Source organism: Nipponia nippon, unplaced genomic scaffold (assembly GCF_047370975.1).
Source record: "Nipponia nippon isolate SJK-2023a ecotype South Korea unplaced genomic scaffold, ASM4737097v1 scaffold_14, whole genome shotgun sequence".
In the NCBI taxonomy this organism is placed as follows: Eukaryota; Metazoa; Chordata; class Aves; order Pelecaniformes; family Threskiornithidae; genus Nipponia; species Nipponia nippon.
This window is the reverse complement of record NW_028262330.1, coordinates 2,496,827-2,610,644: the sequence shown is the minus strand read 5'-3', so window position 1 is coordinate 2,610,644 and position 113,818 is coordinate 2,496,827. Positions and strand designations below refer to the sequence as shown.

The following is a 113,818-nucleotide window of genomic DNA, read 5'->3' as shown; positions in this document are numbered from 1 at the left end:
CTGTGCTTGTCAGCAGCAGGGTGTGTGTGTGCTTCTGCATGCGTGCGCTGAGGGCTGCATGCGCGCTGGGGTGCATGTGTGCTTGCGCGTGCTGGGGTACGCGTGGGCACGTGTGCACTGCAGTGTGTGCCTGTGTCCACTGGGTGTCCACATGTAGATGCACACTGGTGTGCACACGTGCAGATATATGTGCACGCTGGGATGTGCACATACTCGTTCACATGTACCGGGGTGTGCTGCTGTGCCTCAGGATGTGCGTGTACACCTGCATGTGCGTATTGTGGCCATTTACGTACATGCGTGTGCGTGCACAGGGGCACATATGTGAGCATGTTCATGGGTGTGCACTGGGGTGTAGAGCTGTGCATGAACGGGTGAGTGCGTGTTGGTGTATGGGCACATGCCTGTGAGCACAGGAGTGTGTGCACAGGCACATATATGTGTGCGCAGGGGCACATCCATGCCTGTGAAGGTGCTGGGTGCCTCCCATGGAGGAGCCTGCTCTGTGCCAGCCATGGGTGCTGGGTTCCCCAGTTCCCTTGCAGCTGGTTATGGGGCTGGGCACGGGTCCCAGTGCCCTCGCTGGGTGCTCGTGGCTCTGCTCCACCCTGCAGGCAGTATGCAAAGGCCTTGCTGAGCCTCGGGGAGTCCCCCAGCCCCGCGATGCTGCTCAGGGGGCTCTCAGCAGTGAGAGGTGTCACCGGGCCCCCCGCACTGTCAGAGGAGGCTTTCTGGGTGCCCAGGGGTGAGTGCCAAGTTTGCTGATGCCGCAGAGCCACCGGGTTGCCAGAGCAAGAGCAGCCCCGACGGCAGGAAACACCTGCAAGAAGGCATGGGCATGGCAGGGGCTTCTGCGCAAAACCATCCTTCCCCTGAGCTTGCTTTAAGGAAAAAAAATCCCCACCCCGTTCCTGTTTCTGCTGCAATAAAACCTGAAAAGATTCAAAACCTCTTTCAGGACATCCACCCACCCAGCGAGAAGAGCTCCGGGCGAGCTCCCGAGGTGGCTGCAGGCAGCAGAAGTGCCCTGGGATGGAGCCCAGGCCAGTGGAAGACCCTCGCCATGGGAACCACAGCTTCGCCGGCCGACCCCTGCCTTCCCCTCTGTAAAAGCTGCTGTGGGAGAAGTATTTCAGCAGGGGAAATAGGAAGCAGTGTCTGGGTGGCGAGAGCAGCCCCGGGAAGCCCCGTGATCTCGTGTGACCTTCCCGGGCAGATTCTGCAGATAGAGCAGTGGGAACGCTGCAGCGTCAACTGCCCAGAGGGTTTTAAGGGGGAGAGGTTTAGATAAGAGGGGTTCCCCGGGCTGCAGGAGGGCTCTGTGCAGCCTGCAGAGCTCCGGGGGGGCTTCCCCTTCTGCAGGAGCAATTTGGTCCACGCCTGTGAAGGCTGAGAGCTGCAGGACTGCCTCAGCATCTCCACACCGGCAGAAAAAGGCTCACACATGCAAGGGTGCGACCTCCCTGCAGATAACAAACGGCCAGCCTGCTTCGGAGGCAGCCTCGCATGCCCCATCCATCCCTGGGCAGGAGGCAGTGCCGGGGCCAGGAGTGAGCACGGCCGTGGCTCTTCCCCAGCGCTGCTCCCTCACGGGTGCTTTGACCAACGCATAAGCGAGGCTTAAGCCAGAAAACACATGGCTTGTCAATAAAAAGGGAAAAAAACTCATCTTCCCTCCTCTGCTGGCAGAAGTTTGTTCTTCCCTGTGTTATTTCCCTGTTCAAGCTCGCCGTCTTGCAAGGCACAAGAGACAAATCACAGTTTAATGGTGTTTGGAGGCTGTTGATCGAAAACAAGTCGGAGTCACTCCCACAGCCTGTCGCTTTGCAGCTTGCCAGGTAGCAAGAGCAGTTTGGGAAGCAGTTGCCCAACCCCAGGGGTGCAAGCGCTGTGCTCCCCCCCCAGCTTCTTAGCCAGGGTACCTGCCCCAGCACGCGTCCCTGGGGAAGGGGGAGCCAGGAGCCTCAGGCACGTGGGCTCTCTGATGGCGAGGAGGGAAGAGCTCCAAGGAAAGATGGAGGGGCTCCCCAAATCCCGCACTCCTCCCCGGACAGGCAGGAGCAGAAAGCTGGGTGCACCCCTAGTTCATGGTGGAGGGGGGTAAAGCATGTGACTCCAGCCAGCAGCCCCCAGATAATTCCCCTCCCCTGCGTTAGACCTGCCACTTGCATCACACTCAAGTTTCTACCAGATCATGACCAAACCTGTTTATTACAGGGGTTATTTAAACTCAATTATTGCACAGCTTCCCTAAAAAAAACCCGGGCAGCAACAAGCACGCCTCAGCACCAGCACAGGCTCTTCCACCTGCACAGGACTCTGCTCTTTTTGCCCCGGCTTCAACCAGCCCAGAGCCAAACAAAGCCCAAAGAGCAGAAGAAAGACAGCTACGTCCTGCCCAGGGAGCCAAGGCTTCCCCACTGCCCCCCACTCCAAGATCCATCCATCCATCCATCCGTCCATCCCTCCCTCCATCCCCTGCCCCAGCAGCAGAGCACACCGGGCTGGCAGCAGCACCCCAGCTCCTTAGTGAGAGCTCTGTGCTTGGCTGCTTTCCTGGTCTCCCCTTCCTTAAAATCTTGCTGTGGCAGGAGTAGAAGAAAAGCTCCTTCTCTGCCTGGATCATCCCATCTGCTCGTCTCTCCTTATGTGCTAACTGGGGGCTGGAGGCTAGAGGAATTCATTAACGAGCCAGGCAGCGGGGGCTCTCCAAGCTCTGTCCTGCTGGGGTTTCTCTCTCTCCCCAGCTTCACACAAGTTCCCCATTTGCCCAGGAAGCATTTTTCTCTCCAGCAAGGCTCAGTTGCTGCTTCTGACTCTCTTCCTTCCCACCCTGGCCAAGGGAAGGCTTTTCTCTGCTGCTGAGCACCCCTGAGCATTAGCAAATTTTGTTATAGAGTATATATGCGTTCCAGAAGTCATCCCCTTTACACCTGAAGGAGTTACAGGGGTTCAGTACATGAAATATAGGTGCGATGGAGGGAAGGTGGAGAAGGGAGCAGGGCTATGTGGGACAAGGTGGACATCAGGGAGCATCCCTGCCTGGCTGTGCCCGACTCCCTCACCCATGAGGACAGCACTAGAAACCGAGCCTGGCTCTGAAAATGAACTTGCAAAATGCTCCTGCATCCATCCCCCTCCCGCTGTCCCTCCTCACTCGGGCTCTGCCTTGCAGGTCCCCAAAATAAGCAGCTCAAGGCTGGCATCTGCCTGGAGGAGATGGTGGTGGAGAAGCAGCTCTTGGTGCTTCCAGAAAAATCCCCGTTCCCTTTCAGGAAGGGGCGAGTTACAGGAAAGCTTGTGCACTAGGACAGCTTGGAAATCGTGATTTTGGGGCAGAGCTGGTTGCACAGTATAAATCAGCATCCCTGCCCCTGAAACCAGCCTGGCTACGCAGAGCTACAGCATCCCAAAAACTCGTCTCTCCACGCAAAACCACTTGCATGGGAACGTCTGCGTGGAAGAGCTCAGGTTTTCTGCTCCCAGCCCTGTGTCCGTCGGGAGTCAGCCCCTCCAACGCCGAAAGCGCGGAGGTTTCACCTGCCAGGCGTTATTTCTGTCTTCCAGGCAGCTGCCCTGAAACGCCACTAACACTGGAGAAAAGGCAAACTTGTTACACTCTTAAAATCATCCGAGAAAGCTTGAAAGTCTTCAGCTGTCAAAACTTTGGTGCTCAAAAAGGCTCTTGCAGAAGGTGCTGCCAAACTCCCCACCTTTGCACACCCCGAGGGTCCCGCGCCCTCCGACCCCCCGCGCGCCCCCATCACGCAGCCGGTGGCTATTTCTGCCTTAGCGCTGCAGCGAGGGCTTTAATTTAAGAAAGCCCCATTTAGTTCTTTTTTTAAAGCATGAAAACTACCTCCAGATATGGCATAATGGGATCCAGTTACCTAAAAAAAAAATCCAACTGATTCCTCCTCCTGACTCCTTCAGAGAGGGGTGTTATTATCTCCAGTAATAAATGTTGGAGCAGAAGGAGCAATATGCGATTTTCTTTTTTTTCCCGTTCCACATGAGACTTGTGGCAGAAGAAGTTTGGCTGCGTGGGTGCAGAGGGGTTTGCTTTCCCTTTTTTCCCAGCGATGGCTGGAATCTGGCTGGATGCTCGTTTTCATTACAAATTGCAATGACGCTTGCCTGTGCCATCGCTGTTTTGTTCCCTGTGTGCGTTCAGCTCCTGACTGAACACAGGAGGAATTTTGCTTATATAGAAATATAACCTTATATAGGAATAACCTATAGGAATAACAACTGTCGTACCACAGATATTTACTTCCAGCTGCCTTGGGTTTTGACAGAGCAGGGATGCTCCACATAGCTTCTCAAACAAAATAATTACAAAAATACTGAAACAAAGCTTTGCGGTGATTAACAAAGTTAATGAATTCTCTCCAAGTCAAGCCCTGAAATACACTCGACTCAGCCTCACAAATAGAAGCCCACCCCCGTGACCTGTTTTTTGGGGGAGTGGGTTGTCACGATGGATGAATCGCCCGGTGCTGGGCAGGAGCAGAGGGAATATGCGCAGAGGGCACCGGCAGGCAGTGGGCTAGAGCGTGCCCAAAGCACGGCCCTGTGGGACGTCCCTGCGGGGAGCGGTGCCGCAGCGGGGCTGCAGGTTTGTGCTGGAGCAGCGGAGTCCTTGCCCTCAAAGATCTGGGTTCCCACGCTGCCGGAGTCTGCCTGCGCACCAGCGAGGGGCCGGACCCGCTTTCGGGGCAACACTCTGCAATAAACCCCTTAGCGAGGCGGAAAAGTGCCATACAAATACAGCCAAATACGGCGTTAGATCCTATCGGATTCTCCGTTGCTGTCACTGATAAAGGAGCAATACTTTACACAGAAGAACGTATTTAGCGGGTGCCAGCAAATAAATTATCAGCAAAGCAGAGAAGAGCAGGGTCGCAGTTACAGCCCATCTGTGTATTCCCAGCTGGGGGGAGAGAGCAGAAGCAAACCTCCCTGGGGGCTGTGGGACCAGGGGGGTCGGGGAGCCAGCTCCCAGCAGCTGCGCAGGAGGGACGGGAGCAGCTTTGCCGCCTCCTTTGCACCGAGACCCCAATGCACCGCACCCTCCACCCAGGTCCCCCCGCATTTGGATAGAACAAATGCATTCGGATATAACAAATGCATTTGGATATAACATTTCTCGCTGTCCTGCTTCTCAGGAGCTGCCAGCTCTGCCTGACATCGGCATGAAAAAAAGTTAGTCTGAGGTGAGCAGGGAGTTTGGGAGCTTCAGCCTGCTTGAATAACGCAGCCAAAGGGGCAAGCGGGTGCTGGGTGCAGGGAGCCAGGCAGCCCACCTGCAACCCCCAGCCCACCCTTGCCTCCCACCGCCGGGCACTTCCACACCCTGCCTGGCTGCTCTCTGGCCTGTGCTACCCCAATGCAAGGGGTAATTTTTATTCCTAGCACCATTGCTGTACAGATGAGGTCTCCAAACGCAGAGGGATGATTTCATCCTCATCCCGCTCCGTGCCTCCTGCTCAACCTCATCCTCTTCGGGGCTGCTGCAAGAAAACATCCGAGCCTACGAGAGCAGCAGCTCCGCTGTCAAGCCAGCTCCTGCCTGAGCAGAAAGGCAGCCCGTGTGCTGCTGGCGCTGCCGGCAGCAGGAGCAGCCCGCGGGGCCAGGGCTGGCTCACGCCCTCCGCACTGTGCTGCAGGGCTCTTCTCTGGGCCGTGGGGCTGACGGCATGTTGACGTAGATCTCCTGCTGCTCCGGCACGGAATTCCTCACACTGGCATATGTAGCCTCTTTTTCCTCTTCCAAACACTGGGAAAGGAGGGGGATAAACAAAAAACATCCTTCGTGGGGTTGCTTCAGGGCAACACCATCTGCTGGAACCTCTCTTGGCTGCTTTAAGCACCCAGAAGCAGCTGTGGGCACTGGAGCAGGCACCCACATTATCCAGGGTCATTTGCACCCCGTCTTGGCATGTGCCCCCCCACCCACCCAACCCATCCCGCTGCCTGCACTGTCGCCCACCTGCCCTGGCCTTCCACCCAGCGCCTTGAGCTCGGCACTGCTTTGCGTTCTCCTACCTTATTGCTCCGCTTAACCTCCATGTATTCCGTCGTAGTGTTTGCCAAGCAGCGGAAAGCCTCGGCATTGCTGTACAACTGGCTCTCGGCCGTGCCCGTGTGGTGGTTAATGTTGGCGTAGTTCAAGGCATCCTCTCCCTGACAGGCGAAGGAGAGGGATGAGCTCTTAACGTACTGCTGCTCCCCTGCCTGCAGCCCGCAGGGGTGGGAACATCTCCTGTCCTGCTGCCTTTCCTGATGATGGCTGCAGGAGCCCACGGGGAAAATTTAACCTGCAGCAAGGGCTGGCTCAATGTTCCCCAGGGGGAATTTGGTTAGTGACACCGGCCCCTCCTCGAAAGCTGGCAGCAAACATGAGAAAATACTTCCCAAGCAGTGACCAAAAATCAGCTGCCCCGCAGCCTCCTCGGGCGTGCTTTGCTGCAGGTTCCCAAGGCTGCTTCACCCAGAGAAGCAGCTCCCACGCTTGGAGGGGCTTGAGGAGAAACCTCTCACTCAATCCTAAATTCCCTTCCTAGGAATACTCTGCAATAGTCACACAAAAATTCCTGGTCGGGTCTTTCTATTGGCGAACGGAGACTGAAGGATCCCTCCCAGCCTAACGGGCCATGGACGGATCTGGCTGCTCGCTTGCTCAGCTCGGGGTGTAACGTTTCCCCTGCCCAGGCGAGCTCGGAGCACGCCATCCCAAGACTTCTTGCGGTTTGCCTTACTGTATGCAACACGCCGTGAGTGCTGTCCATCTCTACAGCTGCTCTGGAGAGGGCTGCATGAAGCACAGATACAGTTAGACATGAGCAAAACCAGAGGGAAAAAACATGTATTAACAACTGCGCTGCCGCTGTGAATCTCACTGTAAAGCAGGAAGGGAACCTGTTGCCCCATCAAGGCGGAAAAGGACCTGGGGGTGCTGGTCGACAGCCCCCTGAACATGAGCCAGCAGTGTGCCCAGGTGGCCAAGAGGGCCAGTGGCATCCTGGCCTGTATCAGGAACAGTGTGGCCAGCAGGACCAGGGCAGGGATCGTCCCCCTGCACTGGACACTGGTGAGGCCGCCCCTCGAATGCTGTGCTCAGCGCTGGGCCCCTCACCCCAAGGCGGCCATGGAGGGGCTGGAGCGTGGCCAGAGCAGGGCAGCGAGGCTGGGGCAGGGGCTGGAGCCCAAGGCTGGGGAGGAGCGGCTGGGGGAGCTGGGGGGGCTCAGCCTGGAGAAGAGGAGGCTGAGGGGAGCCCTCATCGCTCTCTGCAACTGCCTGAAAGGAGGCTGGAACCGGGGGGGTCGGTCTCTTCTCCCAAGTCACAAGGGATAGGACAAGGGGAAATGGCCTCAAGCTGCGCTAGAGCAGGTTTGGGTTGGGTATTAGGAAAAATTTCTTCACGAAAGGGCTGTCAGGCCCTGGCACAGGCTGCCCAGGGCAGGGGCTGGGTCCCCATCCCCGGGGGTATTTAACAGCCGGGGAGATGTGGTGCTCAAGGACATGGGTTAGTGGTGGCCTTGGCAGTGCTGGGTTAACGGTTGGACTCGATGATCTTAAGGGTCTTTTCCAACCTTAATGATTCTATGATTCTACGATCAACCATCTAAACCAGAGCAGTTCTTCAAATAAAACCAGACCCCACCCGCCAGCTGGTGACATCCCCTCCCGTCCCTCCCCAGCCTTCACACTGGCCTTAAACTTTGCAGCAAGCCTAGTGCAAGCCTGGCCTATGCAACTGAGCGCATCTGGAGAAGCTGACGGTGCCCAGACTCAAGCGGGCGCCGTGCCGGGCAGCACCCATCCCGAGAGCTGCCATTCCCTGCTCCCGCGAGGATCAGACCCGTGGGACGGTCCCATCTCTCCCTCGGGGAAAGGAGACCTCCTTGGTGGAGGTCTCAGCGATGGACCCAGGAACTGGATGGATCAGGGAGGGAACAGGGGAGAAAAAAGAAATATAGAGGAAAAAAAACAAATATAGCAGAAGACAGGCTCTGGTGCAGAGACAGCGTGCATGTGGCAGTGACAGCTCCGCTTACCCTTCTTCCTGGTCAGCATTACCAAAACACCAGCCGCAACCACAAGCAAAAGAAGAACCACTACGATGCCTGGAGTGAGGATGTGCTCAACCACGTCCAAGCTGCAAGAAAAAGAGTTTCTGTTCTCACACTTCTCAGAAGCAGAGTTGGGAGAAACCAGGACGGAGCAGGTGCACGGGGAGCGGCTGGGGGTGCCAGGGCTTGCCTTGGGAGGAGGGGAGCAGGCGTGGAGTGGTCGGGCTGCAAGCTGAGCACGGAGCAAAGCAAACTGAAAACTGCAGAAGCAAATGGACACTCGGGTCTGAGAGCTGCTGCATCTTCACTACTTTAAGGATCAGTTTCTGCACCTCATTTTGCTCTGGTTTAGCTCCACTATTTGTTGACCTTGTTGTAATGGGCAACCAGGCGGAGTCGATGAGCCAGCTGCCCCTTCAGCATGCTGACGGGAAGCTTCAGCTTTGCCCACTTCCTTCATCACCTCCAAGAGGCAAGAGAGGAGGAAGGAAGCTTTGCCACTCCGGTCTCATGCTTTGTCAACTACGTCTGCGGGGCTGCGTATGACTATAAAGCAGAACAGGACCCAGCTCAGCACTTGGTTTTCCACAAGCAAACGGTCCCTCTGAGTTTTGGGGAAGGAAACGGGGTCAGTGCTGCAGCCAGAAACCACTTCTCATATAGTGATAACTTGCGCCTTGCTTAAGCTGCAAGATGGACAGAGGACAAGCAGGGCTTTGCCGGGGCCAAGCGACCAGAGGTGCTGGGATTATTTTCCACGTGGAGTGGCTGGCTGAGAGCATGAAACACTGGTCTCTAAAGGCAAAAGCAGGAGGTCTGAATCCTTAAGGGAGGTGTGAAGAGCCCGGAGGGTTGCAGGGCTCCAGCTGCACTAAAGAGACCTCCTAGAGGGAGGTGGCCGCTGCGAGCAGGAGCTGGTACTCACTGTGGAGGGCTGGGGCTTTCGTTGTGGGAGAGATAGGATCCCGGTTGCACAGTTTCCCCCTGGGGAGCTGTCTGTGTGGGGACCGATGCAGAGCTAGCGAGACCGGGGTGCTCGGTGGTCAGGACACAGGGTGGTGCCGGGGAGGAGGAAGAAGCTGTAACACAAAGAGGAGAGGCTTGGTCAGTCTCCCTGCCTCCGCGGGGGAAGATGCTGTGGGTTTTGCAGTGAGTCAGAAGCGATCCACTTACTGTCACACCAGGAGAAGTCGGGTCCCCTCTGCCACATCCAGAGCACATTCCTTGAGGTGGGAGGGCTGTAATCCCCTGCCCCTGCCCAGGAGGCCTTTCACCATCCCGGTGTCCGTGTCCCCCCCCCCCCAAAACGTGGACACGCACGCGTGCACGCAGCAGAGTTCACCCTGCAGGAAGGGGGCCTGGGCACCCCGTGCCCAGCCTGGCACCAACACAACAGCCCCACATAAGTGTCCCAGCACAGGGGCTGGTCCCTGCCGAGGGGACGGAAAGGGACATTCCCTAGGCCCAGGGCCTGGTGCCCACAGGCACCGGCTGCCCCACAGCGGGACATGGGGCAGTGTAGCGGAGCGAAGAACTCCCTGGTGTTACAAAATAAAGCAAGGAGAGCAAAGACGGGGCTAGAAGGATCTGATGAGAGGGGAAAATGGGGCATGGAGAGCAGGGTGGTGCACCCTGGGGCACCAAGAAGGGGTCGTGGTGAAACCTGGGCATGGGGAATGGGCGAAGGGGACACCTGCTACGGCAGCAGACTGCCGAGCCCTGCTGACACATCCCGGGGCTGTCCCACGGCGCCTGGGCACCCTCCTCCTCCCTGCAGCCCCTGCTCCCAGCACCAGCGCTGGACCTGGGGGACCCACAAGTACTGACCTGGGGACACGATCACCTTCACCTCGGCACTCTCATCAGGCCAGGCCTTGCTCCATCGCACCCCGCAGCGGTAGGTGCCCGCGTCCCGCTTGGTCAGGCGCTCCACGGTCACCGTGAACACCCGCCGTGTGCGATCATCCTGGATGGAGAATCGGCCCCGCCGCACCACGGGCCGGCGCTCCGAGGTGATGACGATGTCATCTTCACAGGTGAAAACAGCCGTTGCTGGTGTGCACCAGAATTTCGGCTTCGTCTCCTGGCCAGCCCGGTACGAGCAGCTCACCGAGAGGGACCCCCCCAGGAATCCCCGCACGGTGCCGGGCCCGGTCACCGCCCAGCAGCCTGCGGAGAGAGAGGGAGCCGCGGGAGTGCTGCTGCCGCCGTGCCCGCCGCGCCCGTCGGGGCCGCCCCGGGGCCGCTCCGGGGCTCGGGGGGCTCCATCCTGGCCTTACCTGGCAGCAGCGCCCAGGCGAGCAGCGGCAGGAGCTGCATGGCCGCTCCGGGACGGCGGGGCTCGGCCTCCTGCCGCGCCCGGTTCCTCTCCGCGTGGCCGCCCCGCGGCACCGCCCACCCCGTCGGGGCGGAGCGCCGGGACCCCCGGGGCCGCCCGGGCGCGGAAGCCGCCGGAAAGAAGAGACGGGGGCGCGGAGCGGGGGTGGAAAAGCTTTATTGCAACCGGCGGCGGGAAGGGCCCGGCGAGGCCCCGGTGCTGCCGCCCGCGCCGTCGGGGCGTCCCGGGGGTCGCCGGCGGGGGCTCAGCCGCCCCGCAGGCTGGCCCAGAGCACGGCTCCGCTCATGGCCAGCAGCGCCAGCACCTGCAGCCCGGCCACTACCGGGAAGTAGCGGAAGGGCCCGGGGCTTCCCCGCGGAGCGTCTGTCCCCGCCGCGGTCGGCCGGGGGATGGTCGGAGCGAGGGTGGTGGTTGGAGCGAGGGGGGTCGTGCCCAGCGACGGGGCTGCAAATGCGAAGAGGGGACAGATGCGGCGGTGCCTGCCGGGCACTGACCCGCTCCCGTCCCTCGCCAGCCGCCCGCGTACCATCTCCTCCCGCAGCCCGGCCCTGCGACGTGGTGGTCACTGGGGCTGTGCGGGGGGGACGTGCAGGGACTGACCTGGGGACACGATCACCTTCACCTCGGCACTCTCATCAGGCCAGGGCTTGCTCCATCGCACCCCGCAGCGGTAGGTGCCCGCGTCCCGCTTGGTCAGGCGCTCCACGGTCACCGTGAACACCCGCCGTGTGCGATCATCCTGGATGGAGAATCGGCCCCGCCGCACCACGGGCCGGCGCTCCGAGGTGATGACGATGTCATCTTCACAGATAAAAACAGCTGTTGCCGGTGTGCACCAGAATTTCGGCTTCGTCTCCTGGCCAGCCCGGTACGAGCAGCTCACCGAGAGGGACCCCCCCAGGAATCCCTGCACGGTGCCAGGCCCGGTCACCGCCCAGCAGCCTGCGGAGAGAGAGGGAGCCGCGGGAGTGCTGCTGCCGCCGTGCCCGCCGCGCCCGCCCCGGGGCTCGGGGGGCTCCATCCTGGCCTTACCTGGCAGCAGCGCCCAGGCAAGCAGCAGCAGGAGCTGCATGGGCAGGCTGGCCTGGGCCACCCTGGCGGGACGCTCCTGCCCCTCACGCTCCTTCTTCGTTGTGTCTCTGGGGCTTTACTTCCTCATCTGCCCCGGTTACCAAATCCCTTGCTGCTGGAGGTTTAGCAAGAGCGTGGGCTTTCTTGTTTCCTCTGGTCTCCGCTGGCTTCCTGCCTCCTTGCGGCGGGTTGACCCTGGCAGAACACCAGCTGCCCACCAAAGCTGCTCTATCTCCCCTCCTCGGCTGGGCAGGGGAGGGAAAATATAACGAAAGGCCCATGGGTCGAGGTAAGGACAGGGAGAGATCATTCACTCATTACCGTCATGGGCAAAACAGGCTCGACTTGGGGAAATCAGCTGAATTTATTACCAATGCAATCAGAGTAAGGTAATGAGAAATAAAAACTAAATCTTAAAACCCCTTCCCCCCACCCCTCCCTGCTTCCCAGGCTCTACTTCACTCCCAATTTCTCTACCTCCTCCCTGCAGCGGCGCAGGGGGATGGGGATGGGGGTTGTGGTCAGTTCATCCCACGCTGTCTCTGCCACTCCTTCCTCCCCAGGGGAGGCCTCCTCTCACTCTGCCCCTGCTCCAGCGTAGGTCTCTCCCACGGCAGACAGCCCTCCACCAGCTTCTCCAACGTGGGTCCTTCCCACGGGCTGCAGTTCTTCACCAACTGCTCCAGCGTGGGTCCCTTCCACGCGGTGCAGCCCTTCAGGAGCAGACTGCTCCAGTGTGGGTCCCCTGCGGGGTCACCAGTCCTGCCAGCAAACCTGTTCCAGCCTGGGCTCCTCTCTCCACGGGGCCACAGGTCCTGCTAGGAGCCTGCTCCAGCGTGGGCTTCCCACGGGGTCACAGCCTCCTTCGGGCGTCCCCCTGCTCTGGTGTGGGGCCCTCCATGGGCTGCAGGTGGATCTCTGCTCCACCGTAGACCTCCATGGGCTGCAGGTGGAGATCTGCTCTACTGTGGACCTCCATGGGCTGCAGGGGACAGCCTGCCTCACCATGGTCTTCCCCAGAGGCTGCAGGGGAATCTCTGCTCCGGTGCCTGGAGCACCTCCTGCCCCTCCTTCTGCACTGACCTCGGTGTCTGCAGGGCTGCTCCTCTGACATATTCTCACTTCTCTCTCTGGCTGCTGTTGTTGCACAGATTTTTCCCCCCACCTTCTTAAATCTGTTATCCCAGAGGCTCTGCCACCATCGCTGATGGGCTCGGCCTTGGCCAGCAGCGGGTCCATCTTGGAGCCGGCTGGCGTGGGCTGTCAGACACAGGGGAAGCTTCTGGCAGCTTCTGACAGAAGCCACCCCTGTAGCCCCCCCGCTGCCAAAACCTTGCCACGCAAACCCAATACACTGTTGCTGAGAGCACTGCCGTGCGCTGTCCCTTGAGCCCTGCTGTCCTGCTCCTGTCCCCGCTCCTGCCCCCGCTCCTGCCCCTGCCCAGGGGCTCCCCTTTCCGCCCCCGGCACAGCCGCCATGGCGGGGTGCAGTCCTGACTCTCCCTGCCTCACTGCCACACCGCCTGGCCTCTCTGGCCAGGCAGGGTGCCCAGCGGGGGATCTGCCTCTCAAGGGGTGGCTCAGCCCCGCACGGGGACCCCCCGAGCCCCAAAAGTGCCCGCAGGCTGGGCGGCGAGGGTGGCACAGTGCTCCTGCAGGGGCACCCTGTCCTCCCCGCCGTGGGAAATGCAGAGGGGGAGCCCCAGCCTCCCGGCCCTGTGCAGCTGGACGACAGCACCCGTCCCCACTGCCCTGGCCAGCGCAGCCCCCCGGGCTGTCCCCAGCACAGCCCCTCTGTGGCTCAGTAGCCCCATGCCCAGTGCCCTGATCGGGTCTCTCCAGGCTTCCCCACCCTGTCCCCATCCCTTGTCTCCTGGAAGCACCGGTTCCCCCGCAGCGTCCTCCCTCCCACCCACCAGCAACTTGCTGAGCCTGCACTGGGTTGGGCAAACCCTTCGGAAGAAGCTCCCAAGGGCGAGGAAGGGTTTGGGGACAGGTGGGGACAGGCAGGACAAACGCAGCCCATCCACGGGGACCAGACCCATGCTGGGTGTCACAGGGTCTTTCTCCTGCAGCTGTGGGCTGGTCCCAGCTCAGACCAAAGCCTCACATGTGGACCCGCTGCTGGTACCGTTGCAGCTCTGGCCTCAGTGAAGGCATGGAGACAGCTTTATTGCCAGCGGTTGGTTCTAGTTTAGCCGTGCTGAGGGTGTTCCTTGGTGGAGACACAACTGAGCTGCCCCTGACTTGTGCCTGGCCCTGAACCCTGGCCCCCGGCCCCTGACAGCGGGCGAAAGGGTCCCTGCCCTGAGCATCACCCATGCCAGGCTCTGGGCTGCTCTGCATCCCTGTGCAGTTGCTCCCGGGTCCATTCCCCTGCAGGGAACAACCTGGGAACCCTGCAGTTCCCTGTGGCTCTGCCTCGGAGCTGCTACCTCCATCCCTTCCACACATGGTATTTCTGGGGCAGCGGGTGGGCTCCCAGCTCCAGCAGCGGCAGGGAGAGCGAGGTGCGGGGCCCGTGGCCGGGCTCCCTCCTGGGCAGCCAAGCTGCTGTGTGCAGCGGAGGTTTTGCCATGTGGGGCTGGAGCAGGCTGGCTGTTCCTGGTGCGTGCCCTGGCACCTCTGGCATTTCTATTCCTTAAACAACGCTGAAGAGAAAAAACTCTCCTCCAAAGCTTTCTGGGGGGACACCGGGGAAGCTGGTTGTGCCATGAAATGTGGGATGTGGTGTAGCCCCGGGGAGGATGGAGGTGGCCATGCTGCTCTCCCTGATATGGCTGCTGGTGCCACACACCAAAAGCAGGGTTTCTGCAGGGTTTCAGCAGTGTGCAGGTGCCTGCTTTTTGGAGATGCAGAACCTGGAAACTAATAGGACTCATCAGAAAAGGAACTCGTGGTGCAGCTGGGCGCGATGTGAGCTTTGCTCTCAAGCTGAGGATGGAAAGTTGCTGTAGTGGGGGAGACAGTTGTGGAAGGACACTGCTCCCCGGCTCTCGCTCAGCTGCAGGTGAGCTTGGAAATGTTTGGCTGGAAACGGGCATTTGGTTGCATGGGGCAGGGCTGGGGGCTCCTCTGCTCGTGCCGGGGCTCGGCCGGGCCGTGGTGGAGCAGGCACCCGCGTGGCACCCTGTGAGCCCATGTCCCCCCCGGCCACGCCGCAGCATGTCCCCGCACGGCCCCACACCTCAGCGTCAGCAGCCACCAGAGCCCCAGGTGGTGCCGGCAGCCAAAAGAGGGAGACAGACAGACAGACACCTGCAGGATACCCAGGCTTTATTGCAAAGTTGTCCTCAGCTGGCAGCTCCAGCTCAGCAGACGCAGGCTCTGTGCACCCCAAATCCTCCCCTCTCCAGTGCAGGGGCTGCCAGGAGGGGCCGAGGCTTCACAGGGGGAGAAGCACCTGGTGCCGAGCAGCTCCCTGCACAGGGCGGCCGTGCTGGGGGGCACAGCGCTGGCAGGGTGGGGGGCAAGGGGAGAGGAGGGTGTCCCTGTGGCTCCGGGGCAGGGGGACAGCCTGGTGCCCTGGTGCTGCCAGCCACCTCGAAGACCTGCAGGTTTTCCCAGTCGCGGCTCCTACGCTGGCTCCTCATCCAGAAAGCCCCGCATGCCAGGGCCAGTGCCATGGGCACCTTCACACTGAGGAAAAGCAGCAGGTAGGTGACACCAAGCTGAGACCTGGGCAGGAGAAAGGAGATGATGATGCTAGAGCTTGAGTAGGGTCTGAGCGATGAAGATGGGGACTGGGGCACTTGCATGTCTGCCAGCCACCCGCTTGCCCCCAGGATGCTCCTTGGGGCTGCTGCAACTGGGGGGGACCCAGGGCTGGGGGATGCATGCAGGGGAAAAGGTGTCTTAGGCTGGGGGATGCTGCTGGGGGCTTGCCCGGACCCCAAGCCCTGACTCACCGCACTGGAGGCTCCCCACAGCCCGTGGGGCACAGGGTGGTGGTGGCCAACGGGCTCACGTTGCTGCCCTTGGTTGTGGCTGAGGCAGCTGCGAAGAAAACAGAGAGTCAGAGCAAAGTGGAGACCCCCGCAGCCTGTCCTGCCCCCTGCGTGGGGGTCTCTGCCCCAAGACTTCAGCTGTGGAGGTGCTGGAGGTGGAGATGGGGATCCCCAGGCAATGCACTGGGCACTGGGGAGGAGGAGGAGGGAAAGGGGGGCTTTAACTGGGAGGGACTGGAAACCCCAAAGGATGGGCTTGTGGAAGCAGAGACACTGAACGGGAGCAAGGGAGAGGCTCTGCTCTGCACGAGGCTCCGCACAGCCTCCTCCATCCCTCATCCAAATTTGCACTGGGGCAGCCTCCAGTGGGTCTCCCCGCTTCGACAACCCCTGTGTTCCCCTGGCTGGGGAGGCCCCGTCCCCAGGGCTGTGACCCAAGTGACAGGCTCCATCGCACACCCCTGCTTTGCTCCCAGCTCGGCTTTACCTGCGGAGACCATCACCTTGATGGTGTGCCCCATGCTGAACCACAGTTTCCTCCTCACCCCACAAGAGTACCAGCCTGCGTCCTCCGGCGTGACACCGCCCAGCGTAATCATGAATGAGCGTGCTGTGTGGTTGTCCCCGATGGACACCCTGCCCTGCGTCACTGTCACCTCTGAGCCGTTGGTTTGGGCAATGTAGATGAAGCAAAACCAGAGGAAGCTTGGGCGGCACCAGTACTTGGGGTAGAGCTCGTAGCCTGGCTCGTAGCCACAGGACATAGCCAGCGAGCCGCCCTGCTCGGCCGTCACCTGCGCGGGGCCCGTCACTGCCCAGCCACCTGCAGGGGACAGGGAGAGGTGCTGCAAGCACGTACTGGCATCGCTTTGGGGAACTGGGAGGGATCGGAGCCCAGGATGTTCGGGGGCACCCTGTCCCCAGGGAGGCTGTGTCCGTGCACCTGCTGCGCCGGGGAGCGGTGCTGAGACGAGATGTCCCCAGTCACGAAAAAAAGAGCCCACATCAACCGTGCGTGTTGTTAAACAAGCAAAAAACCTTATCACCAGGGTTCAGGAAAAGGAGGGTATCAGCTGGGCTCTTGCCGTGACCGCGGTGGGCTTCCTGGGCTGGCTCGGTCCCAGCCTCTCCACGGCTCTGGCAGAGCTGGTGGGGTGGGAACCACCCGACCTGTGCTCCCGGGTCTCACCTGGGAAAAGGGTCCAAACCAGGAAAATCCTCATTTTCCAGCTTCTCGCTTCCGATGTGGATTTTTCGCCGTGGTTATTCATGAAGCACCCTGCAAGACGGAGCCAGGTTCACACGCACCCAGGCATCCCAGGCGTTTCCCAAGCCTCCTTCTCCCGCCGATTCCTTGGGCAGTGTTTACCCGCAGACCCTGGATGTCTCTTTTAAGGGTGGTTGCTTCTTCCCTTTTGCCCAGGGACCATGACTCACCCTGGGAGTGTCTCATGAGAAACTCTCTGCTTTTGCTCTGAAACAGCCGCTGGTTCCCAGCAAAATGACAAAATGCAGTGGATTCCTCTGCCACAACGCCTGTCCCAGCAGGGAACACAGCCCCTTCCCCGTGCACAGAGCCTGAAGGGCTTCTGGGGGCTTTGCAGGGGCTCCAGGCCAGAGCTGGGGTCTGGGGACTGGGGTAGAGCAAATGCAGGTCAGCCCCTGCGGATGGACCAGTGGGGACCACCGGGATATTCTCCTGGGCATGACGGACTGGGATGGTGGACTGGGATGACGGACAGCCATCCCCACTGCACTGCTGCTCCCCGGCTCCCGAGCTGGCTGCCAGTGCAAGCTGGACCGCTTTTGTTTGTTTTCTCAAGCAGAAGTGTCTCATTTCCCCCCCAAAAACGCCTTTTTTGGCACAGCCGTGGGTTTTGAGTGACAACACTGTTTTTCTCCCAAAATTAAATGTTTCCACTGAAAGTTTCAGAAACCCAAACACAAAAAGCAAAGCCACTTCCCTGGCAGCTGCCTTGCCAACGGCTTTCTTCCTCAATACCCCTTGGAAAGAGCAGAAAGCACAAACCCCTGGCCCTGCCGGAGGCTGAGGCTGCTCCTTCCCCCCATCCCGTCCCCTCCCTGTCCCCCCACCATGGCAAGAGGAAGCTCTGCGTTTTCCTTCTGACCATCAAGTAACCCCGCTCACTGCCGGCAAACCGGCTGACCGGCTGCGAGCCCAGTCACTGCAAATAGCAGCAAGATGTAAAATTAAGAAGTGACTGGAGATTACAAACCTGCTTTCTGTGGATAAGCCTTCCTGGAAAGGCTGGGCAGCCAGGGCTCCAGCCGCCTTCCCAGGCGCTCTTGCTTTGAGTGTCGGTTCCCATTGCCCCCTCCTGACCCAGCCCCAGCAGTACTGGGGTGCCCCAGGGACCCCCGAATGGGACGACAGCAGCAGCGTGGCTGCGTGGGCACACCAGATTGTCCCCTCTCTCCTCCAGACTGAGCGCTTACAGAGGAATTTCTTTATTGGATTTATCTGAACCCAAAGCAATGTGTTTGCTGCTGAGCCGGGAAAACATCCCGCTCCTCAGCCTGTGCAGGAATCAGGGATGTGGCTCCTCGCCAGCCGAGAGGCGCAGGTCAATCTGCCAAAGCAAGGCAGGGGCAGGGGGCTCTCGGGGTCCTGTGGGCCGGGGGACGGTGCCACCATGGCCTTGGGCTCCGGCATCACGGGCAGAGGCTGTCACACCGCCGAGATGCTGCGGTGATGGGACAGCAGCAGCCACCTCCTGCAACATTCCTTCGCCTCCTCTGCCACAGCAAGGATGTCCCGGGGGGCGATCGCAAGGATGTCCCCTGGGGTGGCCCCGGAGGGACCCTCTGCCCATGAGGGCTGCTCCGCTAGGACAAGTAGGAAACCTCTTCTCCCGGGAAATGTTGGCCGGGCATCCCCATCACCTCCTCTTGACACAGGGTGTTTGTGTAGATACCGTCATTCTCCAGCTTGGGGTCCTGCTCCGTGTCACTGCAGCCACCCTGGTGAGGGGACAGCGTGTCCCCGCAGCCCTGGGGCACAGCTGGGCCATGCAGGGGCTGCCCAGGGTGAGCAACTGCACTGCATGGCCCCTGCCCACGCTGCCTGCACTGCCCGCGCTGCCTGCACCGGGGGCCCTCACCTCTGCCAGGTCCAGCTCGTTGTCGTAGATGAGGCTGTGGTCTGGCTCCGCGGCAGTGCCCGGCTTGCAGGGGGCGGTGGGGACTTTGGTGCGAGGGGGCAGCGCTCCAGAAAGAAGAGACACGGGGGCAAGTTTTCTGCCTCTCTGGGAGGGGGGAGATCCCTGCAGCCCCGTGCCCAGCGTGGGTTTGTCCCCCAGGTCCTGGGATGGGCGCCAGGGTGTGCCTGGGACGGGGCGCGCATGGGCACCGTTACCTTCCCTCCTCCTGCGCAGGGTGCAGAGGAGGCCGGCGGAACCGGTGGCAGCCAGGAGGGAGAGCAGGACTGCACTAGGCACCAGGGCACTCAGGGCTGGCCCCCCGGGGCTGGAGGCGAGGGGAGAGGAGCGGGGCTGGTTCCTTCCCTCACAAGGCTGGGGCTTCGTTTTTGCAGTGCCCTGTGTGCCGGTGCCCTCCCGCAGCCCCTCAGCCACGGGGTGGGAACTGCAGTGGGGACAACAGCCTGGGACCCCACTGCATCACCCCCAAATGCCCAGGCTGATGGGTGAAGACCCTGCGTGTCCCCGCGAGCCCCCTTGCACAGGGGCACCCACTGCTGCCCTCGGCGTGAGAACCACTGCCCTTCCCCGTGCCCACCCTGCGCCCCGGGCCCCAGGCTCACCCCGCGGCGGTGGCGGTGGTGGCAGTTGTGGCAGTGGTGGCGGTGGTGGGGATCCAGGGGGTGGGGGTGGCCAGGGGAGCTGCCGGTGGAGCTGATACCGCTGCATAAAAGAAGGTCCTGGTGGGAACTGGGGGCTGGAGGTGACTGTGGTTCCCCCGTGTCTCCTCCAGCAGCAGGTGAATACTTGCCTGTGTCCCCTCCAGCACATGCCCCTGCCCTGCCGGCACCCCTGTGGGATGCGCCCTGCCTGCATCTGCCTGCACCTGCCTGCCCAGCTGCCCCCCACCTCTCTGAGCTGTGTCTCCCCATGGCAAGACATCTCTCCAGCGAATCAGAGATTTCCCCGAGGGCAGGGGTGTTGAATCCACCCCTTTGCCTGGTCTGGAAACTCAGCATTCTATCATTTGGCTGTCAGAGGCGGGTTTGGCAGGCACTCCCCAGCCTCAGCGCTGGGCCTCAGCATCAGCGCTTGCGGCCACACGTAACCAGCGGCTCCGCCATCCTGCCTGCGCCGTGATGGGTGCCGGGAGCCCCAAAACCAGCCTGGGGCTGGACCCTGCACTGGGCTCCAGCACACTCTGCCTGCCTCTGCGAGCATCCCCAGGAGACAGCAACCTGTCACCCCTCCCAGCCTCTGCCACTGGTTTATACTGGGTCCCAGGGGCTCTTTCTTGGAACGCTGCCTCCTCCCAGGCCACTACCGGCCCACGAGCCAGCGGCCTCTCCAGAAAGAGTCCTGGCCAGCAAAACCTCCAGCCAGCTGGACAGGGCTTACCTGGGACCACCCTCACTGTCACCGGCTCCATCAGGTCCCTGCCCATCCTCTCGACCCCGCACCAGTAACTCCCAGCATCTGCCTCGGAGAGGTGCTCCACGGTGAGCGTAACCACGCAGAAGATGTGACTGTCCTGGATGGAGACCCGGCCGTGCTGCCGGGGCGCTTCCCTGCCCGCTGTCTCCACCACCTTGCGGCAGGAGTCCCGGCTGGCCCCCCGGCACCAGTACTTGTAGTCCTCGTAGCCCGGTGGGTACCAGCAGCGGAGGGAGAGCTTCTCCCCCACCCGGCCGCTGACCTCCCTGGGGACCACCAGAGCCTGGCAAACTGCAAAGAAACCCACAGCGACACCGGAGAGAAACGGGGCTGCAAAGTCAGCCTTCCCCCCCAAGCCCCTCCTTCTCAGCTCCCTGTGGAAAGAAGCACTTTGGGGGAGACCCCTTCTACCAGCTTTTAGCCCCAGACATGAGGCCACGGTGATGGGAGGCTTTGGATCCGTCAGTGCCCAACATGGAGCCCGTGCCCCTGGGGAGCTCAGCAGCCCCAGCCCCTTGGTGCGGAGCTGGAGCTGGAGCATCACCGGCGCGGTCGGAGCCTGTCCTCACCTGGGAGAAGGAGCCAGCCCCAGCCCAGCCATATCCCCATCATCCCGCTTTGCTCCAGAGATCTGCGAACATCAGCCTCCTGCACAGAGCAGCCAGGCGAGGGACGCCGAGCTGATGTGCGCTCTCAGCTTCTTTCGTTGCTTTTTTGCTCGCGCAAGAGGCGGCTGCTCTGCTGCTGGGTTATTTTTATCTGACCGGGCTTCACCTCAGGGCTGAGGGTTTTCTGTTGTGAGTGACAAGCTGCTGAGATGCTTTGTGCAGACTGGCACATCTGAGGCACACCAGGGAGGGTGGGCAGCCGCAGAAAGGGGACGTAGGACCCCGTGCACCTCACTTGGCAGGAGGGTTTAGGAGCAGAGGGGTTTTCACCCCAGACGGCTGCTGCAGAGAGATGCTGGAGCACACGAGCTGAGCAGAGCTTCCAATGCCAAAATGGGGCAAAACCAGCATGGGAGTTTTAATCTTTGCTTGATCTTTGCGGAGCCCACCTTGCATTCCTGGGGTGCTGGAGGCTGTGTGTCCTGGTGCTCCCCTCGGCTGGGCCAAGGAGCGGTGCCGGGATGGGTGCAGCCTCCTGGGCACTCAGAGGGCGTCAGCTCAGCCCCTGGGCTGCGTTTCGGCTGAAAGGGACATGTCAGGCCCTGCCAGCTCTCAGGGGTGCGGGTGCCTGGCCCCGGCCCTGGGCTCTGCTGGGGTCTGCAGCACCAGGCTGGTCTGGGGGGAAGTGGGAGATGTGAGATATATGGAGAGGGAGGAGCGGGAGTGATCCGGACATCGCCCGGAGCTGCCGTATGGCACCGAGGGCTGTGGCCGGGTGGCTGGAGGTCGGCTCTGCTGATGGTGCTTGCTGGGATAGAGTGGTTGGAATGATGTGGGGCTTCCTCCTCCTCCTCTGGCTTTTTTATCCCAGGTATGACCATGCTGGGGCTCAGGGGAGAACTGGGAGCAGGGCTGCGTCACTGGAGCTGGTGCAGGCAGTGGGTCCTCCCTGTGCTCCTGCTCCCCATTTGGCACCGGAGCTTCTTGCAGACGATGGGGCTTGGCTTGCCCTGGGGAGCGAGTGGCACCCAGAGGAGCTCCCCTGGCCCGTGGCGGGGCAGGGATGGAGCCGAGCTTCCCCCCGCCCTGAGCTCCAGCTTGGCTGCCTGTGCAGCATCTCCCCACTTCTTTTTTTTTCCCATCCTTGTGGTTTTCCTTCCTCTTTCTAAAACTGCTGCTTAGGTTTCCATTTTGCAATGGGGTAGTTATATTTGGGTAGATGACGAGACCTACCCAAATAGGGGCTTTTCCTTCCGCAGCTCCCCCACCTGGGATACGCAGCTGAAATCCTGATGTCTGCATGGGAGGTTGGGCTGGGGGGAGCAGGATGGGACCCCCTGCAGCCAGACTCCCCCAGGGCCCTCCCTCCACCCCACCCTGCCCTTCAGCCCCTTCGCTCTGTGCAAAGAGCCGGAGGGAAGGGAATGAGGCGCCAGGTAAAAATAAAGAAGCGGAAGTCTGAGGGCTGTGTGGGAACCAGGGTGACCACACCGGCCGCAGCACCACCTCCTTCCCGGGGCACCTCGGAGTCACTGGGGCCGGGGAGGGGCCGGAGGTCACATCTCCGACCAGACACTGACCTCCCCGTGTGGTCCTTATTGCTGAGCACAAGAACTGCGGAGGATGAGAAGGGCCTGGGGTTGCCGAGGCATCGCGTCCCCTGGTTCCCCGCAGCCTGGACCAGGGATGCTGGGCTTTTAACCCCTGATTGGGGGGTATTTTAGCCACATCGTAAATCTCGCGATCTCATCTCATTTAATAACCTCATGGCAGGGTGGGGATAAACAGCGCTGCTGGCCCGGTGGCGTGCACATCCCACTGCGGGGCTCCATGGCACGCTGCGGTCCCCAGTCTCGCGCGGTACGGAGGGGATGGGGGTTGCTTCTGCGGGATAGAGGGAATCTCAATGGGGCAGGCAGAGAGAGCTCGGGAAGCAGTAGGGAAACACACCCTGGATGGTGGGAGAGCTGCAGGGGATGCCCCTTCCCAGACACAGGGCTTCCTGGCAGCGAGGGGCCAAGCACGGAGCCGCTCAGCGCGTGTTCATGTAGATCGACTGCAGTTCTGGAGCTCTGGAAATGGAAACTTTGTCTCCCTTTTCAAAGTCCTGAAATGAGGGAGAAATGTGAAGAATTAGGGCACTTTGCAGGTCTGCCTATGCTAGAGCCCTAAAAGCTTGTGTCTACGTAACGCCTGTTCCTACAGGGTTTGATAGCTGCTGCCTGGGCCAGGCTGTTAAAGGGAAGGGCAAGGCTGGCAGGGAAGTAGCGTGACCCCGAAGCGGGGCAGCTCCTCCTCGCTGCTCCCCGAAGCGGGGCAGCTCCTCCTCGCTGCAGGGCTGGGAGCAAGGAGCACCCATGGGGTAACTTGCTGCATGCTTGGGGAGCTGCCCCAGCCCCATTACCTGCCACTTGGCCGGGCTGTTCTCATAGTCATCCTCAGGTGAGCTGAGCTTCCACTGCCTGTTTGTGTAGATGTGATTGGAAGCATCTGCTCGCTCCCAGCTTGCAGTGACCTGGAGGGGATGAGGTGTGTTGAGGACAAGGGGGGCTCCAGGCAGTGGCTCCCTCATGGAGGAGCCATCACAAGACCCCCGTCCCACTGCCCCCCACCCGCGGTACCTGGAGGTCCTTGTCCCTCTTCCTCTCCACAGCCCAGGCTGCTGGGGGAAGAGCAAGAGAAATGGGTCAGACCAACCATGGAGCTCCCTTTGCTGAAGGGGAGCATTTGGGGGGGCCCCAAGCCCTTCCCCATGGGTGTCCCATCGGTTCCTGTGCAACCTCAGGTCTGGCCTGACTTTGCCAAGAGCCCCCTGGACTGTGGGGCTCAGTGGGTTGGGGTCCTGGGGAGGGCTCCAGCCCCTTTCACCCCAAGCCCTGCTCACCCCCAGGATGGGAGCGGGAGGGCAGCATGCGGTGAGCTGGGGTGGGGGGACGGGTGCTGGGGAGCAGCGTGGGGACCCCTGCAGCCACCCTGCAGAGCAGAGCCACAGCTTGGGCCCCCAGATCACTTGTACCTCCGCTCCTCTCCGGTGATGCTCTTCTCATCCTGCAGCAGATGATGATGCCCAAAACAAGCACCAGCATAACGGAGGGTGTCAGGACCACGACAAGCAGGTTTGGGGTGCTAGGAGGGGAGAAAAGGGTGTTACTGCCCTTCTGCGCTGCCCCCTCTGCAGCCCTGGGCCCCGGGGAGGGCTTTCGTGCCTGTATTTAGCACAACCCTGGGAGCATGAGACTCCGTGGGCTGGCAAGGCTGTTCCAAGGATTTCTCCCAGGTTTCCTGGCCAGGGATCCATGCATGTGTACACGCAAAGGCTGTCCAGCTTGGCATGAGCCAGCTGCAGATACATCCCCCACCTCCACGGACAAGTGCCCAGATGTGGCACACGCCTGCCTGGGGTGTCGGGGTCCCTGGCAGCCCTGTGGGAGCTGGGCGAAGACCCTGGGAGCCCCAGCCAGTGCAGCCCTACAGCATGCAGGGATACAGCAGCCCCCTTAGCATCACGTTTTCCTTTCTCCAGACGTGTCCCACTGGCCCCAAAGCCCGGTGGGCAGCCTGGAGCTGGATGCTGCATCCTCGAGCTGCCTGGTCCTTGCGCTGGGGATGGTCCCTCTCCTCCCCGGTGGCCCTGGCACTCACCCAGCCTGCAGGGTGACTTTCGGTATGGACACGGTGTTTTCCAGCTCCAGGGGAGTCCATGGGAAGGTGGGAGCAGTTGTGGCCTCTTCCCCCTGTGTTGTGTGGAGGTCACAGTGTGTTGTCTCGGGCACTGTGGTGTAGACAGATGGGAAGCAAAGCGCTGTGGTGCGTTACCTGCTCCTGGGCTGTGGCTGAGGTTGGTAACGGGGGGCTTTGGGGCCCCAGAGGCTGCTGGTGGGGAGGTGATGGGGGGTGGCTGGGAAACGCCAAGCATGGCCCCAGGGGGGCTGTATGCACGGTGGGAGCGAGGTGGAGGATGCTGGGGGGTCACCAAAGGCAGCTGGGAGGGGGATTTCTTCTCCTGGGCTATACCTGTCCTCCCTCCCAAGCCTCCCCTCTCTCCAGTCCCTCTGCCCCTCCCTCCCAAGCCTTCCCTCTCTCCGTTCCCTCTGCCCCTCCAGCCTCCATCAAAGCAGAATGGCCACGCCAGGCGCTTACCTGGGAGAACAGACACCACAACGGGGAACATGGGGTCATACCATGCTACCTGGATCCCACACCAGTACTGATCCTTGTCCTCCACTCTCAGGTTCTCCATGGTCACCACGAACACGTGCCCAGTGGGGTCATCTCGCAGGGACACCCTGTCCCCCCACGCCTCGTCCCCGGGGACTGTGGTCTGAACGAGGATGGAGCACGAAAACCAGCTGCTGCCCCTGCACCAGTACTTACTGGCATTTACCAGCTCTGGTTCGTACTCGCAGGTTACCTCCACGGAGCCCCCTGGGAAGCCGCTCACCTCCGCGGGGCCCCGCAGAGCCCAGCATCCTGCAGGGACGGAGACCGTGCCAGCCTTTGGGCAAGCACAAGCCCATGCACAAGCCTCCTGCCAGTCCCCAGCCCACTGCCCGTCCCCCTGCCACACGAGCTTCTTCGTGCTGCCCCCCAAAAAACCTCTCCCATAGCAAGCAGGGCTGAGCCCAGGGGTCCTGCCCGAAGCAGGGCTGCCAGGGGCTGTGCAGACGTGGGTGCTGGAGATGCACTGGGTCCGAGGTGGGGGGGAGGCTGTGTGGGGCCAGGGGCCGAGGAGGGAGGGAGGCATGGGGGGGAACCGCTCAGTCTCTCTTTGCATCCCCATGAAACCCCAGTGCCTGGAAATCCACTTCTGCTTCTGCCAGTGGGCTCTTCCAAGATGAGCTGCCCCGCCAGCCCTGGGCAGGGCAGTTCCCCCCCAGGCTCTCCCGGCGTCACATTTAAAGAAAAGAAAAAATGCCAAATATCCCCCTGCTCTGCAGCCCCCTGGGGAGCTTCACCTCTGCCCTCCCCCAAAGCCAAACCCCCCTGGGACGCTGCTGCCCACCCCAAAGCGCTGGGGTTTCTGTTAAAGCCATCTCTGCTGGCAAGGACGAGGTAGAAGCTCACCCTGCCTGCCCTGCCTGCTGCTCTCATGGCATGGGGCAGGGGGGTCGCAGGATTTGCAGGCTCCCTGCAGCCTCCCGCAGGGTGGTTTTAGGGATCTGTGAGCTGGAAAAGTTTGGCAGCCTCTCCGTGGATTGAAATAATTAATCAGTTCTTGGCAGAGGGGGAAGTATGGAAGAAATATATCCATAAGGCATTTCCATCACTGCTGGATGAGGACGCAGATTTTGGAAGGTCGGCATAGCCCCGGTGAGCCCTTACCCACTCCCATCAACACAAGAAGATCCCTCTCTCACCTGGGAGGAGAATCCAGATCCAGACCAGGAGCTTTTCCCCCATCCCGCTCACCGGGTGGCTGCAGGCTCAGCCCTCACTCCCCGGAGATACACGTCCCCGGCAGCAGCCACACCGGGCACCAGCCACCCTGGAAGGCGCCCGTCGCCGCTGCAGTGCCGCGCCTCGGCTTCCTGCCCCGGCTCCACTTCCCCCAGGGCTTGGGTGCCGCCTCGCTCCTCTAGCTCAGGGCAGCGCGTACAGCTGCTCCTCCGGGCCAGGGAGACCCGCACCAACCACTTCTTTCCAAACTCACTCAGCCTGAGTCGTAACTTCACCCTTGTCAGCAGCTCCGGCGGCCGGGGAGCTGAGAAGGGTGTCGGAAGCAGTGGGACGGCTTAGGCAAAGACCTCAAGAGGCTGAACTCAGCCTTCACTGTCTGTTTAAGAGTTTCAGAGCTGATGAAAAATTAACTTCAGCTCTTCAAAGGGGAAAACCTGATGCTGAAGAGGAGAAATACGCTGAGGATGGCCAAACCACTATGGGCCAGTGGCCCATGCTCTGCTCCCGCTGGTCCCCGTGCGCTGGGCTCCTCTGGGCTGCATGCATGAGGAGCAGCAGCTGGAGGAGCTGGGGTTTAGTTTCCATCTGCCCCGGAGTCTGTGGCGCCCGGAGCCAGCCCTGGTGTGACTGGGACACTGGTGATGGTGTCCTGCTGACAGTACACGAGAGCTGCTGACATACAGCAGCGCTGAGCCGTGGGATACGGCAGAGGACCGAGCTCTTCCAAACACAAACGAGAAGGTGTCAACCTACCTGGGAACCCATCGGGCAGGAGAGGCAGCCACCAAGTTACCCTGCGAGGACCGGAGAGATGCGGGAGATGCGCAGGCATCCCTGCCACTGCCCGGCAAAGCGCCGTGAGCCCTTCCCACCGTTCCCTCGGGGCGGGAGGAGGATTGGGAGAAGCGGCTCAGAGGTGGAGGCTCCGGCTGGAAGGTGTGCGGGGAAGGCGCCTACGAAGGCATTTGCTGGCTGGGGATTTTGAGGGCAGCTCAGTTACCCAAAAGCAGCTAGAAGCACTTTTTCAAAGAACCACTTTGGTGGAGAAACTAGGGGAATTTCCCAAGCCACGTTCATGTTATTGCCATCAGATAAGAGGTATCACTTCCCCTTCCCTTTCTCTGTTTCAGGTTTGGTTTCTGGGCAGAATGAGCAGCCGCCCAGCCCAGGGCAGGGGCTGGGACCCCCGGCACAGACTGGGGCCAATTCTTCCCATCACCGCAGTCCCCAGGACCGTGTTACCCTCCAGAGAGCTCCCGACTCTGCTGCAGTGGCTGGAGGCAGGTCTCCTTCCTGCCACTGAGGACACTGCAGGGATTTACAGCCGCCCAGCACCGCCACTGCAACTCCCACATGGGGTTTTACCCCGATATTTCTCCTTTCAGCTGTTGGGCGAAGGGGCCCTGGCTGCAGCGGGGATGCTGGCTGGGGGTGTGCATGAGGGGTTTGCAGAGGGGATGGCTCCGGCTCAGCCCCTCGGCCCCAAACCACCTGGGCAGCCTGTGGTGCTCCTGGAGGGGAAGAGCAAGATGGGAGCGGGCAGGAGCAAGGAGCCCCGGAGCGCTAACGCGAGAGGTTCTGTCACATAAGGGGCTGCGATATTTATCCCAATTAAATCGAGCGTCAGGTTGCAAGCGATGAAACCAGAAAGGCAACAGAGCAATTCAGACCAAAACCAATGCAGCAGAGCATGGTGCGGAGCCATGCTGCCTGGTCCCCTGCAGAAACGCAGGGAGCCCCGCGCAGAGCCCCCCACGACACCCCCGGCCGGGGCACAGGCATGGGTGCTGGGGTGCCGCAGATACCCCGGGGGGGTGAGTAAACGCAGCCGCCTGCGGAGGAGGAGGCTGCAGCAAAGGGCAGGGGAAGGCACCGGGCTCTGCACCAGAGTCTCTGCGGGGCGGCTGTGGCTGGGAAGATGCTGCCCTCCCCACCACGGACACGGCAAGGGGGCCCTGATGGGGGCAGCCGGGTCCTGCCCTGCTCTTGAGCCAAGACCCCTCTCTTTCAGCAGCAAGGGGCTCGGGAAACACAAGGCGAGGCTATTCTGTAAGAGAGGAAGCATTGCTGAAACCCTTCTCAGGAATCCCAGTGATGCATCCCGACAGGAACAAATGAGTTCGTCTTTTCGTCTCAGCCACACTTGGGGCTGGAGCAAGCACTCGCGTGTGGCTCGGTAGCCGTGCCAGCGAGCAAAGCGGCCCCGCTGAGGCAGAGCGATGGCCGGCGATGGGAACATGGCAGCGGGAGATGAGCTGACCCCTGCGCTCCTGCAGCCCCTGCCTGGCGCTGGCCTGCGGGCAGCCGTTCCCAGCCCCTGCCCAGCAGCGACGGGACGTGGAGCGACACGATCGGATGCTGCTTTTGCCCTGCCTCTGGCGAGATTCTGGGTTGGGGTTTAGTCTCCGGTGGTGGCCCTAAAAAGGCTCCAAGCCCCCATGCGACAGGCAGTAATTGAATCAACCAGTGCACGGCCCCACACCGCCAGATCTTCCCCAGCTCCCATCCCACCTAACTGCCCCCCGCCACAGCCGAGCCTTTCCAGAGTCCTCCTCTGCTTTGGGCTTCAATGACATTTCCAGCCCCTGATTCTGTTACTAAATCTAGGACCTTTGAAACCTAATCTGAGTATTTCAAACTGTGCTTGCATGGGCACCTTTGGCAACTTTGGTGAAATTGTCCTTAGGAGATGAGGCTGAATATAATAATTGCTAAGGCAGCTCCTTTCGTGCTGGCTGACTGAGCACGCACTGGCTGATCTCTCCCTTCCACTGCCATCTCAGATAACCAAGATAAGCCCAGATCATTCCCAGATCTCCTGACTTAGCAAAGCTGGTAAGAGGGAGAAGTCCTTGCAGACTTTGTGGTGGTGGAGGGTTTACTCTGGGCTGTGCCTTAGGCTGGACTCCTCAGCCAGAAAGGGCTAAGGCAGGGGTTAGTTATTGCTGTGAAATTAAGAAAGCAAAATTCAACAGATTCAGAGGATGAAATCCTGGCTTCTCCCTAGTTCACGGGGAAGGAATGGGTTTGGCGGGGCTCAGATCTCTCCCAAAAAGGGTTGTACAGGCAGTCCAGGGAAATACTACAGCAGGTGAATGGGGTTGGGCAGCTGAGAATGAGCAGGAGTGGGCAAGGAGGACAGGGAAGCAGAAACTCCTGAGCTGGCTGTAAATCCTCCACTGTTACAGCTGCACTTCTCAAGGCAAATAGAGAAGTAATTAAGCTATCAGAGATACAGTCTACCAGCAAACCAGACTAAACAATGGGGCTAAATTGCAGGTTTATTTGAAATCGCTCCTGCCATTTGCAGGTCATTTCCTCTGATTTCATTGCTCTGCACTGATTTCAGCTGGTCAGCGCTGCTCGGGGCTATAAACTGCTGGCTGCCTCCCGGAAACCTCTGCTGGGGTCTGGGGGAGGCTGGGAGAGCAAGGGGTTTGCTCTGGATGGGGGAAAGACAGTCCTTGGTGTGTGAGGGGGGGAGGGTGATGCAGGTGTCAGGCTGCTGGGCTCCCATAAAGCTGCTGATACCACTTATCTGGGATGGGTCAGGTGCCCCAGAGCCGTAAAGCAGTACAAAGCCCTTGGAGCTGAGCCAGGCTGCGCTGGTGCCTGTCCTTTGCCAGCGATCTGTGTTGTCTCATTAGGCTGCATTACACTTGGCAATATCATGATAGATAGGAAAACCGTCTTCCTCCTGAGCGCTGCTAGACCTGCAGGGCCAAGTGTGTCTCTGGTGTAACGCCAGTGCCTGCAGTAGGAAAGGAGAATTGGGCTTTACAAGGCTTTCCTTCCTCCCAGCCAGGCCCTCGCTCAGCAGCAGCTCCTCGCTGCTTTCCCTCACGACTCAGAAAAGGGAGACAAACGTTGCTGGAGCTGAGATGGGTTGGGGATGCCCTCAGAGCCCCTCCTGCAGCAGGGACGTGCCAGGAATTCCCCTCCAGAGGTAAGCAGGGCTGGCGTCTTGGACCCGGTGGTGCACTGGGGGCTTCCTCTCCTCTTCCCTGGGGGTTAAGTTCATCCCACCCCCCAGGAGAGGTTTGTCTGAGCACCAGCACAGCTTGGGTGCCCAGGGTGGAGCCGTGCTGTGCCTGCAGCAGATCGGGGCCTCCAGCAGATCGGGGCCTCCGGGGTCTGTGTGACCCAGCAGGCAGCTCGGGTCGGGGCAGTACCCCTGCTCTCTGTGGGTGCTGGGTGGGAGAAGGCTGAGCATGCACTTGAGACATGTTAGCATGAGGTCTTCATCCTCAAGGGGCTGATACAGCACTGGGACAGCCATGGGAAGGCTTTTTGCCAAGTTCTGGGTATATTTAAGAGGACAGAGTTGCCCTGGCTTCATTGAAGTCACCCTGAGGTTTGCTGCTCTCGTTTTCCTGGCTCTGCCTGGTGTGTACACTATGTCAAACCATGATGCTGGCCTCACCACTCAGAAATTATCTGATCCAGACACTGTGGCTCATGATATCGCTTATTTTTATGCTGTTGATAGTCTTCCAGCACTTGAGACTGATGGGTGGTCTGGCTGCAGGGTGGTCTGGGTCAGGTCTGGGTTTAGCTTCTTGGCCTCGGGCAAGCCTGAAACCCCCCTGCTCCTCTGGGTTGTTTTTTGTCTTTTCTGGCTGTTGTTGCCAAGACTGATCATATGACCCGGCAGAACGGTCTCTGCTGTTAGAGGAAATAATGGGCAGATATAATTAGCAACGTCAGGCCCGGGCAGTCAAACAGCAATCGGATGGGTGCAGATGGCTCTTGGAAACACGGTATGTTCCTCTGGCTTGGGGCCGTCTGCTGATCTGGAAAGAGGGAACCAGAGAGTCTCTCTTGAATAAACTTCTCAGTAAAGATTAATTTCTTTCCAGTCTGATCAACAACACCAGATTGCTCTAAAGGGAGTTGTAAATAAAAGGATCTCAATGAGAGATCGACTGTCACCTCCAGGTTTAGGCACAGGTTCCTCCTGTCTCTAAATACAATTTGTTTTTCACTCCAAGCAGGCTCTGTAGATGCAGTGGGTTTCCAAAGGGGAGTTGCCAGGGTGGCCAGCCCCAGGTTAGCACCAGTTTTGTAAAGAAGCTGAAGTGGTGTGGCTAGCACAGGCCGCTGCCCCTCCCCGGGCTGACGCACTGCTGACCCTGGTGACCACGCAGGTCTGGGCTTCGCCACTGCCCATGGGTGCCCAACGGCCATCTGGGCTGACGGCTGGAGGGGTGTCAGTCGGAGCAGCCCCGGTGCAGGCGTGGGGCTCCCCGAGGTGAGTGCTGATGAACCGGGTGCGAAGCACAGCTCGAGCAGCGCAGCAGACCTGGCTTCGTGCTCTCAGCTTGGCGATTGATCGGAGCTGGCAGCGAGAAACCTCTCTGCCCAGGGCTGCCTTCCAGCCTGCCTGCCCGTGCCCGGTGGACGCTTCCCGCAGCCGAGGAGGGCGGGCGGGCGGGCAGCGTTTCCCGGTAGCGAGGGCAGGGAGCCCCGGGCTCTTAGCAGAGCCGGGGGGGGGCCTCTATCACGGCGGAGGGATGGGGGGGGGGGGAGGGGGCCGGAGAGGGACCAGCGGTTGGGTGGAAACTGCCACGGGCTCTGCCTGCGTGGAAGGGAGCTCCCACGGCCTCCCCTCCTCCGGGCGGGACCGGCCCCCTCCTCCGGGCGGGGGAGCCCTGCGAGGGGGGCGGGCACGGCCGTGACGGCGGCGAGGAGCCGGGCACCGCTCCGCTGTCCTGCGGGGAACCAGCCCGAGCCGAGCTGTGCTGAACCGGGCCGAACCCTGCCGTGCTGAGCCGGGACTGCCGGGGCCGGGCCGTGCTGAGCCGGGACTGCCGGGGCCGGGCCGGGCGCTGTCCGCGGTGCTGCAGGCGGGGCGGGCGCTGTCCGCGGTGCTGCAGGAGCGGCCCGGCCCGGCCCGGTGCCCCCGGCGGCGGGAGCCGGCCCATGCACCCCGGCCATGGAGGCCCGCTCCGCCGGCCCGGGGGGGGCTGGCTACAACGAGGCCCTGCTGCACAAGGTAGGGCTGGGGCAGCGGAGGTGCTCGGAGAGGGGGGGAACCAGGGGGTGCTGGGGCGACGTGGGAGCGACTGCCGCGGCAGGGAGGCGGCTTCAACTTCCCCGGCAAACTCTGTCCCTCCTCGCTCCTCTTCCCCCGCTGGGGTCCATCCTCCACCCCCCCCCATCCCGGCGGGGTTGGGGTGGGGGATGCGGCTGCAGCTCGGTCCCGGTCCCCGCCACCTCCCGGCTGATGGTGGGGAGGGGGGGCGGCAGGATCGGACGTGTTTTGGGCAGCAAAACCAGGCAGGAGCGCTGGAAAGGGGCCAGCCCCGCGGCACAGCCCGGCGTTCAGCCGCTCCCGCTGTCCTGTGCGTGCTCCGGAGGGTCGGGGGGAGCTGCACCCCGGGGGTCTGGTTGCCAGAGACAGCCTAAGGAGCGGGGACTTCCCTGCCATGAAATAGCAGTGTCCCAAGAGACGTCCATCCCTGCCCTCCTTGCTTTAAAATCCTTCTCTTCTGTGGGGTCCCTGGGACTGCGTTTTGTAACTCTACATTGCACGGAGGGTGGCCGGGGCCGCTGCTGTCGCTGCAAGACCTTGGGCGGCGCAGGCTCTGCTGCAGGCTCTGCCGGAGCAGGGCTTTTGCTCCCTGCAGTCAGACACTCCCCAGCAACTCCAGGAGACATGGAGGAGATGCTGATCTCTGCCAGATCCACCCATCACTCCTTCTTGCTGTCCTCATGCTGCTTTGCTGCAGTCCCCAGTGACTGTGCAGGGACCGACACCCCTGGGGAGCAGGGGGAAAAGCAGGGATGGGCCAGGGCAGGGGAAAGGGCTGGGGCTGTCCGGATCCCTCTTCACAAATCCCAGTCTATTCTATATCCCGCTCTACTCAGGGCAATGTGCCCAGCCCTTGATTAGCAAGAAAATATCAATTACTAGCAACTCTCATTTCTGTTGTACGCGGCGTACGTAGGACATGCCTCCAGGGATGACTCAAGAAACTTTGATTCTTTGCAAAGCCTTAACTCTCTCTTCTCCAGCAGTGAGCTGCTGCAGTGAAGGAGTGACACTGGTAGAACTGAGTCTCTGGGCAGAAGAGCTGCCCAGGCAAATAACCACCCCAGTCCCATTTCCCTGCCGTTTCCCTTGGTATTTTGCTGCCACTCCTGGCTGGGTTGCTTGTCTTGCAGAAACAAGCCTGCTCTTGCTCCAGGGAGGTGAGGCAGCAAATACTTTGCTAGATCTTGTTTCTGAGCAAGGAATTGCATTTCAGATGTGCTGGGAAACCCTGAGAGAGGTTTGCACTCTGGAGCCAAAGGTTAAGTGATTTCAGGTTGGTGGCTAAACCCAGGCCTGGGGCTAGGGGCAAATCAAAGAGGGAACAGCAGAGGTTTGTTCTGGGCTGTTCCAGAAAAGTTTCACTTGACACAAAATGACAGATTCTGCTTTCAGGTGATTTGATCCATTGCCAAATCATTCTTCCTCCCATTGGATGCTTGGATCCATTTAGCTGGAACAAGCCCCACGGGGAGCGAGATGTGCCCTTGGGCTGTGGTTGATCCAAGGCGCTAGCAAGCGGTTTGCAAACAGGGAGCCACTGCATGATCTGAGCCAGCTTTTGTTTGATGTGCAGCCCTAGAGCTCGTATCTACAGGGCTGAAATACAGCTCTGCCAGGGCAAGGGCCCAGCGGGGCTGGCAGAGGGCCCCAGGCTCTGGTGTGAGCCAGCGTAAAGGGCTTGGCCATGGTAAAGCAGCACCTGGGCAGGGTGGGGACGGCCCTGGGGTGTCCCTGCGGCACAGAACAGCTCAAGGCAGCGTCCAGCAGCATCCAAGTTGCCCTGGAACACTGCCTGGAGCAGGGGAGAGGCAGCGCAGTTCCCTATATAGAGCAGGTAAAAATAAGTCTCGGTAATGCCGCCCTGAGAGACCATGAGAGCGGGGTGGCGAGGGGCCGAAAGCAGCCGCGGCTTCGCGCTCGGAGCTCTCCCAGTGCTGTGTCCTGGCTGGGCTCTGCAGGCAGCTGTGCTGGGGTGCACGTACACCATCGCCACAATTTGTAGCAACAAATCCTGCTGACCTGGGAGAAAACCTTTGGGTTTGGGGCTTCAGCAACTGTCTGAGAGCAGCGGAACAGCCCGTGGAGGGCACCTCTCCCCTCCCTGCGTCCCCCAGGACTGGGGTTTTACCCTGTCAGGCTCCTTCTAGCTACATTTAGGTCTAGCTACTGCATGCTAAAGCTCAAAAATGAACTGGGAAGATAACCTCAACCCACAGGCGCTATCCCCGATCTCCTCCCGCTTGGCTGGCACTGGAAATGCAGCAATCGCCTCCCTACGCTGCCTTGACAGCCATGCAAAACTTCTCTCCCCAAGGCACGCTAGACCAAAATATTTCCTTTGCTCACTGGCTGCCAGCACGGGTAGGCGAGATCTGAGCGGGTTTGCCCTCGCCGCCCCGTCGCTCTGCCTTGTCTCTGCAACCTACATCGAGCCAGCAGCGATTTTGAAGGGAGGTGATTCGTCTAGGTCTGAATTAGCCCAAACCCCCTAATTTGAGGTGTGGGGAGGGATGTTTGCTCTTTCCCGAAGGCAGAGCTGGCAGACAGGCCTGCTTCGGGGTGTGTTACAAGCTGTGCCTGCTTTTCTGCCGAGGCCGTGGAGCAGGTGAGCTGCGGGGTGGTGGGGAAGCGAAGTGGAAATCATTTTCTTTAGCTGGAAAGAGGAATTGCTTTGATTGTGCTGGGGCTCAGGAGTGGCGCTTTGGGACTGTCACCGAGTGGCTCTCCGCCTCTTGGCCAGGTTTCCCGCTGCGCCTCGGCCAGCCCATCTGTGCGTGCACGCCGGCAAAGCCCTGCTCCATCCCCATGCCACCATGCAGACAGGAACGGCAGCACCAGAAGGAATCTTGCAACTTTTTACCAAAGTTTTCCAAGCAAAAAAAAAAACAAAACCCTGGAAAAACCCGGGGGGGCTGAGAGGGTGCTGGGGAGGCCGGGCTGTGGCTGAGGATGCTGGCAAGAGGCAGAGTGGGTGCAGAGCGGGTACGGAGCTTTGTCGCTGGGAGGCTTCTTGCTATCGTGACTCAGGCATGTCCATCCTGAGCTTTCGACAGCTGGCTAGCCACATCCACTCCACACTGGGGTTTTTATTCTTCCTTTATGTTTATTTTGTAGCCAGGAAGGCCACGGTGATTTCCACTGTGCTGTACTTCCACAAAGCCCATGAGCTTTTCCTAAAGTCATTAGGAAAGTTTCTTGGCTGCTTCTGGCCAACTTTTACTATTGTTATTATTAAGTCATGAAGCAATTCATGAGTTGTCTCTATTATAAATCCCAATTAAATTATTGATAGGGGAGTCTGCCTTTTATACATGTTCTCTGTAAATCCTGGGCTCTGGAGGCTTTCTGGTGCTCATTCCAGCCGACTCTCCTCCCTCCATAATTAATGTCGTTCTCTGCATTAACTGCTCCCGAAGACAGTGTTGCAGGCTGCAGCCGGTCTCGTTGCACTTCCCAGCACCAGGATTTGACCTGGGAATAGTGTGCAGCACCAAAAAATGCAGCGCTGGGGTGCAGGAGCCCCGTGGCAGCGAACTCGTGGGGTGTTTTCCCATGTGGCTGCTCCAGGGCAGATCCTGCTCTCTGCATGGCAAACATTTCTGGGCAAAGCCAAGGGGGCTTGGGCAGGGAAATTCCCCTCAGGGAAAGGGGTGACCCAGCTCCCCTGACCCATGTGCAAGGGCTTCACCCAGAGATTTCTGCCTCCCAACATCCCCCCAGCTCCTGCACGGGCTCCCAGCCCACGAGGCTGCTCTGAATGTACAAGTGACCCGCAGCCAGCCCAACGTCTGGTTAGGGAGGAGGGAGAAATCTCCGGCTGCGGATCTGGCCGCAGTTTGCTGCCTCTCAGCACACGGGCCCGTGTGGCGGTGTGTGTCTGGCTGAGGTGCAGAGCTCCCTCCTGCCAACAGCTCCTCTCGGCCAGTCAGGCTTTTCCCAGGAGACGTTTGGGGTTTGGGATGTTTTTTCCGGGGGAAAAGGCTGATTCACTGAAGCGAGCGTTTCACTGAAGCGTATCGGCGTTAACAGGCTCCAGGCAGGTTGTGGAGCAGTGATTTATGCAAGGCAGGATGCTGGTCTCCTGCCAGTCCATGTTCCTGTTTCATTTGTGGTCCTCGAGCTTGTTGGCTTTTGGTTTCAACCCACGCCTTTGGGGTCCATGGGGCGGCAGGAACTGCAGTGCCGGGCACTGTGGCATGTGCCTGGTGGCCGGTTGCCCCACGACCTCCCAGGGCACGAAATCAGGCCTTGATCTGCCGGGGCTGTTCAGGCACTTGATTAAACACACTCTCACCTGCACTTCACAAGGGGGTACGTGCCGTGCCTGAAGCGGGGCCAGGCTGGGTTTCACCTCGGGGCCCCTCGGTGCAGGGGAGGTGATGGAGGGACGGGACCGGCCATGTGCGGAGGCTCCCCTGGCCGTCGGGAAGATGCTGAAGCACCAGCTCCTGCTCGGCAGGCGAAGAGCGACCTTCGCAATGTCACCCTGGGGTGAGGATGAAGGGCTGAGGTGCCCTGGGATGGAGCGAGGCTGCTGGAGCTGCATCAGACTAAACACAAATCAACGGGGGAAATGAGATGCAGTGAATGCGGCACAGGGGGAAGCAGAGGGGGGAGGTTCAGCCTCAGCACCTCGCTGGCTCAGGGGTGGCAGGGGGACCGGTGACAGTGAGGACACTGCCCCGGGGCCAGCTCGGCGCTTGCCAGGGCTGCAGCTACGGGAACGCCCGTGTCCTGAAAGACAGAGCCAAAACCACTTCTAAGCAAGAAGCCAGTTAGCAGAGTGTTTATTTTAACTTGTGTCCCTGTGAAAGGGTTGAAAGCGCCTCGGTTTCCTGAAAGGATGGGAATGTTTGCGCCGGTGGCTCTGCCAACAAACCCCAGATGCTGGCAGAGAGGGGAGGGAGGGGTTTGCGTTTGCACTGTTGGTCTTCCTTAGGCCAGGGATTTAGAGGAACACGGGCAGGAGCAGAAGGGAGGACGGGCTCCCCGGGGATGCGGTGTGGGTACCGGGACCAAGGGCTGGCAGCTTGGGAGCTGCTCGGGAGGTGATCGCAATGCCCCAGCTCTGACACCCGCACAGCTCCCTCGTCCCTTCTGCTTGCGAACAAGCAAGCTCTGCTCCCCGCGGGAGAGCCCCGGGGCTTCCCACGAAGGGCTGGAGAGGCAGGGGGGCTCCGTGACATCAAACCCAGCGCCCTGCCGGGGAACAGCGCTGCAGACACACAGCGTTAATGCAGCTTGAAGGCAGCCTGGTGCCCCGGCGCGGCTGTGGCAGTGGCTGTGCGCAGCAGCTGTGGGAGACGCTCTCTTTATTAAACGGCTTTGGACCTAATCCAGCACTGCCAGAATCCTCCCAAAGAGGTTTTCCACCAGAGCTGTGTGAGCCAAGGCTGCCTCTGCCCGGCAGCTTCCCGATGCGGGGCAGCAGTGTCTCCTGCTCGCTCTCCGTGTCGGGCTGCGCTTTGCTTTCTCTTCCACCTCTCTGCTCTTGGAGAGGGCCCATGCCCGAAGCTCAGCCTGGGGCACATTTCATTTATTACAGAGATGGTCAGAGGGGTGGAAATTCCTCTCCGGGCACGTGCCAGGACCAAAAGTGACAGCAAAGGACAGGGCACAGCAGGACAAGCCATCTGGCCATGGCACTGGCACCCAGCAGCCCACGGGGACAATCTGCTGCCGCCGAGCAGGGCTGTGCAGTGGAGCTGTGCCCTGGGGCTCATGGCTCTGCCATGGGCTGGGGCCGGGCTGCTCCCTCCCGGTCCTGCTGCGTTTGCTGCCGCATCCCCCTGGCACCCCCTCCCCAGACGCCCCGTCCCCAGCTGCACCCCGTGCCTGCAGGCTCTGGCATCGCCTGCTCCCGCGCCCTGACGCCTCTTTACCTGGTCCTTGCAGACGATCCTGGTCGGAGACAGCGGCGTGGGGAAGACATCTCTGCTGGTCCAGTTTGACCAGGGCAAGTTCATTCCTGGCTCCTTCTCTGCCACCGTGGGCATTGGGTTTACGGTAAGAGCCCAGTCCCTGGTCCCCGGGCTGTACAACCTCGCTCACCCTCAGGGGAGCAGTTTTATTTGGGTAATCATAATCTATGATTCTGTGATTCTAAATGGTGCTAAGCACAAAAAATTGGGAGAATTTTCTTTGGTGCTGCTGGATGAGGGGCCCGGTTTCGCTGTGTGCTTGCCGGCAAGCTGAGGGCAGGCACGCTTCGGGCTGCCGGGGGGATGGAGGATGGACAAGTCTTCGCGTCCTGAACCCCTCGGTAGGGCCATGCCTGAGCGCAGCCTTTTGCCTTGCACCTGGAAAGCCGTCTTCGGAGCGGCCCTGCTCTCCCAGGGAGAAGCCAGCCTGTGTCCTGCCTGTGCGGCCCGCGGCCCTCGCGAAAAGTCAGGCAGATGGTGGCAGCGCCTGGGTAAAGCACTCGGCTGCCGGCCAGTGCTATTTGTAGAGCTGCTGCGGGGCCAGCAAACAGCTCCGACGCTTGTGTCCACTCTCCCAGGGGAGCCCAGGACACAGACAGCGCTTGGGACCTCACCGCACGGCGAGGCTGGCATCCCTCCAGCATCCGTGCCAAGGCTGGAGCTCAGCAAGAGGCTGTTGCCCACGGGGAGGCTGTTGCCCGTGGGGATTTTCTCTCTAGTCCAGGCCAAGGAAGCAGGGAAACGTGGTTTCGGTGCGGGGGGCCTGGGGCCAAGCAGCCCAGGGGCTGGCAGCCAAGAGTGCCCCCCTGGGCAGTGCTGAGCCCTGGGCAGGCAGGGGAGGCTCAGCCGTGTTCCCAACCTTTGCCAGCTCCCGGCTGCCTCGTTTCTCCTGCAGCAAATGCCAGTGTGTGGAGGTGATGCTCAGCCAGGCATTTTTCCTGCCTAGGCAACTCCATGAGCACCAGCACGGTTCGCCATATCCTTCCAGCCCCCCTCCCCAGCAAGCTGCAGGGGAGCTCAGCCGCTCTGAGCACCTCCAGCCTTCATCTCCGGGCACTTCCCTAGCCAAAGAGCGTATATAAACTATAAATCCCGCAGCTGGGTCTGAGCGCAGTTACGGGACTGGAAATACAGGTTCCCTTTCCCGAGGGGCAGAGGAAGGCTTGGCTGGAGCAGGAGCTGGCAGCCGGGGAAGGTGCGGAGGCGGGCGCCGTCGCGGAGGGCAGCTCTGCCATCGGACCCCCCGCAGCCACGTGTGGCCTTCGCCTGGAGAGCGGCGAGGGGCACGGCTCTGCACCGGAGCCCCGTGCGCCTGAATCCCAGCGGTGTGAGTGGGGCTGGGGGGTTTGCACTGAGCTCAGCCCTGGCACGGAGGAGATGGGCTGGGTATCCCGGGGAAAATAAATCAGAGGGGGCTGAAGGCTCCTGTCAGCCTGAAGACCCCAGGTCGCTGTAGTGCATGGACCTGGATGGAGTTTTGTGGAGTGAATTTTTGGGTACCACAACGTCCTCAGCTCTCTCCCGGGACTTCTCCCGCATTCCCACGCTTGGGCTTTTCCCAAATGAAGTGCACTATGAGCCAGGCCCCAACAGCCGGCGTAGGATGCTGGGGGCTGTGAGCAGCCGGGGGAGCGGGAGCCCCGGCAGCCGTCCCGGCCGGGACGCAGGCGCCGCTGAACCGGCTCACCGCAGCGCGCGGCTTCCGGCTAACGGCCGCCGCTTCTGGTTTCCTCCCGGCTTTGTTGCGCCTTGGTGCTAACCCGGGGCCCAGCTCGGCAGCCGTTGGGGCTGCAGCAGACAGGGCAAACCCTCCACCCCTGGGTGGGCTGGTGGGGTGGAAGCAGGAGCTGCCGGCCCCACTGTCCCCACCGTCCCCACCGTCCCCACCGACACGGCGTGGCGGGGGTGATTTGGCAGCACCGGGGTCTCCATCCCCACACCCCGTGGGGGACGGGGGACTGTTCATTTGTGGGGTGAGCGGTTCCTCCTCTCCCCATCCATGTGCCCAGAGGGACGGGGCCGGGCTCTGCCCGCTGTCTGGTGCCGCTGAGCCCCTGGCAAACCCCAGCACCCAGGTTTTGGGGTGGGGGTGGGGGGCAGGTTTCCAGCCTTGAGCCTCCTCTTCCTCATCCCGCGGCCAGGCTGGGTAGGGAGGCGACCGGGGCACAGCCTTGGGGGTGGCATCGGCCGGGGAGGAGGAGGAAGAGGAGGAGGAAGGCGGGCCGGGCCGGGCCGGGCCGGGTGGGGCCGCGGCTCCCGCTGGCCCCGCGGCACCGGGACTCGGCGGCTCCGCTCGGACGCACCATGAGCGGCCCCGGCGGGGCGGCGGGGAGCGGGGACCCCCCGGCGGGGAGCGGGACCCTCCCGGTGCTGCCCCGGGACTACGAGCTGGCCGGCAAGGTGGGAGGCGGCGCGGAGGAGGGGGGGAGAGCAGGGATGGACCCCCCAGCCCCGCCGCGGGTGGAGGTTGGGGTTTGTCCCCCGGCCCGGGGGAGAGCGGGAGGGGTCCGGGGGGGTCCCCGGGGCCGGCCGCTTCCTCCGCTGCCGCGATCGCGCCCAGGAAGCGGCTGGGGGCCGGGGAAGGGGAAGGAGGCGGCCCCAGCTGAGCCCCCCCAGCCCTGCCCGCCCCTGCCCCGGGGGGGTCCCAGATCTAGCAGATGTGGGGATGGGGGTCCTCCCCCCCCCGGGAGGTGGAGACAGGGGATCCCTGCCCCGAGGTGGTGATGGGGGTCTCGGCTTGGTGGGCAGCGGGACTCCCTGGGGGGGTGCACGGCCGAGCTCTGCCCTCTGAAAGCCCGTCCTGCCCTTCTCTGGGCGAGGGGGGCTGCTGGCAGCCGGGGCAGCCGTGCCCCCCATGGTACAGGGCAGGGGAAGCAGGGCCCCATCCAGCATCCCAAGGGCACTGGGCAGGGGGGCAGTGGCTGTGCCCCGGAGCCGAGCCAGCCCAGGGCCCCGCAGCCCCCTGCACTGCAAACACCCCTGCGCCCCTGCCCAATACTGGGGTGGGAACCCTCCTCCCCGAGGGTCCCCGCTGCCCCAGCCTGCCCCAGGGGAGCACACTCCTCTTGCCGGCGACGCTGGGGAGGCACGGGGTGGGTGAACCTTTTCCCTGAGAAATTTAATACGCAGCCCCAGGCTGAGCCCGGCATTGACAGTGCCAGCCCCGAGACCTCCCGCCTCACTGAGCCTGCTCCCAAAGCGGTCCTGTATGCTGCCACCTTCCCTAAACCACTTTTATTCCTTTGCCTTCACCCTCTCCGCTCTGTATCCTTTCACGGGCTGATACCGGAGGGAGATTTTTGTGTTAGAGGGAAGAACTCAGTCGCCAGCTTGATCTGGAGCGAGGTGGAGGCAGAACTGGGTGGTGATCCCAGCCTGGGCCGGGCAGGGGTGTCCCGGGGAAGGACTGGACCAGTGAAGTGGGTTGGCAGGAGGCAGAGCATTTCCAGCCCCCAGCTCTGGCTGTGCTGGCCCACAGGACGTTTGCTGTGCCATAGCTGCGGAGGGTGGGCACGGCTCGCCGCGTTCGCCCAGCCCGGGGGCAGCGGGGCCGCCTGGGTTTGCTTTGCAGGCTCCAGCGTCCCGGCAGGGTGGGCTTGTGGGGATGGACCTGCTTGCTGGAGTCCTGCTCACTGCCATTTTTAGGCACGGGATAGATGCAGTCGGTGTCAGGTTAATTATTGCCGGGCAGGAATGGGCTGCTGCCGGCAAGCAGGGAGGAGAGCACGGCGTCGGGGCGTCGGGTAAGGCTGTGCTTACGGAGACCAGCATCGGTCCTGGCTGCTGCCTGCCCGGGTCTGGCAGTGCTGGAGCGGCCGGGGAGCCCATGCTGAGCCTGTTTGCTTAGCAGGAGGGGAAAAGGCACTGTGTTTGCTTTGGTGTCTGCGGCAGGCAGGGCCCTGGGCACCCACAGGGCGAGAGTCCCGGACACGGCGGGGTTTGCCCAAGCCATGCATCAGCCCTTGGGCTGGGCACACCTGGGCCGGGGGCGGAGGTGGCTCTACCTGTCCGGGAGCTGCGGCCGGTTCTCCAAGAAGGTTCCTGGGTTGGGAGACGGTCAGGAACCAGCCAGGAGACATCTCTTCTTGCTGCGGTATCTGCCTTCCCACCAGCTCTCCTCTTCTGCTCTTCCCCTCTTCGGTGGCTGCCCGCTGCCCTGGGGCACTGCTCGGCTGCACCCTCAGGGGTCCCATCCCACTCCCCGTTCCCATGGGGCTCCCCAGACCCGGCAGGACCAGCCCTGGGGAGAGAATTGGAGGGACACAAGGGAGCGGGGAGGGGCTCAGCACCATCCAGGGATGCTGCCCCCTCCCCGCTGACACCTCTCCCGGCGCCCATCTTGCAGGTGATGTTACTTGGAGACTCGGGCGTGGGGAAAACCTGCTTCCTGCTCCAGTTCAAAGACGGGGCCTTTCTCTCCGGGACGTTCATAGCCACCGTGGGCATAGATTTCCGGGTGAGACCACCACGGCTGCCAGCCCCTCGCCTTCCCCAACCCGCACCTCGGCCAGGACGGAGCGCTGGAAAGGGGGACGGGGGGTTTCCAGTCTCTGCAACCCAAATAATCTCCTAACCAGCTGCAGGCGCTTGCTGAAACCCTCCCACCTCTCCCTGGGAGAGCAGTAACAGATGGAAGAGCCCGCTGGGAATGTCACTTCTTGCCTTTAAATCAGCAAAAAGCCTCGGTTTAGCCCATCCTGGATGGGTGCGTGGGCTGGGGGTGTGCAGTGGGCGGCCGGCACGCTCCACCGGCCGGGCTGAGGCCAACGGCTGGCGGGGACAAAGGCTGGTTGCTGTAATTTTGTGCCTTGAAAGGGCTGAAATTGGCTGCTGAGGAGTTGTTAAGGTCACCGGATCCCGTTTAAACTCTCCCGCTGCTCTCCGTTCACCAAATTTCAGCTGCAGGGTCTCTCTGGGGATGCACGGGCAGGCAGAGCTGTTTGCAGCACAGGGTAGAGCAGTGTTTCAGCAGGCTGGAAGTGATGGGGGTGTCCCCAGGCCCGGCTCTGCCTGCGGCTGCCGACACGTGTCGAGCGCGGTCGGCGCTTCCTCTGCCTCCGCAGCTGCAGTGGCTCCGGTTTTCTGCCGCCTTTGCTGCCTGGGCTGCTCTTGGCTTGCAGGGGGGAACTGGGGAGCAAGGGCCAGGGGGAAGGGGCTGTGGGTTTGCTTTGGAGGGGTCTTGTAGCCTGTCCTTCCAATAAAGTCATGAAAGAAGGAAAATCTGCTGTGTCCCACTGCTGGGCTCAGCACCGGTGGCCCCGGGGAGCTGCCAGCTCAGCCTCATGCAAGCATCCCCTCCAGCAGCACAGGGCTTGCTGCTGGTAGGTAATTTCCAGCATCTCCTAGGGCACATTTTTTGTTTTATTCAGCTCATTTTCTCAACTTTTATCATCTCCACATGGGCTGAATTTCCATTTCAAACAATTCCAGGCAACCAAATTATTTATAGGGGTCTTCTCTTTCCAGAATCATCCCTCCACGTACAATTCTACAAGTCTTAAAATAGCCCTTTGGTAACTCCTGCTTTTCTTTTCTCGGGCCTCTGGAGAGATGTCCCTGGCTTTCAAGTTGGGTATAGTGATTGCTTAAGCCCTCTCTGATAACCGCCTTCCCCATTCATTTGCAAATGCTGCTTCCCTACCTGGTCCCAGGAGATTTTCTCCTGCAGTGCCGGATAAAGCTGTCTGCTACCTGCAAGCCCCCAGCTCAGTGTGTGCAACCACCCTTAAGGGCCAAGCAAGGCTCCCACCAGCAAGAAAACCTGAGCTGGACAGCCAGCGTCGCCCACGGAGCATCCCCAGGCAGCTTGTAGCATCCGAAGGCCTTAAATTGCTGCAAATAGCCCAAATTTTTCGTGTGGCGGTGGTTCCTTTGGCATGTGGAGCAGAGGAATCCTGGCAGAAGGGTCAGGGCTTTATGGTGGGCAAATAGAAAAGCAGGCCAAGATGTTATTAATAGACAAATGTGCAAATTAATGCACATTTGCATGTAGTTCATGCAAGACCCTTCCCTCTTCCCCAGCTCTGCCGAGCTTCCCCTGGCCACCTGGCAGCCTGCATTGTTAGCCAGCTCGTTAGGAGCCACAGGACAGGGGTGCTGGCTGTAGGAGATGAGCGAGGCACCGGATCCAAAGCAGGCTGGGATCTCGCTGTCCTGTCTCCATCAGGGCCTGATTCTGCCCTTTTCCACCCTGGCATGAGGGGACGCTGCTCTGGGATGTCCCTGGAGGTGCCACGGGGCATCGCAGCCCCCCAGCAGGACCAGGGTTTGTAGCGATGAGGCTTCAACGTCCAGCCCCATGGGCAGCCTGGCTTTGTCCCGAGGGGACGGGGCACAGCCAGGTCCGCACCGGGGCTGGCTGGTACCCGTGCCAAGGCACGCTTTGGGCTGATAAACGTGCTCTCCTTCTCTTCTGCAGAACAAAGTGGTGGCTGTCGATGGTGTGAAGGTGAAGTTGCAGGTGAGCTTTGGGAGGAGGTGAGCAATTCCCAGCCGTGCTGCTGGAAAACAACCCCTAGACTGAGCGCGGGTGGGCTGGGGGCTGCAGGGGCATCCCCAGCTGCGGGTTTCCCCTCCCCGCTCTCACCGGGGCGGCTTCTTGGCAGATCTGGGACACGGCAGGACAGGAGCGTTTCCGCAGCGTCACCCACGCCTACTACAGGGATGCCCAAGGTGGGTTCGGGGTCCGGCGGGGACGGGGGAGACCGGCCAGAGTGCATCCCTGCAGCGGGGCAATGCCTCTGCCTCTTCCCTTCCAGCCCTGCTCCTGCTCTACGATATCACCAGCAAGATGTCCTTCGACAACATCCGCGTGAGTCCCCTCTGCCGGTCGGGAGCGTGTTTCTCCCTGGGGATCGGGGTGGTGGGTGCCCTGCGTGGCTTGCTGGGTGCTTGGGGCAGTTCAAAGCTCGTTTTGCATGCAAGCACCGGCTGTTTCGGGCAGAGCCAGCCGGCTGGGAGCTCGTCGCTGGGGCGCCCGGCTGGGCGCTGCACGGCTGGGTGAGTTTTGTTTAGGGACACGGTAAATGGCTGGAGGGAGAAAACGCGGTTTGGGATGGACGTGAACTACATGTAGGCTTGGGCCGTAGCCAGGAGACGGGGCATTTTCAGGACTGTTCGGCTGTGATGCTGGAATAGTTCCCATGCCAAAAAAAAAGCTGTTTTCCCAGTCTTCGTGCGGGGCGTGTGGGCTGAGAGGGGAGGGACGGGGGTACCGCTCGCCCTGACGCAGCCCCAATCTCCTGCAGGCCTGGCTGACGGAGATCCACGAGTACGCCCAGAAGGACGTGGTCATCATGCTGCTGGGCAATAAGGTGCGTGCAGGGTCCCCCTTCACCCCGCGGTGTGCCGTGCTATGCCGTGCCGTGCCGTGCCAGCCCTGCCCTTGCCATCCCTGCGGCTGCGGAGGGATGGGGCTTGGTGGACACTCTGCCTGCGGGCTGGGTGCACCCTGCCTGCACCCTCCGCCAGGCTCTGCTGATTTCTGGGCTCAGCCAGGCCCAGAGGTGATCCCAGAGGTTTGGGGGGTCGGGGAGGGTTGGCGTCCCTGGCAGCTGCGGGCGGCAGCATGAGGCTGAGGCTCCCGGTACGGGTTGCTACTGAGTGTGGGATGCCCACCCAGGTCCTGGATGCACCCCCAGATCCCAGGTAGCCCCCAGTCCCAGATTCCCAACCAGGTCCCAGATTCTCTCTGGGGGTCCCAGATGCTGCCGGGTGCCCAATGCCCGACTGGATACCAGATTTTCCCCTGGGACTGGATGCCCCCTGAAGCCTGGCTGATGCTGGGTACTTGATGCCCAGCAGAGTACCAGAAGCCCCCCTGGGTCCTGGATGCCCCCGGGTACTGGATGCTGCCCCAGCTCCCCAGTGTCCCCAGGTTCTGGATGCCCCCCCCCATCCTCGATGCCACCAGGTCCCAGATGCTCAACAGGTCCCGGATTCTCCTCTGGGCACTGGATGTTCCCAGGTCCCTGATGGCCCCAGTTCCTGGCAGCCCCCCGCGCACCCACACTGCTTGCCAGATGCCCTCAGGGTGCCAGCCGCCCCTGGTACGTGGTGACACTTTCCTTCCCTTGGCAGGCCGATGTGAGCAGCGAGAGGGCTGTGAGGACGGAGGACGGAGCATCGCTGGCCAGGGTGAGCTGTGCCGGGGTCTAACACGGCTGCAGCCCCCCCAGACAATTGCACGTCGCTCAGGGTCCCTGGGCAGCCGTGCCATCCCCTCTGGTGGGTGCCCAGAGGCAAAACCTGGGGCAAGGCAAGGAGGGGATGGCACCTTGTCCCCAAGCCTTGGCCAGGTGACTGGGACGATTCGGAGGGGCAGGAGAGCATTTTGGGGCTGGCCACTGATGGGGCCGTGCTGTCCTTGCAGGAGTATGGGGTGCCTTTCATGGAGACAAGCGCCAAGACGGGCATGAACGTGGAGCTGGCCTTCCTGGCCATTGCCAAGTGAGTACCTGGGGGACCCGGGCAAGGGAGGTGTCCCCCAGCCCCACCGCCTCCTGCACTGGCACTGGAGCGGGCAGGGGGGGTAACGTGGCCCCACCACCCCAGGGAGCTGAAGCAGCGCGCGGTGCAGCCGCCGGACGAGCCCCGCTTCCAGATCCATGACTACATCGAGTCACAGAAGAAGAAATCCAGCTGCTGTGCCTTCGCCTGAGAGCGGCCAGGAGGAGCCGGCAGCCCCGGGGGCGCAGGCAGGCGGGAGGCAGAGCAGGGGCCCAATCCTGCCCTCAAGCGCCCAAGGGAACCAGGCTCTGACAAGCCGAGCGCGGATGGGACAATACGGCGGAGCGGAGCGCGCACGAGGAGAGCCATCGCCCCGGTGCCAGGATCCAGGGGCCGGATCCTGCTGTCCTGCAGGGCAATGCCTGGAGCCTACTGTGTGCCACCGGGGGAATGACCGCCGTGTGATGACTGCCAGCCTGGCCAGCGAGCCATGGTGACGCCTCCATCACCCAAGCAGGATGCAGGATACGGCCCCGCACCTAGCTCGGGGCCCCTCGGAGCGGCTGGAGGGGCCGTGTGCGTGCCATGGATGAGCCCCTGTGCAGCCCCCATCCCTCTCCTCCCCTGCAGCCATCCCCGCTCTCGGCACTGCTGTCGTCCGGCTGGAAGGGCCTGATCCAGCCCCCCGCGTCCCCGGTGCTGCCAGGCTCTGGCTTCCCTGCAGGGAGCCTCGGCTCTGCCCCGCAGGCTGCCCCGCGCCCGGGCACAGCCGGTGCCCGCGCTCGGCCGTGGCTCCTCGCTGCTGTGGTTGCTGCCGTCGGCTTTTATCCTCCTGCCACCACCAGGGCAGCGATGTCCCCGTTGCGTCCCGGTGCTGGTGGAGGGAAGGGCCGGATGGGGAAGCGTCCAGCCAGGCCTGCTCCCTGCCCGCGCAGCCGATGTGAGGAGTAAAACTCCCCTGGGAGCGCCTGAGCGACACTTGGGGCGCTTCCAGCACACATGGCAATTTGCAAAAACCTTTATTCCCTGCCTCGTAGCCACAGAAATTAGAGACTTTTTTTTTTTAATGAGAAAAGCCTTTTTCTTTTCCATCCCTCCAGATAAAACCATCTCCGGCCTCACGCAGGCTGGAGCTGGTGGGGTGGAGGTGCCCGTGGTGGCCCGGGGCTGCCCGCGGTGGCCGGGGGCTGCAGTGCCTGCCGGCTCCCAGGGCGGGCTGGGTTTCTCTCCCATCGCTGCACATGCAATGCAACTGTTTCTTCCTGCTGCTGGCAAATTGCAGCTGAAACCCACTCTCTGGAGAGCAGATGCCTGAGATGCTTCAGCCAGCAAACGCTGCTTCGTTGGCCCAGCAGGCACCGGCGGAGCGCAGGGTGCAAGGCTTAGGTCCCACGTTGCTGCACGTCCCCGGTGCCCGGCCTGGCCCTGCCGACCCCTCCAGCACGCTGCCGGCTCCCCCGAGCGCTATGCAGGGCGGTGAGATGGTGAATATTTGGTTACGGAGCTGAAGAGCTGATGCGAAGCGCAGCTTCAGAGGGCACGGCCATGCTGCACGTGGGAGTCGGGGACTGGCCGGCACATCCATCCCCGCCAGCATCTTCCCGGGCCCTGCGCCCGTCTCTCACCGGCCCCGGTGCCTCCTTTGCCTTTGCTCTGCTCCTGGGTCTCTCTTTGCAAGTTTACAGATTAAAGCTGGGTATTTTCGAGGCTTTGCATCTGCCTGTTTTTTTTTATTTTTTAATTGCATGAGAAAAACCTGCCCTGGGTCTGCAACGTGGGAGGCTGCTGCACCCCGGCGCTGCGGGGCCGGGGGGGCCCTGGGAGCAGCCGTGGGGAGGGGGAAGCGCCTGCCACCCCTTCTTCCCCGCCGGGGCTTTCGTTGCACATTCAGACAGTCCAAAGGTGAGAGGGGAAGAGTAAACATGGCCTGTTAAATTAAAACCAACCTCCTCCCCTGCTGTTCTCATGGTGCGGAGTCCAGCATTCCCCAAATAACTCCGTCTTCCCACCAATGGCATTGCTGCTGCCGCTTGGCTGATGTCTGCAAAAAATGCTGGATGGCTTCAACACAAACAGACGTTGGCTCTTTTCTGCTTTCCCCCCCTCCAGTCTGAGCTCCCTTCACGTCACGCCGAGCCGCAAAGGGCCCTGGCAGGAGGAGGCAGCTGGGGTGTGACAGTGCTGCCTGCACCCCACCGTCCCGCGGGCGCTGCCGGGGTCTGCCGGACCCAAAATCAGCTCCGGCTGTTTCCTTTGCTGCCGCCTTTCTTCCTTATCGCGGTCCCCTGCTCAAACCAGCCCTCCTGGAGTTGGGTTTTGTTTCCTGGCTTAGGGCAGCGCTCCCAAAAAGCGTATTCCCCCCCCCGTCTCGCCCCCGAACACGCGTGCTCGTGGGGCCGTGCCGCTCGCAGACCCCTTGCCGAGGGGAGGGCTGTGCCGCGGTGATGCCGCAGGTGATGGACCCCCCCCCCCCGTCCTGGGGCCATATCACGACACGCTTGCCCTGGTTTTCCTCTCCACAGGCATCTGGTGCCGTGGGATTCCTCTCCACCGCCTTTCTCAGGGCCGAGCGGCCACGGGCAAATGCTCAGCCGAGTGGAGGAAACAAATGAGCCCACCCTCCGCTCCCAGCCCGGGACCGAGGAGCCGGAGCGCGGCCACCCCCAGCGCACGGGGGGTTTCTCGGCCGCTGGGGTCCCCGCAGCAGGGTTCGGTGCAGAGCTGCCCGGGAGGGACGTGTCCTGTGGCGTGCTGCTGCCGTCACCTCCTCGCTCACCTGGCTGCGGCGCGGTTAAACGTGATCCCAGCTGCCCTGGGGACCTTTGGCCGGCCTGAACTTCAGCCGGGCCCGGAGGGCTGCCGGGGAGCGACACTGACGGTGCCACGCCACCCTCCCCAGGGCGATCCCGGGGGCCAGGCGCCAGCTCTGCCCGGCACCAGCAGCCCCGCCGCAGGGCCGAGCAGCCCGGGCTTCTGCTCGCTGCCCTGGCCGAGCCAAAACCCGAGGCTCCCACAGGCTCGTACCCCCCTGCAGCCACTCCTGCTGCCCAGGCGGCGAGCGGAGGAGGCTGGGAGCGGCTCAGGGCAAATCCCCCCGGGGTTTCTACCACCTCCCCACTCTCCTGGGGCTCCTCGGGCCCCCCGGTGCGGAGCAGGGGCCGGGGGCCGCTCGGAGGAGCGGGGCTGCTCTCCCCTTGCCGCCGCACAGCCGGTTACCGGCGAGGGCGGCCTCCCGTGCCGCTTTCCCACGCAGTTTCACTTTGAAGTTTTTTTATTTCGCTTTGGAAGCTCCGAGCGTCCCGTCAGCACCGGGGCCGGCAGCGGGGGCGGCCTTGGAGGACGGGGCGAGGGGATGGGGAGGACGTGCCCCGGGAGAACCAGGAGGGGAGCGGAGAGCACCCCGCCGGTCTCCGGCCGCCGCCGGGGCAGCCTGCGGTGACCCCGAGGGGGGCAGAGCCGATCCCCGGGGGCGGGCGGGCTGGCGGGGGGAGGCGGAGGCGGCCCCGGGGGGAGCGATGCGGCCCCGCTGCCGGCGGCAGGACCCGGGCGCCCCCGCGGCACCGTGCCCGGGACTACATTTGCATAACCCCACCCTCCTCTTAATTCACATAACCCCACCCACTATATTTACATAGCACCGCCCACAGATAGCCTTGTTTGGCCGCACTCGCCCCGCCCCGCTCCCCGATTGGCCGCCGCCCATCCCGCGCCCCGCCCCTCGGTATAAAATCGGCGGGCGGGGGCGCGGCGGCGCAGAGGCGCCGGTGGCGGGAACGGGCGGCGAGGCCGCTCCCGCCCTCCCCTCCCCCCCGCCATGAGCAGCAGCGAGGGCCCCGCGGCCCGGCTCTGCCGCCTGGAGCGGGGACCGGACGGCTACGGCTTCCACCTGCACGGCGAGAAGGGCAAGCCGGGCCAGTTCATCCGGCTGGTGGAGGCGGGCTCACCGGCCGAACGCTCGGGGCTGAGGCCCGGGGACCGGCTGCTGGAGGTGGACGGTGAGAACGTGGAGCGGGAGAGCCACCAGCAGGTGGTGGAGCGGATCCGCGCCGCCGCCGGCGCCGTCAGCCTCCTCGTCGTGGACCCGGTGGCCGATGAGCAGCTGCAGAAGCGGGGCGGACCGGCTACCGAGCCCCCCGCGGGCGGCGGGCAGGCGGCCCCGGAGCCGGCGGAGCCCTCGGCGCGGGAGCCCAGCGGCGGCGGCCGGCGGGTAAATGGGGGGTGGGGGGGCGATGAAAAGTTTTCGGGGGGGGGAGGGGTCAGGACCTCCCGGGACTGGCCCCGGTCGTTGCCGTCCGTCCGAGCGAGCGGGAGCCGCAGCCGCCGCGTCCCCCCCGGGCGCCCGGTTCTTTCTTTTTTGCTTTGCTTTAAACGCGGCTCCCCCAGGAGCACCGGGCCCTGCTGCTTTGCCTTTTTTTTTTTTTTTTTTTTTAAATTTATTTTTGCTTAATACGGGTGCACGGGGCTGTTTGGACCCGTCACCGAGCAGCCCATCGTGTCCCGGAGCCCTTTGGCCCGTCCTTGTGCTGCAGGGCCGGTAAAACCGGGTGGGAAAAGCAACAGGGAGCGAGGGCGGTGGCGAGCTTCGACCTGCAGCCCTCGCCCAGGGCTGAGGGCGGCTGGCGTTAACCCGCTCCAAAATACAGCAAAAAAAAGCTGTGGCTGAGGGTGTTTTTGGGGGCTGTGACTGCAGGTGTGGGCGGCAGTCACTGGTGCGCCGAGCGTGTCCGGTCTCTGCTGCGGAGCGGAGGTGGCGGAGCCCTGCCCAGGCCGGGGGGACTGATCCTGCCGGTCGGTCCCCACGTACAGACCCTGACTAATGGATGTCGGCCTTAAGCGGTGCGTGGGAGTCAGCGGTTGCACAAATACAGTGATGCAGAAAGGTGAGGAATTGGGAAATAGCTGACCTTTCTCGCCCGGAGCCGTTCCTAAGAGATGCTCTGGGCTGCCAGAGATCACACTGCTTTTTACTTACCCAGCAAAAACGCACGTGTGCTGTTACGACAGGGATGTGGCTGGTTTTCCTGGGAAGCAGGCTCCCGGTGTCCCCGGGGTGGGGACCTGCAGGGGAGCTCCTCTGACCTGCTCCCAAAGTCCAGCGCCCGAGGGTTGGGGCCATGGGGCTTCCCAGCGCCGAGCCCCAGGCGGACTTTGGTGCCTCACCGAGCTGTTGTCACGCAGGGTTTTGCTGAGGATCAGGTGTTTTTATTGTGCCTCCTGCTGGACTTTAGCCGGGTGCCGGCTGCCCGTTGCCCCCAGTTGGGCTGATCCACTGCAGGGCCCTGGTCTCATCTGTGCCTGGCTAACGCACCGCGCCGGCACCGGCACCTCCCTGATGGGGCTGTTCAGGTGGTAGCAACCAGGTTCTGCCCCATTTGCTGCTCCGTGGCATCCCTGGTCCCTCGGGTCTGGCCCTGTGCGCGGGGGGAGCGTGCCTGCCCTCCCATATGTCCCGGGGCCAGCGAGCCCGTCTGTGCTGTGCTGTCCACTTCCAGATCTCTCCATGGGCTCGGAAAAATAAAAAGGACGTAGTTAATGTAGCTTGGGCGAATCCCCTGCCAGGCGTGCAGTCCCCTGGGGGGAACAGGGCCCCGACACGCTGCGGGGCGGCCACCTGCTTGCAGGGGCTGCGCTGGCTGGAGCCGTGCAAAGAACCTAGGAAGCTGGAGATGCCCCAGGGGCTGGGGGGGCAGCCCCGGCTGGAGATGCCCCAGGGGCTGGGGGGGCAGGCTCGGGGCACAGCCGGGGCAGAGTTACCGCAGGCGGTTTCTCTCTCTGCACTGGAGCAGGAAGCGGGTGACAGCGGGTGACATTGCTGCACAGCCCTGAATGGTTTCTCAACAGGTAGCAGGAAATCTTGTGGCTGGGGCGGGGGCCGGTGCTCGGGGCAGGAGAGCGAAGGCAGGCGGGTTTGGAGACATCGCCCCAGCCGGGCACCCACTGAGTGGGGTGGGAGGATGCCAGGCGGGATGCCGAGCCAAGCCAGAGCGGGCAGAAAGGGATTTCTCTCCGGCGAGCCAGGAGCACACTGGCGTGCCTGTTCTCCGGCCGCTGGCTGGCAGCCGGTGCCTGCTGCCCCATCCCCCTGCAGCCCCCCACAGCCCCATCCCAGCCCCGCGCGTTGGTGGGATTCCCCGGGATCGCTGCGGGTGGTTTGCATGTGTCAGAGTCCTGTTTGCTTTACCAGGCCAGACTTGCCTTTATTTGCGTAACGAGCTTGGAGACGCTTGCCCTCACCCTGCCTGGGACCGAGCGAGGGTTTAACAACTCCCACCTTCTGCAGGATCCAACCTCTCTCCAAACCCTGCTGGGTCCTGCATGGTCGGGACCCCCCTGTGCCAGGGGGCTCGGACACCCCCGTGGCCCCCAGTGCTGGCCAGGGGCTGAGGAGGTTTTGGGGGGGTCGTCATGGGCTCCCTTCTTATTTCTATAAAAGCCTGGGCGTGCAAACCCCCCGGATGCTGGGGTGGAGGTTTTGAGCCTCCCCGGAGGCAGATGGGGAGCTGATCCCTGCACCCCTCTTCTGCGAGGTGACGGTTTTACACCGCCGGGGCCAGCCCTGCTTCCGGGGGCCCTGCGCCGCGGGGACGGTCCCCAGCGCTCGGCCGGGAGCCGTGGCAGCTCGTCCTCCCCCCGCCTGCGTTTCCGGAGCCTTCAGCTGCTCGGGAGTGTCTTGAGAAAGTTTCATGCAAACCGCATGGCGTTAGCGGAGCAGCACTGGCCCCTGCCAGCCCAGCGCCCTGGCATGGGCTGGGGCTGCTTTTACCAGGGCAAGGCTTTTGCTACCAGCCCCCGGCTTCCCTCTTGCAAATTTAATGCTAAATTAGAGCCCTCCCTGCCAGCAACGCTCATCCCTCCTTGTAAAACCCAGGTGAGCCTCCCAGGGCTGGGTTTTGGGGTGTAACAGGGAGCAGATTCCCCCCATTTGGGAGCGTTGCACTGGGGGTAGCTGGTGTCTAATTAGGAAATGAATTAAATTTCCTCTCAAGGCAGCTGCATGAAAAGCAGCTCCAGTCAAACGGGACGTGACAGGGATGCTGCAAGGAGGCTGCTTTGCATCCCCTTTGTGTGAAGCCCGAATGCGTGCGCCAGATTTCGGGACCCGTGTGAATTTGCTGGCCTGGGCGTCCCCGGAGCCATCGTGTTTCTCTTTGAGTAACTGGGAATGCTGCTGCCGACGGGCTTGTTGCTGCTTGTAGGGCTGCGGGGAGTTGCCTGGGATTTGGGGCTTCAAAAGCTATCCTGAAATTGCTGTTGGGGGGCTGGGAGCTGGGGAGCAGGTCCTGGCACACCGTGCAGTTGGGGTCCCTGTGTTCCTGGGGCTGCTGGTCCTGCTGGGTGGCCAAAGGTGCTGGGTTGGGATGGTCCGGCACAATCCTGCAGGAAGAAGGGTCTGGAGGTGCCCCAAGTCCTGTTCCAGGGCAGGAATAGGGATGCAATGCTGCTGAGCTCCCCATCCCAAGTGGGCATCTCTGCGGGCAGATGTCCCTCTGCCACCCCTGGGTGCAGAGGAGAGGGGTGGCACGGGATGCCCGTGCTGGGTGCTGAGTCTGGCTTCCGCTGCTGCCCTCCCCACCGGAGGCTGTAATTGCTCCTAACAAGGCTCTGCCGGCTAATCTGGGCCCCAGCGCGGCGGGAGGGCTGCTGGCGTTGGAGGAGAGGATGCAAAAGCTTCTAGGAATTAGGGATAATTCCATTCTCCTGCTGTCCAGCTCCCGGCCCTGCAGCCACCGGGCTTCTCCGCATCCTGGGTGTTGACCCCAAACCTTCTCCCCTCCGGTCCTTTTTGGCCAGGAGGAATTTGGGGCTGGAGGGATGCAGTGCTGCGGCGTGCTTGCCCTGTGGACGGGCAGGATATGGCCGCTGGAGGATGGGATGTGATTATATTTTTCTGTCCGGGAGGTGGAATGGTGGCTGCCCACAGGGTTTCTGCCGGCAGGAGGGATTTGGGGAGGGCGAAGGCGGGCTGGCACACTGGGCTGGAGGAGCTGCCAGCCGCTGGCGGGGGGATGCTGGGGGGGCCAGGTCACGGCTCGGCTGGGCTGCCCTTGCACTGGGTGCTCCTGCCTTCGCCGGCTGCCTTTGAGGGCTTGGTTCCTCCCTGCCATGACCTGTCCCCCTGTCCTGAGGCATCTGTCCATCCTGCAAGGCTATTCCCCCCCCCCCCCCCCCCCAAATTCATGGCCCCGGTGTCTCGGGGAGCCCAAGCTGCCGAGCCTTTGTTGGTATGGGTGGAAGCAAAGTCCTCCCTCCTCCTCCTCCTCGCCTGGGAGCGCTGCCAGCGCCGCTCGCCGGGTGCTCCCTCTGGCTTTGTCCTGAGCTATCGGCGTGGAGCAACCCTGCGGTGCTGCCAAGGGCACCGGGAGCGTGGGTGCTCGCAGAGCCCGAACCCCCTGCCCGGGGCTGGGCCGGGGCAGGGACCCCGGGAGCTGCTGCCTTCCTCCAGGCTCCACCAGCTCCTGTTTTTTGGCCTTGTTTTGGGTCTTTGCTGTCCCCAGGGTGCTGCCTGGGCGGAGGGTGAAGGCGCAGCAGCCTGGGTGCCTCGTGAAGCTGCTGCCACCCAGGCATGGGGGGGACTGAGGGGCGGCCGGGGCGAAGTCGAGGTGTCGCAATCCTCCACCCAACCCGGGAACCCGCTGCCGGTCTGCGGAGGAGACACCACCAGCTCCTGGGGGTGCAGCTGGGCTGTTGCACCAGGCATCGCCCGGCCGGGCCACGGCTGGAGCGGGTCCTGCGTGACTGCCAGTGCCGCGGTGTCCCGGGCTCACCTTCGCTCACCTGGAGACCCGGCTGGGCGCTTGCGTGCGCCAGGGCGTTGGTGAGCGGTGCCGGGGCGGCAGCCGGCTTTAACCCTGCAGGAAGGCGTTGTGCAAGAGGACGGGGTTTTATTGCAGCATTGGGCTTAGCGATTGCAAATGCGTCACCCTGGCCCATGCGGGACCCATGCCACCGCGGTGCTGCCAGACACGGGGTGACAGCGCCCTGGGGACCAGGCTTCCCTGGCGGGGGGCAAAGGGGATTTCATGGTGAGAAGGGAGCCTGCTGTACAGGGGGTGAAGAGCAGCACGGTGCGGATACAGCAGGGGAAATTCCTGCAGTGCATGTCCCCAGTGATGCTATGGGTACCAAAGGAGAACAGACAATCTCAGAAAAAAGAATAAATGTTAAAGCCCCCGGTGAGGAATATATCAAGAGCTCGAGTGCGGCTTGGCTGCTGGGAGAGCCCTACCAAAGCCCAGGAGCTGGTGGTCAAGGCAGGATCAAACCATTTTATATATAAATACGTGGTAGTGGTGTCTGGGTGCTGGGGTGGGAGCAGTCCTGACAGCGCTGCCTGCAGGCAGCTGGTTCGTGTCTCCCGGTTCCTCTGGTGCTTCCCGGGCATCCCGCTCCCCGCTGGGCAAGCAAAGGCAGCTCCTTTTTTGCCAGACTCCTGGGGACGCTCCTGCTTCCCCGGCTGCTGCAGTGTGGGGAATCGCGCTGTTAATGGGCCCGTGGCTACCCCGGTCGGGTTCCCCAGCTCCGGGTGCTGGCGGATCCGCAGGTCGGGGTGAATCCAGGCACAGACGAGCTGGGTGTTGCCTCCTGGAGAGGTGAATGTCCCATGTCGCGCCGCCCCGGTCCAGCTGGTTTCTCTGTTTTGCAATCCCGGAGGGTCATGCTGGGGCGTTGGGGCGTGCTTCGGTATCGGGGCTGCTCCGTCTGCCTCCCCGCTGAGCTCCTTGTGCCCCTTCCCCACCAGCAACAGCTGGGAGCCGCTCTGGGGTGCGGGGGTCCCGCTGGTCCCACTGCTGGATCTGCCGTGGAGGGGGGCTGGAGCTTGTGAGGGGGTGATGGAGGGGATCTGCACCCCTGGCTGAGGCTTCTCCGGTAGCGAGGGCTTCCTGGGAGGGGTGGGGGTGCTTCCCAGCAGCCTGGGCTGCGTTTCCTCCTCCACCTTCACGTGGCAGTTGCAGTCCTGATCCCAAAAGGAAGAGCGCGGTCTAGGGACAGACATGATAACATGTTGCCTTAATGTTTTGTTGCAATTAGCATGCCCTGCACCTAATTAATTAACTAGAGCCTGGGTTCATAGGCTGTTAGGGCACCCTGTGTCCCAACTCGAGGTGTCTGTGGGTGCGGGTGGCCACCCGAGGGTGATGTCCCTGCCACTCAAGCAAACGTCTGGTGGTCCCAGTGCTGTCCCTGGGTGTTGGGGGGTCCAGGAGCGGCTTTCCCATGGGCTGTCCCCATTGCAGGAGGAGCTGCGGCCTCGGCTGTGCCACATGAAGAAGGGTCCCAATGGCTACGGCTTCAACCTGCACAGCGACAAGACCCGCCCGGGGCAGTACGTGCGAGCTGTCGACCCCGACTCGCCGGCCGAGGCGGCGGGGCTGGCACCCCAGGACCGCATCATCGAGGTATGCCGGGGCAGGGGGGGTCTCCCCGAAAAGCTCTGCACTCCCTCGCATCCCGGTGCCGGGGAGGGAGGTGTCCTTTGCCGGGAAGGTGTGCAGTGTCCCTGGCACCGGCAGTGACTCACGGTGCAGCCGTCCGGCCCGTGCCAGCCTGCCGGTCCCCACCCAGGGGCGCAGCCGGGTGGGTGGCGGGGAGCAGCACCGCAGAGGGCTGGGGCTAAGCACTAATTAGCCAGCTGTGGGTTAACCAGTGGTAGCACTGTCCCCTGCCTGGTGCAGGAGTGTCCCTGGGCTGTCCCTGGGGTGGGGCAGGCTGAGGACAAGGTGCACGATGGCCCCAAGCCCTGCTACCAGCCGTGACCGGGGTAGGGACAGGGTTTGTGCCAGGCGGGATGGTGACCCACGAGGGCAAGGACGGGCTGAGCCCCAACCCTGCTGCTCACCAGGGCGTGGGGCTGCTGCCTCTTTTGGGGCAAAGCTTTGGGGTCTCTGGGGACCACGCCATGGCACAAGGGCTTTGTGCCTTGCCCGTGCTGCCCATCTCCTGCGCCAGCCCCAGGTCCGTGCCCTGCCAGACGCTCCCTGCCAGCTTTGCCCGTACGATCCTGTGCTAATCACTCGGAGGAAAATCTGCTTTTAATGAGGTTTTGCTGGCTTCGCCGCTAATCCCTGCGAGGCTGCGGATACCTGCGGGGGCTGTGGGGTGGCCGTGCTGGGGTTGTGACTGGTACCAGGGCTGGTACCCGGCCCCTCCGTGGAGCTCCCAAGGGCCGGATGGTCCCTGGCTCCAGCGGTGACGTGGTGCCATGCCCGCAGGTGAACGGGGTGTGCATGGAGGGCAAGCAGCACGCCGACGTGGTGGCAGCCATCAAGGCGGGCGGCGACGAGACCAGGCTGCTGGTGGTGGACGTCCTCACGGATGAGTTCTTCAAGAAGTGCAAGGTGGTGCCCTCTGAGGAGCACCTGGCAGGTGGGCTGGGGGCTGTGCTGCAGGGCGAGGGGCTTGTGCCACCTCTGTGTCACCGAACCTGGGGGTGCTGGGGGAGTCCCCGAGCCCTGGGAGGTGGAGGCCAAGCAGGGCCACCCGGCTTTGCCGTCTCCCTGCCTGGCTGAGGGCCCCGTGCCGGGGCGGTGGGGCTGACGTGGGCTCTGCGGGAAGGCAGGTTTATGGCCCCGGTTGCACTTTGGCAAGGTTTATGGCTCGGGGAGCGAACAGGCAGCAGCCACCCTTTGCTCTCCTCTGCAGCCTGGGCTCGGCTGTGGCCCCCTCCCTGCTGTGTGGCGGTGTTCCCCAGGAGAACGGGGAGGTCTCGCTGGGCTCCATGTCGTGGCTGTCACGACAGGGATGTACCTGGTGCCCAGCAGCATCCCCCCGTGCTGCGGAGCTGGCTGCGAGGGGTGGGTTAAAAAATTGGGGAGCCGGCCAGACCCTGGGCAGCGTTGGGTGAGCGCTGGGCAGTGCCGTGCCCCCCGGTGATGGGGGCAGGTTGGAGGGGACAGAGCAAACGCATCCTCACCCGGCACCCGTGTCCTCACCCCGCAGGTCCCTTGCCAGAACCAGTTGCCAATGGTGATATAGGGAAGGTAAGAGAGCCTCATCTTGCTTTTAATCCCTCTATGCCGGTGTGTGGGCAGGGACCCTGCCTGCTTAGGTGTCCCCCCTGCCCGTGGGCGGGCGATGCCGCCAGGGACTGCAGTGCTCCCAGGCTGCCACACAAGGGCGGGTGCCAGCGGGAAGGGGACCGGGAGCTGGTGCCCCCCAGGAAAGGGGTTGCCTGTGGGGCTGAGTGTCATGGAGGTGGCCGCAACGCCGCCCTTCCTCCTCCTCCATCCTCACGACACTGCAGGGCTGGGAGCCCTCGCGCTGTGGGACAGTAGCATCCATCCCTGCAGCTGCCCTCCTCCTCCTCCTCCTCCCACTAAAGCCAGGGCAGTCAGGCTGGGGTTTAATCCTTCCTTGCCCCGGATGGGCTGCACTGAAGGTATTTACGAGCCTGGAGCTCACGGGGGATTATGTGTGGGCAGGATGGATTTTGCAGCCCCCTGGGCAGGACTCGCAGCTCCGGAGGCCGTTCCCAAACCCCAGGGCTGGAGCTGCCCCGCTCATGCTCGCTCCCTGCTTCCCCCCAGGAAAACGGCGGAGAGCCGCGGTCCAACTCGGTGTCCGAGAGCCCGTCCAGCCCCGGGCCGCTGGCCGTGTCCCCCGACGCCGGCGAGACCCACGGCGAGGTAGGGCTGGGGATGCCGGGGGGAGGCGGTGGCTGGAAAGCGGGGTCTGGGCTGATCCCCGCCACTGCGGGGCTGTCCCGGGGGGCACGGCGGGGCTGACGCAGCCTCTCGTCCCCCAGCCCGACACACAGGGGGGTGACAAACGCCATTCGGCATCCGGCTCCCTCCTGGACCTCGACATCCCGCTGGCGGTGGCCAAGGAGCGGGCGCACCAGAAGCGCACCAGTAAGCGGGCACCCCAGATGGACTGGAGCAAGAAAAACGAACTGTTCAGCAACCTGTGAAGGCCACGGGACGGGAGCGAGGGGGGCAAGGGTCCACCCGCCCCCCCGGCTTCGCACCCACCTCTCCTGCATCCCCCTCCTCCCCGCCGCGGGGCTGCCCCCCACCACCCTGACCTGAGGGACGGGGCTCAGCGGCCAGCGAGCGTCCCCGCAGCGGGGTCCTGGGCGGTGGCTTTAGGCTAGAGAGAGGCGGGGGGTGCCGGGGTGCCCCCGCCCGTGAGCCCGTCCCCGGGGTGCTCCTCCAGCCCTGCCTCGAAGCCCTGCCCGCCCCCGTAGGCACAGGCAGGGTTCAGGGGGGATCGGGGATTTGGGGTGACCCAATGCTTTGATCCCTGCTGTTCCCTGGTTCTTCCCCCACCCCAAACCCCAGCTCCATTTGAGCCCCCCCACCTCCAAATTACCCTTTAACTGCAAAACCTGAGGCTTTTAGTGACTTTAGAAACCCCGCCTGCCCGCCCCCCGCGATTCCTCCCGGGGTGTTTGACCCCCGCCTGGCAAGCTCCGTCCACGATGACCCTGGCCCTTCGCCCCCGGGTCCCAGCGGGCGCGAGGAGGGACGCAGGCGCCCGGCACAGCGGGGAGCCCCAGCACCCTGCCCCGGGGCTGTTTTGGGAGAGAAGAGGGTGTCCGGAGCCAGCACAGTAAGCAATAATTATCTCCTTTGCTCCCGCTCACTCCTGGAGACAGGGCCGATCAGGGTTTGAATCCGACACTGTGTAATTTAAAGTCTTCTCAATAGACTCATGTTTTTTTCCAAAATAAGAGTTTTCTAATCACACTGTTTATTTTTTTTTTAAATGTATTTTGTGGAAATTCTTCCTGTGGATGTTATGTTTCTGTGTTTTGCGATTGGGTGTTGTCGTACTGTCCAGCTCAAGAGAAATTCTGTTTACTGGAATAAACCTTCCTGACTTCACGTGTCCGCTTGAAGGCTAAATCCTTCCGCGGGAGCTCGCTGGGGCTCACCGTGCTGCCGGGGCTGGGGGAAGAGGCAGGTAACGCTCCCAGTGGTGGGGGACACCGGGGGGGTTTGGGTGCCCCCTCAGCACCCAGCGGGGCCAGGCTGGGGGGGTCGGGGAGGGACCGGCTGGTCCCAGTGCGGGTTAATGCCTGGGGGTGATTAAAGGGCTCTAATCCCCGGGGTGGTGGGAGGCTCTAATCCGTGTCTGCTGGCCTGGCTGGAGGGCGGCGGGAATGCTGGGGGCAGCCCAAATCTGTCCCCAGCCCCTCGGGGGGGTTTGGGGTGAGCCCGCGCCCCAGGGCGCACCGCAGGCAGGGGGTCGGTGGGGAGAGGGTTGCTTGTCCCTCTTCAATTGCTGGATCTGCAGCTCAAATGACGCCCGAGTGACAAAGTGCCACCAGCCCTGCGGGGGACACGCAGGCTGTCGCTCCCCACTGGAAGCTGAGCCCATTTCAACCTGCCTCGTCCTCCCACGTCGCAGCCCCTGCGGCGGCACCGCTGAGCGGAGGTGAGCCCCTGTCCCCTCGTTTCCCACCCTCACCCCCCTGGGGCCAGCGGGGCGTCCCTGCCTGGGACGGGGTGCGATGCCGCAGGCTGGGGCTGCCCGCGGGGGGGCCCGGGGGGTCCCAGGAGTGCCTTTTTGCATCTTTGCCTGGTCCGAGCAGCCTGGGCACCAGTCCCCTGTGGGAACCCCGGTTGAGCCCCGCCGGGCCCCCCCAGCCCGGGGGAGGGCGGTGGCTCGGGGACAGACCCAACTTTGTTTGGGGTTGCCAGGGCGAAGGCTTTTCCCAGCTGCCCACGGAGGCGGGGGAGCGCGCTGGCGTTGCCGAGGGACCGGGGATGCCAAGCGGGGCGCTTGCTGGCTCCAGAGCAACCGGCCGGGCACGGGGAGCCGCGGCGGGCAGCACGGTTTCACTGTGCCCCCCTCGGTCCTGGCGGCAGAGATTGAAGGAAAGGACTTTTCCCACCTTGGTCACTTTTTAGGGAAGCAAATCCCACCCCAGCTACGTCTCTCCTGCCAGTCCGACCTTGCTCCTCTGGCAGAGGGATGAAACGCTCCACGGAAGGAGCACAGAGCCAGCAGTTTACCCGGCAGGTTCCGCAAATCGCGTTCTGGGGGACAGAATTCATTCCTGCCTACAGCAGGTGACGAAGAGCACGAGGATTAGCAGCCCTCGGCACCGTAATCCCAGCTGGAAGGAGAGCCGCTCTTCGCTTCATTACCGTGCAAAGCTTTCGCTACAACTAAATCCACACTAAATACTTGTTGTTTAAAATACCGTGATACGCTGTTCCCACGCTTGGTTTTAATATTAGTCACAGGAATGATGTATTTAAATGAACTAAAATTGGAAAACTGAAACCCCCAGGCCCTAAAAATACAGGCGGAGCAACGCTAAAAATTCCAGAGTCTACTCATCTCCCATAAAAACACCCCTGGGCAAAGCTGAAAGCTATTACCTGCTACTTTGTAATTGCCGCAACTAATTTCTGGTCTAGAATTAGCCATTATGGCTGCTATTGCAGTGGGAAAACACGCAGGAGCGTCAGTTATCCTCTTCTGTCCTCTCCTCTCAGCAAGCTTCCCTGCTGGGCAGAGCGTGCTGCGCGGGGCAGGAAAGGTCCGGCTCAACAACCGCAATAAAACGTGTCCAGTGGGAGTCAGGCAAGTGCCTCTCCTTCAGGAATGGATCTCGCTCTACCACAGCGGAGGCCAGCTGGCTAACTCCCGCCCTGAAGGTATCTGCCCCCAGTAAAAGCTATTTTTCCCTTCATTCATCTTACTGGAGAGCAGCAAACGGAGCCTCCAGGCTCAGCAGAGCAAGTCCTGAGAGAGGAGAGTCCTTGAGAGACTGCGTCCCCTTTCAGTTGTGTTCTCCTCCTCCTCGCTTTCATAAAAGCAGCCTGGTACAACGGAGCACGCTATCCCTTCACCGATGGCCGGAGGTTTCCAGGTCCGCACTCCTAACAGGCAGCAGTGTGCCAAAGCGTGGTCCCGAGACTCAGCAAGAGGCTTTGTCTCAGCAGCCTCCCGCAGCTGCCAGTCCCCCCCGTTCCATGGCCATCATGGGGTGGCTCTGCTCCAGTCTCCGTTGGCCAATATCGCTAATTTTCATCATGTTAACAGCGCTCGCCATTTCGTTGTGCTCACCCACACCTCGCCATCTCGCTTCCAGGACCTGGCGGTGTCCCCCTGCAACCCGCCACACCCCAGAAAACAGGATTCAAAGAGTCTCTGCTGTCCTTTATGCCTTCTACCCACCCTTTCACTCCCAGATAGCTCTGGGGAAACCTCCGATTTTTGTCAGTTTGGTTTTTTTTATTCAAGCGACCAGCGCACTGAGACTGCCTCCGTCAGACTGATGACTCCTCTAAGGGCAGTGGAAGAAGGAACAGTGGGTGCTGCTTGTCCAGAAACTGGTTGCACCAGGAATCAATTAACTGCTGGTGATTTTAGGCTCTGCTGGAACAGCGTGTTGAGGTTATAGTCATCCCTAGTCAAGCCTGTCAATTAGTGGCTGTTCTCCAGGTCCAAATTTCAGGCAGTATTCCTGGCCGGTGCAACAAGGCGCAAAGTTGACAAGATGACAAAGTAACCAAAGGAGACAGATGAAAACAGTCAAGTGCAGCGTGGGCTCGCTGGTGTCCTCCACACCCAGACCTCGTAACGGCATCCAGCTCCTCCCTGGAAACCAGGCCAGTGTCTGGATGCGTCTCTCAGGTCTCCAGCACCCCAGCTGGCAGCTTCAGTTCAGCGTAGCTCTTCTCCTCCACGTGGTTTGTCTGTTCCAGGAGCCATTGTCTCTCCTGGTCACTGACATCCAGCCTCAGCGTCACCTCTTGGAAAACACTGTTCACAGCAACCTGTACCATACAGAGGAAAACCAGCTCAAGCCCAGTCAGAGGGCAACCGCTGCTCACGTTCCCTGGGTAGAAGACGGGCTGTTACCGCACCTCCTTAAAATGAAGCTTTTTGAACATGCAGATACTGGCTTCATTTTCCTGACCAATCTTAGCCTCAAATTTGGTGATCCCCAGGTTTCTCACTCCTGCAAAAGGAATCAGAAAAAGAAGCATTTCTATCACCTGCTCGACTGCCACATTCTGGGGCAGATGGATGCCTTACTACCCAGTCTGTCTCACTGGGAATACGGGCTTCTAGATCACATCCCGACCGTACTCCCGTTCCCGTGCCATGGGACATCATCATCCCGAGCCACCCTTACCATAGGACATCATCATCAGAGTTGCCTCCTTGCCGAACCCTCTGCCTCGGTAGCTGGGCTCTGAAAGAGAGCGCCCCAGAAGTCAGCGTCCAGTTAGGCAAGACAAATCAGCCGTGCCGGGTACTTTTTGGAAGAGGCTGTGACCCAGACCGGCAAAGGATGCCAATCAGGGCCGAACAGCCACGGTAAGGCAACGACAATAAAAAGCTGCTGGACGTAACATGTCTGCAGCTGGCTTTAGCCACGGTGACAGAGGCCCAAGCTAGGAAGCAGTATTTGACCTGCAATCATAATTTCAATCTCGCCCAACGTCGGATCCTCAGTGTCAGTGAGGAAGAGATTCACGTCCCCCACCATGCAGTCCTCATCCGCACACGCCTGCCCGGGCCACCGCTCCCTGTCCAGCACAATGAAGGTGCACTCTGGGGAAAACAAAAACGCAGCAGCATTTTCAGGGCATGCTGACAATTATTCACAAATTACTGGAGGATGAAATTAAAGGCATGCAATAGAGGAAGAACAGTTTCCACACATTAACAGTGAGGAAGAGCTAATAATTGGGCCTCCCATGCCAAGCGTGCCTGCTTCCATCCCTAGAAATATAAGAAATATTCTGAAAAATAAACGTTGTGAGGGTGATGTAGACACCCAGATTAGAAACAGCCTATTTACGTAGCAGGGAAACTTTCACCCCATGACTGAGGTCTCTCTGCTTTGTCTCACTTTGCAGCAAGTTTGGGCAAAGAATCGTTTGGTGCACAAGAAACTGAGACCTAGTGATTCACCTAGTCATATTATTGCTGCTGTCAGTAAGGCTTTTAATGCCAGCTGAGACAAATGCTCCAGACTGAGGTCTTTGCCAGCCTCAGTATTTTGCAGCTCACTATATTTCTACCAGGCTTTTATGGGCAGTGATTCACTACCTGCAGGAAAGCCAGGGAACCAATTCAGTCAGCACACCTCAAGCAGGTAATTACAAAGTCATTCGATTTCTCAAGGAAAAATACAACCCCCCCTTCCACCTTTTTACGACGACCAGACCTGGGCAGTGTTGACTGTGCAGCAACAGCTCAGTGGGTAACGCTGTGGGAAGTAAATCACTGTAATCATTGAAAAACTGCATAAAAAGGACACCAACAGCCCCAGACATTCTCTGCTTCCCTGAGCATATACCAGCTATAAACAAAAAGCCAGTTCAAAGCTAGTGTCGTAGGTCTCGCATCCCCTCTGCTTCAGCAAGTAGAGCCCACTCACCGGGCGCTCTCAGCCCAGTGCGGGCCCTTTACAGGACAGAAGGGACCTGCTCACCACACCCGCCCACCCTTAGAAAACGTTGAAGATCCTCACTGTCTGCGTCGTCCCGCCAGCTGCGCTGCATCTCGTACTCCTGCTCCAGGCTGAGAGGTTCAGAGGCGGTCAGGCGCTGCAGCTCCTCCGACTGCATCCACTCGTGGTACCTGACAACGGGACCCAGGACCTGATCGCTGCCTGAGCTACCGCATCGCAGTCTGATTTCCACAAGCGCTCCAAGGATCAGGCTGTCTTAAAACAGTTCTGGAAACACTAGCCCGGCATTCATGGCAACTTTAAAAAGTATCCACAAGCTTCTCTCCCTTATCTAACACAGGAATCAGTGTTCTCTGGGGAAATTTAGCAAGTCTGTCTGTCCTGTGGCTTTGTCTGAAGAGTGCCTGATGCAAACCTGATGTTTTTAAAACTACTGAGCATTGAGTTCCGGTGCATTTCATCCAATCTCAGTGACTGAGATTGGTACAGCCTCTCCCGGACACTGACAAATTGACTAATACTGGCATCTTTGTGCTGAGGCTGCAGCTGCCCAGGCCAGCGCTTTACAAACTGCCTGCACGTCTGCTTCTAATTTATCAAACATCCATCTGGCTTTACACATTGAAGTTTTGCTCTTCCACCGTCATTAGAGAAAGACATCAATGAACAAGAGAACTGGTGGCGGTTCGCTCACAGCCAGGTAATTCCCCTTCCGTGGGTACACAGTGGCACAGATGAAGTTCTCTTTGTCAGCAGACCTGGCAAAGAGCACCGACCTGCCAGGGATCTCTGCTGCAGGGCACAGAGGGCAAAACTGGTTGCCTTTCTACGAGTGCCCTTTCTACTGAGCGGTTCCCAGGGGGAGGAGGGCCCTGCAGCTGTCAAGTCAGCACCCTTTCCGAATACCACACTCCCTTGAAAAAGTGAAATCAGACAGTGCAAAGAGTATCAGAGAAGAACACGAGCCACGTACCGGGGTACATGTGCAGAAGTGTATGGCACCAGGGTCACCCTCTGTCCTTGCAGCACAGTGTTCTGGTTAATCTTCATGGCCTCTGCACCGAGAGAGAGACCCAACACCCCCCTCCGTGTCTCCAGCGAGGCCAAGGGCTGGGACAGCACGCCCTGGAGCCCACTGGGAGCCAGCGGCGGCTGCTCTCACTGTGCGGACAGGCCCCAGCTCATACCAATCCCCCCGCAGCAACCTTCCCACGTCCCCCGTGTTCCCCCCTACCCAGGGCAGGGCTGTATCGGGCCCGAGTCCCCTCAGAGGCCCAAGAGTGGCTGGGGGTCTGCCCTGACAGGGGTCACTTAACACTTCATGACCCAGCTGGTGGTGGAGGTGTCCTGCTCCGACACACCACGGGCCTCGGGGCTGGGGGGAGATCCGGGGCCTGAGGGGAGATTGGGGCTGACAGGAGATTGGGGCCTGAGGGGAGATCAGGGCTGAGGGGAGATCAGGACTGGAGGGAGCCCTGGGCATGAGGGGAGCTCGGGGCCTGAGGGGAGCCCCGGGCCATGGGGAGATCGGGCATGAGGGGAGCCCCGGGCCATGGGGAGATCGGGCTTGAGGGGAGCTCGGGGCCTGTGCGGAGCCCCGGGCCACGGGGAGATCGGGCCTGAGGGGAGCCAAGGCCGAGGGGAGCCTCAGGGCTGAAGGGAGATCAGGGCCTGAGGGGAGCTCGGGGCCGAGGGGAGCGGGGGCTGAGGGGAGCTCGGGGCTGAGGGGCCCCGAGGCCGCGGGGAGCCCCTACCTGCCGCTTGCCCCTTCCGCGCACGCGCAGAGCCCCACCCACCTCCCCGCCCCGACCGGCGTCGCGTCATCGCCCCGCCCCTACGCCTTCCCCCTCCCTCCCCTCCCCGCCGACGCCCACGTGACTCCGGCGCCCAATGGCGATCGGCGCATTCACCCCCGCCCCGGGAGTCGGTCACGTGCGCGGAAGGGGTCACCCGTGGGCGGCGCATGCGCCGTAACCGCCGCGCGATGAGGGAGGCGGGGCCGCCGGCGCGAGCCGCCGCCGGTGAGAGACCGGGGGTCCCGGGGGGGGACACGGGGCGGGGGGGGTCCCCGTGAGGGTCCCCGTGAGGGTCCCCGTGAGGGAGGGCGCGGGGTGAGGCCTGGGGAGGGGGTGTCACATAGGCGAGGATGCGGGGTGAGGCTCGGGGGGGTCCCGGGCGAGCTGGAGCTGCAAGGCCCCGGCGGGGGGAGAAGGCCGCTGGGCCCCGGCGGGGGCGTGGGGGCCCTCGGGGCCGGGGGGGTTTCCTCGGGGAGGGCGGGTCGGGCGACCAGCACAGCCCGCTGGGGGGGTCCCGGGGGGTGGCAGGGCCGGGGGGCTCGGGAGGCCTCGGCAGGCCCCGGACCCTGGGCAGGGCCTCTCCGGGGCTGGGGTGGGTGCCCAGCACCAGCGCGTCCCGGAGGTCTCTGTTACGCACCCGTGGTCTTGTTGCTTTCGCTTGGTTTGTTGGGTTTGGCTTCGGCGCCTTGAGTCGAGGTCGGTTGCAGAAGAAGGTGTTCGGCCTCCCCTCCTGAGGGCCGGCCTGGTGATGGCCACCGCGCGCTGCGCTGCCTGCGTGACTTCTGTCGTCGAGCGCGCGTGTGTAGGCTTACCAACCGTTTGGGTTGGTCCGTAGTGCTCTTAGCTTGTGAAGTTTGTGCTGGTGATTTACCCCAGTTGGTATGGCTAAGTTGGAGCATATGTAGAAGTATGAGGATTTTGGTAAAAGCTCTTCAACAATTCAACTACGCCTAATTATTTATTGACTCTGGAACGTTTCAGAAGGTTTGGGTTCTCCCTCTCCCCTGTAGTTTTTCTAAGACAACATGAAGTTCCCCAAATACTTCTACTTTGGAAACCTTGGTACATGTAACAAAACTTCTTGTTTTTTTTTTCCATGGGTCCAGTATTTCCATTTATCAGTTTACTTCTTTACTTGAGATCACGAGGAGAGACTGTAGGCTGCTTTTTTACTGCTTTGATTTGCAGGAGGCACGTGCTGCCTAGGAGTAGTAGCTGCATGAGAAGCAGCGGTATGAGATCATCCTCAAGGCAGGCATCCTTCCTCTTGAGGTTTTAGTGTCTGAAACAGCCCCTCTGGCTGTTTGGGGAAGGCGAAGTTTGGTCATCATCACGTGCTGTGAAAGGGCAGGGCCTTTTGGTTACTTTTAAACTAGTTTAACAGGTACGAGAACTTTTCAGTAGAGTATTGAACCAAGCGTTGCCGGTGAGTGGGGTATACCTGTCTGAAGTGCAAAGTCCTGCTGAAATCCTCTTTTGTTCAGATGTCAGAAGACCGATGTGTAAAAGCTGATTCATGAGTTCCTCCTCTTTCCGACAAAGCTAACACAACTTTATGATGTTTCCCTAGGTTAAAGGCAACAGAAGTTGAAAACACCCTCCTCGCTTTGCTCCCGAGCCTCCCCACCCTCTTCACCATGGCTGGTGGCATTACTGACACAGGAGAGCTTTACTCTCCCTATGTAAGTACCGCTCTTTGTGGTTTTGCTCACAAGTCTTTTCAAAATCCTCTTCTCAGCATTGTGTTTTCATTTCCTGCTTCCCCATAGACATAACCTCAGTGTTTCAAGGGATGATGGAGGTCAAAGTGTACTTAAAAATGCTTGTACTTGGGTTTTTTTTTTTTTACGTCACAAATCCCTTTATATACTGTGAAGGGACGCTGTCTGCTTAAGGTATAGTTTAAAAAGTGTTAAAAAGAGCTTCATGCCCCACACCAGCTCCTCCATCCTTCTGCCCGCTTTCCTTGTATTTTGCTAATGTTTTCATCAACCCAATTGTCACGTGAAGCTAGCATAAACGGGGGGATTGTGATGTGGAAACTGTCCCGCTTTGCTTCTCATTTCTTACTTTATATAAACGTTTTCCTCTGAGTTTCTTAAAGTTTACTTATTTGTAGCTGTTGTAGTAATTTGTTTTAAACCACTTCACTTATAACCAGTAATCAAGATGTTTCTTCCTTGTGATGTGGTGTCCTGTGAAACTGCAGAACCAATTACTGTTTTACCATGTTGCTGGAAATACTGGTTTTCATAGCCACAAGCGTTCGTATAGCGTCAGCTCTTAAAAACAGTGCTTTGCGTACGCTTTTTTTTCCTGAGTGAACTCACAGATCACTAAAGATAGAACCGGTCCTGAAATCTGTGTGTTGGCATTCAAATACTTTAAAACTTTCATCCCCATGTTAATGACTGAATTTAGAAGAACTGGATATTAGGCTGCAGAAATAGGTCGCAACTGAGAAAACAGAGAACAAGACGGTAACTGGGACGTCTGGACCCTGAAGGATTAGTTGCTCTTATGTTATGTTAGTGTTGCATGAATTTTCTAGAGTCTAATCTCAAAGGCTATGACTCTCTCCTCTTTCCCTGAAGATGTCTAGCCAGACTGAACACACGGGCACCACTCTCATCTCTGTCTACTTGACCAAAGTCAAGGAAAATCACCTGAGGTGTTTTTTCAAGAGTCCTTCACTGAAGAGTGAGTCATGGCCCTGGGCACTTCAGTTGTGCGTGGGGAATGACAGCTCTGCCAGCTGAATGAAAAGAACTTTCCTACAAGCTGCAATGGCTGGGGTTTTTTTCATCGTTCTGGGAGACTCGTCAAAAGATGAATTTGCTGTGTTTATGTCAGTGAATGAAGGGCAGGATTCCTCGCAGGGTCTCTGGGGAATAGTTCTCCTGATATTAATTGCTCCACACTCAGAAAAGTGTACTCAGACACAGTTCTTTCCTGGCTCTCCCCTGGAGAGACTCTGAACTATATAAAAAAACCCCTTTGGGGCAATTTTTGATCTTGAGTTCAGCTAAATTTGTAGTCAAAGGGGTCCTGTCCAGGTACACAGATATCTTTTGCCCCTGGGCAGGAAAAAAAGCTCATTGCCAGAGAGGATAAAATTCTTTCCCTTCCAGAAGTAAAACCGCTTCTTCAGAATGTGCTCGGCTGCTTACTGGTAAAATGGCAAGCAGGCTTTGAATCAGAATTCTGTTTGGATATTTCCTGCTTGACTAAGAATAGAGAAGAACAAGAGATTCTGAAAGGCAACTTATGTACGTAGTCATCACTACTTAGGTTCAGGTCAGAAAACAAGAAGAGACTCCGATCCACAGTGTAGACCCTTCTGGTAGAAGGCAGTGGATTTGAAAACAAACAAACAAAAAGTTCACATGCTTTCTAACTTTAAAAGTTAGAAAGAAAAAAAAATATTTAAAAATAATCAGAAAAATGGAGAGGCATATCAGTTTCTCCAGAGATGTGCTGACAATCACGTTGTTCTATTTGGTTATCAGTCCCCTCCTATATTTATTTCTAGCATGGGCTTGCTCCCACCCTGCTTGCTCAAAGATTGCTCTCTCCATTTAAATCAGTACATGTGTGAGGTGTCTTGGATGATCTCTGGCAGAACTGCGAACTCTCATGTTGGATTATGTGGCTGATTGCAGGTTGGTCTGGTTTACATGTTCAACCTCATCGTCGGAACAGGAGCCCTAACCATGCCGAAGGCCTTTGCGACAGCAGGGTGGCTCGTCAGCCTCGTTCTCCTAATGTTCCTGGGATTTATGAGGTAGGACATGAGTGTGTGTCTTTAGGGGATTGGGGGTTCAGCTGGGTGGGGCTGTAAGGACACTGCTAAGGCTTTTGCAGCTTTTCTGAGTGATCCTGTCCCTCTGCTGCGTGAGAATTGGTCTCTGCAGCTGTGTTGCCTGTGGACCGGGAGGGATGCATTTTCTGACTGCCTGCGATATGGTGCTACATCCCATTTCCTGACTGATGGGAAAGGCTTTTTCTCCAGTCCAGAGTCTTCTGGGACCTTTCTCCCAGCTTCCTTTTTTGACACTGTCCTCGCTGTGGATACATCCCACGCTTGCCTCTCTCACGGATCAGTTCCCGAAACGCTAACCAGGTCACAGGTGACACGGGGTCGTTTCTCTGCTTTGTGACTTGCAGATGTGACGCAGACCTGTTGCGTTAGCTTTCTCTTAGCTTCTGGCAATGCTCTGGGCAGCTGCAAGGGTGTCAGGAAAACAAATTTCCATATAGCTGGGCCCATCTTATTTCCCCCTCCCCACACCTTTGCTGCTCAAGACCTTGGAGCTGGTTTTGTGATTTTCAGCCTGGCTCGCCAGGAGCGTCTGCCCAGATGTCTTCCTGCTGGAGCAGCAGGTGGAGCTGAAGGCTGTTGATACAGCGCTGATGTCTGAGTGGTTATTAATAGAATTGCCATCTTCTGACAGGCTGTGAATCCCTGCTTGCTTCTTGCTCGGTTTTAAAATAAAATAAAACAAAATCCCCTCCTGCTGTTTTGAGAATGGAATTTAGAAGTCCCTTTCTCGTCAGTAACCAGCTCTGTCAGCTTGAATGTGCCTTTGAATTGGAGGCAGTGCTTTTCAGATCTGTTAGGTGCTGCTGTACAGAGGTACTGTGTGGTCAGTACTGACTGTAGTAATGCTTGTACGTTCCCCACCTCAAAGCTATATGCTTCAAAGGCTTGATAAAATGTAAACTGTGGGAGTACCAGTAACTGGGAGCTTTGGAAGCAATTCCTTTTAGATACATTAGTTTAAAAGCATAAATTTAGCGTATGAAACTCGGCACCAGCAGACAATCCTTCAAGGTCAGCAGAAGAGCACAAACCTCCAAACCTGCATACCAAAACTGCACTGGATTAAACTGAGAAAATGCAGCTCAAAGTACTGTGTGCTTTGGGAGCTCCGTTGCCCTGTTGCTTTTGTTCTGGTGCTTGTGACTTCCTCGTGCCCGCTGGGGACCCTCAGTGCAAGAAGAGTCTAGGTGGAAATTGTTAGGTGGGCCTCAGGACAGGGCTGCTTTCTTTTATTCTTGCAAAACTAAACTCTCATTTGAGCTTAATAAGTGAGTCCAGTTCGTGAAGCAATGAGAAACCACTTTAAAGCCTTAAATAAGATTGATTTTTTTTTTTAATGTTTGGGGTTTTTTTTATTGTAGGACTGTTTTTAGCTGAGGTAATGATATTCCTTCCATCAGTGGCTCTCGATGTCTCCCTGGACAGCTTTTCCCCTGGCCTCCAGCAAAGTGTGTTTGCATGCATGTGTGATCTGCTCCTTGGTCTTGTATTGCTGCTTTGCTTCTGATGCCATTTGTAAGATTCTTTAAGGGACCGTAGTACCTTTGCCGCAGGCCCTGATAGCTAAGCTTCCGAATAGTACTGTGTTCAACCTAGGCCCTAAAAAGAGGAAGGAAGCTCACTTTCTAACAGAGGGGGAAGTCTTCTTGCCCTCTTCAACCCACAGAGACACTAGGAGGGTGCCTTCCAGATATCTAAAGTGTCCTCTTCTATCTGAAGGCATGTTATATTTTACTGCGCTTTGTGTTCTGCTCGAACACCTTAATCTTAAGAACAGAAGGCAGCAGCAAACTGAGATGAAACACCGTACCAAAACCACAGCGTGTGTGGGGAGCTGGTGAAAAGGTTGTTTTGGTTTGTTTGTTTGCTCCTACAAACAGATGGGAATAATTCTCCGTCTCCTTTCAGTGACAGTTCTTGACTATTATTGATATCAGTTGAATTTCTCTCCCTAGCTATATGACTACGACCTTTGTGGTGGAAGCCATGGCTGCTGCAAATGCCCAGCTGCGATGGAAGAGAATGGAAAAACGCAAGGTTCGTGTGGGGTTTAATTTTCCTTTTTCTCCTGTTCTTTTATCCTGTAGGACTTGCCTGAGATTCCTCTGCATCTTTGCCTTGTCTCATTAGTAACTCTAAAGGAATAAATTTCTACTGTAGTTAACTTTGCCATATAAAACATGGCTGGTAGTTCCCTGTGGGGTTGCTCATTAAACACAGGATTTTCTGCTCCTGCTTTGAAAAATCTGTTGTGCTGTTCACATTTCTTACTGATTGTGCTCTCCTTGCCCAGGAGCGCTGCTCGGTGAATGTGGAGAGGTGGCAGCCAATATATTGGTGCCATTTGGAGTGTTGCTGAGGTCTATAAATCCTTGCTGATCTCAGGTCATTTAACTGGGACAGGCTGGAATGTCCTTGCTGCCACTTGGGCTGTATCACAGGGAGTGGACAGTCCTGAAGTATGTCCTTGCTTTGAAACTTACTTGTGGCTTTTTGGATCCTGGGTTTAGTGGCTTTTCTGGATCGATGCGAGGCATAAGTGTTTGCACTGATTTAGATCCCTGCCTGTATGTTAGTGGGTTGGAGTTAGGAGCTAGACCTGTCTGCTCTGACTAGCTAAGGCTATATACGTTGGGATTTTTTTACTACCAGCTCTACAAGCCTGCAGATCTGCTGGAAGTTTCTAACTTCCTTGTGCCACATATCGCTACCTGAATTGGACGCTGCTGCTGTCTGCGTGACCTAGGCTAGGACAGCAGAGCCTGTCGCTCACTTTAGCCTGCTCTGCTAGTGCCCTCTTCTGCTCTCCTCAGCATCCCAACCCTGCGCCGAGGGTTCCCTGGTATTGCCTTTGCTTGTGTGTCCTGCCCATCGCCGTTTGGGACCTCCCTTTGAGTTTCTGGAAGTGAGACCGTGACGCTGGTGGTGCCACAGCCTGTGGGTAGCAGACACCTCAGCAGCGGCCTGCTCTTTTCTTCCAGGAGGATGATGAGGATGAGGATTCTTCCTCTGGAGTATCTGACAGTGACGTTCTTCTCCAGGATGGCTACGAGCGAGCAGAGACACGACCTATCCTGTCAGTTCGTAAGTACCTGGTTCGTGCTTTCACTGGATCCGAGACCTCTTCTCTGCAGACAGTGTCCCTGTGGGCTCCAGCAAGGGGAGCAGGACTCTCCTGTCCATCTCACCCTTAATTTCATGTGTTCACATCTCAAAGTCCTTAGCACTTGCAAGATAAGATTCATTGAGAATTCAGTTCACCTTCTGTGCTCCGATAAAGATCTTTTCCTTCTAGGTCACTAAGATGAGAATATCTTACTTTGAAAACACTTTAACTTCAGCAGAGTAATTGGACCAGTGACTCTGCAGCTGTAGAGTCGAACAAACTGTCCTTCAAGCTGTTGCTAGAGCTCTTTGAATGTCTTCAGATGTCCTGGCCTCTGGCTTTATTGGAGGGACTGGTTGAAATACTTCTTGTTTTCAACTTACAGAGAGACGTGGCTCACCCAATATCTTTGAAATCACTGAGAGGGTGGAAATGGGCCAGATGGCTTCCATGTTTTTCAATAAAGGTAAGTGATGCATGGTTTCAAAAGTCCTTTCAGGTCCTCCTGCATGTTGTGTGTGCAGCTTTTCCTTAAGTCTGCATGCTTAGTGGGTTTGCATCCTGAGTTTGTGATGTTTCCACCCAAAAGTGTCGTTCCTTCTCTCTGTGGACTGTATTCATCCCCCTGTGTGGTGTTTCTACAAAGTAGGCTATTTGTGGGCCAGGTGGGCCAGAACGTGCATGAAGGGGAGGACGCCGTGGTAGTAGCAGGACTAGCCAAAATACTGTAGTTTACGGCCCCGGTTTCTTGAGACAAGTAAGTGTAAGTCAGTGCCTTTTCTGAGTGCCCTTAACCTAACTCCGAACTGCATCTATCCTCTGTGATCTCCAGTGTCTAAAGCAGCAGAGCCCAGCTGTAGTGTTCGCTAGTTCCGTCTTGGTTGTAGCATAAGATGTTCGGGCTTCCCTGAACCCCATAAGTATCAGTCTGAAGGAGAGAGACTTCTGGCGACAGCTGCTGAGAATTACGTGTGTCTGGGGGTCACCAAGAGAGCTGCTGGGACGTGAACTGCTGAAAGGGTCCCTTTCAGGGGCTAGGCAGATGTCTTTTTGCTTTTAAATGTCTCTTGTATGCCAGGGAATGAACTTGTAACCGTACTGCAATAAAGCCATCTCATTGCTGCATGTGATACAAATGCAAACTACAACGTTTGGTATTCTGAAACTTATAAAAGAGTACATTTGAAATGCTGTGCAGAGCCAGAAAATCATCAGACACCATGGTTGTGCAGTTTTGAGCCTGTCAGGCCCCATTTCTTGTGGAAAGTGACATTTTCTCTTGTTCACTGGCCACCTTACAAAGACGCGATGGGCTGGTTTTTTCCACTACATTACATCAGCTTTACGCCAGTGTAAGGCTTGCCTCTGAAGGACAGCTGGGCTTAAGGAGTGAAGATTCTTTGAACTATATTATTGCTGATTTTAAAGTCCAATTGAAAAAACTTTTTAATTTCCCTGCATGCCTTTTCTGGGCCTTTGTAGATTTAAATCACTTAGGGCTATCAAAATAATCCGCCTTGGATCAGCCTGCCACTTTTCTAGCCAGAGAAGAAGAGAGGTGACTTGAGTGTGGATCGGAGCCCCATAAACTTCCTAGCCTCACCTGTAGCACTGGGCTGCTCTGACTTCAGGCAAGTTTTCTTGCTGTAAAGAAACACTGTGAACACTTCCCTGTCTCTCGATCACCCTCTGGGGAGTGATATTTGGCTTTGAAAGCAAGCACCGTGTAGCAGGGCTCGGCAGTATTGCTGAGGATTCAGCTGTAGAGGCCTGTTCAGCTGCAGGAGGGCTGGGGGAATACAGAATGAGGAGTGCTCCCATAAACAAGTTCCAGAAGGCCCCTGCTTTGCCTGTGCTTCACAGGGGGAGATGGTAACAACCCCTCAAGCCAGCCAGGCGTTGGGCAGTTGCCTTCTAGACGTCTCTGCCTCGATGCTGGCTGCTGCTCAGCCAGTAGAGGGTGCTGGAAATACACGTCGTCTGTCCCATCACTGATGCACACTTCTTAGCAAAGTGATATAAACTGCTTAGTACTCTGAATCTTAATCCCCCTTCTTAATGTTGCTTTAGCCAGAGTTATCTGATTTCTGTGTTAGGGATCCCCGCCAGGACCTGCTCAGGCCAAGGCAAAGGGATGAATCCCTCGGCAGAAGGCGGCTGGGACAGCTGCAGACCGTAGCTTGGAACAACTTGTGCCTTCCAGATGAGATGAGGTACAGGCAGCAAAGGGTCTGGGGCAGCTGTAGCTCATTTGCTCCTTGCCCTTCCTCTGTGCTCAGCAATGAGGCTCCATCCCTATACTGTTGCCGAGTCCTACTTCAGAGACACCCTCCGCTTTGCTGAGCGGTTGCAGAGAAGAGACAATTTAAGTACCTCCCTCTGCAGATCCTCGCTGAGGTGCTTCCTTCTGACGGTGGCACAGAAAGGCCTTCAATAAGGGCAGTTGCGCAGTGACCAGTTGCTACTGCCCAGGGCTGAGGAACTGGGCCACGTTTGGGAAGTCCCGGCTCCAAGCACCAGCCTCTGCGGTTTCGCAGCTAGCAAATGTCTGGGTGGGTTTTTGCTCACAATATACAAAGCACAGATCCGAACCCAAGGTGTCTGAGGGCTTTACGGCCTTCCGAGGGAAGGCTGGTGAAAGCTTTACAATAGACCTCAAAGCCTCTGATTTCTAGCGAGTTCTCCGCTCCTTTCCCTTGACTGATTTTTATTTTCAACAATCTGACAGGAGTTGAATCTGCAGTCCTGGGAGGTAAGCTGCGGATAAATCTCAATTTCAGACTGTCTGCTTTCTTAAAGGGAGCTGACTTAGGTTTAGGCTGTGAAGGACCTGTGTGCTCTTTCAAAAGAGCTGGCTCTGAAGAACTGCTTTTTTTAAATTTATTTTTTTTTAATTTGCAATATTGGGTGCTTTCTTCTGGGAGCAAGCAGTCATTTATTGCAATAATGGATTCTAGGCACATCTATCATGCTGTTTCCCCACAGGAAGTCATTGATTTTTTTTCCCCCGTTTTGTGTCCAGTAATGAAAGTATTGATCAGGGAGGGTCAAGCAGCAGTTTATAAAAGTACTGATGCTAAAGTCTTCCTGCCTTCAAGAGGATGAGTCTGGGAGAGGAGCGTCACCTGGGCTTCCCACAGGCAGAGAAGTCGGCACTGGCACGGGGATATAGTGTGTGCTGGTGGGTACCTGGGGGTGCTGCTGTGGCTTAGCTGCTGGTGTCTGCCTTATTTTGTGTGTGGGGAGCAGCTGAGGCCTGACATCAGTAGCAGATCCCAAAACGGCATCTATATCTGTGTCTGCGTAGTCCTGTGCTTAGTGTGTCTTGCAGCTTCTGTCCCATGTCAGGTATTTGTTATAACCTTCAACCCTTTTTAATGGGAAATTGGAGAAAACTGGTAGGTAGTTTGTTGCCATCCTCAGAACAACGCAGAGACTCCTTAACTGTGAAGCCATCTTAAGCCTTTCACAGAGGAAGAAGACAAGGGAGGAACTATATGAAATGATCTGACAATTTCTGCAAGAGCTCCATTTGTCTGTTTAGACAAACCAGGAACAACTCGAGGGCACTGGCTTAGTGTGCCGCTTTACAGAAGCAGGGGAGTTTTCTTGCTGCTTTCCCAATACAGCCCTTTTTTTTTAGGAATGTTTTATGCTAAGTGGGCTCAGCATATTGAATAATTTATTTAAACGGAGGATAATGTCTATTAATGTTTCCTAACATCCAGGGGCAGTATGATGGCAAAACGTGGGAAAACTTTGGGGCATCCAAGCACTGTAGAAATATTAGCCAGCATTCCTGCAGTGATGCTGTCCTTGTTTGATAATTGTCACGTGCAAGGCTTGGAGAGGTGAATTGGTTTGCTCAAGCTGCATTAGGATTAAGCATCAGGTGGCATTGCAACTTGAAAGAATGGGCAGGTTCCTTGAGCTGTTTTCCTTCAATGTCAACTTCCTAAGTGAAACAAATCTGAGGCTTTTGTTTTCTGTAGCTCACCTGTCCCTGAACTAAAATATGTTTCAGTTTGTTTTTCCTTGGTGAGATTTATACTGACTTGCTTGGAAGAAAAGAATCCCCGGGTCTCATCAAGCATTTCTTTATCCCTGCAGGTTTTAGTCCTCCACAGCAGTGTCTTGTTGTGCCCCAGTGAGGCTGTTCTGTGCACCCAATTAACTTGTGTGAGACTTTTTTAATCTCATAGGTGAAGGCAGGGTAAGCTTTAAAAACCAAAAAAACCCGCAAACCCAATAAAAAAACCCACAAAAAAACCTCCACCCAAGAAAACAGTATGGGACAGGAACAGCCTACACTGTGGCAATAGGGTAAGAGGGCTGTGGAAACAGAGTTTTAAAGCTTTGCAGGTTTGAACCTTGGCTCAAGTTACTGATGGTAAGGAATCTCCCAAAGCAGCTCCATTTCAGCCCTGTGGAACCTGAGCTCTGCGGGGCCAAGTCCGTAACGTGCAGGTCCTGCAGGTTTGCAAGCAGCGGGTTTGGAATCGGCAGAGACTAAAAGCATCTCCTCTCTCCATCTCGCTGTTCGTCAAGCTGCGCTCACACCAAGCCTGTGAGCATCAGCTAGAGGTTTGCCTGTGGCTGTTCCAAGTTGACAGATTCATCTGGCAGATGAGGTATGTGAGACCTGTTGGTCTTGACCAGCAACCGGAGGATGGGCTTGAACTGGAGGGCCTAGTGCCAGGGCCAGGTATTGAAGGAGGCAGAGTTGAGCTCTGAGACACCTCGTGTCTTGTCATTCCCTGTGCTGTGGCGAAGTTCCCTAAGCTGCTGATGTGACCCTTGGGTGGAGTTTGCTGCAGAAAGAAGTAAACTATGGAGGCAAATCGTGATTTATTTTTAAGACCTTGAAAAAGTTTTCTGTATTTGAAGTGCAGAGTTCAAGGATCCCTGTGCACTCTGCTTTTCCTTTTCCTGCAGTGGGTGTCAACCTCTTCTATTTCTGCATAATTATCTACCTCTACGGAGACCTGGCAATCTACGCAGCAGCTGTACCGGTCTCTCTCGTGCAAGTGACCTGGTAAGTGTGCTTACTGCCGCGGGGTTGTGTGCTAACAGAGAAGAGAGCGGGCTTTTGGATTCAATGGGGTGATAAGTCTGACTGGGATCAGCTCTACTTTCTGAAGAATAGAGTGGAGAAATGACTCGAGGGCAGCTCATCACTTGTGGGTGGGAAGGTAAAGTTGTTTTGTATTCCCCACCTGAGTGTCTGCTGCCTGCCTGAAAAGTAGCTGACCCGGTTTCAGATGAGTCCTCAGGTGTGAAGTACTTCCAGCTTCAGCACTCGCAGGCATGGGATCTGTTGCTCAGTAGTTTGTTTGCAATACTCGGTGCAATATTTTAGCTTCTCTGTCTCTCTTTGGGTGAGAGCTGAGAGGTGTGATGCTTACCAAGCCTGTGACCAGCGAGTGGTGATGTTACATGGACTTAGCTCTGGACTGAGACCAGTTCCTTTCTCAGAAACAGATAATGAAAGAGATTTGGTTTGATCAAATCCGGGCTGGATTTGGACTCCTAACTTGGAAATGGAAAAGCTCAGTGATCCATATATGACCTAGACTTGCTAGCTTGATGACCAAATGACCAAACTTGTAAATAACTGCAGGCAATTCAAGAATTTGCCTTTAAATGTATGGTACTCGGTGACTTGCTCTGTTACACAGTCCAGAAAATATAAGGAGGGAGGGTGTTCAGGGAGGGAGAGGAGGAATGGAGGCTTCAGGTCTCTGATCATTCTTCTTTCGTGAATGCAGGAGAGGGGAAGACATCTGCTAGGAGTTAATTACTGTCTTTTGTTTCTCCCTCCTTTCCCAGCAGTGCTACTGGCAACCATTCTTGCAGTGTTGGAGATGGCACAAAGTATAACGATACGGACAAGTGCTGGGGGCCAATTCGACGGATTGATGCTTACAGACTGTATCTGGTGAGTTTCTGAGATGGGGATGACCATTATTTCCATTTAAACTTAGCTTCTAGTGGATAGGGATTTTTTTCCTGTAGAGATAATGTGGCTCAAGTGAACAACAGAGGGGTGAAGCTTTCGATTCAGGCTGACCTTTTTGGCCAAATACCCCCTCTCTATTCTTGGTAACGTGGCTGTGTTTTAATTTGGTGGCCATCAGAATGATCCTTATGATTTTTGAGTTTAAGTAGAGGTCTGTCCTTCTTGTTGTGTAGTTTTACATTGCTTAAGCAGTTGATATGTCCGTGCCAAAGGGTGGGGTGTTTTCTGTGGCTGGCTAAGTCATTGTTGCTTTGAGGTAATTGTTGTCGATATACTGCAGTATATTAAGCTGTCTTGAGTGCGTTCTTTATGTGAATAAAATTGTTTATGCTGCAGGAGAATCTGCTTTTTGAGAGATGATGGAAACGGCCCACTTGAACGACATCCAGTGCTGTATGCTGCTTTAGTAATAGCTTTTTGTCTAGTTTAGGATTGTCTATGGCGTCTGTTACTGTGCTGTGGTTCTGCCGTGAAACCGAGGTTTTCCCAAAGGATGATAAACACTGCTTCTCTTGAGCTTGGGGAGAGTTGAGCGCTTGTACCTGGAGACAGATGTCAGTAGGGCAAAAGGAGAAGAGGGAGGTATGCAAGCGCTGCGTAGCGTGGCTTCTGTGAAGGCTCTCGGTGAGAATGTTAAGAAAAAAGAGTGAAGGTGGCCGTGTGTGTGCAGAGAAATCCGGGGTAAAGGCTGCTTGGAGCAATTTTGCAGTCAGTACGTTTTGGACATGCAGTGGATCACATCCCTGAGTGCACTTGTTCCAGCGTTATTGCAGAAGTAAGAGCTGGGCCTCAGAAATACTAGTGAATGTCAAAGCCTAGTTAATTATTTAAGAGAAATATTATTGCTTTATTAAATTGTGTCTTGGTCTGTTTCTTTAAAACTTCCAGAAGATTGAAGATTTCCTTCCTGAATTTCAATGACTCTGACCCAGGAGAAGGAGCTAGTCAGAAAAGGCAGACATGCATTAATTATTGCCTGCATCTCTCGGCTATTATGTCTATAATTCATGAAGATAATTGTTGTTAGGACTTGAAAAATTAAAAAAATTAAGACTGTTTAAGCATTAGATTTGCCATCTGTGTACATAACACTCACAGGAGCTTTTCCCTCTGCTTGTCTTCTCCTGGGGATTTGGAGAATAAATATCTGCAAAGTCTTTGCTGGTGGTGAATCCTTCCCTGCTCAGTCAGAGATGAGGGTTTCGGTGCTTTTCTCTGCTCCCCCTTAGAAGCAGGGAGGGGCTGTTTGGGGGGGAGCGTACCAGTCTGTAGCGAGTTACTGGAAGTGGCCGTTCCCACAGTCACTGTTTTCAGGAGGCTGCTGGGTGTCAGCATTACCTCCAACTTGTGGTTTTCTGTTAAGGTCTCTGATTCTTTTTACTAGATGAGTATGGGAGTAAACTGGGAGTTGCTATACCTCCAGCTCTGCCGGTCCCACTCCCTGCTTGACCTGTGTGGTTTTATTCTCCAGAAAACAAAGATGATGACGACTTCCCTAGAGAGGAATAAGAGACAGAATCATTTATAAAACATTCAGACCACGGTACTGACACCGTCTTCAAGTTTGGTCTGCCTCTGAAGTGACTGTGCTGGTTAATATTTTTCCCCCGCTGTCCTGTTTGCAATGTGGATAGCTAGTGACCGGTAGTTAGAGCTCCTAAACTTTCTGAGAGAAACCTGGGGATGGGAGGGCAGGAGTAGGAGTTCGCTTGACTTCAAGCAAAAAATTTAATAGCGAAATACTGTAAATATCTCTACAGATTTTGCCCAAGTTTCTTGTGTTTAGAAGTGGAGTCTTGAACACGCAAGAAAAGCTGAAACCTGCCTATCTGAAGGGGAAAAGGCAACATGAAAGTGAGGAGGGGTGAGATGCATCGAGAGCACAGCTATTCTCTTGGTCCCAGGGATCATACCCATAGAGACCTTGCTCTGTTTTCTTGGCTTTTTCTTTTTGGAATTCTTGCTTGTTGGAATAATTCAGGTTCCACGTTTCGGTGGACAAGCAAGGTCTCTTTTTGCGGGCAAGGGGACAGATGGACACTGCGATCCCAAAAGAAAGCAGCTGAGTTTTTGGATCAGCCCTTTTGTCCTAGGTGCCCGCCTCTAGCTTTCTCACCTCCTCTTAGTGCTGTATTTAGGTTTAAGTGACTTTTAGGAGCAAGATGGGCGGATGTAACTGGAACTTCTTGCCTGTTCCAGTGAAGCAGGTCTCGATGTAGTGTTATATTTCTTACTCTGTGCATCACCCCACAGAAAGCCTTTTTTGGACTACCAGGAGAAATAATCTATTTGAGGTTTTCTGGGAAAATGGTGCCAATGGGAGCTCTCTTGTGCCAAGTACCACCAGTCTGCCAAAGGTCTGTGCTGCCTTCCTCCTGTCGACTCTTTCTCTCTCAATGCTATGTCTTTTCAACAAAAAAAAACATTTCAAACATTGACTCTTCAAGCTAGGGGTGGAGAGGGGAATAATGTCTGATGTAAAAATCCTATTTCACGGTTTATTGTCCAAAAAGGCCTCTGGAAGCTGTTTCTGCTCTGATCACTGTGAATGGATGCTGAAAACTATGTACATAATGAGAATATTTAGACAGATTAAATTCTTCTCTTGAGACTTGCTTGTCTGTGCAGCATCTTTATTGCTACTCCAAGATTTCACACCTATGTGTGACTGCAGACTCTTCAGAGACCGCCAGGCCCCTATTAACCTTTGTCTGAACAAATGGTTATCTTGCTTCTTGTTTGTAAATTGCCTTGGAAAATAAAGGCTTGCAAAACAAATAAGTGAAGGCGAGTGCAGGAAATACCGAAATAGACTTTTGCTCCTGTCCCATCACCTGCTGCTAATATTTGCCCCCTCTTTGGGACTGTAGGAATCCTGGGAGGTTTAAAAGGCGAGCCTTGCCGTGCTGTTCCATGCCTGTGGGGGCAAGACCACGCAGGGCAGATCTGCTGGGAGAAAGGCACGTGTGAGATGCCCCAGCGACCTTGTTGAAGGCAAGCACTGATTACAGTTGAAGCAGATCGATGGCTTTCTATCTTCGCTTCAGATCCGTCACCACGCTGTCATGGCCTCGACAGCTGAAGTGACTCCTGAGTCCCTTGGCTGTCTCGATGGCAGTGCTAAGGACAGGGTCGAGTTCTCTCCGCGCTGAATTCACAGTTCAATGCAGTCGCTCATCCTTTCCGTAAGGTCAGCTGGCCGTCTTCTGTGTAGCCTGCGGGGAAGGGGCAGTGGATTTAAGTTTCGGCTCTCTCGTCATAACACTTTCTTGTCGTTCCGTTCCAGTGATGTAGGAATGTGACATGATAGTCCCTGTTTCTAGAAAGCAGATACTGAGATAAATAAGAGATTAAATCCTGGGGATCAGCAGCCATTCAGAGCATCTGATCCAAAATGCGTTCATGCCCTGGCAAACCGGCGCTTGTCTTCTGCACCAGGGCAGCCATTGTAGCTAAAACCTCTGCCCTCTTCTCGGCCCTCCTCTTCTGGCAAATTGGGGCATGGTGTCTTCCCACGATGGAAAGGAAACGGCTTCAGTTCTCGGAGGGAGATGTACGCCTTTCAGAAGAGGCACTGGCACAGGTACTCCTGGTAGCCTGGCTCGGTAGCGCGTCAAAGCCACCAGGTGCATCTGTTCTGTCTGAGTCTCTGTTGGTTTTTTAGCTGATTGGGAAGGGGCCGCAGCATCCGCTTGTGCCGGTTCACAGATGCTGCAGTATCGCAGGCAGCCCAGCGGGTGCGGGCCGAGCGAAGATGGGAGCGCAGATGGTTTAATGGAGATTATCCCAGTTGGAAATGTGCTTGTGCAGTGAATAAAATGAGCGGGCTTGCAGGCGCTTACCGTCCCTCTTCAGGAGGGGACAATGTCACCCCAGCCTGACACTCTGATCAGAATACCCAGCGACCAGAGCGGGGCCGGGCTGCAGCCGCGGGAGGCTGTGCAGGGGGGTGAGGAGGTAGTCTGAGGACACGTACAATTGCTCAGTGCCAGCAGAACTTAATCGGCAAATGCAAAGGCTGAACTGATAAGTGTTGATGTAGATCCCGTCTGCCTCGGCGCGGTGCTGCCTTCCTGGCCCTCTATGGCTACAGGCTGGAACGCCGTGCTTTGTGCCGCTAGCGTACGTGCTCCGCTTCCCTCCTCGGCTGTGCCGCGTGTGTGTGCGCACCCCCTGCTCCTGCGTAAAGGTACCCGTGATTTTTGTTGTCAAAAAGAATCTTTCCAGATAAATTTGCCTGCACTAGGGCAGTTTTATTTATCTTGTAGCCTCTCTGTCCACGTCTCCAGCTCAGGGTTGTCTTCTGGCCTCTGTGGGCTTTCTTTGTAGGTGTTCTGTTTTATTTTTTTACCTCCCAGCAGTGATATGAGGGGAGCCCTTAGGGCAGTACTTGAACATCCGTGCTCGATCTCAGCTGTCTCTTGCCAACTGGGAGCTGGAGAAACAGAGCTGGAGCAGTGCTGCAAGCAGAGTGCTTCTTCCAAGGACACCTGGGTTTGCTCCGCTCGTTCCCTTTGCAGCAAGCGCTTTTCCTCTGCCCTGCCTTCTTCAGCTGTGCCCTGCAGCAGCATCCGGTAATAAATGGGTCACAGCTGCTGTCTCCTGGATATTTATTCTTACAGGTCTCAGGGTCTAGAGACCTTGAGAGCCAGCGGTGGGGAAGGTAGCTGCTTCTGTGGCAGGTGTCTGGAGCAGGGAGGGCTGATTTCACAGCACATCGACCAAAAAGGTTTGGGCTGCTTGCCCTGGGATCCCAGGGTGAGCCAGGGTGAAAGGAAGGAAAGCTGATGGAAGTTTACCCTGCTGGTGTGAAGCCATCGTCTTGTTCAAATAAATTGCTTAAACTGTAGCATTGTTATGTTCCAGGTTACCCCAGCTTACAGTAAGGATGCAGCAGGACTGGGGCACTATTAGCATGTCACCTTGCATATCCTATAAGAAGTTATTAATGGTAAGACCTTCTTGCCAAAGATATTGCGTTATTTCCCCTACCACAAATGCTCTGATGTGTTTTATTATGATACTGATATGGAAGTAGAAACAAATGTACAAAAAAAGGCAGCTGCTACTTCTGTGCATAGATCCAGTTCTGAAAGCCTTCAAAGTAGAGAAAAGCCTCCTGAGGGTCCAGAATATTATGCCATTTCTGTATGTACAGGCACCTGGGTTGTGAGCTATTGCTGTGGCGGGAGAGGAATTAGTACTGCATTAAGCATAAATATCAATAGCCTTAACTGTTTGTTACAGGTGCCTCTGAAATACAGCTTTGCTTGGCTAAAAGCCCGGTCTCAGGGGCTGATTGGAGTCGTCTTATGCCTCTCATCTAGTCAGCTTCCAAAAAGTAAGGTCAGTTAAGTTGCTGCTTTGCTCTCAAGTGGTTGAAGAAGGATAGGAGCCAAGTTCGTTTAAAATAAATGGTGTCTGGACGTGGGATGGGAAGGCAATTCTCAGCTTTTTTGTTGTGAAACTAATAAGGTTGAAATTGGCACGCAGCCTTGTTAATATGGCATAAATCCTGCCTCCTTCGTCCTGGTCCATTCTTCTTCTGTGGGCTTGTCAATAAATTCTTTCGATTGCTCACTCGTCATCCGCCTGTGACAGATAAACTAGCTCTTTCGGAGTTTCCCACACCCCTCGTGTTTCCTAATGCAAAGGGAACTTCAGATAATAACTGGCCTTGTGAATAAGAGGTTTTTCCTGACCTGGCAGGAGGAGAGAGAAGCAGAAGGAGTGCGGTGTTGTGAAAGTGGAATATAAACTTGTTGTACTGGTGACCTAAGAGCTGGAGTTCAGCTTCTGGTATGTGGTTTTTTTTTTTTTTTTTCTTGCTTTCCTTGTAACTGATTGCACTTTGAGTAAAAGAAACATCAGCCAGAAGGCAAGCCTCCCTGCTGCGAGGGCTGGGTAGGAGAGTCAGCCTTTGGTACGATAGTGCAGCAACTGCAAGACCATGGATTGAAGCAACTAAGTTTAAAGGAATAGCTTGTCTCTTTTCACAGGAAAATCAATAGTGCAGGGGACTGGAATGTGTTTTCTGCACAGAGCTGTCTGCTCACTTCACAGTGAGAAGTGGGTTTTTTTTCCTTAAGTGGAGCTTGGATTGTGCTGCCACTTGGACACTGAGCTTTTCCAAAGGGCCAATCCTTTCCCCCGCCACGTCCAGCTGGCTGGCAAGGGCTGTGTGGAAGGGAAGGGTGCTGTGCTGCTGGCTGTATGCCTGGCCAGATGTGCTGGAGGTGCTACCAGCCCTTAAGAGAAGGAAGGTGGCTGGTGTGGCAGGCAGAGGCCATTGGTGAGCTCAGCTGCACCTGGCTTCCCCACAGAAGAATGTCCTGCACACTTTAGTGCTTGGTTTGACTTACGTGATGATGGATGGTGGGCATGAACCTTGGAAGCAAGTCAGCTAAACAAATTGGGCAAAGAAGTGGCTCTAGATATATCTTTGTTTGCTCTTGTGCCCTTCTGCGGTTATGAACTCGCCAACGCTGTTTATCGGGCTCAGACCCCAGCCCCTGCTGCTCAGCGGAGCCACCCTGGTAAGGCTGAGAGGCCACGCCGCTGCTTTTCTGAAATAAAGCTGTCCTTTGGAGTAAGCTCACTTGGGCAGCCGGGCACCAGAGCTGACACTGTTCTCTCTCGATATTGGAGACCAGTCTCTGCTGACCAGCGCAGGTGTCAGAACCGATACCTGTTTGTGATCGCTCACGCGCTACACAAGTTGTAAAGGTTTAAAAATGGCCTTTTAAAATTCCTTTCTTGGACTAGACTGTTCCAGCAGACTCACAGATCTTTCGTTTTTGGAACACTTTGTAGAAAATAGTGATAAATGCATTTCCCCTGTGCAGTGTTATTTTGTGCAGTGGTAGTGACAGCATCCTAGAAACCAGAACTGGAGAAGACCTGTTAAGTCGGCTAAGCACTCCCCTGGGAGGTGCAATACAAGCCTTTTTCTCAGCAGCATATTTTCTAATATGTTGTTCGATGCTTTAACACCAGTTTGGTTTTTAAACAGAGGTCTGACCTTGCTGCCTGCCTGATTCGCATCAGTGTTTTCATCGAGTAAGGCAGCAGTCTTGATCTCCCCTCTCCTGAAATTATCATTAGTTCCTTAATATACAGGTAGAAAGCACCAGGGCTGAAGAAGCTTGCAGTTAGGCCACTCTGAACATTACCAGAGGCTGTGGAGCAAAGAGCTCTGGACAGACTGGTATCTCTTTATATTCCTAAATAAGTCTGCAACTTCTTAACATCCTCCTAAATTGCACTTTATGTCTGGGTGAGATCACTGATGCTCTTGTCCAAAAATGTGGATTTTTGGACTGCATCAGCAAATCCCACACGTGGCTCATGCTTCTGTAAGCAGGACTATAAATACAAATAATGCAGCTGGGATTTATGTTGTAAGTTGAAGTCAGTATAATGCTCTCGGGCAGAGCTGATCTCCGAAGCCTGTTGCACCAGTTTGGTGTGCACTGTACAGGGAAGGCAAAAAAGGAGGCTGGGAGCAAGCGGACTCCCTGCAGCAAGGTTTTATCTCTTGCTTTTGTGCTGCTGCAAAGCGTGGGATATTTCCTTTCCCTTCAGGCAACTCCTCCCTGACACAGTGAAGGGGATAATGCTGTCCCTGAAACTGCATCCTCCAGGCAGCTGAAGAATGGCATGACGCTCAACTGGGAAGTCTGTAGGGGGGAAAAGAAGAAAAATAATGGCTTAGTGGTGGGGGCACTGTTTGTGTTGCGGCAGCCAAGGGGTTAGTGGCCTTCAGGAACAGTCGTCCTTGCCGAACCCAAGTACCTCCTAACCCTGGCAGTTTGTGGCTTGACATGTTTGCAGGGCCCTCTGCGCATCCATGTCACACTGGTCCATGTCTCCCTCGCTTCCTGCTGTCTCACCCAGGGGCTTTTGTAGTCAATATAAATATCATTATAGTTGCCAATACCCTGCCAGGAGAGGCTATGAATATGCAGGAGTTTTGGGCAGTGTCTGTGTATAATGATTATGCCTTCACACTTTGTTGGAGGGAACTCATTAATCTCTCGTACCATGCTAATAAATTGGGGAGGCGGGGGATGACTCCTCAAGGTTACCCGGTGTCAGGAAGGAGGAAGGCTCCCATTTCATAGCCTGTGGGAGGTCAAAGCAAGCTGGTGTGGGGGGGTACAGCCAGACCTGGCTCTGCAGCTCCTCTGCTGTCCTTCCAAGTACCACAAACCAACCATTCAGCTCTCCTGCATCTATCCACTTTGCTGCTTCCCTCCTGCTTGTTCAGATGCAATTAGGAGATGCAGAATAAGGGGGAGCCAGGGGTCAAGGAGGCGGTAAAGTGATTATAAGATGCTGCAAATGGCTGTGCCATAAATACTCCAATGATGAAAAATTAGATGCCAGTCACCTCAGGGTTATTGCTGGCCTCCATCTTTCTCTTATTGTGAAAAATGATAATGGAAGTGTATTTACCCCGGAGAGTGCAAGCTTGCCGCTGGCTGTGATCCTGCACACCCCAGGTGTGCCAGGGACTGCAATCCTTGCACCGAATGACTTTCTGAAAACACTTTGTGCTTGGATTTCTTGACTTTAAGAGGAGGAAGAACTGGTTTTCCAGGGTGTTCTTTCCAAAGTGGAAAGTTCCTGGTGCTCAGAGGTGGGCCAGCTCCAGAAACAGACTCCGGCCCTGGCTCAGGGTGGGGAGAGGAGAGCAGCACCCTCTGGTACTGCCTCGCCGTCCATGTGCTGCTTCTGCCTTGACCTCCCAGAGCTGCGCGTAGAGGCTGCTCGGTTGCCGGCTGGTCCTTGGTGTGTTGGATGCCCAGCGAGATCATAGCTTGCAACGACATCAGCTGGGACCAGTACACTTGTTTGCTGGATGGGCAGTCAAAAGCAAGCTGCCATCAGCTGGTGCTGGACTAGAACCTTTGCAAATCCCTAGATCATACTCGGATTCACTAAGCTAAGTAGCTTTGGGGGATCCAGGTGCTTCTTTCCATCTCTTGCAGAAGGTCTTCCGTTTGGAAGAAGCGCTGGGAGCGCTGTGGCACAGGAACTGTGAGCGGCAGCATCCAGCTTAATGGGTACTGTGGGCACAGGTGGGTGAAATGCCACTTGCTTCGCTGGCAAAAACCAGCCTGGCAGCAGCTGAGGTCTTAGTTCTTGAGGGGCACCTCCTCCCTGCCTTAAGATACTGGGGAGAAAGGTGGGTGAGGGCTCCTTAGTGCCAGCAATATGCTTCGTGTGAGTTATGACTGTAAACCTCTGCCAGGTGTCCCGAGAGCGGCACGTTAATTACCGGAGCTGCTGTGGCAGCAGATGCCTGCTGTACTCAAAGCGTAACTGCCCTTGTTTCTTTATCTATAAATATTCCTTGTGGTTGCATCCTCCCTCTGTTGTGACTTGCTGACTCTACAGGGGATCTGGAGGTTAAAATCCCTCTTGCCTCTCAACTTCTTCCAGCAACCCTTGTTCTGTTGCTGCTTTATCTCTTTTCAACCAACTTTAAGAGCTTCATAATTGCTTGTCTGCTGATAACTTGCTGCCTATCAGCATGGCCCCTACTGCAGCCCTGCCTCCAGCCTTGAGAGGCTGTGGATCTTCAGCTTTATTTTTTTTTTTCCCAGCTCTCTAAAAAGCTCCTTCCTGAACAATCAGACTCCTTACATGTGTTTATATTTGTACTGTCCCCTGCAAGGGGTAAAGCTTTACCAACGAAAGCCTGGATCGCCGCCCTCACTGATGTGCCATCTGGCTCTCTATCTTGAGATATGAGCTCATGCAGGAGAGAAATGTGGCCTTGTCACCCTAGGGAAGGGGAGGAGAGATGGCAGAGGGGGCACCGCGTTGCGCTCGAGACCCTTTTCCCTTGGTGTGTTTGAGCTGAAAAGCACTGAAGCCCTGGCACGAGCAACTGGAGCCCACTGGGTAGTATAGCAGTTGCCACAACTTGAAGTGGGTGCAGAGGAGCTACCAGAAGCTGTGGGTAGGTGTTGGTGTCGCTGCAAGTAGCTCTGAAATGTTATGAAGCTCTGCTTTCTTTATCTAGGAGTCCCAAACGGGAGCGGGACTAGTCTAGACTAGTGGCAAAAGCCATCATCTGATATTGGCAAAAGCCATCATCTAGTATTTCTCTCCAAAGTCAGCCCTAAAAATTCCCTCAGGTTGTGAATAGGAACACCAATTCTAGAAAGAAACTACTGGAGATGAAAGGTCTGGTTCGAGCTTCCAACCAGGGATAAAACCTCTGATCTGAGTCAGTGCTGGTAAATCAAGTTTTGGTTTCGGGTTTTTTCTCCTAGATGTCTCTTTAGACACACTCTAGAGGAGAGTACCTGAGGTGGGAACAGATCAGCCAGTCCCTGGCTCTCCTAACACCTTGTTCGATCTCCATACTTGTGCAGTCTGGTTTTGTTATATTGTTTTGTCTGTCCCTTCTAGTGCTCATCTGGGTTGTGAAATAGCTCTGAGCTCAGGGACGTCTTGCAGAAGCAGAACGGGTGTCAGAATTGCCACTCCTGACCGCATGTATGAAATGTCTGCTTTTTCCTACCCTGCTCAAGGAGACTTTCCTTCTGTCTGAGCACTGAGTCAAACAAAGCTCCTCTGGGAAGTGCTCGTTCAAGAGAGCTCACGTCGTCCTGTCGTTATCTTGCTTTGCAGTGGGAATGCTGCGTACCCGTAGTCCTGTATAAAGCACTCAACTCTCGGCTTTCCAGCCAAGGTGGCAAAGTCTCCCAAGGAGAGTGATCCATTTTGTTTTGTCACCTTGCTCCCCGTTAGAGTCGGGTTATTCGCTGTACTTTGTCTTGGGGGGAAGAGGTACTGTTGCTCAGCAGTTGTGAAACCTAAACATCGATTTCTGCAGAGGCAGAGTTGGTGCTATCCTGAAATGAAGTTTGTGTGAGATGTTGGCACTTCTTCTATCAAGGGGAAGCAAGAGCCTCCAGGGAAGGATTTGGTTTGGCGTGAGTTCTGGTTCTGAATGAGGGTGAGGAAGGCTGGGAGGAGGAAGAGGAGAAGAAAAGGAAAGAGCAACTGGGGCCTCAGCCCAAAGGAAGACATTTCAGGAGAGAGCACTGTAACATCTCTTCACCATTTTCATATTGGAACTCAGGGATCCTTGGCCTGATATCTGAGACTTGTTAACTTTGCATTGGTATGATAGCCCTGTGCCACACAAATGCATTTATCCAAAAACTCTCAAACTCTCTTCTTTTTTTATTTTTTGCTCTGCTTCTGGAGTATTTGCTGCATTTAACAAGGTTAATCTTCATGGTCTCACTTTGCTCAGGTCAATACCCTGCTTCTACTCAACTCTCTGAAAGTTTCCAGGCTCTGAATCAACAAGAAACAGGAGCTACTGTTTTTAATTCACTACTCAGCAAGTACCAAAGACAGGTGCAATTCTTACAGATGAGTTTGTGGAGCATGAAAACAAGCAAGTTCTGATGACAGTTACGAATGAAGCTGGTTTTCAGATGGTCCTCTTGCAAATGTATGCAGGCAGTAGCCATAATGCTGTAACTACTGCATCTAATCCATGAATCAGCTATGTTTGGGATGCTAATTGTGCTTCCTGAGCCGTATTGGCTTTTTCTGTAAAAGCCGCGTGTAGGAAGCAGATGAAAGCTATTGAGCTGTACCGGTTCAGAGTGATATATGGACCCTTCAGGTCAGTGAAGAACCTGTTTAGTCAATACAGCCCTCTGACTGGCTTAAAGCGTGTTTGTATGGTCTGAAAGAGTCTTGGTATTAGCTGGCCATCGCTTAGTGGTTGAGAGCTCTCTTGGGGGTCCTCTTGGCTGCAACTAAGCTGATAAAACCAGCCAGATGTCCTATTAACGCTTGATCTTACTTTTCCTTTTTTAAGATAAGCCAATAAACAAGGTTATGTAACCAAGTTTTAACATAAGAGCTTTAATAAAATGTATGTTTAGAAATATATAAATATATATGAAAATATATTCCAGGCAATGGTAAGCCCCAGCTGGTTTCCCCTGTGTCAAGAAGACTTGAGTTGACCCGCCTGCTCTTCACGTTGAAATACTAAGAGCTGACGGGTGCAGAGGCTGGGAAAGTGGTGTTGGCTGAGCAGCCGGCTAAGAGAAGCTCCCAAACCTTGGTGCCGGTACTGTTGCGGCTTGGCTTGGTGGGAGGAATGGGTTTGAAGACCCTCCCAGGGGCTGAGCAAGCTGGCGTGCGGCTCGCTGCTCCTCCTAGCCTGCAGGGCAGAGTGGGATTCAGGGTGACAAGCTGCTGTTCCTTCCTCTCCACTTGCTGGCTTCTAATTTTCTGGAAATGTCAGTAAAAGCAAGAAAAACACTGTTTTTTCAGTCACTAATGTGCTGGATCTTTGCGCTTTTTTTCAGTATGAGAAAGGAAGGAAAAATAAGGAATTTTGCATCTGTTGCATTTATTTGCTGGGGGGGGGGGTTCCACGTACCCTCCGCAGCAAGCCTAGTGACTTGTCTGGCCCCTCCTGTTTAAGGGAGGAGCTTGGAGAGAAATTAGGGAGCCACTCTTAACAGTCTGTGCAAAACCACAGTGAAGTTTTATAATATTTTGTGAATATAAACGGCATTTGATAGATCTGATGCTCCTTCTTAGCCAAAGGGAGGATTTCCTTACCTTGCTTAAGTTTAACAGTGAATCAGCCACGGACACCGGCTTGTTTCTAGTAGGAAACCACTTCACTAGTAGACAAATCTTTAATCAAAGTAGACTATGCTCATTCTGCCTTGGGTTAATTTGCTGGAGCTTAGGAAGAGAGTGATAAACTCCTAGAAATCATCTCAGCTAGCTCAAGAGGTGAACTGGAGAACTTAGAAGAGCTTTTTGATGTGCTGGAGCTCTGCATATTTGATTTCTGGCAGGGCTGACTGGTACAGTTTTCTGTGTAGGTTTTGGATTGTTTGAATAGTACGTGTAATGAAGCACTTTGTAAATTATATCTCTCTGGGGGAGACTTGAGCTTGGAGAACATCAGGTGGAAAGTTTGGGTATATGTCTGAGGTGCTTATTTAGGCTTACTTTTTCCTTAGGGAGAAGTTATGAAACTAATTAACTTAATGGGTCGGAAGAGCATTTAGGTGTCTGGCACAGTGAGGCAGAGAAAGTAGGCATCCTCCTTCTAAGCATCATGGTCTTTTCTCATCCTTTTGGGGATGTGTTTTTTAAATACGCTTCCTGGCCTTGGGACTTGTCTGAGGCTGATGATGAGATTAGCTCTAATCCAGGGACCGAGTCCTTGCCCTTCGTGTCCTGGTTATTGGTGAGGAACTGATCCCTCTTTCCTGACCTGCGCTGAATCCTGTGGAGCTGCGCACAATTTCACTTTGAAGTGATGTTAATCTGGCTGTTTAATGTCCTCTGCTGCCCTGCCTTTCTCCTCTCAAGCAGTCCAGTGTGCGCTATGGCTTCCCTTCCTAAAAGTGGTTGGCACAGATCTCTGCAAAGCGGGGCAACCTCATCTCATTCCAGGCCTTAGCATCGTTTGTATCGATCTGTGGATATCCACCTTGGTTTGCTAATGGGCGTCAAGTGGAAAAGGTAATACATTTCTATTGCATTTGAATTCATCTCTCACTTGGTTCCTTTGGACCAGCTCCAGGATCTTGTTAAGAACAGAAGACACTGATCATCTTAAAGGATGAGAGGGGAATCTGACCGTTCAGGCATGATGACTTGTGCCTCTTCCCCATGAGTTGAGCAGTAAAGCCCATAGAGGAGAGGGAGAGTTGAAAGAGTCGCTCAATGGATTTAGTTGTTTAAGATGTCTTGAGCACTGGAGAATAACTGCAGAAAGTGGAGTGCAACATCCAGAGAAATTCCTTATGCTTCATTAGCAGTTGTTGGGGAGCACATAGGAGACCCGGGTTCTTCTGGCACCTAATGATGTTTTTGATGCTCTTCAGCAACTAAGCCCCAAATCCACCTTAACACAGCTCTTTCCTCAGTGTTTAAGACAAATCTAGGTTTCAGACCCAGCCGCTTTGTGCTCAATGATCTTGTGTCAATCCTTGCCATGGTTTGAGGTGCTGTTTTGCCAGTTGGTTCTGGTGCATTCTAATTTGCAGAAGACACCTATTCCGTGATTAGCACCGGCCTTCGTCCGTCTCTTTTTGTTTCAGCTCTTTCTGACGCATGAGCTGTTGACGCGATTTGAAGGGAGGCTGCGTTGAGCAGTGCGCGTGTTGGGAGGGGAGGTCGACAGATATTAGTCACAAACTTGAGAATAATTTCCAGTAAGAGAGTTGGTGTCTGCTTGGTTTGCTCTGGGTCCTTGACCTATCTCTCTTTCTAGTCTAAAGTTTAGTTAGTCCTTTGGGGTTTGTGAACTATCCTAGGATGGAGTGGCAGCCTGTAGAGGGCAGGAGAGGGTGAAAGGAGAGTGAAGTTAAGCTCAAAAAGGAACAAGAGGGAGAAGATTAAGAAAGACTTGTAACCGGCTGGTTTGCTGCTGTGTTAAAACTGAAAGTGTCGTCACTATTAAGGCTGGTTTAGCTCTTAGTCTTGCCAGTTATGCTGTGGTGTTGTATTCTGTGTGATTTCAGCATTTCCTCCAAGGATCCTCAATTGCTTCACAAATCTGAATTCTGTGCATGCTTTCTGTCGTTCCCCCCCCCCCTTTTTTTTTTTTTTTTGCAAGCAGAAAAAACAAGACTTGGTGTAAATGATGGCCTCAGGTCAGAATGTGTCTTGACTGAGCGACGTGTGAAACCAAGGGTTCTCTCCTCTGGTCCCCTTCTGGGTTTACTTTGGTCGGCTGAGAATACTTTTGATGCGAGGCGTTTCCAATTTGCCTTGCAGATATTCTGAAACGGTCTCAAAAAAGGTTTCTTGGGGTTGTACTAGTCTTAAAATAGCTTGGATTTGTTTCTGTCACTGACTCTGTTGGGGTCGACAGAGACCTTGAGGCTTCGCAGCCTGCCCTTTTGAGTCCCGGTTCTTCCCTTCTGTTGACACCTTTTTTTGGAACTGCTTTAAGAAGTCATGGAAAAGAGCAATGTGTAAATATTAATGTTGAGTATTTGTCTTTAAAAATCCCTTTGGGATGCTCAGCAAATCCGTACCGTGTGTGCCGTGGCTTTCTAGATGCTGCTTGCTTACAGCTTTTGGACCCGTCAGTGTGTTGCTAGTCCATGCCATCCCATGGATCGTGGGCAGGGCTGTCTTCTGTAACTCCCACTTTGTCTCCCTATCACAAGTTAGCTTCTCTCGGTTCGTATTCACACCTCGGTCAAGGTCTGTTGTCTTCCTGCAGTAAAGCCTTTCCTTTTCTCTGTCTGGGCTAGGTAGGGCTCTGAGTGCCGCTCAGTGTCTCTCGATATACAACTAAGAGGGCAGTGAAGAAAGATCTCTCCTCATTGACAGTGTCTTTAATTTCCATACTGAATGAAGTTCATTCTTACGAGTATATCTCTGATTTTTTTTTTTTTTTTAATTTTTTCCCCCCTCACTTTGCACAGGTTTTCAGCTTCCAGGTCAACAGCTTAACTGTTACTCTAAGCTTCCTGCTGTAAAACAAGCAACGTAGCGTGGGGAAAAAATGTTCTGGGCAGACCTGGCTCCATTGCTGTTCAGCCCGGGACGCCCCGAAGCTACCCCATCAACGTTAATGCGAGCAGACGGGTCATGGCTATTGCTATCCAGACCTAAACTGAGCGTGTACCTGGACAAAGAGGCCACAGTTTTAATATTTAATGTTCCATAAGGCTGCGCTGAGAGCTTTTACTGAAATGTGTCAGTAAAGGCGTGCTGTAGCAGTGATAGCAAGCGGCTGAGAGCCAAGAGGATCCTGTGCTCTACTTCTGCCCAAGGCATGTTCTCTGATACCAAGCAGGTTGTTTGACCCCCTGTGTCTCAACCAACCTAGCTGTAAAATTAAGCAACAAAGAAAGCTCCATGACAAACAGACGTGTCTGGAGGTGAACTTTGCTTTACTGATAAATTTGTTGTACTAACAGAATTTCTGATTTTTAACCTATTGTGTGTTTTTGTTGTCCTTCCAGGCAGCATTCACTCTCCTCCTGGGTCCTTTCACCTTCTTCAATGTGCAGAAGACCAAGTATCTTCAAATCATGACGTCCCTCATGAGATGGATAGGTGAGTCTTGGCAGAGTCTTGGCCACCTCTTTACCATAGATGGAACGTGAGTCACGCTACAGATGGTGGGGTTTTGGGTTTTTTTTAGTTTCTTTTTTTTTTTCCTTGTTCAAAGCAAGTGATTGTCAAAACAACCTCTTTGAGGAGGATTGTCCAGGCCTGATAACTATTTGACAAAAAGGATTTTTGTTCTATGATGAAATTTCTGATTAAAACAAAACAAATTGTTCTCAGTCAGACATCAGCTGGTAGGTGAAGTTTTAATCTGGTTTGTGTGAGAGGCAGAAGGGATTTGGAAGAGTCTCCTGTGTGGGGGCTAACCGTGATACCCACCAGTTGCTGTTCAGCAGTAAGTTTCTCATTCTTTCAGCATGTGTACAACAGACTTTGAACAATCTTTGTTTTGATCTGAGAACAAAAGGTGCTTCTGTCAGACTTTCCGCCCTTAGTTTTATCATGTTTGCATTTTTTTTTTTCCTGGGTCTTGCTTTAGCGTAGGATGTGCTGCATTGGAAACCCCCAAACCAATGTGTGTTGTCCTTGGGAAGCCTTGCTCTCATGAGTTCTTTCCAAAATCTTACTGCCAAGAAGTTCTGGGAAGACAGATAGTTCCCTTAAGGGAAATAAGACATTGCTACTTTTTTTTTGCAGTGCCTCTGTCATCCAAGGATGCAGCTGCCTCGCATCTGACTTGTATGTGTACGTGCCCTTAAAGGCTGAGGGGGGTGTGTGTTATGGAGGCTTGTGTTGAGGTTTGTCTTGTTTTGTGTAACCTAGACAGAGTAACTGATACTCAGGGCTAACAGAGAGGGTGTTACAGCACCAGCAGCGTTTCTGCAGGTTAACAGTCTCCTGGTTCATGGGTTCAAGACCGTTCAAGCACAGAATTAGCTCTGTTTATCCCTATCATTGACCTGGAATAGGAAGAAAAGGTGATTCTCGGACTATTTCCCACCACACACACGCTTGACCTGACTTCAGTTGGCTATCGTCCCTTTTCTGTGAGTTCAAAGGCCTGTGATCCTGTTTGGAAGTGGCTGGCAGTCACTGTGGAGAAAGAGAGATCCTCTGTTCCAGAGAACATCTGAGATGGGGTTAAGCAGTTGTCACCTGGGAAAATGAGGTTGGGTTTAAAGCCCTCAGGTCTCAGATGCTGAACAGTTTGAGTTAAGGAATCCTGACCTTGGATGGTATGAAAATCTTGAATGTTTGTTTTTCCTTTTTGTTGTCTGAGCACATGGAAGGTTTGAAAGCTCCCATGTTCTTCAGAGAAAGAGGTTATCTCATTAAGAGGTATTAAAGGAAGTTGTTTTTGGTTTGGTTTTGTGTTTTTTAAGAGAGTAATCTCTGCTCAGCTCACTGGCCTGTTTCCAATCACCCTGCCTCCTCTTTCCCGGTGAAGACATCAGTCAGACCTCATCCTGTCTCTGTGACAACCTGCCACCTGCCTGATCTGCCATTGGTTTCCCTTTAGCTGGCTCCTTCCAGTATAAGGATTGCTAAACCTTGGCATAAAGGCAGAACTACTTCTCTTTTCCATCACTTGATGGAGAGGGACAAAGGCAGTGTTTGGAGAAGCGGAGGAGAAACTCATGCTTTAGCCTGATTGATTCCTGCATCAGCACGCTGGGGAACAGCTGCCCCAGATAATGATATTTAATGACCCTGACAGCACCTCAGTGGCTACTTAGAGCAACGGATTCCGTATGTGTACAATGAGGGATAGATTTATTAGGAAAGACGATTTATCAAATGGCCATGTGATGCAGGGAACAGAGAAAAGCTCTTGCTGCAGATTCCGGGATAAGGATGGATCCCGTACTGTTTAGATTTATCAAGCTGGCTTCTCCTATGTCCTCACATCGCTGCTGTCCCTTCCTCCAAAAGCAGGGCTGCGAGTTAAACACGGGTTGGTCTTTTGGTTGGTGCTCAGAGAGCTTAGATCCTAAAGAACGGTCTTGGCTGGTGTTTTGTGGTCTCCTGAACTCATCCCACCTGAATGCCAATGGCCAGATGTGGACTCCGGTCCTGCTATAATTTGTGCCTTTTCTTCACCTTCCTTTAGTTGGTCGTAGCCATGTGGTGCTGAAGGTGGTTCCCCTTCTGCCAGGCAGTCTGAGCAGCAGAGCTGAACACTGGAGCTGCCAGCCTACCCGTTTGTTTTGCTGGGTAAAAACTTCCCACGGGGGCAGTGGCTTCTTCAGCTTACCTGTGCCCGCTGGCCTGGTGCGGATGGGAAGCTGACCCACGCTTTGCATCGTGATTTGAAAAAATCGAGCCTGTTTGAGCTGGGAGGCCAGTCCAGGCTTTGCCACACGCGTATGGCAGGACCCCCCCTACACCCTTTTCCCCAGCCTGGTGAAAAAGCCCTGGATTTTGGAGCAGCAGCGGCTGATGTAAGGCTGCACTGCCCCAGGTGTACTGGCAATTCAGATGACAGTGGCTGAGAGGATGGATCTTGGCAGCAGGGAGAGCTAGCTGCGTGTGAAGGTCATTTCTGCTGGTGTTTGTAACGGTGTCAGCCTTGCCTTTGAAAGTTGCTTTTCCTCTTTCTCCTGATCTAAGTGATAATCAAATGTCACTAGCCTCTTTCCAGAGCCTCGCGCTCATCGCAAGCAGCACATCAGCTAGCAAAGCCTACAGCGGTCTCTTTCCGCACCTCATGGACAGGAAAAATTTCATTCCGTCTCTGAAAAATGCAGTCTTAAACACAGGGACCTGAACTGGAAATTAAAACTGGGCCAGTTCAAAGAACGTGGAGATGCGGCAGGGATCAGCCCTTCATCTGGCTGTGTTTTTCCTCCCAGGGAAAGGGACTAGCCAGGACAGGCACCTCTGAAGTCTCTAAAAAGAGAAAGTTGAAGGAAGAGCTTGCAAGCCCAAGTGCCGTACTGCTAGAGCCCGAACAGATGGGTTCTCCTTGTCTGGGCCTGCTGAACACGGAGAGCTCGTCTGGAAACAAGGCTGGCATGGTGAGGCGTTTCCCTGTCAGGACTGATAGGAGCGCACAGAGGGTGGATCTGCATCTCCGGGTGGAGCGGGGCTGATGGCAGAGAGAGGGCTTCCAGAGCCATTGAGCTGTTGGCAGTCTTGTGAAGAGTAACAGCTTACATACTTGGCTGCAAAACTGATTGCCACCTCGCATGGGTGAGTGCCAATGGTTAAATTCAGTGCAGCAGTCGGTGCTTGAACTGCTGGCCTTATCTGTGCTTAGAGATCTGTGTTTTCATGGAGCTGGCGGGTGTGTAAGGGTTTGCCTACACAAGCTCTTACCCCTTTCCCAACTGTGAAAGCTCCTCAGGCTGCTTTGTCAGCCCTCTCCTACTGGTGCCCAAACTGCCTTGGGAGCCTGAGCACGGGCACCCTAAGGGGTGCGACAGGGAGCCTGTCTGTGCTTCCCTGGATAAAGGGCTAGTTGGGAAAAATCACTTATTCTAAATCCTGGCAATGGTGCTTAAGGTGAAGCCTTGCTTTGAGTTGGGGATAAAACCTTTCTGGCTCGCCCAGCTCTTGAGCAAGGATACTAAGAGCAGAGACAGGGCCCAGGCTGGTTGACCAGGTAAGAATGAATCTTCCCCGTGGGACGGAGAGGGTTCCTTCCCCATACTGTAACGCCTTCCTTCCTTTCAGCTCCCTTCCACCTCAGCCTTGCAAGTGTGGAGCTGCTCTTAGCCCAAGTCCTGTACCAGTTTTGGAGCCTTCTTCCAGGTCTCTTATAAGGTTCTTGGAACAGAGCGTCTCCTGCAGAAGACTAAACCAACAAAGCCATCAATAAATCAGAGCTGTTGGTATTTTCAGTTCTGCTGTTTGGACTTCAGGCTCTTTTTTCCTGGAGGGTTTAAATCTGTGGTCGCGATGGATTGCTCCCTAAAGAGACTTGAATATCTAGCTGGTTTTTCCCTCTCCTTTCTTCAATCCTGATCAAGTGGGTGGTGGTAGGGGTGAGCTGCTGGAGGGCACGGCACAGCAAAAGGGACCGAGCCAGGCAAGTCTGCTGCACCTCTCAGAGCAGAGGGGACACAGGTCTACCTCTTTATTATTGAATAATATTGGATAATAACTGTCTAGCAGCGTCATGGGAAAGCATATGGATTAGGAAACAAAAAGCTTGTTGGAGCTCAGCAGCAAACAGTGGGCCATTGTGTGTTAAGCAGCTAACCTAATTAATTGCAGCCTGTTACCGCCTGAGATGCCCAGCTCTATAGGTGAGGACTCTTGGCTTTAAAGACGTTGGTAGTGTGATTATCGCCGCTGTTATTGAAGAGTCTCTGGCAAATGTTCCCAGACAGCTCCCACATGGGACATTTGCTCTATGTGCTGCTCTTGATGCTCTATTGTAGTTATTAGAAAGTATTGTATTTTAATAAAGAGACATTTTATAGAGGAATAAACTTCTAGGTTTGGTTGCTGCGGGCTGTGTTCTCTCTCCCTGTAGCACAGTCAGATCATACCACATCCATTCAAGTAACTGCAGCCCTTGAGATAGATCACTCCCAACCCTGCCCAAACTATGATCTTGCAATTATATGCCCAGAAATAAAATCTCTCCCCTAGCTCCTTCCCCTGGCCAGTAAGATGGAGGGAAAAAGGACAAGAATAGCCAGGAAATGTGTGTTAAGCTCTTTTTTTCTTCTCTCCCCCATTCCCTCCTGTCCCGTCCCCTTCCAGAGTATTTGGTAGAAGGCTTCTAGGCAAGAAACTAGGAAAGGGCTCTCCAAAACATGCAGGTGAGGCTGACTTTATCTGTTCATTTCTCTGATACTTCTGCTTCTTCTACCAGAATCCTGCTCTTTACAGGACTCCTCAGCACTTGTCAGCAGAGAACTGGTCTCAGACCATCTCGCTTTGTGAGCAGGTTTCAGCTGCTGTAGTGACTGTCGCTGCCCTCCGTAGGAGGCTTAACCAGCCATGCTGGAGTTGATTCAGTGCAGAAACCCAGAGTCGCTCTGCTACGTCCTTTCAGCTGCAGAGACTGAGAATTATAGCGGAGGCTGATATAGGAGGGGCTGACAATTATCTGAAGTCCTGTGTTTCCAGTCTCCTGCAGAGAGATTAGTCTGCCAGTGTCCACAGTCCTCAAGGTGGCTTTTCTTCTGCATCAAAAACAGAGCTTTCTGCAAACAGCTAAGGAGGGACCAGTTCAATCTCTGCCCCTTTCCTTTCACAGAGCAGGGCATATGGGAACAGCAAGGACAAGGGAATTGGACTGTAAATCAGGACACTGTTGCATGTTCATTCTGACAAGCTTCTTCAACGAAGTTACTTCATGTTCTTGCATCCCTTTTGGAGCAGAGAAAGCTGCTGCCGGAGCCCAGGGTAAATAATTCACTAAGAGAAGTGAATATATTTATGAAGAGTTAGTTAAAAGGCTGTGCTTCTGTCATGCCTACTTTCAGAGCTGTCGGCTGAGGAGCTCATTTCAGTGCAGTTTCTGGGGGGCAGTGGGGTGAAGCAGTGCCTGTGTGAGTGAAGGAGCCTTGTTAGCTTCAGATGCAGATGGAGAGTGACATGCGGTGCGGGACGGGACCACTGAGATCCTGCCTGAGGAGTTGACGTTCCTGAAAAGAGCACTTTATCCAGGCAGCAGGAGACAAACTGATGGGTCTGAGAGCTGGAGAAGGGGAGCTGAAAATGTAAGGAAACATTCAGCCCTGCAAAAGGGTCCGGATGATGGTGCCCACGCAGGTTTTCAGAGTGAGTGGCATGCGAAGCTGCTCTCTGTTCAGAGTGTGTGTTGTTGGAACAAGATGATAAAAGCTTTGCTGGGTAGGGCCCAAAGCAGGATGGGGAAGGTGTGGCTAAGGCTGCAGAGCACCTGGGTTTCATGGGACACGGGTGCTCCGCACCCAGTGCTTTCCAAAGCATGCACAGCCCTAGCTCAGGCTCAATGGTGACACCAAAGCGTGTGTTATTCCCTTCTCACAGAAGAGTAAATTCTCACGTGGAGAGAGAAGTGACTGTCAAAGCTAATAGACCAAGTCAACAGCAGAGCTTAGGGCCGAGTCCCGGTTGCAGAGGCTTTATGGTGCTTCTGCCAAAGGTGACCGGAGGAGAGAGGACAATAAACTACACGGGTAATTTTCCACCAGAAGCAAACAAGCCTCGCTGGCTGCTCTTCCCTTCCCATATGTTGAGATAAAGCATCCGTGATAAACACCAGAGCGCAGAGCCGTTTTTCTCCCTGTGAACTGTTACTGGTGTGCAGATGTCTGTGGAGACCAGCTGATGTGGGCTGAGAGGGGGCAGTCCACCGGTTTCGTAGCAGGAGCTGTTACCGCGGTAGAGGAGGCTGCTTGTAAATCTTGGTTATCGCGCAGCAAAGTGCCCCAGATGATGAAGAAAAGCAGGAAAATGATGCCTTTACAGCAGAGAAGCCCCGCTGAACCGCTTTTGACCACCGAAAAGTCCTGGTGGTGCTTTTTAATGAAGTTTCCCTTTGTGAAGGAAGCGGGCTCTGCCTGGCCCGAGGCCAGGGCAGCAGTAGTGTCTGAGATGGTTGCAGCAGGAGCTAGCCAAACCTGGCAGCGTGGGTGAGATGGCAGGGGGAGTGCCGGTGCCCGAGAGGCTTTTTCTTGCCTTCCTGGTGAGCTGCGTCATGCTTGTGTCATCATAGCGTGCCCAACATGCGGCTGTGCTTCCTCAGCCATATGAGCAACGGTCCCCTGCCACGTAGACCCTGCCTTAGGCTGTCCCTGCAAGTCCCTGCTCTCCATTAGAGGAGGAGCCACACTGATGTCCCACAACCTTTGCTCATACCTTTCTTCTGGGATGTAATTTCCCTCCTCTTCTCCTTCTGACATCTCTCTCCAGAGAATTGCTGTCTTCTGTGAACATATCCATCTTGCTTCCCCACAGTCTCTGCACTCATAAATCCTTCATCTTCCTAGAGATGGTGTTTTAGGCTCTGTCATTGCCAAACCTGATCCTTAACTACTCCAGCTCCCACATCTGATGGAGCAAACCTGGTTTTCATGCTCTTTACTGTCATTTCATATAGAAACCTCCTCTGAAGGCTGGAGAAATTTATCAGTTGCTGCTCTGGAGTTTACAGAGAGCTGGAGGTCATGAACAAGTGATAAGATATAGCTTCTGCAAGAGCAACTGGGTAAATGAGTTTTAAATTTAAGAATCAATGCCTTAATTTCAGATACTTTATTCTGCCAGCATGCTGAACTCCAGTGGTGCTTTAATACTTCAAATGCTACAGCATCCATAATGCCTGGCAGCTCCAGCGTTGCAGTGGGCTCTTAAACTTGGCCAAAAAACTGACGGAAGGCAGCTGGCTCTGAGGGGGGCACCAGCATCCTAGAAAGACATCGCTAGTGGAATAGACAACACAAGTGTTGGCTAGGGATGCAGAAGGTAGGACTGACTTGACGTGATGCTGTGCTGTTTGGTATGTACTGAGCAGATGCTCTTGCTTTTATGCCCTCTATCCTGAAAGAGCTGCCTAAAGTTAAACTGAATGAGAGCTGTTCCTCTCTTTGAGTGGTCTGCTGTGTTTCGGCTTGATGGAGGACCAAGATCAAGGTTAAGGTGGGGAGACATCTTCCTCCTTCCAAAGAGAATGGGCTCAGGAAGCTCATGAAAACGTCCTCCTCTTGGAATCCATCATGCCACCTAACGTATGAAAAGGGAAGCAAGTGGCATGAGTTGTGAAAGAGTGATTCATTATCATTATTTCCTGGCATATTGATTCTCCGCTTCGACAAGAAAGCTCTGTCACGCCGTCAGCCGGCGGTGACGGATGGCCCTGCCGCAAACGTGTCAGCAGCGCGACGCGGCGCCTGCTTAAACAAATGGCTGTGGGTGGGGGTAGGGGAGCAGCCAGGCGTGGGCTGGGGCGGTGTGGCTGCACGCCGCTGCCGCTCTGGGTCCCTGGAAGGGGTGGCAGGCAGGTATGATGATGTTCTCTTCAGGCTTTCCTTGCGGAAGGAGGAACGGGAGTAGGGACAGAGTTGGAGAAGGTGTGACTCGAGCTGTGGTGAATGGGTGTACAAGATCGTTCTTCCTCTGTCTCTACCATTCTGACTCTCAACATACAGGTGGTTGTCATGTAACCTTCGTTCTGTTTTATGGTTCTGTTTTGGATTTGTTTTTTTCCCCCAGTAACTCTTTACTCATCCCTGGTTTGTGGCTGTCTGCCCCCATGCTTTCTAGAGCCAGTAAAACCATCCTTGTTTTAACTGGGACCAATGCTTCGAAGGTCAAATTTCACTGTTGAACCTGGGAGGCAACATCTGTCTGTGGCCCTCCTTCCTGGGATCACAGAGAGGTTATCCAGCACCACGGTTCTGCAAACCCTCACGTCTGAGCTCGCTTCCCCCTTGCCAAGCCAGCTCTTTCTGAATTACACGGCAGAGCATCTCTCTCCTCCCTGTTTCCCAGTGTGGCTGTGCTGGTTTTGTCTGGGATAGAGTTAATTTTCTTCATAGTAACTGGTATGGGGCTATGTTTTGGGTTTGTGCTGGAAACAGTGTTGATAACACAGGGACGTTTTTGCTATTGCTGAGCAGTGCTTACAGAGTCAAGGCCTTTTCTGCTCCTCACCCCACCAGCGAGGAGGCTGGGGGGGCACAAGGAGCTGGGAGGGGACACGGCTGGGACAGCTGACCCCAGCTGACCCCAGGGCTATCCCACACCGTATGGCATCGTGCTCAGCACGTAGAGCTGGGGGAAGAAGGAGAAAGGGGGCATGTTTGGAGTGATGGCGTTTGTCTTACTCAGTAACCATTAGGCGTGATGGAGCCCGGCTTTCCTGGGGATGGCTGAGCACCTGCCTGCCGATGGGAAGGGGTGCATGAGTTCCTTGGTTTGCTTTGCTTGCGCGTGCGACTTTTGCTGTACCTATTAAACTGTCTTTATCTCAACCCACGAGTTTTCTCACTTTTACTCTTCTGATTCTCTCCCCCATCCCACCGGGGGGAAGCGAGCAAGCAGCTGTGTGGGGCTTAGTTGCCAGCTGGGGTTAAACCACGACAGTGGCTCAGATCAGGATCTTCTCCGTTATTTTCCACGTGCTAATAGAGAGCCAGACGTGGGGCACCAGGTGAAACATCTCAAAAGCATAGTGTCTTGCTGGGGATGCAAGGGAGGCTTAAGCCAGAAACTCATTCTGAGCATCAGTTCTTCCAGGAACCTACCACGATGGGGAAAAACGTGTTTCAGCCTTGGACAACTTTTTTTTTTTTTTTTTTTTTTTCTTCCCCCTGCAATAGCCTTTCTGCAGAGAGATGGAGCTCAGGTACAAAACAGCATTTTTCATTTACAAAGGTGTCTGCTCTGACTCTGCAAAACAATCCTTAAACTTAGAATGGCTCAATTATCTTCACTGCTTCTCTGCAGCTCTGTTATGCTTCTATCAAAGCTCACAAAAATGTATGTTTTAATATCCCCAGACTCCCATATTTTCCCCGAAGTGCTCTTATTTGGATGTGTGCTCATCCATATTCATCCTTATTCCACCTGCAAGAACCATGGCAGGCAGCAGTAGCTGTCTGCGAGGTCTGCGGTGTCTGAGAAGAGCCAGCGTTCGCTCCTCAAAGAGCGAGATGAGGGGTCTGGAGAGGAGGCAGTCGGACAGCGGTGATGGGGTTCGTCACAACTTCTCCTTTACGGCATACCCCCTCTTCACTTTTCCCCACAGCCTCGCTTACATCCTTCAGTTAAGACGGATGCTCAGACCTCTAGAGGAGGGAAGACGACACAAGTGGAAGTGTCCTCTGTGCCTTCTTGACTGCAAGGCCCCTCTGTGGCGTGTGCGTTTGGAGCGGGTCTGACACTGCTGAAAAAATCAGGACAAGCAAAACTCTTGATTGCTTTTTAAGCACTTGTATAAAACAAGGTTTAAAACAAAGTTTTCATGTAACCTACTAACCATCCGTGGTAGCGTTGCCGTCCACCTTGCTTTGTGATTCTGGGCGCTGTTGGTTGTGGTATCTGACGGTGTGTCATCCCTGGAGCCTGTTGCTTATATCCTCGGTCCTGCGTGCAGAGGAACAGAGGCTTTTTTTATGAACCCACGTCTGGCTTCGCCAGGGTCCTTGTGGCGACGGAACGCTGTTGGACAGTTCATGCGGCAACTGTAGGTGACCTGAAATAGCGTGGTGTGACTCTGCCTTCAGCCCGCTGTCCCAGGCAGGGGAGGATGCGAGCAGGGGTTTTGTGTGTGCCTGAGGGTCCTGAGCTGCCTCTTGTCTGCTCAAAGCTGCCTGTCAGTCAGGCTGTCATCTTCTTTTCATCTCGATTTATCATCCAACATAACTAGGTTTCAGAGTCTCATTTTGGGGCTTGCCTCCTCCCAGGGACAGGCAGATAAATCAGGCAAATGTTTTAACTCTCCGGTTCCAGGAGTGAGGACCTCTTCTGCTGCAGGGAGCGAGGGAAAACACAGCCGTTGGGGCAGGGCTGCTGTTGTCCTCTCTGGGGCTGGAATCGTGCAGGGAGGCTCCCAGTTTACTCGGCACCTCCTCTCAAGGATCACGCGTCTGCAGAGCCCCAGTGCTGGGGCAGGGGGAGCACAGCCTGCCTTGTTGGAATCTTAGCATTGGGTTATCTCTCCTTGTAACTTTAACTTTTAATAGGTTTAATTTCTGAAGTATTTAAGGAAAAAACAAAGGTGTTATGAATTCTAGCTTCTTAAGCCACAGACTGTATCCATCATTTAGGGAATCCCCTGGAAACCTGATCCTCCAGTGCTCTCTACCAGAAAAGCAGGTGCTGGCGCAGAGGAGAGCCTGTGGGCTGTGACTGAAGAGATGCTCTGAGGATGGGGTGCCAGCCTGGGCGTTCCCCTGAACTGGTCCTGTTAGTTCTGGTGCTGAAAGCGGGGTTTTGAGCCAATGGCAAGAGTTGGGGGATAGAAATAGTTCACTCTTCACTCTGCTGAGCAGAGCAGGTAGAGATTTACTGCCTCGTGTGCAGGGGAAGAGGTGCGAGACTTCTGCGGTTACACCTCGTCCACATACAGGAATGGCTCAGGATTGGGCCATGGAGACTGACCACCTCTCCCAAGCGAGAGGGAACGGGGTGGTCTCAGCGTATTTCCAGAGCTGCCTAACCTGGTTCGTCTTGTTCTGGGCACCTTCTCATCTCCCTTGTAGGCTGTGCGAGCCTGGGGAGACATCCACATCGCCTGGAACACAGCGCGCTCAGGCTATCTTGCTCTAGCAGATCTGGCTGGCGAGCGTCTCCCCTCCGGGGAGCGGTGGGGAAGGCACAGCAACCGAACCTGTGTCCACAGGGCCCCTCACTCGCCGGCTTGAGTGAAGGCGAGGGGAATTGCACACCCCCAGAGCAACGAGCTGTTGCTTTCCATAGCCCTCTGTGACTGCTTGTGGGGAAGTAAATAGAGCCCAGCACTCCCAAAGTGGCCTGGCCCTCGTGGTGCTGTGAAGGAATGGATCTGCTGTCACCAGTCCGGTGTTCGTGGAGAGCTGGTAGACTTGCCCTGTCGCTGGGAAACCATTGGAAGCGAGAGGTTTCCTGAGGCAGCATGAGATGCAATGCAGCACGTGGCTCGGTAAGGGCTCAGCACAGAGCTGGTGTTTGCTGCAGGAAGCAAAGGAGAATTGCTGTGAGAGGAGAAACGGGGTTTCGCAGAGCGCTGGGGGTGCGCGGGAGGCAATGTTCAGTTAAGGTTAACCTGGTCTCGCTGAGGACAGAAGAGGCGGCGTTCGCTAACTGGTCTGTAGCTATCACTTCCAGTCCTGTCCCTGGCATGGTTTCCCGTCTTCAGCCGCCTGTGTCAGGCAGAGCAGCGCTGGGCACAGAGCTGACAGTGTCCTTGTCACCCCACCGCGAGCCTGCCCGGCTCCAGTGCCGGTGGCCAGCCTCCCACAGGCTTGGCCGCAGGACCGTGCACTGCTCGGTTTAATTCCTCTGTATTTATATTTATGACATTCAAAGTTGTCCATAGTAGTAGTGTCAGCACTTTTTTATTTTTTTTCATTACCTGATAATTCACGGCTCTGCTCCGATGCCTCAAACCAGTGCAGGCGACAGCTCTGTGCAAGCAACAGCGGCCCATCCATTGCCAGCACCAGACTGTAAATCTTGCTGCTTGCTGCCCTGCCAGGCAGGTTTTTTTCCCCTGTTCCTTGTTAACTCCGCAGCTGATGATCATCTTTCCCAGGTTGATGTGATTTCTGTGACACCAGAATTAGTTTTCTGCTGGTTTTATGTGCCATGCTAGGAATAACGGTCTAGCAGTAACTGCTTCTGGCTCAAATTTTCACCAGCAGAGTAAATAAGGGCATTAGCCCAATCTCAATTCATTTTTGTCCATAGCACGTTGCATTTTGTAATAAGCTTTGTAAAATGTTGTTAGGCTTTTCCCTGACACAAGTGAAGGGTAGACGAGCAGACTTTGTGCCTAGAAGTGATGAATTTTAATAGCAGCCTTTCAGTGCTGCTTTGGTCCCTTCCAGACTGGCTTCTCCACCCTGGGATTAACCACAGACAGCCTGTTCCTCCTGCCCGGGAAATGGCTGGCTAGTTCTTGCTCTGCTGTGCTTGATGTATCGCAGGGACAGGAAAGCTCGGGAGTAGCCGCTGCTCCTGTGCATCTGCCGGTGTATGTAGGTGAGGTCTTGGAAACATTAGTCCGGTTGCAAATGTGTAGGAATATTACTGGGGTTGACTGCAGCTGGGTTTATCCTTTCTTCCTTTAGAGGTCACAGCTCAAACATCTCTGAGCCATTTCTAAATGGTGATATTTAGCCAAGGTGCGTGGCGGAAGCATCTGTGGACTGAGGCCCTTGAGGGCGATGGGCTCAGCGGCCGTCGTAGTGTTACACTTCTGAAGGGCCCAGAGCAAGCGTTTGCTGTCGGGGCTGGGAGGGTGAGTCCCTGCGGGAAGGAGACCGGAGGGAGCTGCCTGCCAAAGGCAGTCCCGAGCCCGTTCCCTTATCCGCTGCCTAGCACTGAAAGCAAGTCGTGACTAATTCCCGTGCACCTTGCCTTTGATGTACCACCATCTCCAGAGATAAGGAGATGCTCTTGTGGAGCAGGAGAGCGAGGTGGTGCTGGTGCCGATGGGAGGAGGGTCGTGGGAAGTGCAGACCTGGGCTTGACCTGAAACCTTCTCTCTCTCTCCAGCTTTCATCCTCATGATTATTCTGGCCCTCATCCGCATCAGCAGAGGCCAAGCTGAAGGTCACCCGTCCATGGCCCAGCTGTCGGGCATCCGCAATCTCTTTGGGGTGTGCGTCTACTCCTTCATGTGCCAGCACTCCCTGCCATCTCTCATCACACCCATCTCCAAGAAGAAGCATGTCAACAAGCTCGTGCTGCTCGATTACATCCTGATCCTGGCTTTCTACAGCCTCCTGTCCTTCACTGCCATTTACTGCTTCCGCAACGACACCCTCATGGACATGTACACGCTCAACTTCACCAACTGCGAGATCATCAACGTTGCCTTCATTCGTTACTTCCTGGGCCTCTTCCCCGTCTTCACCATCAGCACCAACTTCCCCATCATCGCAGTGACCCTGCGCAACAACTGGAAGACCCTTTTCCACAGAGAAGGGGGGACCTACCCGTGGGTGGTGGATAGGATTGTCTTTCCTGCCATCACGCTGATTCCCCCAGTGCTGGTGGCTTTCTGCACCCACGATCTGGAGTCCTTGGTGGGGATCACGGGAGCCTATGCTGGGAATGGGATCCAGTATCTCATTCCGGCTTTCCTCGCGTACTGCAGTCGGAAGGACACGCAGCTGGTCTTCGGCAGCGGGACGGTTAACAAGCACCTCTCCCCTTTCCGGCACACCTTCTGGATTGTGTTTGTGCTCATATGGGGCTTTTCTTGCTTTGTGTTCGTGACTGCAAACATTGTCCTGAGTGAGTCAAAACTCTGATGCGGGGGTAGCAGCACGCTCCCTCCTGGGCTCAGCATTTCAGCTCCCCCTCTGGGACCGTGGCGTGGGGGAGAGGCAGCATGAAGGGAAGTTTCCAGGCCATCGGCTTGGTGGCACAGGTTAGACCTGGACACAGACTTTCTTCACTGCATTTTGGGTGTGGATGGAGTGGACTCAGCCTTGTTACAGTCCTGGTTCTCAGACCTGCTATACAAAGCCACGGGGCTGAGCCCTGGGCAGCCTGCACGATTAACCAGTGTCCAGCCATTTCTGCCTTCAGCTCTGTTGGAGCATCGCTTTCTCCGTCCCTACAGCGGCTCTCTGTGTGCTGCAGGTCTCGGCACGCAGGAGAGCAGACAGCCTTGGCTGCTCACTACGCTAATCGGCTCTATGTCCCTTCTCCCAAAGGCAGGGCAGAATCCAGCAGGAGTTTGGGAGAACTGAGTCTCTTCTTTCTGCTGAGACCCCTTCAAACCAACCTCCTGTGCCAGCTGAGGGAAGAAATTAGAGTGGGAATAGACCTAATTCAGAAGAAAATAATTTCGTGCTCTGTTACATTTTCTTTTTCTAGAGGCATTAACCTGTTCGTGCACCATGGATTGCCTGGGGTCTGGGATCTTTTGCTTAGAGCTGGATTTCTCCAGCCCAGGAGTTTACATTCACACTTCTCATCCTGCTCTCCTGTGCTGTGGCAGCCCCAGCCAGGCAGAGCAATGCCTGCAGGGATACAGCTCTTCGCCCCCGGAGAGGGAACTGCAACCTTGCTTCCCTCGGCTCCTGCCTGCAGCTCGGTGGCTTCAGCCCCCTTCTCCCTTTCTCACCTATGCACGGGGCTGGACCAGCCAGACCCTGACTCCAGTGGTCAGGATTCCTGTGGGCTAGGGAGGTGCTAATTACCCAGTCCTGCCAGGCGGGAGGCCCCTAGGAGCTCTGGCTGTGCACACTGATGCGTTTCCAGCCTCCCTGCTGGGTAATTAGCCTTGAAACAAGGGGGGTGTTAACTCAAGGGAATGGGCTGGTGCCAGGAGGAAGCGCGGTGCCCTGGCGCAGCCCTGCCTGCGGGAGCAGAGCTCCTAAGTGCTCCGGGGCAGCAAAAACTAAAACCCTGCTGGAACTGGGCTTGAATCCCCCTCTTTCTCTTTCTGCACAGGGTTAAGGGGGGCTTTGGGCTGGTCCTGCTCAGTTTATCTGAGAATTGGGCTGCCTCTGGCCTTGGGCAGCCAGTGCTCTAGGTGAGTCTCTGCTTTTAAGGCTGCTGGTGGTCGCTATAATACCACACGGTGACAAACAGCACTGGGTCCTGTGCTCTGAGGCCCTTGGGCAAAGATCAGATGGGTTTTCCTAACAAAAGGAAGAACTTCACAAGTTTTCACCTGAGATATTTTAGCCCCCCCTTATTAAAGCAGGTTCAAAGCCAGGTGCGTGTCTACGTTAGATCCTCTTGCCCTCTGCACTTGCTGCAGTATTAAGTGTCACCGCTCACTAAAGCAAGCTTTGAACTGCAGCTCTTTTTAATCAAGCTCTGTTTTCAAGTAGGACTTTCTGGTTTCCATGTGACCTGAAGTGCTCCTCCTGGGGAAACAGGCAAGTACCTGGAGCTGTATAAAAACACTTCATGGCTTTTAAAGCAAAACCCTGCACCTCTCGAGCCTGAGCACTGCCACAGTGTCCTTGCCGAGCTGCTTGGAGAGGGTCTGGGGGAACTGTCTGCCTCCTCTCCAGCGTGATCCTGAACAGGCATCGGCAGCCCTCCCCAGTGAGCCTAAGCATCCCCCAGTGCTCTGGGGAAGCTGGTGTGGAAGAGGGAGGTTGGAGGGCAAATTCACGGGGCAGCTGAGCCGGGAGCCACCTGCGAGGCAGCTGGGAGCTGGGCAGAGCCGGAGGGAGGAATGTAATGCCGATGAAATGAGCCTTTGGAAAGCTGGAGAGGCTGCGGGGGCCGTTCCTCTGCACGAGCGCGCAGGTGTGGGTTATGGAGGGGGCCGAGCCCTTTCCTGCTGCGCTCTCTGCCCTGGGCTGCCGTGCTTTGCGAGGCGCTTGGCTCAGCCTCCATCCCTTCGAGTGCCCATTTCCATCTCTTGCCTTCGCATTTCATTGCCAGCCAGAGAACAGGGCTGTTCTCTGTTATTTTGTCTCCTCTCATCCTCCCTTCCCCTCATCGGGCTGCCCTCGGTCTCCCTGCCCTGTCCCATGCCGCGTAGCCTCCTGCCTGCCTGGCCTGGGGCGGGAGGACGGAGGGAGCCCAGCCTGGCGCAGCCTCTCCTGCTGTCTCTTACATTTACAGATGTGCCGTCTCTTACATTTACAGATGTGCCTTCTCTTCCCCGGCCTCTCCTCGGCACGGTCCGTGGCAGTGACTTCTGAGGGGCCTAACCTCCAAGAGACGCTCGGATCCAGGTTTTGGCTGCGGCGGCAGGGTGAGGGCTCGCATCCTGGCCCCCGCCTTTGCCGTGGTACCTTGCCGAGGAGGAGGCTGGTCCCCAAGGAGCACGAGCGCTTTCTTAAATAAATAACCCTGAATTCCCAGACACCCGCTGTCCTTGCACAGCAGCAAAACAAATCTATCCGAGGAATCGGGGTGATTAACGGAAAGAAGCTCTACGGCAGAGAGAACATTTTTCATATAAAACATGACATAGCGATGCCTTAAAAATTACTGGAGAAAGCGGGAAGGGGAGGGCTGAGAGGGGCGGGCGCCGGGCGACCCCAGCTGGGCGCGGGGCAGGAGCTCCCTCCTCTCGCCCATCACCACTGACTCTGGTTTTATTCGGTTCTCATCAACACTAACAATTCATTATTACAGATTCTCACGTGATGCTTGACTGTAATTAGTTTTCAAAAAATGGGATTAAAACCAATAAAATGCACATTATACATCTGGTTTAGGCTGGCTTTTTTTTCCACCCCCGTCCTCCTCTCGTGCTCGCAGCGAGCAGCTATTCCTGGAGGGGACGGCCGTGACGGATGGGGCTGCAGGCCAAGGAGAAATGGCAAGCGGAGAGGCTAATGGAGACCCTCACCTCTTCTTCTCTATTAGCCTCCTGCAACTCTGGGTGGTAGCTGCAAGCTCAATTAAAACATCTGTACTTTCCCCTTCTCAATTACGGCTCCTTACACTTAAAACCAAACAAATTGAATTGTTCCACCGCCTCGGGCTGCGAAGGCAGTTTCTGCCAACAAATTTATTATCGCCGTAAAGCGCAGCTTGATTTATGTTAAAATATTAAAGCAGATCTTTATGATGGAAATAAACACTTTCTGCTGTGATTCTCTCAAAGGACCTCACAAGCAGCGGAGGATTTTGGGGCTTGGGCCGTAAATCTGAGATCAAACTGGCATCGGGGATGGATTCGGTCTTTTGCAGCACTTTGAAGAGCAATGGCCAGGGAAGGAAAAATAAAAACCTCGAGCCTGAGAGGCAGCTTTAGACGAGGCTCGAACATCGCCAGGGCGCAGCGTGTCGCTCGGGGGGGGTTTGCTGTTTAAAGGTTCGTGGGAAGGCGCTCGCCGGCCTTTTCCCCGCGTGGTTTGGGCAGCCGGGCCCTGACCCCAGGAGCTGTCGGCAGCTTGGGGAAGGGCACCGGGCCGCAGGGGCTCGGCCGCGGGGGCTGCCAGTGGCCCAGAGCGATGCCCGGGTGCCTTCGCGCTGGGGCGAGGGGCTGCTTCCCCTGGGTTGGCAGCTGGCACCCGTCAACCCGCCGGGGTGCTGCAGCCCCAGGGCTCTCCCCGGCGCAGCAGGGCGGGGAGGTGGTGTGCCCCGGCTGGTGCAGGGACCCCGGGGAAGGTTTGGTGCCACGGCTTTGCCCTGGCGGGAGGCAGGAACCGGGAGGCGGCTGTGCCTGCTGCTCCCTCGAGCATCCTTGGGCATCCCTGGGCATCCCTGTACTGGCACCAACGCCTTCCTGGCCCCGTATCTTTTCTGGTTTGTGATTTAACCAGCTCCCCTTGCCCTGACCCGAGCCACCGTCCCTCCGTAGCAGCACCGGCACGTCCCTGCCATTGGAAACCTCTTCCCCGTGGCCGACCCGCGCCAGCCTGCCTTGTTCCCCCTCTCCCCAGCTGGACAGGTCTCACAATGCCGAGCGATGGGGACGGTGAAAATAATACCTGCCGTGGCGATGCCGGAGCGGGCAGAGGCCAGGGTGGGTGCCAGGGGTGCCGTTGTCCGGGGGGCCCTGCTTGCCCCCCCCAGCAGGACCGAGCCCAGGAGGCGGGTGGCCAGCAGTGAGCCGGCCGTATTTCTCTTTGCACATAAAGGGCAGTACGGGTGCCAGAGCCGGCTGAATTAAAAAGTGATTGATTAGAC

The 113,818-nt window shown here is 56.5% G+C and overlaps 8 protein-coding genes across 22 annotated transcripts; 3 read left to right on the top strand and 5 right to left on the bottom strand.

The window, feature by feature from the left end:
- Nucleotides 1-3,847: 3,847 nt before the first annotated feature.
- On the bottom strand, nt 3,848-10,436 carry LOC104020730 (uncharacterized). Its single transcript, XM_087750818.1, has 7 exons — nt 10,356-10,436; nt 9,904-10,245; nt 9,002-9,155; nt 8,062-8,162; nt 6,762-6,814; nt 6,049-6,186; nt 3,848-5,779 (listed from the first exon to the last, which is right to left on the bottom strand). The coding sequence occupies exons 1-7, from the start codon at nt 10,393-10,395 to the stop codon at nt 5,645-5,647; spliced, it is 963 nt and encodes a 320-aa protein (XP_087606944.1). The 5' UTR covers nt 10,396-10,436; the 3' UTR covers nt 3,848-5,644.
- A 118-nt stretch (nt 10,437-10,554) lies between these two features.
- On the bottom strand, nt 10,555-11,574 carry LOC148056401 (CMRF35-like molecule 6). The gene is made up of 3 exons (XM_087750954.1): nt 11,447-11,574; nt 11,015-11,356; nt 10,555-10,858 (listed from the first exon to the last, which is right to left on the bottom strand). Exons 1-3 carry the CDS (start codon nt 11,484-11,486, stop codon nt 10,659-10,661), a joined length of 582 nt encoding a protein of 193 aa, XP_087607080.1. The 5' UTR covers nt 11,487-11,574; the 3' UTR covers nt 10,555-10,658.
- Nucleotides 11,575-14,744: 3,170 nt separating this feature from the next.
- On the bottom strand, nt 14,745-16,795 carry LOC104020729 (CMRF35-like molecule 7). Its single transcript, XM_087750977.1, has 4 exons — nt 16,622-16,795; nt 15,920-16,255; nt 15,394-15,481; nt 14,745-15,163 (listed from the first exon to the last, which is right to left on the bottom strand). The coding sequence occupies exons 1-4, from the start codon at nt 16,701-16,703 to the stop codon at nt 14,797-14,799; spliced, it is 873 nt and encodes a 290-aa protein (XP_087607103.1). The 5' UTR covers nt 16,704-16,795; the 3' UTR covers nt 14,745-14,796.
- A 5,575-nt stretch (nt 16,796-22,370) lies between these two features.
- LOC104020727 (uncharacterized) lies at nt 22,371-26,209 on the bottom strand. 3 transcript variants are annotated; one of them, XM_009474186.2, is made up of 7 exons: nt 25,990-26,209; nt 24,773-25,102; nt 24,275-24,404; nt 23,649-23,758; nt 23,254-23,294; nt 23,037-23,147; nt 22,371-22,739 (listed from the first exon to the last, which is right to left on the bottom strand). In XM_009474186.2, the coding sequence occupies exons 1-7, from the start codon at nt 26,030-26,032 to the stop codon at nt 22,665-22,667; spliced, it is 840 nt and encodes a 279-aa protein (XP_009472461.1). In that variant the 5' UTR covers nt 26,033-26,209; the 3' UTR covers nt 22,371-22,664. The 3 variants fall into 3 exon arrangements, with proteins under 3 accessions (XP_009472461.1, XP_087606849.1, XP_087606850.1); XM_087750723.1 differs by having other exon boundaries at nt 23,254-23,291; XM_087750724.1 differs by having other exon boundaries at nt 25,007-25,102.
- A 5,735-nt stretch (nt 26,210-31,944) lies between these two features.
- RAB37 (RAB37, member RAS oncogene family) lies at nt 31,945-48,141 on the top strand. 3 transcript variants are annotated; one of them, XM_087750727.1, is made up of 10 exons: nt 31,945-32,024; nt 37,962-38,072; nt 42,333-42,443; nt 44,406-44,447; nt 44,593-44,659; nt 44,746-44,798; nt 45,235-45,300; nt 46,067-46,123; nt 46,359-46,435; nt 46,541-48,141. In XM_087750727.1, exons 1-10 carry the CDS (start codon nt 31,965-31,967, stop codon nt 46,644-46,646), a joined length of 750 nt encoding a protein of 249 aa, XP_087606853.1. In that variant the 5' UTR covers nt 31,945-31,964; the 3' UTR covers nt 46,647-48,141. The 3 variants fall into 3 exon arrangements, with proteins under 3 accessions (XP_087606853.1, XP_009472459.2, XP_087606851.1); XM_009474184.2 differs by lacking the exon at nt 42,333-42,443 and having other exon boundaries at nt 31,950-32,024; XM_087750725.1 differs by lacking the exons at nt 31,945-32,024; nt 37,962-38,072 and adding an exon at nt 40,227-40,387.
- A 2,068-nt stretch (nt 48,142-50,209) lies between these two features.
- NHERF1 (NHERF family PDZ scaffold protein 1) lies at nt 50,210-60,258 on the top strand. The gene is made up of 6 exons (XM_087750456.1): nt 50,210-50,642; nt 56,671-56,832; nt 57,646-57,799; nt 58,373-58,413; nt 58,960-59,058; nt 59,178-60,258. The coding sequence occupies exons 1-6, from the start codon at nt 50,250-50,252 to the stop codon at nt 59,340-59,342; spliced, it is 1,014 nt and encodes a 337-aa protein (XP_087606582.1). The 5' UTR covers nt 50,210-50,249; the 3' UTR covers nt 59,343-60,258.
- A 1,337-nt stretch (nt 60,259-61,595) lies between these two features.
- Nucleotides 61,596-67,512, bottom strand: NAT9 (N-acetyltransferase 9). Of its 4 annotated transcripts, none has more exons than XM_087750461.1 (7): nt 66,614-66,628; nt 65,791-65,872; nt 64,878-64,987; nt 63,812-63,952; nt 63,531-63,590; nt 63,259-63,353; nt 61,596-63,168 (listed from the first exon to the last, which is right to left on the bottom strand). In XM_087750461.1, the coding sequence occupies exons 2-7, from the start codon at nt 65,865-65,867 to the stop codon at nt 63,022-63,024; spliced, it is 630 nt and encodes a 209-aa protein (XP_087606587.1). In that variant the 5' UTR covers nt 65,868-65,872; nt 66,614-66,628; the 3' UTR covers nt 61,596-63,021. The 4 variants fall into 4 exon arrangements, with proteins under 4 accessions (XP_087606587.1, XP_087606586.1, XP_087606585.1 ...); XM_087750460.1 differs by lacking the exon at nt 66,614-66,628 and adding an exon at nt 66,572-66,593; XM_087750459.1 differs by lacking the exon at nt 66,614-66,628 and having other exon boundaries at nt 64,878-65,068; nt 65,791-66,564.
- On the top strand, nt 65,079-112,386 carry SLC38A12 (solute carrier family 38 member 12). Of its 8 annotated transcripts, none has more exons than XR_015703129.1 (12): nt 65,080-65,517; nt 68,184-68,295; nt 70,276-70,397; nt 72,392-72,473; nt 73,418-73,520; nt 73,928-74,008; nt 78,478-78,577; nt 79,372-79,480; nt 95,560-95,653; nt 96,305-96,352; nt 108,752-111,096; nt 111,821-112,386. XR_015703129.1 is itself a non-coding variant. In XM_087750451.1 (11 exons), exons 1-11 carry the CDS (start codon nt 65,480-65,482, stop codon nt 109,510-109,512), a joined length of 1,647 nt encoding a protein of 548 aa, XP_087606577.1. In that variant the 5' UTR covers nt 65,079-65,479; the 3' UTR covers nt 109,513-112,386. The 8 variants fall into 8 exon arrangements, 6 of the variants coding, with proteins under 6 accessions (XP_087606577.1, XP_087606576.1, XP_087606579.1 ...); XR_015703128.1 differs by having other exon boundaries at nt 108,752-111,475; XM_087750451.1 differs by having other exon boundaries at nt 65,079-65,517; nt 79,375-79,480; nt 108,752-112,386.
- Nucleotides 112,387-113,818: the final 1,432 nt, after the last annotated feature.

Coding starts and splice junctions, on each gene's coding strand:
- LOC104020730 (XM_087750818.1), bottom strand. CDS start 10,395: ATGCAGCTCCTGCCGCTGCTCGCCTGGGCGCTGCTGCCAG. Junction 8,163..9,001: donor GAAAGCCCCAGCCCTCCACA/GTGAGTACCAGC, acceptor TTTTTCTTGCAG/CTTGGACGTGGTTGAGCACA. Junction 6,815..8,061: donor AATGCTGACCAGGAAGAAGG/GTAAGCGGAGCT, acceptor TGCTTCATGCAG/CCCTCTCCAGAGCAGCTGTA.
- LOC148056401 (XM_087750954.1), bottom strand. CDS start 11,486: ATGCAGCTCCTGCTGCTGCTTGCCTGGGCGCTGCTGCCAG. Junction 11,357..11,446: donor TGCCTGGGCGCTGCTGCCAG/GTAAGGCCAGGA, acceptor CTCTCTCCGCAG/GCTGCTGGGCGGTGACCGGG. Junction 10,859..11,014: donor GAAGGTGATCGTGTCCCCAG/GTCAGTCCCTGC, acceptor TCGCATTTGCAG/CCCCGTCGCTGGGCACGACC.
- LOC104020729 (XM_087750977.1), bottom strand. CDS start 16,703: ATGAATAACCACGGCGAAAAATCCACATCGGAAGCGAGAAGCTGGAAA. Junction 15,482..15,919: donor CAAGGTGATGGTCTCCGCAG/GTAAAGCCGAGC, acceptor TTTTCTTCGCAG/CTGCCTCAGCCACAACCAAG. Junction 15,164..15,393: donor TGTGGGGAGCCTCCAGTGCG/GTGAGTCAGGGC, acceptor TCTCCTGCCCAG/GTCTCAGCTTGGTGTCACCT.
- LOC104020727 (XM_009474186.2), bottom strand. CDS start 26,032: ATGGGGGAAAAGCTCCTGGTCTGGATCTGGATTCTCCTCCCAG. Junction 23,759..24,274: donor AAAGTCACCCTGCAGGCTGG/GTGAGTGCCAGG, acceptor CTCCCCTCCTAG/CACCCCAAACCTGCTTGTCG. Junction 23,148..23,253: donor AGAGGGACAAGGACCTCCAG/GTACCGCGGGTG, acceptor CATCCCCTCCAG/GTCACTGCAAGCTGGGAGCG.
- RAB37 (XM_087750727.1), top strand. CDS start 31,965: ATGGAGGCCCGCTCCGCCGGCCCGGGGGGGGCTGGCTACAACGAGGCC. Junction 44,799..45,234: donor TGTCCTTCGACAACATCCGC/GTGAGTCCCCTC, acceptor AATCTCCTGCAG/GCCTGGCTGACGGAGATCCA. Junction 46,124..46,358: donor ACGGAGCATCGCTGGCCAGG/GTGAGCTGTGCC, acceptor CTGTCCTTGCAG/GAGTATGGGGTGCCTTTCAT.
- NHERF1 (XM_087750456.1), top strand. CDS start 50,250: ATGAGCAGCAGCGAGGGCCCCGCGGCCCGGCTCTGCCGCCTGGAGCGG. Junction 57,800..58,372: donor CTCTGAGGAGCACCTGGCAG/GTGGGCTGGGGG, acceptor CTCACCCCGCAG/GTCCCTTGCCAGAACCAGTT. Junction 58,414..58,959: donor CCAATGGTGATATAGGGAAG/GTAAGAGAGCCT, acceptor GCTTCCCCCCAG/GAAAACGGCGGAGAGCCGCG.
- SLC38A12 (XM_087750450.1), top strand. CDS start 65,480: ATGAACAAGAGAACTGGTGGCGGTTCGCTCACAGCCAG. Junction 73,521..73,927: donor ACGACCTATCCTGTCAGTTC/GTAAGTACCTGG, acceptor TTCAACTTACAG/AGAGACGTGGCTCACCCAAT. Junction 95,654..96,304: donor GTCCCTCATGAGATGGATAG/GTGAGTCTTGGC, acceptor TTTTTTTTGCAG/TGCCTCTGTCATCCAAGGAT.
- NAT9 (XM_087750458.1), bottom strand. CDS start 67,512: ATGCTCCAACTTAGCCATACCAACTGGGGTAAATCACCAGCACAAACT. Junction 65,873..67,250: donor CGAAAGCAACAAGACCACGG/GTGCGTAACAGA, acceptor CTCTCGGTGCAG/AGGCCATGAAGATTAACCAG. Junction 63,591..63,811: donor GATTGAAATTATGATTGCAG/GTCAAATACTGC, acceptor GCTCTCTTTCAG/AGCCCAGCTACCGAGGCAGA.